Raw genomic sequence first — 122,566 nt, forward strand, 5'->3', positions numbered from 1 at the left:
TTACTCTAAAGGGCAATCTCCTTATATTGTTCAGGTGAAGTGAATGTCTATGGGAGATAATGGTGGATACCAAAGTGCTGACTTATGCCATCAAATGTTTGGTTGAAGAATAATTTGAGTTTGCTATGACAATATTCAATTGTCAATTTTGTGGAGGCAAAGTAAATAGCAAAATAGAACAGGGTCTTCATCACTATATATAGGAAAACAAACTAGTTGGCCAGGGACAAAATTATCCAATGTTGTCATACAAGGAGGACCAGACAATGGGTGTGAACACATAAAAGGAGCCAATATCACCTTGCACCAAAGCAGATAGAGATAGAAAAGGGGTTATTGAATTCAATCCATGATAGAAATATGGAAGAAGCACTCAAGAATGGGACTCTAACCAGGACAATTGTGGTTCCATGGGAGGGCAATAATGCTGTGCTACAATAACCTGGACAAGGTACCTTACATACTATTATCCATTCTGAAAAAGGATCAATATTTAAACTGGCTGTGCCTTTAGAACTATTGAGTCCAATCTTTATAAATCAATCTAAATGTGGCTACTACTGGTAAAAGAGGTTTACAGGGTGACAGGATGCTGACAGAATAATTTTAGCTCTCAGGCAGTTGGTAAGCATTCTTCACCAAGATTATATATCGTCATTGGTATCAGTATCTGAGGACTGCCTTTCTTTCTGAGAAACACTTTACAGGTTTTGATTTGACAGATAATTTCCGTTTTATCACAATAAAATAAAGTGTAATTAAACAAGGCCTAAAATCAATGTCACCATTTATAGAAGTAATGTAAAGAGTAACATATCTTTCAGTTCATAAAGCAGATCAATTTACATTTCTTTTTGATTATAGATGTGCTTAGTTTTGTAAATGAGAACTCTATTACAAAAATACTGTTTATTGAAGCAACAATTTATTAAATTATTACTGTTTATTAAAAGAGAACCAACTTAATTTTGCTTTTACAGTCATAGAGGTCTGCAGCATAGAAAAAGGCCTTTCAGCCCTTGGAGTCTGTGCTGGGCAAAAACAACCACCTAACATTTCTAATCCCAATTTCCAGCACTTGGTTCATAGTCTTATATGCTTTGCCATCTAAATAGTTAAATGCGGTGAAGGTGTCTACCTGTCCAGGCAGTAAGTTCCAGACATGCAACATTTTCTGGATGAAAAACGTTTTCCTCACATCCCCTCTAAACTTCCTGTCCCTTAACTTAAATCCATGCCTGCAGTCTCAAAGTGGGCATTGCTGAGCAGGTGCTGTTTGATAGCACTTTTGATGACACCTTCCAGCACCTCACCTTTAATTGAGAGTAGACTGAGGGGACGCTATTTGACTCGGATTTGTCCTGTGTGTATGTGAGCAGGCCACACCTGGGCAATTTTCCACATTGTTGGGTAGATGGCAATGTTGTAACTGTACTGGTAGAACATGGCTAGGGGAGCAGCAAGTTCTGGAACACAAGCCTTCAGTACCATTAATGGAATCTTGTCAGAGTCTTTAACTGTTCCACTATCTAGTTCCTTCAACCGTTTCTTGATATCATGGAGTAAACAAATTTGCTTAAATTAAGGTATCCATGATACTGGATACCACTAGAGGGACTAAGATAGATTGTTCTCTGTATCACCACCTCTGCTGGATCTGTCCTGCCAGTGGGACAAAACATTTCTAGGGATGGTGATTGTGGTGTCTGGAGCCTTGTCTATATGACATGATTCTGAGAGTATCACTATGTCAGGCTAGTCTGAGAGACAGCTGACACAATTTGGTACTAACATCTGGGGGCTAATAAGCAGGACTTTGTAGGGTTGACAGGGCTATTTTTGCCAGTCTTTTCCAATGCCCAGGTCAATGCCAGGTGGTCCATCTGGTTTAATTTCTTTGTTAAGAAATCATAGCAATTGATACAACTGAGTAGCTTTCTAGGTTATTTCAAAGGGTTGTTGAGAGTCAGCTACATTGCTGTAGGTCTGAAATCACATATAGGTCAGACCAGGTTAGGATGGCAGATTTCTTTCCCTGAAGGACATTAGTGAGTCAGATGGGTTTTTCCAGATAATCTTAATTCCAGATTTTTAAAATTGGAATTCAAATTCCACCATTAGCCGTGGCAGAATTCAAACCACATTAGCTGAATTTCTTGACTGAGTCTATCGACAATACCACAGGGTCATTGCTAGTCTCACCCATTTACTTGATAGCTTGAGTTACCAGTAACAAACTGTCTCACTGCTGTCCACCAAGAGACCATTCTTAATTTACACACTGAGCACCTAAGTTTATCTGGAAACTCAAAATAATTGCATACATTCAAATTTATGATATGCATATGCATGGACTATATCTGCTAAAAAATGAAACCAAGGTGCGTAATATGTCTCACCAGGATAACCTGCCTATAAACTGACAAAATTTACCAACTGCTCTGATTCCACTAATCCATAAACGCATTTATTCTTGGAGCACTTTTAACACTACTGAATTAGCTTAACCTCGGGTGGAGGTAATAGTTATAATGGACCAATCAGCAAAGACTGAAAAGGAAGAAAAGTATCAATTATATTGTTAAGTGATGTGTAATCAAATGAATGTCAAGATACTGCATATTTTATACAGGATACAATTTATTTTTTCAGATGAGTACATTTTCCCTTCTTGAGAATTACACATGCAGAGAAATGAAGCAATATTTTTCTTAAAGAATAAAAAGCATGTACATAACTGTTCATAGACATGAATTATTCCATTTTAACCAATGGCCCGCAGTTCCTCCCAATTATAACAAAGTACAAAGATAAAATGTGATTTTTGAGAAGATTTGTAGCTCAGGTTGAGGTTCAGGTTGTAAGTTTTCTCACTGACTTGGTAGGTCTATTCTCAGACGCCTTGTTACCATGCTAGGTAACATCATCATTGAGGCTTCAATGAAGCATTGGTGTTCTGTCCCACTTACTATTTAGGTGTTTTGGTTGCTAAGGTGGATGATATCATTTCCGGTTCTTTTTCTGAGAGTTTGGTAAATGGATCCAAGTCAATTTGTTTATTGATGGAGTTGCAGTCTGAATGCCTGTCCTCTAGGAAATCCCCTGTCCCTGTTTAGCCAGTCCTGGGATGGATGTATTGTCCCAGTCAAAGTGGTATCCTTCTTTGTCTGTGTGTGTGCTAGTGACAGCTGGTTATGTCTTTTGGTGGCTAGTTGGTATTCGTGTATCCTGGTGGTTACCAACACACTGAAATAGCTACTGATGAACCTAAAGGACCCTATACCAACAACTAGCCAAATGATGTCATTTAAAAAATACCCTGCAAGGACTGTAACAAACACGACATTGGACAGACAAGAAGGAAACTAGCCACCAGGATCCACGAACACCAACTAGCCAACTAAAGACATGACTAGCTATCATTAGCACCCTTACACATAGGCGGACGACACCACGTCGACTGGAACAGCATCCATCCCAGGACAGACTAAACAGAGACATGCACAGGAATTCCTAGAGACCTGGCATTCAAACCGGAACTCTGTCAATAAACAGATTGATTTGGACCCCATTTACCAACCCCATAGAACTGGAAATGATATCACCCACCACAGCTACATCGAAAATGGAACAGAACACCAGCGCTTCAACGGAGGCTCACTGATGTTACCCAGCATGGTGCCGAAATGTCTGAGAACAAACCTATCAGCTCAGCGAGCAAACGTACAATCTGAATAAAGATAAAATATTTAAGATTAAAAATGGACAGTTTAATGAAGATAAAAAATTTTTCTACTGCTTTGTGCAAAAATGGTGGTATAGCATTTCTTTTGGATGAGCTTTTCATTAAATTAAACAAACCTTTTGGACAATGAAACTACCATTGAACATACTCAACAATTCAAAATAATCTTATACACTTCAAACTACAAAGATGGATTTGTCAGCTACATTTAAAAATATGTCCCAATATTAAATTTACAACATTTATCATAGTTTACAATACATTATTCTGGGAACTTGTGCAGTGTGCATTTAGATGCATCTAATTGTGCGTTTAGACCATTATCTTCTCACAGTAAATAGGCCTATAAGCAACAAACTCAAGACTTCTGGAAACTCAATTTGCTTTCGATACCAGTAGTTACATAGCTGGATGGTAGCATCAAAAAGCTCTCATAAATGCTGCAGTATCCAGAGGAATCGACTTATTTTCACTTGGCTTTGGGGACAAAGAATTTGTTGACTAGTAATTGACAGCCAATCTGTGTTCTTTCTCCCTTCAGTGGGTTTAACTTGCAGGCCCTTTTCACAACAACAATACATATTTCCACTTTAAAAAGTGTACCAGAACAAAAGACAGAGAAACGTTTACTTTGTGGGAGGCACAGTCATATTTATAACATTACTTTACAAAATGTTGAACGGATAGCAGGTGAGATGAGCCAAGGCAGATTAACATCGGTCAACAATGCCAATGTGTGCAGTTATAGCAAGTTACAGTGAACTCTATGTAAATGGACTCTTCCAAAAACTGAATGCCTGCATAAACAAACAGACAATTAGGAAATTCAAATAATTAAATGATGACATATTCAAGAGACATTCTGGAACCAGACATTCTAAAGTAAAATCTTTAGGCTGTGTTCAATATATGAAACACTTTTATAAATAGGACTTAGCCTGTTACAAAGCTTCTGTATTCGATAAGTTAACAAAGTCAGAATCACCAATGGTTTATTTTGAGGCTCACTACTTTTCAGCCCACAAATTCTTGGGATCAATTCACCCCATTTAGTGACAGGTGCTACAGCTTTTGTGAGTAAATGGTTTTTGTTGAGTTGGGAACTATTTACACGGCATGCATAGCACAGAGAAACTTCTTAGGGATTAAATGCATGCATGCTTTTATCACAGTTATACAAAAGTTTCCCTGTGGCAATGAATGCTAAGCAAAGAGTTCTAGATTTCATTGGAGAATGTTTATAGTACAGAAAATAGTCATTTTGAAAATAAGGACACTTGCAATTGAACACCACAATAACATTTGACATGTTAAAATTAAATTCACACATTTTACTGTAGTACAAATAAGGTTTGAAGATCCACTTGTGAGTGGAAAGAAACTTAACAAGATGAATCCTTGATTAGCATTTTGTTAATCTTGAAATTTTTGACAGTGCAGTATTGAGAAATTACTGATTTCCAATTAATAATCTGGCCACATAAATTATCTCAAGCCCTATTAATTAAGTGGTTAAAAGCTTGAGCACAACTGAAATTGTGGTTATGCAGTCCACAAGTCATTTTGCTGAAACTCAGTTATCGATACAAAATACTGAGGCCTCCATCTTGTTAGTTGTGGCTTCCTTGTTGCAACTCTGCGTTGCTAGATAGTTTTCCAGTTCTATTAAACATTATCATAGTAGCTACCAAAAAACACATTTGGAATATAAATGCAACAGAAATGAAGCAAAACAATTCAGAAAATTTGTACTAACAAAAAAAATCACTTGTCTACCACACTACAAAAATACCCACCTCGTTTTATTTTAAAAAATGATTGTTCTCATAACAAACATAAAATGCTATAAATAACAAAACAGGATTAGGGCCTGTTATACAGCAGTTGAGAAGAAACGTCTGCTTCAAAATAACCAAGTTTGACCTTGGTAAGAATGTTCCAAATTAGTGTTGAAGTGTCATTTTAATTTAAAATGAGGAGTGTCTGGCAGTGTATGCTATCCAGCATGATGTACAACAAATCTATTTTATTTTTTGAGGTTTTTATTTGGTTTAGCTGCTATTTTACACTACCAATAAAACAAAAGCTTTTGAGAAGACAGCCTGATTTTCAAGTGACCTTGACGAGACTTTAAAACACAAGAATTTGAATCAAATTCATTTAACACTCAATATTGTACTCTGGAGGAATGAAACATTATTAGTTTCACTGAAAAAGTTTTAAAAATTTACAGGGAAATAAATAAAGATTAAAATATATTAAATTTGACATATTACTGTCACAATGACTAATATAGATGAACAAAAAATTAAAATGGAATATTTGTGACAAACATGATTCTGTAAGGTATGTGTGAAGTACAAGAATATCTTCACTTTTAGACTGACTTCATAATTCACATGACACAATTAAGCAATCCAGTTGTGAAAATATTTTCCATATTTCATCTGTTCATTGGACAATGTCTATCAGAATTCCAAGATTAAAGATAGGTTCAATCATAATTACCTCTTTTAGCCAGCTAGTTTCTGGCTATTAACAGAAATAGAATTAAATTGTTATTTGACAAGATTTAAGATTTGTGATTTAGATTGTATGTCTGCAAAAATCAAGAAAATTATATAAAAACAGATCTCAGATTATATTATAACCCCATGGTTCCAAAAGATACTAAGATTGCTGTTTGTTACATTCTTGGTAAATTAATTCCAGTGGGTCCAAATGAATACCAACTTAATAACTAGTTGAGATACTCATTGAAAAATTTCTAATTACTTCTGATGTGGCACAGTACTCAATGCCTCCTCCCGGGTGCGATTTAATGAAACATTCTGCAGAAGAGAGAAGAGTTAATAGATCATAACATAACATTGGTCAAATTCAAAGTCAAAAATTCATTTTGTGAAGAATGCAGTAGCATATTTGATCGATTCTGCAGCAATATATATTTGTGGGGATCACGTTTCTTTTCAGAATAACTAAGTAATAGAAACAGAACCTCATTTTTCTTTGGAAAGCGACCAAATCTAAACTTAGAACAAACCTAATAGAAGCATTCCCAGTAAATAATCCTTGAATCGATTGAAGAACCTATTCAAATTGTAGGGGAAAGCTTGCCAAGATGATTTTTTTTAATCCAAGTACCCAACAGACTATTTAGCATTTTACTCAAATCACATTGTTAGCAGGTGTCCTCAAAGATTTTTGCCTGCAGGAGGTGATCTAATGTTACCGCTGGAGTGATGAAACAGGTTAATTTAAGATTAAAAGTTTTTTTACACAGCTTTTCCTGCTTTGAATGCTGGAATTATTTATTATCCCTTGCATCCAAGACAATCCTTGTTAGGCTTTACGTACTTTGGTTTTGACGCTACATTTTCCTTAGAGTGACTCATGAAGAAGAACCCATATTGACCCTTATTAACATAGAAACACCCTGCACCACCATTCAATATGATGATGGCTGATCATGCAATGTCAGTATCCCATTCCGACTTTTTCTCCGTATTCTTTGATCCCTTTAGCCACAAGGGCCACATCCAGCTCCCTCTTGAATATATCTAAAGAACTGACCCAACAGCTTCCTGTGGAGAGAATTCCATAGGCTCACAACTCTGAGTGAAGAAATTTCTTTTCATTTCAGTCCTGAATGACTTGCCCCTTATTCTTAGACTGTGACCCCCCAGTTCTGGACCTCCCTAACATTAGGACCATTCTTCCTGCATCTAGCCTGCCCTGTCCTATTAGGAGTTTACATGTTTCTATGAAATCCCTCTCTCATTTTTCTAAATTCCAGTGAGAACAAGTCCAGTCAATCCAGTCTTTCCTCTTATGTCAATCCTGCCAGCCTGGGAATCACTCTGGTGAATCTTCGTTGGACTCCCTTAACAGCAAGAATGTTCTTCCTCAGACTAGGAGGCCAAAACTGCACACAAAACTCAAGGTGCGGCCTCACCAAAACCTTGTATAACTGTAGTAAGACATCCTTAGTTCGATACTCTCATCATCTCGCTATGAAGGTCAACATGCCATTAGCTTCCCACACCACCTACTGCAATTGCATGCCAACCTTCAGTGACTGTTCCATCAATGACAACCAGGTTTTGTTGCGCCTTTTCTTTTCCTAAACTGCCACCATTCAGATAATAAGCTGCCTTCCTGTTTTTGTGATCAAAGTAGATAACCTCACATTTATCCACATTATATTGCATTTGCCCATCCATCCAAGTCACCCTGCAGCCTCTTGGCATCCTACTTACAGCACACAGTCACCCAAGCTTTACGGTACAATTCTTACAAAAGGGGGTAAATTTTGAATGGTTGATATCCAGACGAAAACAGCAAGTCAAAAGTCTTAACCACAGTCTTCCAAAGAACAATGATAAATTTCCTCTGGCTTACTAAAATACAGCTTTAGTGATAGAACGGATACATATTCTATCACAGTTCAGGTTGTGCCACTTGATAAACTTAGCGAAGAATAAACAGGAAAAGAAGAGTAATCAACACAGTGATAGTGATAATGAACATTGCAATCATCCTTGAAATACAAAATAAATAACAATACTTCTTGTGGACACAAATTAAATCTTGAATCGTCATTATTTTTGGTATGACGAACTGGAATGTTTATGTCAGATATTCTTGATGGTTTCAAATTGACGACTGTATTTACCATTGAAGACTTTGCTTCAGATTTCTTTGAGATAAGCAGACACTGCATCTCTAATAACTAGATAAGATCATCAGCTATTTCGAGGCACAAATACACCTGTCAAACATGCCCTATAAGCGAGAGTCATGATAACAAAACATTTGACACAGAAACAGAAAATGTTGGCAACACTCCAGTCAGGATGGTTAGTTGAGTTCAATGGTTTGACCTAAGAATTTGTTCCACAAACTTTGAACTACCTGCAAGATGGGCATTCAAGGGCATTGTTTTCTCAGTTACAGGAGCAATTCAATTGTCCACGATTAGTCTCTGACAGTACTGCATTTAGGTGTTTATCCAATGTTACAAAACATGGATTACATTCAGGATTGCTCCACATTACTGCAAGCAATTATCAACAAAAGAAGCTCTGACCAAAGTCTGATTGACATACAGAAGCATTAACATCACTGAAGCTGCTGGGATCAACCTCCTGAAGCAGAGTCATCACTGATCAGAAATTTAACTGGAGTAGCCACATAACTGCCATGGCTACAAAAGAAGGTCAAATTCTGGGAATTATGGTGAGCCACATGGACTTCAGGATGAGCAGCCTGATGCCTTATCCACTGTCTTGATCATTAGTTTCATCATCACCATTACACTTCGGCTACAGCGTATACCATTTATGAGATGCACTATTGCAACTTGCCAAGCCATTTTCAACAGCACCATTCAAATCCACACTCAATGTTCCTCCTACGCTGTGCATCTGTGTGCACACACAGCCGCTCTAATGCGGCCACAGAGGCCCTTGAAAATGAGATAGAATGCTGCCCACAATCCATTCCAAACTGAAGGTCAAGGAAAGCAAGATCTTGCAAACTCCACATGCAAGTTCCTCACACCATCTTGACAATATCCCAGTTCCTTCACTGTAAAAAGAAATCCTGAACAAATAGCACTGTGGGTGTACCTAAACCATATGTTTTGCAGTGGTTTAGGACTACCTATTTCTACATTCTTCTTATTGCCTACCTAAACTCATCAGCTGCTCAAACACTCTGGACAAGAATTCTAATGCTCTCTTAGAATTGTACATGTCAAAACTCAAATGCCTATAACACTAACTTGCACGATCCCTTTACCTGTCCCTGCCTGAACTCTGACCTAATCACTTCATTTTAAAATTTCACTCTTGATGACCTTGCCCTTCCCATTTCTAACCTCCTCCAAGCAAGCAATAATGTAAGCAGTACACTGTTAATGGATGATGTGTTTTTGGAGAAGACTTTTAACAAGATCCTATGTGATAATTATTAATGAAAATGGGAGTTCCGGGAACTGTATGTGATCTTGTACTGTAGGTTGGCAACTGTTTGGTGGGTGGGGTTAGAAAATATGCTCCGATTAGTAAGGTATGACAAGTGGCATTCCAGTGGGGGCAATGTTATTGTTATTATTGACTTGTTATTGTTTATATTTTACAATTAATCTGATAGCTGTGATTATGAATTAGAATACATGAGAAAGATAAAATGTCATGTAGAACACGTCACCAAAGTTAACATTCAAAGAAGTTCTGATCAATTTGTGACATGCACTAATTGACATTTACAATGTGTGGAAATTGCACATGATGCAGCCTAGTTGGTGATGCAACCTTTCAATCAGTTCATGTAAATCAGTAAATGTCAATCAGTGCATGTCTCAAATTGATCAGAACTTTGTTTTTAATGTTAAATTTGGCGGTGGCATGTTCTGCATGTCATTTTATCTTTCTCATGTATTCTAATTCATGAGCACAGCTATCAGATCAATGGTAAAATATATAAAAAGTGGTGGAAAGCACACAGTAATGCTCAAGATACTGCACTTTAATAATCTCAACTTTTTTGTTATTTTTCCGATTGTAAATGGGTTCCTTAATAGTCCTAATGGATTTCTCAACTTACCACACCTATTTGAAAAAAAATAGAACATGACTGCATGAGAGGTATGTGTGTCATCCCAATCTGTGAACAGTTATGAGTATAGACATCTGCAAATATGTTTGCCAGAAATATGCAAAGCTGAGACAGTTGGTTTGACCACAAACTCCAGGGTGCCAATGACCATTTCATTTCTTACATGTTACATCTCGCTAGTGACTATCTTAGGGAAACAGTGTCCGAGTCAATAGGCTGTACTATTTGATGATAGGATCCGTTATAGAGGATGAACACAACCTGCCTCTATGTTCATTCATATTATAAGGTGACCCATAGGAGTAGTGTCATGATATGACCAAAGGGTCGAGTGCTCTAATTATCAAACAGCTTGGGAGTTGTACTGCACCATCACTTGCTTGAAAACGTATGCTTGCATCTTGAGCATTTTGTCCCCCCCTTACTCTGCACATTGTCTCAACAAACTTCTGTTTGGAAAATTTTCATGTGTTCAATCGTCTTTCCCTGATTTTCTGAATTTTAATTGGCTGTTAAATTTTTATATCCAAATTGCAATTGTCCAAATCAGGATCTGGCATTTTATTAATGAACTGACCTTGGAAAATTGTAGTAAGAAAATGAAAACACTTAAATATTTATCTAGTTAAAACTAGCTTCTAATAATTTAGTTCAAAACTGCAGCCCATCAGAAAATCTAGATATGTGTCCTAAGACGTTTGACTGGGTAAATTTAAGTGACAAAGCATTGTTAGATGGGGAAGTTACATAGTGCTGAATATAAATCATGGAAATACTTAATTCAATTGTCTGCCCTGAGAACTACTATCAGCTCCAAATGGTTAATAACCAAAATAAACAAAAAGTGACAACACTCATGAAAAATATATAAGTCCTGATCAACATTCACAAATACCAATACTACCTAAACATTTGAAATGTTTGGAAAATATTTATTTCTCGATATCTATACTTCTACGCATTTACATACTTTCTTGCTTTTGTGAAGTTCCTTCTAGCTTGCAGATTGGTACAAGTTAATCATCTGGTATTAGTGATAATGTGAGCAGGGCAAACTAATCAGATCTGGGAATTAATTCAAAAAGTACATAAGGTCACTGAATCAGAACATGCTCATCTTGACAAACATTTTTCTAATTCTAAATAAAAACCAAAAGAACTGTGGATGCTGGAAATCAGAAACAAAAACAAATACCTGGAAAAGCTAAGCAGATTTGGCAGCATCTGTGGAGAAAGTGAGGATTGCAGACACTGGAGATCAGAGCTGAAAAATGTGTTGCTGGAAAAACACATTCCTGAAGAAGGGCTTATGCCCGAAACGTCGATTCTCCTGCTCCTTGGATGCTGCCTGACCTGCTGCGCTTTTCCAGCAACATATTTTTCAGCATCTGTGGAGAGCAATCAGAGTCCATGTTTTGGGTCCAGTGATCCTTCCACAGAACTCAGCATTTTCTAAATTGTATTTTTTCTTTAATTTTCTTTTCAAAGATATTTGTAGATGTGGGTATCAATGGCTGGCCAGCATTTATTGCTCATCTTAATTGCCCTTCAGCTATTATAAAATAACTCTTCTCCCAGTAACCAAATTGATTTTCAATAATTTTTAATAATTTAAAAGGATTATTCTCACTCTACTTGAAACAATAAATGTTCCCACTACCTCCCATTTCCTAGAATGAGGAATAGCAAAAACAACTAATATAAATAGGGTGTCTTATAGATAAAATGCACTTCAATGGCTCAACCATTGGGGATAACAAAATCTGGCTTCCACGTATCAACTGTTTTAGGCAGCCAACATTTTCTGTTGCAATTATGATAGTTTAATGCAATATATATATAGTTTTCTTATATGAAGACATAAAAAATGACAAATGCAAACCAACATAATTTTATAGTTTTTTTTATTCTTTCATGGATTGTGGTTGTTGCTGGCTGGGTCAGCATTTATTGCCCATTCCTTATTGGCCTCAAACCAAATGGCTTGCTAAGCCATCACAGAAGGCAGTTAAGAATCAACTACATTCTGTCGGTCTGGGATAACGGGTAGGCCACACTAGGTAAGGATGGTAGATTTCCTTGCCTAAACAGCATTAGTGAACCAGATGCAGACATATAACAATTGACAGTCATTAGATTAGCGTCAATTCTAGACTTTTATTGAATTTCACCATCTGCCATGGTAGCTTTCAAACCTATGTCTCCAGAGCAGTAGTCTGGAATTCTGGATTGCTAGCATCATGACATCATCACTATCAAAACTTTCCTTTGACACAATACGTACAACACCTGGCCCATCTAAAAGAATCAAAGCACAATAATTTTCTAGTTTTTAAAGTGCTGCCAAAACGGGCATGGTTAAGGTTACTTCTTGTTCACCAGTCTGTAACATAGTTAACTACAAATAAATCCTTGCTTATTAGGGAAGATTAAATGCAAAAATCAACCAAAAAAGAGAGCTGTTTTTCTAGTTATGAGTCCAAAGCTTGGTACAAATAAGGTAATTAATTGTATGTAAATAGGAACTTCAGGCAAGAAATGTGGTCAGTGACAAATAAATGGCAACAGCAGTTGGTTACACTCACACAAAGAACTTCACGGGAATCTGAAATTGTCATTAATCAATAATCAAAGAGCTTTTATAGCATTTGGAGCCAGTGAACAATACAAGCAACTTTGTACCTCTTTAACTGGTCAGACTGAAGAAACATAAAAGAGTTGTACAGGTTTTGTACTGGAAGGATCAGTTGGACTATGGATTTAATTTGATATGAAGTCAGTCACAGCAAGTAAATCAAAGGGAATAAAGAGAAGGAGAGAGGAGCAAGAAAGTAAAAATCTTAAAATGTTCTCCCAAATCTCCAAATATTAAAATACTAAAAGATCAAAGCTCTTTTAAAAAAAAGAGTAAGACAGGCAAATGTGGTGACAGTGACCATGACCATATGGGAAGTGATTCAAACGGAGAACTAAATCTACATTGTCATGTGATCCAGCACTGAATTGGCACAGCTACTGCTGTTTGATTTCAGGCATCTCTGGACATTGGAGTTCCTCTAAGAAAAAGTAACAAACAGTGAAATTCACAGCTGGCCTTGGAGAAGCATGTGTGGAAGAGCTCACAGCAGGGGAGCAGCTAAGTGGTTTTTTTAAAGGGTAACCTCACTGTTTATTTTGTAAAGCTATGTAGTGAGTAGAGTGAGTTCTTTTTTGATTATATGTTTTATTGAGATCTGTCTCTTGATTAAACTTTAAAAATATAAAACGTAGGTACTAAGTTAGCTTGCAGCAGTGTTTTTTTAGAACAGTAAGACTGTGCTATTTTCTGGATCTGTAGATAGTTAAGGTGCAAAAATGGCCTTTAGTAGAGTGATGTGTTCTTCCTGTCGAATGTGGGAGATTAGAAAGAGTTTCCATGTCACTGATGATTACATCTGCAGGAAGTGTGTTTAGATGTGAATCCTATTGGATTGCATAGATTGGTTGGAGCAGCAGCCAAGCAATTAAGAATTTACAGGAGTAAGGGTGTGTGATGGATGGCAGCTATGAGAAGGGAGAAAAATCACATACAGTTGGGTAGATGGGTAACTATGAAGAAAGGTAGGAGAGGGAGAGAGGTAATGCAGGAGTCTCCTATGACTATTCTCAACTCAAACAAGTACGTTGTTTTGGAAAATATGGGGGATGATGGAATCTCAAGGAAATAGAGCACTGACAGCCAGGTTTTTGGTACAGAGACTGCATCAGGTTCCAAGCGATTGATTGTGATAGGGGATTCTTTAGACTGAGGCACAGACAAACATTTCTGTGGCCAACAGCGAAAAATCAGAATGGTGTGTTGCCTCCCTGGTGTCAGGATCAAGGATATCTTGGAGAAGGTGCAGAATATTCTCATAGGGGAGAGGGACCAGTAGAAGTTGTTGTACACATTGGAACTAATGACATAGAAAGAGGAAAGGATGAGATTCTGATGAAAGAATATAGGAAGTTATACAGGAATTTAAAAGGAGGTCCTCTAGGGATACATCCTAGAGTTCTGAGAGAGGTGGCTAAGGAAATAGCGGAGGCATTGGTTGAGATCTTTCAAGAGTCACTGGAGTCACGGAAAGTCCCGGATGATTGGAAGATCGCTGTTGTAACCCCATTGTTCAAGAAAGGATCAAGACAAAAGATGGAAAATTATAGGCCAATTAGCCTCACCTCGGTTGTTGGTAAAATGCTAGAATCCATCATTAAGGATGAGGTTTCTAAATTCTTAGAAGAGCAGAGTCTGATTAGAACAAGTCAACATGGATTTAGTAAGGGGAGGTCATGCCTGACAAACCTGTTGGTATTCTGTGAAGAGGTGACAAGTAGGTTAGACCAGGGAAACCCAGTGGATGTGGTCTATCTAGACTTCCAAAAGGCCTTTCATAAGGTGCCACACGGGAGGCTGCTGAGCAAGGTGAGGGCCCATGGTATTCGAGGTGAGCTACTGGGATGGATTGAGGATTGGCTGTCTGACAGAAGGCAGAGAGTTGGGATAAGAGGTTCTTTTTCAGAATGGCAGCTGGTGACGAGCGGTGTCCCGCAGGGTTCAGTGTTGGGGCCACAGCTGTTCGCATTATATATTAATGATCTGGATGAAGGGACTGGGGCAATTCTAGCAAAGTTTGCAGATGATACGAAGTTAGGTGGACAGGCAGATAATACTGAGGAAGTGGGGAGGCTGCAGAAGGATCTAGACAGTTTGGGAGAGTGGTTCAGGAAATGGCTGATGGAATTCAACGTGAACAAATGCGAGGTCTTGCACTTTGGCAAAAAGAATAAAAGCACAGACTACTTTCTAAATGGTGATAAAATTCGTAAAGCCAAAGTACAAAGGGATCTGGGAGTGCTAGTCGAGGATTCTCTAAAGGTCAACATGCAGGTTGAGTCTGTGATTAAGAAAGCAAATGCCATGTTGTCACTTATCTCAAGAGGGTTGGAATATATAAGCACCATTGTGCTACTGAGACTTTACAAAGCTCTGGTTAGGCCCCATTTGGAGTACTGTGTCCAGTTTTGGTCTCCACACCTCAGGAAGGACATACTGGCACTGGAACGTGTCCAGCGGAGATTCACACTGATGATCCCTGGAATGGTAGGTCTAATATATGAGGAACGGCTGAGGATCCTGGGATTGTATTTACTGGAGTTAAGATGATTAAGGGGAGACTTAATAGAGATGTACAAGATAATACATGGCTTGGAAAGGGTGAATGCTAGGAAATTGTTTCTGTTAGGTGAGGAGACTAGGACCCGTGGACACAGCCTTAGAATTAGAGGGGGTCATTTCAGAACAGAAATGCGGAGACATTTCTTCAGCCAGAGTGTGGTGGGCCTGTGAAATTCATTGCCGCGGAGTGCAGTGGAGGCCGGGACGCTAAATGTCTTCAAGGCAGAGATTGATAGATTCTTGTTGTCTCGGGGAATTAAGGGCTACGGGGAGAATGCGGGTAAGTGGAGTTGAAATGTCCATCAGCCATGATTGAATGGCGGAGTGGACTCGATGGACCGAATGGCCTTACTTCCACTCCTATTTCTTATGGTCTTATGGTCTAAAGGATATTAATATCTGGATATTACCACAAACTAGTGTGGATAGGAGTTGGAGGATGGAGCAGATGAATGCACGGCTGAGGAGCTGCTGCAGAGGTGAAGGATTCACATTTTTGGATCATTGGGATCTCTTCTAGGGTAGAAGTGACCTGTATAAGAAAGATGGATTATAGCTGAATTGGAAGGGGATGAATATACTGGCAGAAAAATTTGCTAAGGCTGCTCGAGAGGCTTTCTGCTAGTAAAAGGGGGTGGTGGGGGGATCCCAGGGAGATAGTGAGGAAAGACATCAGCTACAGTTGGGAAAAGGAGCAAATCACAGAATCAGGGCATGCAGGAACAAAGGAGAGAATGATTCTGGACGGCACGGTGGCACAGTGGTTAGCACTGCTGCCTCACAGCGCCAGAGACCCAGGTTCAATTCCTGCCTCAGGCGACTCTCTGTGTGGAGTTTGCACATTCTCCCCGTGTTTGCATGGGTTTCCTCCGGGTGCTCCGGTTTCCTCCCACACTCCAAAGATGTGCAGGTCAGGTGAATTGGCCATGCTAAATTGCCCTTAGTGTTAGGTAAGGGGTAGATGTAGGGGTATGGGTTGGTTGCGCTTCGGCGGGGCGGTGTGGACTTGTTGGGCCGAAGGGCCTGTTTCCACACTGTAAGTAATCTAATCTAATCTAATCTAATAAACTGCACCTATTTCAATGAGAGACCAAAAAGCTGAGGCAGATGAACTCAGGGCATGGTTGAGAACATGGGACTGGAATATCATAGTGATTACAGAAAAGTGGTTCAGGGATAGACAGAACTGGCAGCTTAATGCTCCAGAGTATAGACCTTATAAGTAGGATTAGGATGGGGGTTGTGTTTTTGATTAGGCATAACATTACGTCTGTACTTAGGGAATATTCCTGGGAATACGCCCAGGGAGGTTATTTGGGTGGATCTGTAAAATAAGAAAGGGAGATCACTTACTGGGATTACACTATAAACCCCTCCAATATTCAGCAGAAAATTGAGAAACAAATTTGAGAGGAGATCCCAGTTATCTGTAAGAATAGTAGGGTGATATAGGTAGGGGATTTTAACTTTCCAAACATAGACCGCCATTGTCTTAAAGGTGTGGATGGAGAGGAATTTGTTAAGTGTGTATAAGAAAATTTTCTGATTCAGTATGTAGATGTACTGACTAGAGGTGCAAAACTTGATCTACTCTTGGGAAATAAACAGGGCAGGTGACTGAGGTGAGAGTGAGGGAGCACTTTGGGGCCAGCAACCATTATTCTGTTGGTCTTAAAATAATGATGGAGAAAGATAGACCAGATCTAAAACATGAAATTGGGGGTATTGGGGGAAGCGTTGTGAATCTGTGGAATTCCTTGCCCAGTGAAGTAGTTGAGGCTGCCTTGTTGAATGTTCTTAAGGCAAAGATAGTTAAATTTTTGAGCAGTAAAGAAATTAAGGGTTGTGGTGAGTAGGCAGGTAAGTGGAACTGAGTCCACGATAAAATTAGCCACTATCTTATTGAATGATGGAGCAGGTTTGAGAGGTCAGATAGCCTACTCCTGCTCCCTTTTCTCATGTTATGAATCTCACCAGCTCAGTCAACAGGCTGTGGTGCGAAGTGGACAGTCCAACATCAACGCACTGACTATCTGTTGTTATTCCCTTTTGATCAGTGAATCAAAGTTCTGAAACTCCATATCCAAATTTATAACCTCACTGTTAAGAGCTGGAAGATGGGATACGGTGCTAGTTTTGGCTTGCATCTGTGCAATGAACTATCTGTTTTCTTTTTCTTCACTGTACAAGCATCTTTACCAGGCATAGCTATATTCACAGCAACATTGGATGGGCAGGAAGTGCTAGTTTTCCCAATAATGTGCATGTACAGAGAATAATAATTATTCAAAAAAGAAAAATTAGACAGAAAAGACCATTTACATTGTAATCTAAGCCTTAACACACAATACTGTGAAGATAGTCAAAAACAAAGAATCTTTACCAGTGGCCGTTCGCGGTGTGTGTTTACTGCCTCTACATTTAAGTAAACTGATTCCATTTTACATCCTGAAAGAAAATAAAGTCTTAAGTATGAATACAGAAATTATAAGCAGCATAGTGTGAACACTCAGATTTCTTTTAATTGTAAATGTTGATTGCCGAACCCAAATGCATCTGAATATGAAAAGATAAAATCAAACTTTTCTTATATTAATCCTGATTTACTGTTTGAAATACTCAGTGCTTATCTGATCAACGGTGAAGGAAGGAAAATCGTGAAAACCTGACTTGAACATATCGTGATGCTTTATTCTATTTTGTTCTCTGATGTGGAAGTACTGTAATTTTTCCAAATTTAATACATTTTTCTTAAAAATGTATCTGGAAGTTCTGTTTTATGAATTTTATGAATTGGTATTTATAAAATTAATTTCTAAAAAAAACTTTTACAAAGTTTGAGGTTCTTTTATACATTTATATTATTTATATATTTGGCAGCCTTAATATGATGAATGTGAATTGCCAAAATATGTCTACAAATAAGTGGAATCACCACAGATATCATCTCCATCCATTTTATTTGTCTGAACAGCTTCATCATTTCTGACATTACCTACACTTCTTGAGATCATACAGGGGGATTCAATACAATGTCAATTTTCATTGATCGATTGGACAATGATTGAGAAGTCTGGTTGCCTGATGGTATAAATGCAAACGTTCTGGTGTATAACCACTCATTCCATTTCTGGAACTTCACCTGTCTAATTGGCAATAGGAAGGCTCAACCTTTCTCCTATGCCCAGGGGTTTGGCTTGGGATTTCAGTTTGCCCTTTCAGATTAGCAAATGTTTAACATTTTCCTTATTGACATCAAATTCCAATGTTATCATGCTGATAGCACATATCACAGAAATGTTTATCACTTTAGGTTTGAAGGCTGCATGTAACTTATTACTTTCTCTACTATGTTAATGTGTGAGGAATCTAGTCTTATGCTTATCACATTGTATATGATTGATCAACGAAGCTATTAAAGCTAGCTGGTCAGCAATATCTATAATTGTAAAACAAGATATTTATATTTTACAACCTATTTTCCCTGTTCAGCAGGGTCACTGGACTTGAAATACTAACTCTTTTCTCTCAAGATGTTGGCAGAGATACAAACATGGGATCAGTAGTAGGCCATTCAGCCCTTTCAGCCTGTTCCATCATTCAATGAGATTATGGAGATCATGAGATAATATCTGCTGAGCTTCTCCAACATTTTGTACTTTTGTTCAAATTTCCAGCATCCACAATCCTTTGGTTTTAATTTGTCTTATTACTGTAATGGATGCAAAGTGAAGTAGTTATACATTAATTTTCAGAAAATGGAAAATTTAAAAGTGACATGAAATTGGATTATATTCAGCTCAATAGATTGTTTGAAACAGATTGTGGAATCCAGGAGCAAATAAAATCTTCAATAAATCAGTGATAGGAAGAACTTACTTTCAGAGCTCTCACTTTCTGCAACAGAATATTAAAGCAACTGATAAATAAGGATTAGGGACAGTCCTTCAGAAAATTGCTGAAGAAACAACTTTACCAGAAAGGAGATTTCCACTTTCCAGGACAGATTGAAGGTTATTTGGGACTTGGAAGATTTACAGCTTACTGCAATATCCTGCCACTTTACTCGATTGTATCAGGGACTTGGAGATGAAATTCCCTCAGGTGCTCCTTAAACTGGATGAAGGTTTCCCATGGTTTTTCTTTGAACTTTCCCAGGAAATGGTATATATGGCTACACCATGTGGGTGGGCATCCTTGGCGGATTAAAAATCCCCATGTCTATTAATATAAATAACAACTTGCTACACAACACTTTCAATGTAATAAAATATGCTAAAAATGGTAAAGAGACATAAATGGAGAACTAATCAAAGAAGGACATTGGAACAACTTCCAAAAGGCGTTTAAGAATGTTAGGCAAAAGAGAGAAGTAGAGATTTTTAGCAAAAGGAATATTAGAGCTTAAAGCCCTAGACATCTGAAAATATGGCCAAGCCTCTATGTGGGGTGAATAATTTGGGGTTGAATAATATTTAATAAGTTAGAGGAATGCAACATTCTCAAAAGATTGTTGAGCTGGAAGAAGTGGTAAAGAGGGAGAGCAGTGGAACATAAAAGGATTTGAATACCAGGATAATAGTATTAAAATCATATTGCTCATTTTTCCTTTCATATAAATATCACTATCTTCTACCACTACACTGGAACAGACAGTCAGTGCCACTTATATCATTGTTGTAAGTCTGTTGGTGCTGCTTTGACCAGTCACTTCCTTTAGTTGCTCACTCTTTCGTCACCCGCTCGGGTAGTGAAGCAGCAGTGAGGAAGTGAGGTCTCAAGGGTTTGGGGCAGAATAATGAGAGGGTCAAGAAGAGGGATAGCAAATGCAAGGTGATTGGTGTGACAAACAAGGTGATGAAACAGCAAGCAGGGTGATTGGGGGTTGCCTGTGAGGCAATGATCAGCAGGCATCCAAAACATTATTTTTTGTTGCAGGCAGCTATATGCAGTATCGCTGTCAATGATGTTACAGATCCTGAGGTGGCTTGTGACATAGCTGCACCTCTACAGCTGCAGGGACAGTAAATGCAGCTATAAATATTACTTTATGACTATGATAGGTCTTCTATTGCCAATTTAAAGTATGCTGTCGAATCAATGATTTGTGATAGGATTTGGGATGAGCATGAGGATTCTTCAGTTTAAAAAGTTTCTGACCTTAAAGAAACTGAATGGAAGTTAGGAACAGATTCTAGAAAAAGTGAAAAATAAATGAAATTGCATCCTTTGTATTCTTGTACACATTCTATTAGTTAGTTACAGAATTGCGTTAGCAAACGGGTTACTTAAACTTGAGTTTTGAAGGATTGTGGAAACTGAATTTTAACAGGTTTTATGGAGATACTTGGAATAATTTCTTTAAAAAGTCATTGACAGTTCACAATTAACAAGGTTTCATAGAAATCACATTACTGGTGATAATTATTTGCTTTGCTGTAGACCCCGATGGGTATTTTGAACAGCGACTGATTTGTAGAGGTCCTTGATTCATTAGGCTCAGTTGGAAAGAGTTGGAGGAAAGTTTGCTTAGAACAACTTGCCCAGCTGTCCCCAATTTCTGCAAAGTAAACCCTTTAGTTGAGTTCAGGGTGAAACCTGATGTTCTTTGAAAAAGTGGTTGAAGAAACATCAAGTTTTTTTCTCTTAGTTGTGTTTGTAAAACTTCAGGGGCATCCATGCCATTTCACCACACCTGTCAGAATATTAGAGAAACAAACTCCAACACCTTCCACGCTTTCACGTTTTGTCTTCAAGAACAACTGACTTTTTTTTTTGTCAGAAAGTCAATCTCTTGCAAACAAAGCATTTACTCTCCTGAAAAGAATGTGCTTTTTAAAGGATATTTAGAGGGATAAGTATTTATGTTTTTACATTATCATAGATGTTCATTAAGTATTGTAACTTTAAAGAATAAGGTTTAATTGATAATAAACCCATAATTGTACTGATTAGGAAAACTGGTTGATGGATCATGTTGTTTAAAATCTGATAAAGATATTTAATTACCCATCTTGGTTACTAGAAAAAGTATTTTTATTTTATGTTATGGACCGGTGGGACTAGGGCAACAGTGCTATGTATGAGAGGCATGCAAAGTCTAGAAAATAGTCCTCAGTGGATGACTCAAAGCGACAACTGGAGAGACAGAGATAGCAAAGGAGAAAAGGAGAGAAACATAACTTAACAAAATGAAAACAGAATTGAAGTTGGAAATGTGAATTCTGGTAAATACGTTAGATCCCCACTCATAATATTCCCATGCCCTCAAATTTCTTTGTGTCTCATTTAGACACAGTGCGTGACACTTATTAAACATAATTGTAAATACATAGCTGTACTGTGCAAAACTATAATCAAATTTCTTTCCCAAGAAAGAAAGAAAATAGAACTAAATAGAAATCAAGGATAACTAGGCCAATTCTGGAATATATAAACCAAGTCCTGCTTCCATAGTTTAAAAACATCGCTACTGTAATACATGTCTGAAAGTAAAACCACAGGCAGCAGTAAATAAGTTGAAATAGAGCATGACTATGGGGATATATCCCTATAAATTGTCTTTAAAAACTCTATAGATGTTATTTAGTCATACAAAACTTGAGAATTGCTGAAAAATATTGAGAAGTTGCAGACAGATTGACCATATACATGCACTGCACCTATTTCAGCTCAACAAAATAGATAGCAACCACTCATTGGTTCATTTTCTTAGAGCAACGTCCCGATAAATCAGTCAATTTACCTGATTTAAGATTTAAATAGAGCTTGGCAGTTAACTGTCAACTGATAAATTCTCCATGGCAAGCCCTCTAACAGAGTCCATCTGCCACCCAATCAGCATTCTCCTCTCATGTAATATAAAAGATGGTTTTCCCCTTTAATTTTTTACTCTTGTAATCTGTCTTTATGAGTCCTGGACAAGATGATTTAACAGTATATGACTTTTCTTAGCATAGTCCATACATTATTTACTTTTTGAAATTTTTTTGTTTGAACTTTCTGTAGTGTGAAAAGTGGTACCAGCATTTTGCAACATTATGTTTCAAATGTGTCTTCATTTTTCAAGATTTAGATGTATTTTGGACGTATAAATTGAAGAATGGTTATTCTAGGATGACAAAAACCACAAGCAGGGCAGCACGGTTGATTAGTGGTTAGCACTGTTGCTTCATAGTGCCAAGGACCTGGATTCGATTTCACCCTTGAGTGACTGTCTGTGTTGGAATTTGCGCATTCTCCCCTGTGACTGTGTGGATTTCTGCTAGATGGTCCGGTTTCCTCCCACAGTCCAAAGATGTGCAAATTAGGTGAATTGGCCATGCTAAATTGCCCACAGTGCTCAGGAATGTGTACTTTAGGTGCATTAGCCATGGGAAATGCAGTGTTACAAGGATAAGGTAGGGGGATGGAACAGGTGGGATGCTCTTCGGAAGGTCAGTGTGGGTTCGTTGTGCTAAAGGGCCTGTTTCCACACTTTAGGGGCTCTTCAAGTTTAACAAATTCAGCATCTGACCCACCATTCCCTGTGCTCACTGTTAAAGACAGATTTGAATGATAGTATAATGTTTGATTACTGACCATAGGCAACAGGTGTTAGTTTCAACACAGTATGTAGAGGGCACTTCAGGTATGGCAACTCATCTGTAATAAACAAAAACAAAAAAATTTAAAATTACAAGAAATAAAGCTGGTCCTGTTCACAACAAACTCTTTTCCATCATTGTTACACATGGGGGCACTGAATTAGAGTGAAGATCACTCAGTTATGTACTAAATCTGTTTGTGGCTTTAAAAAAAAACTTTAGCAATGTTAGGTATCAGTGTTGGAGAATGACTCTTGATATTTGTCAATGCTGATCATTCACAAATAGACTTGGTATAACTTTGCATGATATTTTATCAATGCAAAGTTACTTCAACCTCAGAAAAGTACCTGTGCCTTATTTTCTCTTTCCCTAAACAGGAAGATTGTGGATTCTATATCAGCTTGTAATCTTTACTCCACTTTATACTGAAACATTCAGGCATTTCAATAAATACTCAGATTCATTCTCAATAAATACTCAGTTAAGTTCACTAAACATTTCATGTGGAGCCTTACACTTGCTTTTTATTTCATGAACTTCACTGGATTTAGAACAGTTTCCAAGAGATGAAGAAAAAGGATGTTAACTTATACTACAGAAAGTCTCCTAGAATCAAATGATGTCAGATAATGGTACAAAACGTTTCATAAACTGGCAGTTGCTTGGTTTCCACAATCCAAAATATACATTTTATTTCCTTGCTTTATAAAAGAAACCAAGGTTGCAAATTGGTAATACCTATAAATATCTTGTTCGTGGTTCATGTGGTTTAGTCGTTTAAAATGGGATAAGTGCAACTGTATTTTTGATGTCTAGTGCTCTTAAGATGCTGGAGTCATGTTGACTTAAGAGGTTAATAAATAGGAAAGAAATACTAAAATGTCAGATTTTAGTGACTGCAGCTCATAAAGATAATGCACCAATATTTATTGAGTAGAAAAAAAAAGAAGAGATACATAACAGAACAGATGGCTTAGTTAGCTGGAGTCTGGCATCTGCAAACATTTTGGAATAATGACAGTCCAGAGGGAATTTGAGCTAAACCAGCTTTGAAAAAAAACTTCCGTAAACCCTAAAGTTTTAACCTTAAACAAATAGCTATATGGTTATGGAGTTGGTGAAACTGAGGAAGGTGGTCAGGGTTCAATATCTCTCTTTTTGCTGAAAGAAATTAGTTGCAGTTTGGAGATAGGAAAAAAACTAGAGATGCTGAATATTATTTAAATGGATAAAGACTGCAGAAAGTTGTAACATAGAGAGGGATTGGAGGGTTCTAGTTCAACAATCTCAAAAAGGTGGAATATAGCAGGTAACTGGAGAGAGAGAAATGGAATATTGGTCTTTATTTAAAATGTAATGGAGTATAGATTTAGGGACCTTGCTAAAACAATATAAAACACTGGTCAGAACACAGCTGATATACTATAAATAGTTTTGGTCCCCTTGGCCAGGGATAAATATTCTGGCATTGGAGGCAATTCAGAGAAAATTCACAAAGGTGGAAGGATTTTCTTATGATGAGAGGTTGACTAGGTTGGGTTTGTTCTCACTGGCATTCAGTAGAATAATTTAAAAATGCTTATTGAAACATTAAGGTTCTTAGAGGCTTGGTAGGGTCAGTGTGAATAGATTGTCTCCCTTTGTGGCAGAGTCTTGGACCAGATGGCATAATCTTCGAGTAAACAGTTGTCCATTTAAAACAGGGATGAAGAGTTTATCTTTTTCCACAAGACGCTGGTGAATCTGTGGAATTCTTTACCAGAGAAGGTTGTTGAAGATGGGCTGTTAAGTAAATTCAAGAAAGATTTTGAATCATTAGGGAAATCAAGTGTCATGGGGAGATGGCAGAAAATTAGAGTTGAGGATTATTAGATCAGCCACAATCTCATTGAATGACAGCAAGCACATCTGCTCCACTGTCTTCTGGTCTTTAGGATAAGTGGGAAGAGACTAGATGAAGGGAGAAAACATGAAGTCAAAATAAGAAGAAACAAAATGCACCAGCTCACAAATTTGAGGATTCAATTCCATTTCCTTTTGTTCAAACTATTTGATCAGCCCATCTATATTGTTATGTAGTTGTTCCTCTTTGCTCATTACAACAACTTTCATTTCATCTGCAAACTTACTGATCTCATTTCCTACATTCATGTTGAGACCATCAATGTACACTATCGAAAGCAAGAGACTGAGCACCAAACCCTGTGGTACATCACTGGTCACAGGCTTCCAGTCAAAAAATACACCTTTAACCATCATACTCTGCTTTCTGCCACTAAGCCAATTTTGGATCTAACTTGTTAAATTGCCCTGGATCCCCTGGGTTCTTAGCTTCTTAATTAGTCTGCCATGCGCTATCTTGTCCAAAACTTTACTGAAGCCCATTTAGACTACATCTATGGTATTGCCCTCATCTACACACTTAATCACTTCTTCAAACAAAATCAGTTAAATTTGTTACATATGATGTTCTCCTTATAAACCCATGCTGTCTATCCTTGATTAATCTTTGCCTCTCTGAGTGAATATTAATTCTGCTCCTCAGGAATTTTTCCAATAGTTTCGGTATGACAGGTGTTATTCACTGTTCTGTAGTTTTCCGGTTTATCCCTACAATTCTACTTGATTAACAGTATCACATTGGCTGTCCTCTAGAAACCATCCGATAGCCAGAGAGGATTTGAAAATTATCAGAACCTCTGCAATCCCTTTCCTTGTCTCCACAGAAGCCTGGCATACATCTCCCTTGGGCATGGGGACTTATTCACATTCAAGTCACCTAAAACTACTAGTACCCCGATTTCTATACCTACATTGTCCTTCACTAAATAGTGAACACTCTCTGCACATTTGACCCATATTTTATCATTCACACCTATTTATTCAACTGTATTTCTCCTTTACTACCATCTGACTTTTGCACTAGACATCTTTACTATTTGTTCATCCCCCTTCTAAAGAACAGTCATATGGCATTGGGAATATTAACTGTTTCTTTCTTCACACGTTGCCAGATCTGCTGAAGCTCTCCAGTACTGTTTTTGTGTCAAACCAATACAATACAAATAAGTTGAAATAAATAGAGGAACCTTGATTATCCAAAGACAACGGGCGGGGAGTATTTCATTCAGTTAATCGAATTCTGGATGAGTAAGTGTCAGATAACAGTTTAGCCAAGCATTGGGACCTTGCGATCATGCTGAATAATCAAATGCCAGATAATCGAAGTTCCTCTGTACCACAAGGTTCCTCTGTATCAGAGGGTTTCCATAATCTACAACAGCCAAGCAATAAGTTTACGATCACTCACAGTCAAAATGTGTGGTGTTGGAAAAGCGCAGCCATTCAGACAGCCTCCAAGGAGCAGAAGAGTCGACGTTTCAAGCATAAGCTCTTCATTAGGAATTTGGAGGCGTGGTGTGGCGAGAGAGGGGGCGTGCAAGAGGGCTGACAGATAAATGGATAGGGGCTGGGGCTGGGGTGGGGAAGGTTGCTCGGAATGCAATAGGTAGATGGAGGTGGGGGGTGATGGTGGTAGCAGGTTGGAGTGGAGGGTGGACCGGATATGTGGGAAGAAAGATGCACAAATAGGACGTTCAAGAGGGTTGTGCCAAGTTGGAGGGTTGGATCTGGGATAAGGTGGGAGGGAGGGAAGATGAGCAAACTGGTGAAATCAATATCATTCCCGTGTGAATTAGAATCCCTACTGCATGGAAACAGGCCCTTGGGCCCAACAAGTCCACACCGACCCTCTGAAGAGTACCCCACCCAAACCCATTCCCCGACATTGACCCATGACTCATGCACCTAACCAAACATCCCAGAATACTATGGGCCATTTAGCATGGCCAATTCACCTAACCTGCACATCTTTGGATTGTATGAGGAAACTGGAGCACCCAGAGGAAACCCATGCAGACATGGGGAAAACATGAAAACTCCACACAGTCACCCGAGGCTAGAATCAAACCCGGGTCCCTGGTGTTGTGAGGCAGCAGTGCTAACCACTGAGCCATCATGCCACTATGTGGTTGAAGGGTGCCAAGGCGGTGAAGTGTTCTTCCTCCACGCACTTGGGGGGTTAGAATCTGGTGGTGGAGGCAGTCCAGGACACGCATGTCCAGGACTTGCATGTCCTTGGTGGAGTTGAAGTGTTCGGCCACAGGGCAGTTGGGTCGCTTAGTGTGGGTATCCTGGGGATGTTCTCTGACATGTTCCACAAGTTGGCATCCTGTCTCCCAATGTACAGGCAACCACATCGAGAGCAACGGACACAGTAAATGACATGTGAGGAGGTGCAGGAAAATCTCTGCCAGATGTGGAAAGATCCTTTGGGGCCTTGTATGGAGGGAGGGTTATGGTGTGGGCATAGCTTTTACAGCTCTTGTGGTGGCAAGGGAGGGTGCCGAGAGTGGAGGGTGGGTTAGTGTGGGGCATGGACCTAACAAGGGAGTCACAGAGGGCAGGGTCTCTGCCAAATGCAGATAGGGGTGGGGAGAGAAATATATCTTTGGTCTGTTTGTAGGTGGCAGAAATGGTGGAGGATGATGTGTTGTATCCAGAGGTTGGTGGGATGGAAGGTGAGGACCAGGGGGATTCTGTTCTTATTGTGATTCAAGGGATGGGGTTCAAGGATGGAGGTGCTGAAAGTGGAGGAGATGCACTGGAAGAATGTGATAGGTAGACGAAGGTTGGGGAGTGATGGTGATAGTTTGGAGCGAAGGGTGGATTGGAGAGGTGGGAAGGAAGAACTCCCAGTACCTGAAACCAATATGTAGGTTGTTAAGACTCTATCATGTAGGATGTGCTAATAAAGCACTCAGAGAACTGTGATTGGGCACAGTCACATTGATTTGAAAGAAAGAAATTGGATGTGACAGATCTGCTGAAGGTTTTGAGGTTATGGCCATCAGAGTGGGCAGTGGTCAAACAGATGATATATTTTATTTAACTTGTCAGAAAATATTTTGCAAGGCTATTGTATAGGAACTGGGAGTAATGTGTTGATATAAAGCCATTTTCAGGTTTGGGAATCAGTAGGTAAATGAAACTCAGCTCTTGATAAGCTATAATGGTGACGTAAACAGAGGAATTAAAAGTGGTGTGTCATGGTTTGTTGACGATACAGCCTGGATCGGGGGTAAGCTGTGGTGGCAGGTGAGGCTTTGGGGGAAAATTGTAGGTAAGTTGACTGGGTAGGCAACAACATTGCAAATAGAATAAAATGTTGGGAAGTGAACTGAAATGCTATCCACTTGCAAAGACAAAATGGAAAAGAGACTGGAAAATGCTGGTACTCAGATGTATTTGGGTGGCATTGTATACAAGTCACAGAGTTGACAGACAGTATATATTTAGCAAATGGGAGGACAACAAATGTCTTGTTAAAGACAGATTTGGATTAATGGAGTGTAGAATTCTGGCGGTAGTTCGCTGATGCCTTGGTGTATTACATTCTGCGGTGCTGTGCACAGTTTGGGTCACCTGACCTGTGGTGAGGTTTGATTGCCTGATTTGGAGCAAAACAAATGTTCACCAGACTAATTTCTGGGATGAGGCAGGTGTCTTTTGAGGAGAGTGAGAGTGGATTAAATTTATATTCACTACATTACAGGCATTCTCAGAGACATAAATTTCCCAGGGAGCTTGGTCAATTTGATAATGGGGGGAATATTTCCCCTAGTTGTAGGATCTAGAACGGGGAGGTCAGAGTCTCAGGATGAGGATTGATCATTTAGCATTGTGATAAGGATAAGTTTCTTCATTCAAAAGGATATGGATGTTTGGAGTCCACTGTCCCAGAAAGCTGTGCATATGTACATTCAAGATGGACACCAAAAGATTTTTAGATAGTGAGTGAGTTAAATATGGGTGTAGTGCAACAAAGTGGAGTTGAAGTAGAAGATCAGTCGTGACCCCTACGGAATGATAGGGAAGCTTGAAGAGCAAAATGGCCTACTCCAGCTCCTGTTTCTTATCTAAATGTTGGAATCTTTCTTCTTTTATACTATCTTGGATTCTGGGCAATTTCAATTGCTCCCTATCTCTTTAAAAGTGCTGAATATGTTTGACCCACTCAAATAATAGTGAAAACTTTACATATATTTTGGGCTTTTCAATCTTATTTCCCAGAAGAAATATTAATTCTTCAGGATTCATTTCAATACATGTTTGGTAAGTTGAAAGTCATGTCACCCTACTTAGCTATTTAAAAAGAGTTTGCACAAATAAATAAATTTTAATTTCAGATCTGTTAAGACAGCGGTAGAATTCAGGAAGTTTATCCAGTAAGTAGCACGCAAGTATAGGTAAAATCTATGCTGAGTTAGCCGATCTCAGCTACGGTGGGACTACAACTGATCTGAAAGCTCTTGTTTTGGGGTGGAAAAATTAATCAAAGTCACAATTTCTGATTACTGTGTGTTTTGTACTAACAGCACATGGCCAAGTACGTCATTGACATTCTCAGGCTACGCTCACATCCGTAATGCCCATTTGTGCAAGTGGGAAGAGGTACCTGTGAAAGGACATTCCAGCAGAGTGAATATCTGAGGAATGGAGACAAAATGTTGAAAAGTAAAGAAAAGTTGATCTCAGTCAGGGTATAGGTAGTAAATGCAGCAAAGGGTCTCAGGGAGGTAGAGGTAAGGGGTATTTGAGTTCCCATTTTTTATCCTTATATGCAATCAACTGGAAAGTATATGTCCATGCTGAGTTCATCTGCAAACCTTTACTGTTCATCAACATGGTACTAATACTCACTCTCAAGGCTTATAAATGAAAAAAGACAGTCAATATTAAGGAAAGTGTGTCTTGTTGCAAATAAGGTTAAGAGAATTAGACAGAAAGGAAAAGTCTGAAAGGTATAATACTGTTCACTTTCTTTTCACTGTACCTGCTCCCTTATCCATAAAGTAAGCGATGAGGCACCGCATGACAGCCTGGTGTGCAATAACAAGGACATTTCCCTGTCTCTCTAGCTCCATGATGACAGGCTCCACCCGCTGGACCAAATCCTGGTAGGACTAAAAACAAGTAGGTAGGTTACTGAAAAGGTAACATTGTCATACATATCTCCAAATACAGGCTGTGCCTGGTTTGCAAATGGATTCTGTTCTGGGGTCTGTTTGAAAGTTGATTTGTATGCATGTAGAACACAATGCAGTACCACTGTAAAGCAGCTGTTCATATATAGGTTTGTAAAATGAAACTGCTATATGGAATCACATTGGTAAGTACAAGTGTTCTTAAGTCTGACATTCATAACTCTAAATCCTTGCACATACTTCTGGAATTTAGAAAAACATAAACAAAAAAAAATTCCTTTGTGAATGGTTTAGACGTGGAAAATGCTATGTGTCTCCAATGCCACAACACTCACAGCTAATATTTTCCTTATTGAAATTGCCAAAATTGATCACATAACAAAGCACAGCAAGATGCCCCTTTTGACTTCTGATGAACTTTGTGATTAACACCAGTCCAGTTCCACTGACGACAGATTTTTAAAATCAGGTACAGTACCCAGGTTAACCAAAAAACAATATGATTTGCATGCTTATAGTTAACTTTTAATATTGGTGCACCCTCTTGTGGTGGAGTGATAGAGTCTTACTACTGCACCAGGAGGCACTGGATCAAGTCTCACCTGCCGCAGAAGTGTGAATTAAGTCTGAATAAGTTGATTAGAAAAATGGATTAATCATAAAAATATTAAACATACAATAGAAAATTGTCAGGTAATGTAAGTTTTAATGCCTGCATTTATAATGGTAATTCAATAATTAGGTGCTGAAACACTGGAGGTTGGCTAACGTGGTGCCACTATTTAAGAAAGGTGGTAAGGAAAACCCAGGAACTATAGACCAGTGAGCCTGACATCGGTGGTAGGCAAGCTGGTAGAGAGAATCCTGAGGGACAGGATTTGCATGTATTTGGAAAGGCAAGGACTGATTATGTATCGTCAACATCGTTTTGTGTGTGGGAAATCATGTCTCACTAACTTAATTAAGTTTTTTGAAGAAATAACAGAGGATTGTGGACGTGATCTATGTGGACTTCAATAAGGCGTTCAATACGGTTCCTCATGGCAGACTGGTTAGCAAGGTTATATCACATGGAATACAGGGAGAACTAACCATTTAGATACAGAACTGGCATGAAAGTAGAAGGCAGAAGGTGGTGGTAGAGGTCACTTTTCAGACTGGAGGCCTATGACCAGTGGTATGCCACAGGATGGATGATGGGTCCACTGCTTTTCGGCATTTATATAAATGATTTAGATGTGAACATAGGAGATATAGTTAATAAGTTTGCTGGTGACACCAAAATTGGAGGTGTAGTGGACAGTGAAGAAAATTACCTCAGAGTACAATGGGATCTTGATCAGATAAGCCAATGGGCTGAGGAGAGGCAAATGGAGTTTAGATAAATAGGAGGTCTGTATTTTGGAGAGGCAAATAAGAGCAGGACTTAGACACTCAATGGGAAGGTCCTAGGAAGTGTTGCTGAACAACACAGTGTGGTGCAGCACGGTGGCTTGGTAGTTAGCACTGCTGCCTCACAGTACCAGGGTCCCAGGTTTGATTCTAGCCTTGGGCGAATGTCTGTGTGGAGTTTGCACATTTTCTCTGTGCCTGCGTGGGTTTCCTCCGGGTGCTCCAGTTTCCTCCCACAATCCAAAAAGATGTGCAGGTCAGGTGAATTGGCCATGCTAAATTGCCCATAGTGTTTGGTGCATTAGTGAGAGGGAAATAGGTCTGGGTGGGTTACTCTTCGGAGAGTCGGTGTGGACTTGTTGGGTCAAAGGGCCTGTTTCCACACTGTAGGGAATCTTATAAAAAAAGTCCTTGGAGTGCACATTCATTGCTCCTTGAAAGTGGATTCACAGATAGATAGGATAATAAAGGCAGCGTTTGGTATGCTTGCCTTTATTAGTCAGTGTGTAGAGTATAGGAGTTGAGAGGTCATGTTGCAACTGTACAAGATAATGGTTAGGCCACTTTTGGAATACTGCTTTCAAGTCTGGTCACCCTGCTATAGTAAGGATGTGAAACCTGTAAGGGTTCAGTGAAGATTTACAAGGATGTTGCCAGGAGTGGAAGGTTTGAGTTATTGGGAGATGCTGAATAGGGCTGTTTTCTCTGCAGCATCGAAGGCTGATGGGTGACCTTATAGAGGTTTATAAAATTACAAGAGGCAGGATGGATAAATAGAAAAATCTTTTTCCCAGCGTAGGGGAATCCAAAACAAAGGGTATAGGTTTAAGGTGAGAGGGGTAAGATTTAAAAGGGACCTAAGGGGCAACTTTTTCATGCAAAGGGTGGTGTGCATATGGAATGAGCTGTCAAAGGAAATGGTGGAGGCTGGTACAATTACAACATTTAAAAGGCATTTGAATGGGTATATGAATAGGAAGGGTTTAGAAGGATATTGGCCAAACACTGGCAAATAGGAATAGATTAATTTTGGATACCTGGTTGGCATGGACAAGTTGGATCGAAAGGTCTGTTTCCATACTGTACATCTCTATGACTCTAATTATACTCCTCGTCAAGGGAGGTGAGGTGTAGAAAATTTTAATGGAAAGGAAAGTAAACAAATACTTCAAAATGGAGATTGAATTACACTTGTGTAGTCTGGTCTAATTGTTCTCAGCGTCAAGAATGTAGTGGTGGAAAAGGAATCTGATGAAGGGCTTATACCCGAAATGTTGATTCTCCTGCTCCTTGGATGCTGCCTGGCCTGCTGTGCTACTCCAGCACTACACTCTCGACTCTGATCTCCAGCGTCTGCAGTCCTCACTTTCTCCTAATTGTTCTCAGCATCTAACTTAACATCCTCGAAGACTTCACATGGTCTCAGCTCTGTCGGGGTACCACCATGGGAGATTAACTAGTTTTGTTTTAAAACTACCGCAGTTGTAGTTTTAATGCAGACAATTACAACAGGAGAATTCAATGCCAAATGTTGTAACTTACAGCAAATACAATGTGAAAGAGTTTAAAACTGAATGCAACAAGTTGCTTAATTAAAAAAAAACAAATCTTAATGCTGAATAAACTGCAATACCCAAGGGCCTGCTGAAATATGTTTATCAAAACAAAATGAAAAATGCAGTGTAGTGAAATGAAGATACTGAAAACAACAAATGCTGGAGATTACAGCAGGTCAGACAGCATGCATGGAAAATGAAGATGTTGGGTTTACCTTCTTGCTTTTCAAGTACATAATTATAAAAATCTTTCTGGTTTTAGTTAAAAATCACACAACACCAGGTTATAGTCCAATAAGTTTATTTGGAAGCACTAGCTTTTGGAGCACTGCTCCTTCTTCAGGTGGTTGTGAAGCAGGACCATCAGACACCAAATTTATAGCAAAAGACTGCAGTGTCATCCAAGTAAAATGATTATTTAACAAACCTAGATTATTTAGTCTTAAATCTTGTAGAATGGGTTACAGGTTTCGGTTCATTTATATGTAAATACAAGAATTTCTTTTAAGTCACATTATCAGGATAACTTAAGGTTTTATAAAAAAAAAGTGACATCTCATCTCAGATAATGCATTGCTTGCCTAAAGGTTGTGTATTTTTTGAGCAAGTTAGAATGTAAATACAATTCTGCAAATTCACACTCTCTCTCTCTCTCCTGTACATGCATACACATATAAGTCTATGGAGTGAATTTGTATTTGCAGCTAAATTGCATTTTTGCTCAAAAAATACACAACCTGTAGGCAGTGAATGCAGATAGTCAATCCATATAATATTTTGTAAATTCCACTTTGGAAACAGAACCAGTCTGACTCAAGATTGAGATACAGATAGACTCTGACCTCGCACCTTTAATGAGCCGAGATGTCACCCTTTTGTTTAATAAAGTCTTAAGTTATCTCGAGAATGTGATTTAAAAGAAATTCTGGGATTTACATATTAATGATGAACTGAAACCTGTAACCCATTCTAAAAGATGAAAGACTTAACAACAATCTAGTTTTGTTAAATAAATCATTTTACTTGCATGACATAGTAATCTTTTGCTATAAATTCGGTGTCTTATGATCCTGCTTCACAACCACCTGATGAAGGAGCAGTGCTCCAAAAGCTAGTGCTTCCAAATAAGCCTATTGGACTATAACCTGGTGTTATGTAAGTTTTAATTTTGTTCACCCCACTCCAACACCGGCTCCTCCATAGCATCTCTGATTTTAATTTAACCTGTGCTTATAATGCCACCTAGTGACGAATTTCATAGCTGGTCTAATACAAAAGCAAAAAAAAGTTCAGAAGAATAAAAAAAGTGAGTATTACACCACATCCCAATCTTTAGGTTTCTACTAAATTGACTCCTAGGAGAAAGTGAGAACTGCAGTTACTGGAGATCAGAGTTGAGACTATGGTGCTGGAAAAGCACAGTAGGTCAGACAGGATGGGAGGAGCGGGAAAATCACGTTTTGGGGATGAGCTCTACATCAGGAATGAGTCTTGCAGGTCGGGGGGGCTGAGAGATAAATGGGGGATGGGTGTGGGGGAGGTAGCTGAGAATGCAATAGGTAGATGAAGGTGGGAAAGGTGGAGATAGATTGGAGAGGAGGATGGAGTGGATAGATGGGAAAGGTGATGGACAGGTCAAGAGGGCAGTGCTGAGTTGGAGGCTTGGGACTTGGAGGGGTGGTGTGTGTGTGTGCGTGTGGATGAGAGGAGGAAACTAGGAAACTGGTGAAATCTACATTGATCTATGATTGCCGGTTCCCAAGGTGGAATATGAGGAGATGAAGTGTTCAGCCACATGACAGTGGGTTGATTGGTGTGGGTGTCCCAGAGATGTTCTCTGAAATGATCCATGAGTTGGCGTCCTGTCTCCCCGATGCAGAGGAGACCACATCGGGTGCAACGGATACAATAGATGACATGGGAGGAGGTACAGGTAAATTTCTGTCTGATGTGGAAGGAACCAACCCCATGGCTGAACATTCCAACTCCCCCTCTCACTCCGCCAAGGACATGCAGGTCCTGGGCCACCTCCATCGCCAAACCCTTACCGACAGATGCCTGGAGGAAGAACGCCTCATATTTCGCCTGCAACCACATGGGATCACTGTCGATTTCACCAATTTCCAGATTTCCCCTCCCCAACCTTATCCCAGTCCCAAGCCTCCAACTCAACACAACCCTCTTGACTGACCATCATCTTTGCCATCTATCTGCTCCACCCTCCTCTCTGACTGATCACGTTCTCCCCCACCTTAAATCTACCTATTGCATTCTCAGCTACCTCCCCCCCCAAACCCACTCCCTCCACCATTTATCTCTTGACCTGCCGGTCCACAAGCCTCATTCTTGATGAAAGGCTAATGCCCAAAACGTCGATTCTCCTATTCCTTGGATGCTGCCTGATCTGCTGTGCTTTTCCAGCACCACACAGTCTCAACACTAAACTGACTCCTTCCAGTCTCTTTGGAGACAATTTCATGATTTCTTTCTCAATCTGCTGGCTTGAACTCTTCACAAATCCGACAGCCTAAACTTTCTCTGTTCCAATAACTTGAAGATTTCTATCCAAACTCTCCAGGCCCGTTTTACTTTTGTGAGGATGACTGGCTGCTCTGAACCGAACTGAGAAACTTCTTTTAGGAGAGGAAATAATATTTGCTTCTGAACTGAGCCCTGGTCTTGTCTAAACTAAACAATAAAAACTTGTTTCTGAACTCAATTCGTTTTGAACTGAAATCAAAACTAATGATCTTAAATATGTTTACGTGTCATGAATGCAATAGTATGAACATCTGTCACAGGAATTAGCAGACACAAGATTTGTGAGCAATGTTAGATCTGGTTCACTCTATCTGAAGGACTTGCTACCCTTTTTTTCTTAAAGAAAACCTTCACAGCATAATTGAGATCCAGCTGTCTCTCTCTTTAAACCAATCCAAGTTCCAAAATGATAATATACATTATAAACCTTTCATCATAAAACCACTGTGGAGGGAAATCCTTAACTTGCCTTCGTCTGTGTCGAACAATTTAAAATGCAGATAATTTTTAAAACTAATTTTATACATTCTTGGTCTCTTCAGCCCCATAAACTACAATAATCAGATAGATTTTGCATATTAACATACCAATCGAATTAGAAAGCATGATAATTTGCTTCATGGTTGGAGTTCCATAAACCTGTATAAAAACTTTAGGGTTGGAATTGAATTACCAAACACTGGGATCTTGGAGCCAGATTATGGAGCACAAAGAAGTTAATGAAGTCAGTTCCAATTACAGTCAGAGGGAGAGGTGAACATTAAAATGCAAATTTTAAACATAAGGAACAGAACCTGGAACTTCTGACTGGAATTGTAAAGAGTTATGATGCAAATTGCTGCTTGAACTGCTTGACACAGCCAGCATAATCTAATGTGGTGTCTTGTAATTGCTTATGGTTAATGTAAATTGCTAAGGCCATTTGCCCAGTGCAAGTGGATGTCCAGGTTAAACAGGCATAAATTGAATGGCAGGACCAAATACTCATTAAAGGCAATGGGATTCGTAGAGCTTAGAAACAAGCCCTTTGGCTCACCATATCTATGCCAACTAACCAACACCAAACTACAGTAATCCCATTCACCTACACTTGGTCCATGGCCTATGTCCAAAATTTAGAACACTCACCCAGATGTTTAAAATGTTGAGGAAATAGCTACCTCCACCATCCTCTTGGGTAGCATGTTCCATATTTCCCCCACTCTTTGGGTGGAAAAATGTTTTCCCAGGTCTCTTTTAAACAACTTGCTCCTCAACTTAAAATTACGTCCTCTGGTCTTAGACAGATTTGCCTTGCAGATAGAGATTCTCATGATCTACTCTGTCTGTGTGTCTCATATGCAGCCCTCTCTCAGCCTCCTTGGCTCTAAAATAAACAAACCCAGCCCTTCCAGGCTTTCCTCAAACCTGAGACTTTTTATCCCAGGGAACAGCCTGGTGAATCTATTCTGCACTCTCTGTAATGCAATCATGTCCCTCCAATAGTATGCTGGCCAGAACTACACACAGTATTCCATCTGTGGCCTAATATTTTATAAGTTTGTCAGAAGACTTCCCTGCTCTGATAGTTTACACCTGGCTAATGAAGACAAATATGTAACTTGTACACCAAGGTCCCTTTGCTTCCGAGTAGTCCCTAGGGGCTGACCATTAATTGTGTGTGTCATAGAGTCATAGAGATGTACAGCATGGAAACAGACCCTTTGGTCCAACTTGTCCGTATCCCAACCCAATGAAGTCCCAACTGCCAGCACCTAGCCCATATCCCTCCAAACCCTTCCTATTCATATACCCATCCAGATGCCTTTTAAATGTTGCAATTGTACTAGCCTCCACCACTTCCTCTGGCAGCTCATTCCATACACGCACCACCCTCTGTGTGAAAAAGTTGCCCCTTAGGTCTCTTTTATATCTTTCCCCTCTCACCCTAAACCTATACCCTCTAGTTCTGGACTCCCCAATCCCAGGGAAAAGGCTTTGTCTATTTATCCTATCCATGTCCTTCAATTTTGTAAACCTCTATAAGGTCACCCCTCAGCCTCCGACGCTCCAGGGAAAACAGCCCCAGCCTGTTCAGCCTCTCCTTATAGCTCCCAATGAAGACACTCATCATCTATGATTTTTAAACAGATCTTAAAATTCTTTTGCAATACTTACTGTTAGTACTTTGTAAATGCAGCAGTTATAAGTTCGAGTTGTAGCCAACTGTAAGTTGCTGTGTGGGTTCCACAATCTAACAAGATACTAGCCCAAATATAAACCAAAAGCAGACTTACTAAATATAAACAAAGTATGCTTTTGGCTTATATTTAGTAACTCCCTCTTAAGGGATAGGCGTCTACTCTTCAGTGCTAAATTTTGATGCTGTGATCCCTATTACACCAACTTACAAAATTTTAAATATAGAAAATAACCCATACTCACACACCTCTCCACCTGGGTAACGGTAATGGTATTTGTCCTGGTCTCGCAGAGCAAATTCTTCTGGATATCGGTCCTGAATTTCACTGTAAGTCAATTCTTCACAAACACCCTTCAAAATGAGGTTAATCATATTTACTTGCAGACACCACGATACAAAAATGTAATACAATAGTATTTCCACAGTTTCCAAAATGTAAAGATAAATTTTAAACTGATTTTGTAATTAAAGTAGAAGTACTAATAAACTGACTTGGAAGTTGAAATTTTTTTTTGCACTTACAGCATCAAGCTCATTGAGAATTTTCCATTGTTCATAAGGAACCCCCAAGGCTTCTGCTGTTTGAATTGTTCGCTTCAGCTGACTAGTCCAAACTTTCAGGTCAGGAATTTTCTGTTCTTCAACAAATTTATGTAATGCTTCAGCATACTGTGGAAGAAAAATCAAGAAAATTAATACTTATTAATCAGTACAATTTATTTAAAAATTCTTTTTCAAATACAATGCCAATCAGTTCTTAAAATTTACTTGCACATAGTTAATCTATCTCAATGTTATTTATTGACCCAAGTTAGTTACTTTAGCTTGCAAAAGGCAAATCTCAAGTTTGCAAAGGAAAAAAAACATTAGTTAACGTTTCAGGTCCAGTGACCCTTCTTCAGAAGTTCGAAAGGAGGGTCACTGGACCCAAAAATTTGACTCTCCTATCTCTCCACAGATGCTACCAGAACTGCTGGGTTTCTTCAACAATTTCTGTCTTTGCTTCAGATTTCTACCATCTGCATTTCTTTGTTTTATTGTGGAAAATATTAATGTTGCTTCTGGCATTTGAACTTAACTGTAATTTTGTTATAAACAGTGCATCACTTCTATGCATTTTATTAAGCAAATAAGACTATTTAAATAAAACACTTTTCAGTACCTGTTTTCCTCGGTGTGATAACCCTGCATCACCGCCAAGCCTCCCAGCACTGTTGTATTCACTCTCTCCATGCCGACTCAGGTAGATTGTACGTGGATAGACATGAATGTTCATCAAGTAATAAACTATCTTACTTTGAATATAATCCTGGACTCTGTTCACTAGAAATCGTCGACCAACATTAATTACTTTAATGAAGGATAAATCCCTAAATTAAGAAAGCATAATCATAGATATTACACATTAATTAACATGAGCAGTCCAAATAAATTTTCACTTTTAGTTTCCCCAGATAAATTAAATGAAAAGCTAAAAAAAAAAGTTTAATAAACAACATCCAAAAGCATAAAAAAAGATGCAAATGGTGCAAAATCATCATAGCAAACAGCTTCACAGGTATAATAAAAGTAAAATCACCATATTCCTAGAGAAGCATCAGGCTGCTTTCTCATTACATCGAGAAAACAGATGGTGAGTCTGACCACTTTATGGTAACTTGAGCCAGTGTGGCAAGTGAACCCTCTCTGCTGGTGTTACTTTGCATCACAAACTACAAACAGCGCTAACCGATGCCCCATTACTCAACTTCACGCTGTTTTTAGTTATGTCACAGACACTGGTGAACCTTATTAGTGGTTTGGGATCCATTTGTAGCTATTTTCTAATCAACCTATTGAGAGATGTTATGATACATCTCTGGAACAGGTGAGATTTGAACCTCGGACTCCTGGCTCAGAGGTAGAGACACTATTACTTCAACGTGAGAGCCCTCAGGGTATGTTTGCATTCTTTCCCTGTAATTGTTATTTCACAGAAGTTTGCTCTTGCTATTCCAATGAAGCTGAAAATTATCACACTTAGCCTTTTATAGATTTAAAGGATCCATATTTTTTAACAATTTACAGTTAATCACTTTCCCAGCATGTACCATGGTATAAATTCAGCACTGGGGACATGATTTTGTAAACAAGCCTAGACAAGTTGTTGACCAGAGAAATCTGAAAAATATTGGTACAGCAAAGATGAAAGAGGCAATGGATGGAATGAAAATTGAGAAGCAGACGATATTGAAAATACTGGATATGCTTGAACTGGAAAAGTCACTTGGTCTGATATCTTGCATCCAAGGTTGCTGGAAAAGTGGAAGGTTTGCCATAATCTTCCAATCTTTTCTAATCATAGAGGGGATCCAGAGGAATTTTCCATGGCAAATTTAAAACCCTTATTCGTGGGTGAAACAGACATTCCAGGCAAATACAGCAGTCATCTTAAATTTGTTGGGGACAAAGTTCTCCAAAAAATTATCAGGGGAGGGAAAATATCATCAAGCCCTTGAAGAGGTTTAAGTAAATTAAGGAAAGGCAAGATGGACTTTAAAAAAGAGGTCATACTTGAATAATCTTATTGAATATTTGAAGAAATAACTGAGAAATTTGCAATTTTAAAGAAGTTTTGTGGTTTAGGTTGTGAATCAGGTTGTAAGTTTGCTTGCTGAGCTGGTATATTTGTTCAGCTGCTGCAGTGTGGTGGTAGGTTTTGGGCTACCATGATGCCTAGGGGCCGGAATAGTCTGGTCATCATCACCGAGATGTCTTTAATGTTTGGCAGTGTGGCTACAGTCTCAGGGCGTGTTGTGTCTTCTTGTTTAGGTCTGTTGTGTGAGAGTCAGCGAACTGCGTTTATCAGGTACCCGTCGTTCCTGAATACATTGTATTGATGATTTCCCCAAGCTTCTCATAATTCCTGGGTGCTGCCGAGCGTTGTGGCTCGTTTAAATAATGTCCTGATGCAGCTCCATTTGTGGATGTTGGGATGATTCCACCTGTAGTTGAGTATCTGGTAAGTGTGTGTGGCTTTCCTGTAGACGCTAGTCTGCAGCTCTCCATTGGCTTTTCAATTTACTATGACATCTAGGAAGTGGAGACTTGTTGTTCTCCTCCTCTTTGGTAAACTTGACACCAGTAAGTATGTTGTTTTTGTTTTTGTTTGTGTGCTTCTTCTAATTTGTTGCATTTCGTGACAACAAAATGTCATCCACATAACTGACCCCTGTATAACTACTCCTGCAAAGAGTCCTAATATTGGTGATACCATAGATATCCCATTGATTTGTTTATAGATCTTGTCTTTGAACGTGGTGTGAGGCACAGGTCTACTAGTTTGAGGATGTTGTCCTTGCTGATGGAGTTAGTGCTGTCAGGTGTTTGTGTTCTTGGTTCGCCTAGCGGTGAGGCCAGTGTTTCTTGGGCTGGGGTGAAGTTTATTGATGTGAATAAGGCCATCACATCAAAGGAAACCATGACCTTGTCATCCTCTACTTATTCACATCAACAGATCACCAAAATCAGGACTCTTAGCAGACGCGGTTATGCAGAGGTTAGAGCTTAGTGGGCGGCACAGTGGCACAGTGGTTAGCACTGCTGCCTCACAGCGCCAGAGACCCGGGTTCAATTCCCGCCTCAGGCGACTGACTGTGTGGAGTTTGCACATTCTCCCAGTGTCTGCGTGGGTTTCCTCCGGGTGCTCCGGTTTCCTCCCACAGTCCAAAAGATGTGCAGGTCAGGTGAATTGGCCATGCTAAATTGCCCGTGTTAGGTAAGGGGTAAATGTAGGGGTATGGGTGGGTTACGCTTCAGCGGGTCGGTGCGGACTTGTTGGGCCGAAGGGCCTGTTTCCACACTGTAATGTAATGTAATCTAATCTAATCAAACACAATCCAGCCCAAACTTTAGGGTTGGTATGTGGATGACCACTTTGTCATCATGAAATGCAAGAATTTTTTTAAAAACCCCACAAATACAAACAACATCCTTACTGGTACAAAGTTCACTGAACAAAAAGAGAACAACAACAGACTCCCCTTTCTAGATATCACAGGAAAATGAAAGGTCAATGGAGAACTGCAGACCAGCATCTACAGGGAAGGCACACACACACTCACCAGATACCCAACTACAGGAGCAATCATCCCAACACCCACAAACAGAGCTGCATCAGGACATTTAATTAAGCCACAACACACTGCAGCACCTAGGGACTACGAGAAACCAAGAAAAAAAATACCTATACAATGTATTCAGGAACAACGGGTACCCAATAAGCAGTCCACGATTCCTACACAACAGACCTAAACAAGAAGACACAACACGCACAGAGACTCTCTCCACCCTGCCATACATTAAAGACATCTCGGTGATGATGACCACTCCAGCCCCTAGGCATCACGGTAGCCCAAAACCTACCATCACACTGAAACAGCTCCTGATGAATTTAAAGGATCCCTACCAGCAACTAGCAGAACGAGTGTCATTTACAAAATTACCTGCAAGGACTGCAACAAACATTACATGGGTCAAACAGGCAGGAAACTAGCCACCAGCATACATGAGCAACAACTAGCCACCAAAAGACATGACCAACTTTCACTAGTATCTATACACACAGAAAAAGAGGGACACCAGTTCGACTGGGACAATACATTCATCCTGGGACAGGCTAAACAAAGTCACAAATGGGAATTCCTAGAGGCCTGGCATTCAAACCAGAACTCCAATAAAAAACATAGCCATTTGTACCCCATTTATCAGCCTCTCAGAAAAAGAAATGAAGTGAAGGGAGAAAAGAAATGAAAGGAGAAGATATTATCAGAATGGGCCTACTCTTGATATCAATTCCTAAATTCTAACAGCAATGAAGGAGGGGACCTTAAATGGTTGCTGGATATTATGATTTGGGAAAACAAGGAAACATGACATCATTGCAAGCTGGACATTGTTAAGGTTATGTACAACCATCACAACAGACCAAGACACACAAAATAGCAAGCGGGACAGAATACCAGCGCTTCATCAGAGGCTTACTGCTGATGTTACCTAGCATGGTGATGAAACGTCTGAGAACAAATCTACCAGCTCAGTGAGCAAACTTGCAACCTGATAACTGAGAAGGTTGATGAAAGGAATAATATCAAAATAAATCTCACAAAGTACTTGCCAAAATACCATTTAAAAGGCTTGTTAATTATATTCTGGCCCATAGAACAGCAGAGTCAATGTTGACTGGGAAAGGAACACTGTCTTGAAAGCAGGGAGTTATGACAGATAAATATTTTTTATCCCGGAAGATATGTTCCACGGCAATACTAGGGCTATTGTGTTTTTTTCAAAATATGTATAAGTGACTTGTATATCGCAATACTGAGTAATTTGCTAATCATACCAAATTTGGAGAAGTGGTGAACTTTGAGGGTGATACTAATCTTCCGCAACAGGACACAGGCTAGCAGAACGGGCAGACAAGTGGAAAATGATATTTAACAGAAAAGGATGAGGCAATGCATTTTAGGCAAATAGATTTGGAGAGGTAATACCTCATGACACATCTCTAAATTGTGTGTGCAGGCACAGAGGGAGTGATGGTCCTGGAATGCATTTGAGTCAATCTTTGAAGATGTCAGGAAATGTTGTGAAAAAGATTAGCAAAGCATATCAAATCTAGGGCCTCAAAAATTAAAGTATTGAGTACAAAAATAGGGAGGTTATTCAGAACCTTTATAAAGTTCGGGTTAATTCACAACTAAAATGTTGCACCAAATATTGGGCACCACACTTTAGGAAGGATATGATAATATTCCAAATGAAAGGTTATAGTTGTTTGCATTGTCTTCTTTAGTTTAAAGGAAATCAGCATGCTCTGGAAACAGTGGATAATATTGCATTGAACTGTGTCCTGCAACAGGTTAGGTGATAGTTGCCATAGGAACAGGGAGCCCAGGTGAGAACTTATTGAACCATTGTGCCACATTTCACAACTGAATACAAAGAGGAATAGCTGTCCTGCCTTGAGTAGCCTTTAAGCAGCCTGATACCCAGGCAGTCTGGCAAGGCTGGGAGAAGAAATTATCAGAATGGGCCTACTCTTGATATCAATTCCCAAATTCTAACAGCAATGAAGGAGGGGACCTTAACTGGTTGCTGGATATTATGATTTGGGAAAACAAGGAAACATGACATCATTGCAAGCTGCAGATTGTTGAGTTTATGGTCAACTACAACCATAGAACAGGAGGTAGACAGAGAGGAAGTTTGAGAAAGGAATAGTATATTGCGCATCCTCTCAGCTCCACAGTTGATCCCTCTAGCTCTCACCTCTGGGTCACCTCACCCACTATCAAAGGGGCAACACACACCCAAGTACATATGTAACATGCGTCTCCCTTTATTTGCAAACTCCCCTTTATATATATATTATTGACACATGCAACAATTATAACTATTATACAAGTATCATAGCCAACATATACATTGTCAGGATAAAAAAAGAAAAACGCCATCCTTCCATTATTTACATTGACACAGTCAGTTTCTGAGGAGGATAGCAAATCCTAGAAGACCATCTTTTTGTCTCAGGAATCTTTGCCAATGGGTTTCCTGGACTTCTGGTAGCTCCGGTTTGTCTGCTGGTCCGTCCCTCTCTGATTGGCTGCTGTTGCCCTGCATAGAGTGTCTCCTCCAGACCAGTTCATCCCTAGTCTGCACTATGCTAAGATGACGGTCCCTATTTGAGTTACCACCACAGCAGGGATCCATTTCTCCCCAGATATATAAAATTCAGGCCAATGTGGTTTCTCATCTTTGGAATACCTTCGATCGCAAGGTTCCCACCCTTCTTATCTTGTCTTTGATTTTGTTCTAGCACTTCTCTGGTCTCTTCCAGTTGCAGTAAGTCAAATATGGTCCTCAGCTAGTGGTTGAACATTAAAAATGCTGCTAAATATTGAGTCATCACATGTAGCATGTTCCTGTACACGCTGAGGAACTTGTTGCGGTGCCATTCCTGTGAAATCTCACTTTCAGAGAGCTTTAAGGCTTGCTTCAAGGTTTGAACAAATCTCTCTGTCTGGTCATTTGTCACAAGGTAATATAGAGCCAATCTCACATGTCTGACTCCACGAATTTCCAGGTACTCCATGAACTCTTGTGCAACAAACTGTGGACCATTGTCATTCACAACTTGTTCGGTGGAACTGGGGTGGAAGGTTTCTGAACCTGGCAATTATTTCATCCAGTTGGCCTATCATCACTTCTGCTGATACAGAATTCTTGACGGCATCATCGGGTCACTTGGAGTGGGCATCAAATGACCACTAGTAATATCCATTCCTCTACTGGTCCCATGAAAGTGACATGAATCCACAGCAATGGTGATGGAGGCCAGTCACTTGGGCAAAGGGGCGACAATGGTGGAGTCTTCCTTACTAATGCACAAGATTCACATGATCCCACTTCTCAATCTGGGAGTTCACATTCGGCCACCAAAAATAGCTCCTGCCTTTTCTTTCATTTGCTCCATGCAGGGGTGCCCTTGGTATTCTTGTTCCTGTTCCTTTCCTCCCACAAGGAGAGGGATAACAACTCTCTTTCTCAAAATTAAATACTCGCCTACTATAGATAACTCTCACCTCCTGGACAGGTAAGGGTGTAATTCTAGGCAGTTTCTCAACACTAAACTCATTTCGGGTAATGTTCTGCACTTGACTTGCTCATACTGTTACCTTGTCTTCCTGGGGAAAAGTGCATCATTTTCAGGCTGTATCTGGTTCCAGACAGGAGCATCTTTATTTCCTGGTAGTGGTAACCTTGGTAAAGCATCTGCATTGTTGTCCTTCTCTAGCTGTCAGCATCTGATTTCATATGAGTAGATAGACAGAGATGGTGCCCATCTCTGCAAGCATGCTGCTGCTATTGACTATATTCCTGTATACAGGTCAACAATGGAGGCTAGCAGCTTGTAGTCTATCAAAAGCACAAAATGACTACCATAGGGGAAATGGATGAACTTAATATAGAACACAATGCTCAAATCCTTCTTTTTCCACTTGAGTATACCTACCCTCCGTCTTCATTAGTCACTTTCATGCGAGCACAGTGGGCCTTCCCTCTCTATTTTGCAAGATGTGTGCCAGTACAGCACCAACCCCATAAGGTGAGATGTCACACCCCAACTGCAGTGGCAACTGCAGGTCAAAATAAATCAACACTTCAGACCACCTTAAGACTTGCTTCACCTCCCAGTAAGCCACGTCACATTTCTAGTTTCATTTCCATGGTCAGCCTTTTCCTAGCAATCAATGGAGGGTTTTAGCACTGTTGCCAGATCGGACTCAAACTGGACATAATAGCTTTACAAGTCCCAAGAACGATCTCAGTTGAGACATAATTTCTAGTTTAGGGGCATTTATGATAGCCTTCATCTTCTTGGCTATGACATGGCCCAGGTACACTCTGGAGTCTTTTAAAAAGAAAACTCTCATTTTTCCCTTTTTACTTGAAGGCCACATTTCTACAACTTTTTTAGGGATTGAGTTTCTCAAATGCTCATCTGCTAAGGATCCAGTAACAAAAATATTGTTTAGGTCTACTAAAAATTTGGTTCATGGCCTTCTGGAATACAGCAAGTGCTAATGTGATGACAAAAGGCAGTGGTTTGCAGCAGAGCAATGTCCCGTGTGTCACTATTGTCAGCAAGGGCTGGGACTCCTTCATGAACAGCCATCCACAAGTAGGCTTGAGACAGATCCATCTTTGAGAATTTCTTTCCCCCAGCCAGTCCACGAAACAAGTCCTCAAAATGTGGAAGTGGATATTGACCTTAAAGTTACTACAAATGCTCACCGTACCATTTATTTTTAAGACCAGGACAATTTGAGTGGCCCACTAATGGTTACTGGTTCCACTTTCACCAGCCATACCAGTTCTGTCTCCACTTTGGGCCGAATGGCATACAGTACTGAACAGGGCTTCAGATTCCTTGGACAAGCCTCTCATTTCACCCAAAGTTTAACTTCATTTTCCCTTATATTTGTCCAAAATCTAATCAACTCATTTTTGAGTCTGCCAGCCCATTAGCCACATGTTAATTTAACTTTTATTTTCTGTAACCAGGTGCCAAATCTGGTTACACTTTGGCACACTCACTCCTTAGCTGTACTTATACCAGTACATAGCTGTTCAGTGGCATTAATTGTCCCATGTATGTCCAAAGTGTAATCTTGGCAGGTTTCAATGGCAATGCCTTTAACTTTTCTTTATATATAGATTCAGGAATCAGACACACCACTGCACATGAATCCACTTGCATCTTTATTGTCTTGCCTTCTAATTTTGGAAGAGCCCAGAAATCAGCTTCATCCTGTAGCAACAGGATGTTTAGCTGTTCCGCTACTCTGTTTCTCCCACAGACAAAGCTGACCCCCGTTCTACTCCTTGGCTGGTGGCATGTACTTTATACCTTGTCCTCTAAATTATATCATTTAAATACTCCTTTTCCTGCTTAATTTGTGCTTGGCAATAACCCACTGGCTGACACCTGCAGCACTGGGCTTCTTAAGACAAACACGTTGACTCCTTTTGGCCACTCTTACAGCATTTTACAGTTAGTTCTGCACTCTGCCAAGTTTCCACTACTTTTTCACTCGGGTGACAATAGTCAATTGGGTTGCTATGTTGGCAGACAACTTCATCGAGGTAGCCATTTGAAAGCTGCCCCGCTAAATCCAGGTCTCTCCTTGTTAGTAGCTTCCACTAAATGGCTTGACACCAGAGGCCACAAACCAAACCAAACGCTTTAAAAATTCACAAAGTTCTGCGAACATCTTTAAGGCAGGTACAGATTGGGCAATGGACTATCCTTCGTGCTGCATCTTTTTTAAAAAAACTGAAAATTCTGCAATCATCAGTGGCTTTTGTGCAGAATAACTCCAACACATTTCATTGTTCCTGCTAAGTCTTCTGTGGGTTTCTCTGGTTTCACTAGACTTGTTAGAATTGTGAAACTCTTGCTCTCAAAAGGTACTCAAGAAAACCAGCAGGTGACTCCACTGTACCATACACACTCCCTCTCTCTCACACACACACACACAAACCTTCTCCTCTCATACATAAGCTCTCTCTCATGCGTGCACACATGCACTTCCTGCACCCTCTCACAGGCTTATATCCCATCTCTCTCTTTCTCTCTCTCTCTCTCACACACACACACACAACCAAGGTTAAAAATCACACAACACCAGATTATAGTCCAAAAGGTTTATTTGGAAGCACTAGCTTTTGGAGCGCTACTCCTTCAAGAGGTGATTGTGGAGAATAAGATTCTAAGACACAGAATTTATAGCAAAGGTTTACAGTGTGGTGTAACTGAAATTATACTTTGAAAAAGACCTGGATTGTTTATTAAGCAAGCTTACACACACTTTTTCACATACACTCACACCCACTTGCACACACCCACTCGGTCTCCCCTGCATATCCGCATATGTAAATTTATGGGGTGGATCTGTAGTTGCAGAATTACATTTTATTTTGCTCAAAAACTGCATAAATCCATGTGAGATTCTGATAGTCCCACTTTAGAAAGAAAACTGACTCAACATTGGGACAGACTTTAAGTTCACACCTTTAATACATTGTCTGAGTTCCATAACTGGATTAGTGGTGCTGGAAGAGCACAGCAGTTCAGGCGGCATCCAACGAGCAGCGAAATCGACGTTTCGGGCAAAAACCCTTCATCAGGACCCATCGATTTCGCTGCTTGTTGGATACTGCCTGAACTGCTGTGCTCTTCCAGCACCACTAATCCAGTATTTGGTTTCCAGCATCTGCAGTTATTGTTTTTACCTCTCTGAGCTACCATAACACCTATTGTTAGATATATTGAAGCCACCTTGAGAATGTAACTTAAAAGGAGTTTTCAGATTTTCATATTAAAGAGCCTAAAACAGCATATCCCATCTGAAAAGATGCAAGACTTAATGTAAGTTTGTTTAATATTCATTACAACTGTGACACTGTAACCCTTTTGCTATAAATTCTGTGTCTTCTGGTCCTACTCCGCAATCACCTGAAGAGGCAGTGCCTCAAAAGCTCATGCTTTTAAATAAACCTGTTGGACTATAACGATTTTTAACTTTGTCCACGCCAGTCCAACACCGGCACCTCCAAATCAAGAAAACCGGCCGCATTATATCTTGACCCACTTTATTCACCTTTAAATGCACATCAAAACATTCGGTGTACACATCCAACACTCCTTCAAATGGTCCTATCGTTTCAAATTGGCACCTATCCCCATTTTTGTTTCCTGCCGGTGGGAGTTTTTGCACTAAAGTCTAGTAGCTGCTCGCATCCCAAGACCTCTTGGTGAATGTTCTCTGTGCAGACCTCTCCTTTACTGAGTGTGTTAGTGTACCACTCTTCCCTGCTGTCGACCACAGCCCAAGTCCTCCATGACTTCATGTCGATTTCAGTCAGTGAGTGAGTACTGAAGAAGGGCTTATGCCCGAAACGTCAATTCTCCTGCTCCTTGGATGCTGCCTGACCTGTTGCGCTTTTCCAGCAATACATTTTTCAGCAGTGAGTGAGTACTGCCCTCTTCAGCTATTGGCTGTGACCCTGCCCCTCGTGACCGCTTCCCTCAATGCTACCTCCTCAAACTTGCACCATTTCTGAAGTTCAAAAAGAAACCAGCAGTCACACAGTTTGTGGACTGGATCCCATTCTTGTCACCAGTTATTGTGTTTGTAACTAGAGTATGATATGTACAAAGGGTAAACTTGAACAGGGAATACTTTATCCTCTCAGCTCCACTGTCAGTCCAAGACTACCCCTCTAGCTCCCATCTCTGGGTCACTTAACCTGCATCCAACCCTTCATCAAATGGTCTTAAAGGGCTACACACACCCAACTACATACATAACAGAAATGACTGTGGACTTTTACCTAAAAAGACTAACATTTTGGAGAGTGTTTCATAATCTATATTTGCAGTGTGGGGCCACCAGTCACATTATATAGTTTTATTTCTTGCAGTTTAATATCTTATTGGCTAACTAAATACTGTTTAGTAGCAGTCTTAAAACTTGATGTCTTGTAATGATACTCTTAAGTTGCTTTTGGGAATTTAAGTATCTTTTTAAAAAGTTAATGGTCTGTACAGGATTTCTAACAGTAAAGGTAGTTTAAAGGGTGCCCAGGAGATTTACCAGAATTTTACTTAAAGGTTAGATTACAGAAGCTGGAAACGTTCTCCATGGGATTAATGGAAATTGGCAGGGAGGTTTGATTGATATGTTCATGATTACATCAGGTTTGGATAATGCGGACTTGGAAAGAATGCTCCAATTAGCTGATATTACAAGAAATAGGAGATAGTTGGTAGCTGACAGCTTTTCACCATGATCGGGGAGTCTAAAACTAGAGGGCATAACATTAAGGAGAGAGCAGAACGTTATAAAAAGTGTACAGAGGAGAATCTTTTCACACAGAGGGTGGTGACTGTCTGGAATGGGCTGCCAGAGGTCGTGGTTGAAGCGAGTACAATTTTGTCATTTAAGAAACATTTGGACCGGTACACGAATAGGATAGGAATGGAGGGATATGGACCAAGCACAGACAAATTGAACTAGTTTAAATTGCGAAAACTGGATGGCATGAACAAGTTGAGCCAAAGTGTCTGTTTCCATGCTGTCAACCTCTATGACATTATAAAAATTCAAGTTCTTGGCAAACAATGCAGGACAAAAAGTAAGAAAGAACATTTTTACAATAAGTGGTCATGGAACTCTCTGCCCATGAGCAAGGAGGAATCAAAGACAATGAAGAGTGTCAAAAGGAAATTGATTGGGCACTCAAAGGAAATAAACTTACAAAGCTCTAAGAATAGAAGCAGAGAAAGGAACTGACTGGATTGCTGTGTGGTAGGCCAACTTAAACTTGATAGACTGTCTCTACATAAATGACTTAAGAACATAATACATTCAACAAGAAGCTGATCATAATTTAAGCCACCTGATAATAATCGAATATTTATTTTAAAACCCTTACTTGTCGTAATTATCAGGATCCAGTGGCTCATAGGTGATTTCGTAACATTTAATTCGTTTGAGGAAATCATCCATAATACGGTCTTGATCACATTCTGCATAATCTGGGCTTGATACCTTCACCTCCTGTACATATATGTGAAAGGTCTTATACTTGCTATATCAGACAATGCTTACATATAGAATCAGCAATAAATAATGCGTCTATAATTTTCTAAATTCTGACATTCTCTTGGATTGGCAAAGACATTGCATCAATAAATGTTTAGGATGTCATTGCTCCTGGTGAGACCAAATGCCTGTATAATCAGATTAGGTATGTAATCTAAGAAAAAGACCCTTAGTTGTAACTCTAATTTATTGCAAGTCACAGCAGCACCATTCAGATATAAAACAGAGGAAAATGAAACAAGGGATTAGGTACATGATTTCAATATTGTTTTAAAAATATTGACTTTATTGATACTGTGGTTAATCAACAGTGATATCAACCTCCCTCCAGCTCTGCATATCCAAGAAACATTCCACCACAAATAGTTAAGGCTACACTTGAGTAAATTACTGTATACAAGGTGATCCAGAGGCCCTCAATACCAAGCAAAGAGGGAGGTGAAGTGTTGAAACATGGGGATTTGGAGGAGGGAGTCGGGGTGGGGCGTGAGGTTGAGAGATGACACATCATCAATTCTACCTACATAATTTTTTTCTAAAAAAAAGGTTCCTTACCATTTTGAACTTGCTGCCCTATGTCCATTAAAGCAGCTTTCAAACACTGTTGTAATTGATACTACTGAGTTATGTAACAGAATTTTAAAAAACACTATTCTCAATTATCTATAATAACAGAAGAAAGTACTTCCTGATTCTGCTTTAAAATTTATTTAAGATGCTTTTTTCTGATGAGGAAAAGGATGTAAAATAAAATATCCCCTTCCAGACTTTCATTCACCTTTAATAAGCAGAACAGCTTAAAAAGCTGCACAGCGAATGTAATCAATGTAAGTTAATGGGAAACCAAACAAAGTGGAGATTTCCCAGCATGAGACCACTGCTGTGGGCAAAACTTTTAAAAGGCAGCATATTGGCAGAGTTTGAACACATGCTTCCCCTTGTTCATAGATTCCATTATACTTGATTATAAGAAAGTAAATCTTCTGACATTTGTCATAAAAACAGATTTCATAGGACAACGTAACCTAATGACATTCAGCATGACAAGGTAGCAAAGTCTGAATATTAGAGGCCCACAGTAACAGCATTCTCCATGTAGCATGCAGTATCAGCTGTGACAATGTGCAGAAAAGTCAAATAGAAGCCAAACTCTTTGTCACAAAGAAACAGGAGAAAACAAAATCAGACAGTGAACTGCTATAATTTACTACAGCAGGGATGATGGAATTTCTTTTACAAGAAAATAGTTTGTTAGATCTTTATTGGGAGGAATCTCTGGATGCTATTACATACCTTGATATTTGCAGCAATAACTTCTGGGTCATCACAGACAGATTCAACAAAGAACACCTGGGAAAAAAGTTATTCTTGCTTAGTTAAGCAGTCAACTAAAATCATGTAATACCTAAATATTTCTCATAATCAATGCCATAGCAATTGCAGTCAATTTCTATAAAAATGTAAAATCTTTGGTAAAATTTCTTTTATGAGAAATTCATGAAGAATTCACTAAGAACCTTCTACTCTACAAATTAATGCTTCAGTAGACTCTGTAGATATTTCAATTTTTTCTTCAGTCACAGGATTTGGCGGTTGCTGGAAAAGCCAGCATTTATTGCCCATCCCTGACAACTATTCAAATGAGCCACCTTCTAAAGAATCGAGTAGTTTCTGGGTCATTTCAAAAGATAGTTAGGATGCAACAAATTGCTTTGGTTTCCTGAGAGGGTGGGTGACAGACACAGATTTTCTCCCCAGAAACCAGATGGGTTTTACAACAATCCAGAGGTTTTGTAGTCACCAGTACTAATATTAATTTTGTACACGGATTATTCAATGAACTGAATTGAAATTCCCTGACTGCCATAACAGGTTTAGAATTCATGTCTCTGGATGACCAGTTTACATCTTCAAGTCTTAAATGCCATAACATAATCACTGTACTACATTTCTATCACTCGTTGCTTTAACTCACAAAATTATGAATGAATAAATAAAGATAATGTTAACAAGCACTCTAAGTTGAATTGATACATTTGGACAAAATATTTACTTTGACAGTAGTTAAAATTATTCTGTTAATACCAACAAAAGAAAACTTGCTCCTTCTTCTGATTTCTAACCTTAAATGCATTATCACGTACAAAACTCAGGATTAAATCTCTTCTTTCTCTAGTTGTGTTAGTTGCATCAAAGACCTGGGATAGAGAAATAAAATGAAAAAAATTATATTGACTTTAAATCTATACACAAATTATATTTTTACTGAATAGAAATAATGATCTCTCAAAACTATGAGAGAACATGACCCTTCATTAAAAAGAAAACAATATTTTTAATACTAATGTCATATTTCCAATGCGAACTTCAATTTTGTTTTGTTAAACTATCACTTCAGGTGATTAGCCACATTATGTGCCGGTGGGTGTGCTGTCTAGTGCTACACTGAAGTATAGGGGTGTGTTTAAGACAGGAGGAATGACTAGCCAATATAGTGTAATGACAGTCAGATCTTATATCATTCATCAGATTCTTCTCTGAGATCTTTATTATAAACCTGTATTATAAACCACAGGGTAGCAACTTGGAGCAGCATTGGAAGGAAGGGATAGTAATAACACAGTACCCATAATGGAACAGAATAAGAATAGGAGCAGCAACAAAGAATAAAGTTAGTGGATAAACATGGAACAAGAAATGGGATGCATTTCGCAATTCCTCTTTTGCTTTGAGATAACTCATTCATAACTTGCAGCATTAATTTCCCATTCCATGACAATTCTGTTGTCCACACAACCTAACAAAACTGGTAAAACTTCTACGTTAATACATACAATGCAATAAGTATAAAATTAATTCACATATTTGTTTAGACACAGCTATGAACATATGCAATATTAGAAACTATAAGAAAATAATTTAATGTTTCAATGAAATAGTCTAAGTGCACACTTTTATTCTTTGTTGCTGAATATCAAAATAAATGACAAAAAAAATAAGTTGCCAACATAAGCATAACAATTTTAAAACATCTTACTGCAATCTGTCCCTTTTCATCTGTAAGGTAGGTTTTCACATCCTTCAAGGCATCTAAGGCACACTGTCTATTGAAAGCAAAGGGAAAATTAATATTTGAACAAATAGCTCTTGTATAGTAGAATTGATTTTGAATACGAATGTCAGGATTTGCCAAGTTTCTCTCTGCAAAAGTGAAACAGGCACAATAAAATCACAGCTCTCTGCAGCACTGAGCATACCCTAAGATGATATGCAATGCTCTCCATAGTGCTCATAATGGTTCTTTTTAAAATTTCACATGTGCCATCTAGAAGGTTGATGCTGTTTCATTACATTACTAAATGTCTACAAAGTTCAGTAATTTTCTCATGAGATTAGCCCAATAAATCACAAGAAGACAGCGAATAGCATGTAAATTAACTAGTCAACACCACAACATGCATTTTGAATCAGACTATCTTACACAGTATGTATTCTATTAGCAAAGTAAGTCTTCTGTGCTTTAAAGTTTCCCCAATATTGTGGGAATATATTCATTCTTTTGGTCACTGTTTTTTCTCCTGTGACTTGAACAATCATATTCCTTTTTGTTTTTCTCCTTTGTGCAGTGAACTTCATGATGTAGTCACCTCCAAGTAAAAGGAAAGATAGTGTCTTGACACGAGTTTTGATCATTCTGGTGTGAAATGGACAGTGGGTGGTTATGAAAACAGAGGTGATACCTTTTTCTTCTCATATTTTGATATAAACTGCACAATGCATAGAATATGGTACTGACTACAGTTCCTTCACAATTTATGTAAAAAAGTGCTAATTCGGTGACACAAGTGACACAAGTGCTCAACTTAACAGATCATTAATATCCAAGGTTGATTTAAATTTTGGCTGAGGTAAGAAGTTTCCACTCAAATTGCTTACAACTTCATACTCAAACTCTGAATTGCCTAGCCCTTGGCACTAAATTCAACACTTAGTTTACTTAACCTTTCTCACCACTTTTAATATTCTTTGAGATCCGAACTGAAATTCACTTTTTTGACCAAACTTTTGATAGGACCTACTACACTTTTGCTCTTAAGCTTGATGTGTTTTCTCAACATTTCTGTGAAGGAGTTATAAATGAACAAACATGAATTCAAGTACTTGACAAATTCAGTGCCCTAGAGCACAACAGGGAGAAAGTGAGGACTGCAGATGCTGGAGATCAGAGTAGAGAGTGTGATACTGGAAAGATACAGCAGGTCAGGCAGCATCCAAGCAGCAGGAGAATTGATGTTTCGGGCATAAGTCCTTCATCAGGAATAGGGCAGGAGCAGGCTAAGACTATAGGTTGAGGGGGGAAATCAGGTTTGTGGATCTTTGGTAGGAGGTAGAATCAAGCGGTGTGGGGTACGCGTACAATGAGGTTGGAGACTGTGGATAGGAGATCCCCAGAGGTGATAAGATTGTGGATGGCCTGGGAGATAAAGGCTTGGTGATGGGAGGCAAGGTCATGGTCGAGGGGGCAGTAGGAGGTGGTGTCTGCAACTTAGTGCCTGGCTTCAGTGGTGTAGAGGTCCATTCGCTAAACCACCAAAGCGCCCCTTTGTCTGCAGGTTTGATAGTGATGTTGGTTGGAACGGAGGGATGCGCATTGTGAGGACGGGAGGTTGGGGTGGATGAGAGGGGTGGACAGGTTGAGGTGGTCAATGTCATGGTGGCAGTTAGAAATGAAGAGGTCAAGGGCAAGTAACAGGCCAGGTGAATGGGGTGTGTTGGAGGTGAGAGCAAGGATTCTTGGTGGGTGGGCAGGAGTCTTGTTTGAAATAGTGGGCACAGAGGCGGAAGAAATGTTCAAGGTCACGGCACATGTCAAACTCATTAATTTATGAGTGTAGGGGGATGAAGGTGAGGCCTTTGCTGAGAAGTAAATGTTCATCTGCAGTAAATGTTCATCTGCAGAGTCTGGGGGAATAGTAAAAACACAGCACAGCTGGGAGCTAGGACCTGGGGTGGGGCTGGAACTGAGTGACAATATATAATAAGTGAAGGAGTAGGCCATTCGGCCCTTTGAGCCAGCACCACCATTCATTGTGACCATGGCTGATCATCCACAATCAGTATCCTGTTCCTGCCTTACCCTCATAACCTTCGATTCCACTATCTTTAAGAGCTCTATCCATCTCTTTCTTGAAAGTATCCAGAGACTTGGCCTCCATGCCTTCTGGGGCAGAGCATTCAATATATCCACCACTCTCTGGGTGAAGAAGGTTCTCCTCAACTCTATTCTAAATGGCCTACCCCTTATTTTTAAACTGTGTCCTCTGGTTCTGGACTCACCCATCAGCGGAAACATTCTTCCTTCCTCCACAGTGTCCAATCCTTTAATAATCTTATACGTCTCAATCAGATCCCCTCTCAGCCTTCTAAACTCAAGTGTATACAAGTCCAGTTGCTCCAATCTTTCAATATATGATAGTCCCGCTGTTCCGGGATTTGATCTCTTGAATGTACACTGCACTTCCTCAATAACCAGAATGTCCTTCCTCATATATGGAGACCAAAACTGCATACAATACTCCAGATGCGGTCTCACCAGGGCCCTGTACAGCTGTAGAAGGACCTCTTTGCTCCTATACTTAATTCCTCCTGTTATGAAGGCCAGCATGCCATTAGCTTTCTTTACTGCTTGCTTTCATTGACTGATGCACAAGAACTTCAAAATCGACGTTCCGGGCAAAAGCCCTTCGAAACGTTGATTTCGAAGCTACTTGGATGCTGCCTGAACTGCTGTGCTCTTCCAGCACCACTAATCCAGAATCTGGTTTCCAGCATCTGCAGTCATTGTTTTTACCTGATGCACAAGAACACCTAGATCTCATTGTACTTGCCCTTTACCTAACTTCACTCTATTTAGAAAGTAATCTGCCTTCCTGTTCTTGCCACCAAAGTGGATAACACATTTATCCACATTAAACTGCATCTGCCATGCATCCGTCCACTCATCTAGCCTGTCTAAGTCACTTTGTATTCTCATAACATCCTCCTCATATTTCACCCTGCTACCCAGCTTTGTGTCATCAGCAAGTTTGCTAATATTACTTTTAATGCCTTCATCTAGATCATTAATGCGTATAGGTAAAGGGTGTTGGGGTGGAGACGGCCACTTGAGTGGGCGTGGTCATAGGGTCAGGAGTGATATCACCAACGGAAGTGATGCTCGCTATGGGGGCAGAAGTGGGGCCTACAGCAGTGCCCACAGGAGCGGAAGTGACTTCACTTGTGACGGCAGATTGAGTTTCAGTGGGTGACGTCACTGGTGGCGGAAGTGACATTGGTGATAGTATCCTCTGTGTCCAGGTGAGTGATGTCTTTTGGGGTAGAAGTGGCTGCAGTGTCGGCGACAACTGCGGGGGCAGAGGTGACGTGCAGTGTAGGTATTTTGTCTATGCCAGAGCAGTGGATCTAGCAATAGCGGCGGATCCTGCAGTGGTCGCAAAGGCAGTCATTTGGACAGCAATCGCGAAGGTGGTGTGGTCGGCAGTGGTTGCAGTCTGAGGGGCGGTGGAAGTGACATCATAATTCACTGTGCCAATCATAGGAGGAGTGGCCACATGGCTAATGGCATCTGAGCAGTTCCAAATGCCAGAGGAAGGTTCTGAAATGATTGAGGAAACCCATGTATTGAAGTAAGTACTTGAAAGTTGGCTTCACTTATGTTCTTTTATGTCCAATATGGTAGAGAAAAAAACGTTTGTTGAGTGTGTGAATTCTTCTCAGGATGTAGAACAGCAGAGGTCCATTGCAGGTCTGGGAGAGAGTGTGATTCTGAGCTGAGGCAGGGCTGACTGCAGGTAGAGTAGGTAGGGTGGCACATGGCCGCTAGCATAGAGCGGAGGTTGTTGCTGAAGGTTTCGGATTTGTAGTATGTACTAGTTGTCCTGTTCAGGTCCAAATTGTGTTGATCTGAATGTAGGCCGGAGTCCATATGGGATCAGTTGATTCCATAGGCAGGCACTGAGGAAGGAGATGTGGCTGTGGTAGTGGGTCTGCTTCAGGACGTGGCTGAAGAGCTTCAAGGCCGAGGAGATGACGTGGTGGATGCAGTGAGAGAGAGACTCACCAAGATCCTTGTAGAGAGAGGAAGAGAACTTCTTCAACGTAGGCATCTTTGGATTAGATTTTGCAGGAGGGTTGAAATCAACTAGTAGAAAGTGAGGACTACGATGCTAGAGGTCAGAGTCAAGAGTGTGGTGCCGGAAAGACAGCAGGTCAGGAAGCATCCAAGCAGCAGGAGAATCAATTTTTCAGACATCATTCCTGATGAAGGGCTTATGCCTGATACGTCAATTCTCCTGTTCCTCGGATATTGCCTGATCTGCTGTGTCCTTCCAGCACCACATTCTCGACTCCAGAGCCAACGTCAACTAAGATTCCAGTTTCTGATAAATAGAATATAAATGAGCTCTGTAGCATGATGTACCTAGCAGCTGAACAGCTCAAAGTAAATATATGAATGGGACTCTGCACCGTCACCTATGTTCGGCAAACTATGGGATCATAAGTGGAAAAATAACATTACTTCAGTAGCATATCACAAACCTGATTGAATACTAGTTAGCTACATCACTTATTGGACAATATATTAAGTATTCTGTACTCAGCATGATACAGGAAAATTTGCTTACTTCCTGATTTTCATAGCTTCTTCATTATCATGACGGAAAAATTCAAATGACTTGTATGATTTCACAGCTTCACGGCGGTACTCGCCCAGATTAAAAACTGCAAGTCAAAGAAAAACGCGTAAGTAATAAAGAAACTGGAAATTCAGAATGGATTTATTTGGAGTTGATTCCAATTATGAGTCCCCTGGAATTTCTGGAGAGGTTGAACCTCCCCCTTACAGAATCTGAAACAGTTTGTTATGTTATGTGACATGCTCCTTATTTGTCCAACACTAATTTTCTCTTGTTTCCAGATGACAATCAAATGTATTTCCTATTATAAAGTAAATAGCTACAAACTTTCCTATGTACTTACATCAACTATATTGCAACAACTAAATAACAGGTTTGATTAATTTTATTTCCAGAACAATTTGCTTTCGAGTGGACTTCTACACCATACTTGTTTAGTAATAAATCAAAGTATTGCAGTGAAACTCCACCTTTCACATCTTCACCATTCATGAATTTCCTTATCTGCACACAATTTTACCTATTGCAGCTCTAATGTTCACGTACTCCCAGTCTTAAGGAGCAAAAAGCTATAGAAATTTTCAGAAGATGTCAAACAAATGAAAAATTGCCCATTAAAAACTAAGATATGTACGCAATTATGACATGAAATTATATTTCTGAGACAGGAAAGTGAGTCCTGCATGTGTGTCTGTTGCCATATTGTATGGTAGCCCTTGCATATATACATATTAGATAGCCGATAACTGTGGTCAATGTAGCAAATTTTACACACCTTACTTTGTTATATCATTTTCTCAGTAGAATATCTTTATATTTATTAAAACATTGTATTTCATTGAATGTTGACTCCTGTATTCCATATGTACCATAATTTTGGATAGTTAGAAATCATTTATTCCATTACAAAACATGCTTGCTGCTTCTAAGTCCACTGTTTGAGATGTGTTATAGGTACTTAATCCAAGTGAAAATTAGGATTATGCTGTATGAATCAATTTGATATTAGGCTTGAGACAGAGAAAGGAGAGTCTCAAACCAAGGATTTAAATTTAAATAAGGGAGATTTCAAAGAATTGAGAAATGTTTTGGCCATCATAAATTGGGCTGAACTGTTAATGGATAAACTTACAACAATGAAAATTGTTCAAATAAAAGTTTGATATGATACAAAACAAACATGCAACTTAAAAGGCAAAAGGTCCCATGCTGTTAACTGACCCTGGTCAATAAATGAGATGAGATGAGTAAAAGCATCATGTCATGATGGTGCTTCCTTTGAAACCAGGTATACCAGGTAGACACATGGTAAATTTGAGCAGGAATACTTTATTGACAATGCTGACATTTCCACAGGTACTTCTAGACTGGACACAAGCTCTGCACCTCCAGGTCCTCCTCACGAGCTCTCATAAAAGGGGCAGCACGCCCCACTACATATATAACACCTTTTTCCCTTTATTTTAAACGTCTCATTAATAAACATATATACAATTATCAAGATTGTACATATATTGGCTAGAATGCATATAAATAGTCATGAATATTTACAAAATCATGGCAACAACAGAAGAATGATGACTCCTCTATTATACAAGACATTCCATCCATAAACTACATTGACATAATTAGTCTCTGGAGCATGGCAGTTCCTCATCTCAGGAACCTTTTCCAGTGAAGTATCCCAGACTTCAGAAAGCTCCTGTTGTTCCGCAGATATGTCTCTAATTGGCTGTTGTTGCCAGTGATGCTGTTGACATCTCCTGGCTTTGACTAACCATGGCTCAGACAGACATTACTTAGTCAACATCACCGGTCCTAACCTAACCAGCTCAGTATTCTGAGGGACTGCCCTTTGCTGGTGAGGTGTGACAATTTATCCCTAGTCTGTATCCTATCTGACAACAGTCCTGTCATATCCTGGGATTCATTTTTCTCCAGAAGTATAATACCCTCGAAGTTCCTATCCTTCTGTCCTTCCTGGTTTCACTCTACTAACTCTCTGGTCTCTCCCAGCTGCAACAAGTCAGACATGGCTCTCAGCTGATAGCTGAGCAACAGTGTTACCAGCAAAGATGAGGTTGTGTTCATATACATAGTGAGGAAGTTGTTGATTTGCTGTCAAAGCAACCCTTCCCTTGTAAAGCTGTCAAAGTTTGAAAATTTCTCTCTCCTTGGCTATTTCTTGCCAGGTGATATGGAACCAAACTCCCATGTCCAACTCCATGATTTCCTCAAATTCTTGTGCCACAAACTGTGGACCATTGTCAGGGTTCCTGAACCTGGAAAACATTTCAAACTAATCTATCATTGTTTCTGCTGATACCAACTTCATGACTGCACCTTCAGCCACTTTGAATGGGCATCCACAAGCACTAGTAACATCTCTAATGGTCTCATGAAATTGAAGAAATTTTGCTGCCACAGTGTTTGAGGCCATTCCCATGGGTGAAGGGTTGATAAGGCAGCGCCTTTCTAACTAATGTGCAGGCTTCACATGATTTCACTTTCTCGTCAATCTGCAAGTCTACCTTCAGCCACCAAAAATACCTCCCAGCTATTGCCTTCGAAGCACTGCTTTGCGGTGGCCTTGGTACATTTGTTCCAGCACCTTTCCTCTTAATTGGAGAGGAGTAACAACTCTCAGTCCCCATGTTAAACACCTGTTCTATATGGATAACTCCTACCGCCTGGATAGTGAAGGATGTAATTCTGGGCAATTTCCACAACTGGTCTTCCCTCTCAGGAATAAGTCCAGCACTCAGCTCAAAACCAGCTTATACTGATGATTTGTTGATCCTGACAGCCTTCAGCCTGGGCAAAGAATATAATTTTCATATTCAAGTTGGGAACACCTTCATTCCCTGGTACTGTCAGCGTTGACGGTCAATCTACATTGCTATGTTTCTTTACCTGTCAGTATTTGATCTTATATGAGTCGACCGAGCCAGAGCCCATCTCTGCAGTTGTGTTGTTGCCAGTGATGGCATCCCGAGCAACGGGCCAAAAATGGAGGTTAGCGACTTCTGTTCTGTCAGTAGCATGGAGTGCTTGCCATAAAGGAAATCGGCAAACTTCCTTATGCTGAACACAACACAATTTTTATTTCTCAACTTGAGCATAATTCTCCTCCATCTTGGAGAGTGACTTTGATGCAAAAGCAATGTGCCTTTCCTCTCCATTTGGTAAGATACACAACATCTCAGCGCCAAACCCATAAGGTGAGGCCTCACAAGCTAACTGTAATGCAACTTCAGGTAGAAATGCATTTTAAGGCTTGCTTCACCTCCCGGTAAGCCACCTCACATGCCTGGATCCATTTCTATTCTGGATTAGTGGTGCTGGAAGAGCACAGCAATGGCCGCCCTTTTCCTAGCAACTGATGCAGGGGTTTTAGCACAGTTCCTAGATCAGACACAAACTTACCTTTGTAATTGCCAAGTCTCAAGAACAATCTCAGTACAGACAAATTTGAGTCTAGGGGCCTTCATGATAGCCTCCCATGAAAACTGCCACGTGTCACTATTGTCAGCAGCAGCTAAGATTCCTGTGTGACCCTATCTGGAGGTTGGCCTGCAACAGATCCATTGTTGAAAATTTATTTCCCTGGCCAATCCACTGAATTAGTATATGAGTCCAAAGGAGTATTGATCTACACTCAGGGCTGGCTTGGCTGTGACCTTAAGTCACCACAAATCCTCATCATCCCATAAAGGCTGGAATGATGGGAGTGGCCTAAATCATTGGTGGTTACTGATTCCAATGCTCCCAGATTCACCAGCCGTTCTAGTTCCACCTTCACTTTAGACTGGATGGCATATGGTACCAGATGCACCTTCAAGCTCCTAAGTCAAGCCTTTAGCTTCAACTGTAATTTAGTTTTGAATCCTTCCCTTTTCCCCAGAATTCCATTGAAGACATCTTCATACTTGTCCAGGATTTCTTGCAAGTTAATTTTTGAGTCCACCAGCCTATTACCCACACCCTAGTTCAACCTCAATTTTTGTAACCAGGAACTCTGAATAATGTGGGGTAGTCACCTTTTACTACATAAAGTAGCAGTTCTGCACGTGGTCCCTTAACTATACTTTCAACAGTACATAGGTTTTCAGTGACACCACTTGTTCTGTGTATGTCTGTGGCATAATCTTGACAGGTATGAATGGTAGTGCCTTTAACTTCTCCCTAGAGACCAATTCAGAAAGCAGGGACACCACTGTGCCCCTATCCACTTCTATTTTCAATGTCTTCCCTCTACTTTGGATAGAATTCAGAAATTATCAGTTTCACCCTGTACTGACTGCATATTTAACATAAACTGCTGACCCTGGCCTTCTGCCTCTTCCACAGATCCCACTGATTCTGTCCACTCCCTAGTTGGTGGCACATACTTTATGCCTCATCCTCTAGTTTGTTCCCAGCAATTTTGGGCAATATGACTCACTGACTTACATGTGCAGTGCTGGGCTCCTTGAGTCTTATGGCAACTCTTGCCACATGGATGGCATTCTACAGTTGGTATGGCACTCTGCTGAGTTTGCACTATTTGGCACAAGCAGTTGATGACAGCCAACTGGGTCGCTTCCCTGGCAGCCAACTCCATCAAGGCAGCAATTTTGAAAACTGCCTTGAAATCCAGGTTTCTCCTTGTTAGAAGCTTCCATTGGATGGCTTCATTTCTGAGGCCACACACTAAAGGTCCCACAATGCATCTTGGAGGAACACTCTGAATTTGCAATGTCCTGCTAACTTCTTGAAAGTAGCCACAAATTTGCTAAAGGACTCTCCTTTGTCCTCTACCCATTTGTAAAAACACAAACCTTCTGCAATCATCAGTGGCTTGCATGTGAAATAATTTTCTAACATTTTGCTCTTGGAATGCCGTCTCTGCCTGTTTCTGTTGCGTAGCAGACTCCTTAAAATTGCAAAAGTCTTGATCCAGAGATACTTAAGAAAACAAGTACCACGTCCTCAGCCTCTGTTCACCTTTAAGGAACTGAAGTGCTCCATGTAAAGTTCATTTTCTGAATCTTCAAACAATCCCACTACTCCAAACTGGTCTGCCATTTAGTTTTCCTGCTACTTGAGTCCAGTAGCCATTTTCAACTGGGGTCCCCTTGCTGAACCATCTCCATTTTGGCTGCTTCCTCACTGGCTGTGCTAGCATACGTTCTTTCCTGGATTTACCCACAACACGAGCCTCCCCGCGACTTTTGTCTGCAATGTTACATACTTAATATTGCACCCTTTCTGGATGACATCCTCTCTGGACAAAAAAAGACTGTTTACGCACAGTTTGTGAACTGGATCCCATTCTTCTCGCCGTTTGTTATGATGGTGCTTCCTTTTTGAACCAGACAAATGGCATATCAGAACAGGAACACTTTCCTCATGATACTCACACCTCCAAAGCTAGTTCCCTAGACTGCAAGTTCTGCTCCTCTAATCACCTGAACAGCTGTCTTAAAGGGGCAGCACCCCCAATTACATACATAACACACTAAGCTTAAAGAAAAAGCTTGCACAAAATGCAAGGTAAAGTGAAAAACAATCTAAATGGCCAGTCAGAAAACAATAGAAAGCCACAACAGAAGTATCTGCAAGTGCTATTGAAGTTAACAAATTTCATAATTACTTTAGAAAAAAATTAAAGGGTAATGTGGGCTCATTAAAGATGGAACAAAAATAGAAATTACTGGAAAAACTCAGCAGGTCTGGCAACATTAGTACAGAGAAAGCAGATTTAATGTCTAAGATCTTTCTGCCAAAATACAGTGGGGGTGTGTTCAGTTATTGGATCCTCCTAATGCTTCAAATACATGTAAATAGTACTTTGCATAATTACAAAGTGCTTGTTGTGTTTGTTGTAGCTATACAGAAAGTCAGACCCCAATGTTTGTTTTCAATGTGCGAAGAATGTATAGAACTGAACTGCTCTAGTCACTGTACAGAGAGAATATTTTATGATTAGAAAGAAATTTGTAAAAAAATGTTTCAGGTCCATTGTTCATCTAAACACTTATTAAATGTTGTAATTGTTCCCATCATTACCAGATTTGAAAAAAGAAAGCTTCAGCAGTCCCCAATTCAGACATTAGTTGAGAATGGCAATAGTGTGGTTCAACAAATAGGGCTCATTTGTGGATTCCAGTTCCTGAAAATTGAAACTGCCTTGCCTGAAGTGGGGCATGCCAAAACACATTCTTCAAAGCCGATGGGTAGGTAGCTTTTACACCTACCAAGCCACTTCTAAGTTGTTCCTGCTTTTTGTTGCACAAGGCCTCAGATCCACATTTCCTTTATGCTCCATATGTAATGAAAAGAAGTGTGGAACCAACGTGCTTCAGCAGGCAGGTCCCAAGTCCATTTCATCTCCATTTGGTACTCTGGAGATGGGACATAAGCAGGTGCAATCAATTGAATGCAAATACACTGATACATGGTGCAAATAATCACTGTCGAATAACTGAATGGCTACTATCGATACCAGAAACTGCCAGCTCAAAGTAGACAGAATCCACTCAAGTCCAACACTGGCACCTCCATGTCATTAACTGAATGCTTAAGGACTAAACTTTGAGTGGACTTGAATAGTATGATCTTTGGAGAAATGTTGAATTACTGTCAAAACATCTAGACTTCTCCATTATTCTGCATCTGTGACTCCCAAAGTTGCAAACAGGTCTACTGGAGTAATAGCAGTGAGTATTGATAGTTTTGTCATATGATACTTTTGAAGGACAATTTTCCATTATTATTTGTGAATATAGTTTATGGATAATTAATATTAAAATTACCCTCACCCAATGTACTTTGCATGAAGCTTTTATTTCTTAAAATGTACGTATATAAATATGTACTGTCCAGCATTAATTTGAACAGATGTAAACTACATTCTCAACTTTGCAAAACGTACTAAAGATAGCCAAATCCAGTCACTTGCTTCATATTTCAATAGGTAGTGAGAAACGACAATAAATAGAACTTCTATATGTCTATACAGCATATCAAGACCTTAAAATTGCATTTTAGAGGAAGTGATTGGTTTAAAATGTTTGTAAATACAATTCAAAAGTCCAATTTAGTCTCATTGTATGATTATGTGTTTCTGGTTCTTGTTGAACTTGCTTAATACTAGGTAGTGAGATGCTACTTGAGACTGACTAGTCAGTTCAACCCCCTTTATAACTGAATGATAGGACACGCTCATGAAACTGAATGGTATGTTTACAGGGGTAATGAAACAAAGTTAAAAAAAATATCAATGGCACGAGTTATCAAATTTAAAAAAAACACAAGACTGGAAATTAAAAAAATAACTCATTAGAGAAAAAGTACCTGGAAAATTAATGGAGCTAAAAGTCAATAGATCCCTTCGACTTGTTGCAACAGAGTTATTAAAGTAGCACTAAAAATAGTGGATGCATAGGTAGTAATTTTACAAGCATCATTAGATTCTGGAAAAATGCAAGATTCTGGAAAACTACGAAGATAATGCCTTTTTTCAGAAAGAAGTGACAAAAACAAACAGGTAAATATAGGCCAGTTAACTTAAAATACATGTTATTGGGAAAATGTTCGAGGCAATTATAAAGGATATAAGAACAGAGCTTCCAGAAATACATCGTATAATCAGACTCAGCATGGATCCATGAAGAGGAAATCATTCTGAACAAATTTATTGAAATTCTCTTAAGAGTTTATAACTAGGATGTGTTAAGACGAAACGGTGTCATGTATTTGGATTAAAATAAGGTGGTTGATAAGTTCCCTCCCTTTCGACTTCTTAATTAGAGCCATGGTGTGGCGAGTATGACATCAGCATGGAGAGAGAATTGGCTAACTAGCAGAAGACAAAGTTGGGATAAGAGGGGATTTTTCAGGATGGCAAACTGTGACTAGTGGTGCATAACAGGGATCAGTGTAGTATCCATAATTATTTTAATGTATATTAATACAGCAGGTCGTGAAGAAGGCTAATAGCATGCTGGCCTTCATAACAAGAGGGATTGAGTATAGAAGCAAAGAGGTGCTTCTGCAGCTGTACAGGGCCCTGGTGAGACCACACCTGGAGTACTGTGTACAGTTCTGGTCTCCAAATTTGAGGAAAGACATTCTGGCTATTGAGGGAGTGCAGCGTAGGTTCACGAGGTCAATTCCTGGAATGGCAGGATTGCCTTACACGGAAAGACTGAAGCGACTGGGCTTGTATACCCTTGAGTTTAGAAGACTGAGAGGGGATCTGATTGAAACGTATAGGCTTATGAAAGGATTGGACACTCTGGCAGGAGGGAACATATTTCCGTTGATGGGGGAGTGCCGAACCAGAGGACACAACTTAAAAATACGGGGTAGACCATTTAGGACAGAGATGAGGAGAAACTACTTCACACAGAGAGTGGTGGCTGTGTGGAATGCTCTGCCCCAGAGGGCAGTGGAGGCCCAGTCTCTGGATTCTTTTAAGAAAGAATTGGATAGAGCTCTTAAAGATAGTGGAGTCAAGGGGTACGGAGATAAGGCTGGAACAGGATACTAATTAGGAATGATCAGCCATGATCATATTGAATGGCGGTGCAGGCTCGAAGGGCAGAATGGCCTACTCCTGCATCTATTGTCTATTGTCTATTGTCTATTGTCTATTGTCTATTGTCTATTGTCTATTGTCTATTGTCTATTAATGACTTGGATGAGTAAGGTGAATGTACCGTTACCAAATTTATGAATATTACAAGAATAGATGAGAAGGCAAGTGACAAGGATGGCATAAAAGAGTCTGCAGAGGAGTAAAAACTATGCAGATGGAATAAATGTGAAAAAATGAGAGGTTGTGCATTTTAGCAGGATGAAGAGAGTGCCAAATATTATTTAAATAGAAAAACTGCAAAAACTTAAGCACAGTGATTTGGGAATCCTTGTGCATAAATCACAAAAAATGGCATATAAGTTCAGCAGGTTATAAGGAAGGCAAATGGAATATTTGACCTTAATTCTAAGTGAATGGAGTAGAAAAATAATGAAGTTTTACTACAACTATACAAGGCACCTGGAACACAAAGTTTTGATTCCCCCATCAAAGGTCACTAGAGATACCCAGAGAAAGTTCATCAGTTGATCCCAGGGTATGAAGTTTAGAAGAATGAGAGGTGATACACCACCATTCTTGAAATATATACAACATTCTTGGGGCTTTGACAGGGCAGATGGAAAATTGTTTCCACTGCAGGAGAGTCTAGGACCAGAGGGCATAAGCTAAAATCAACTAAGCAAAAATGAGGACTGCAGATGCTGGAGATTAGAGTTAAGATGAGAGTGGTGCTGGAAATGCACAGCAGGTCAGGCAACATCCGAGGAGAGGAAAATTAACGTTTCAGGCAGAAGTCCTTCATCGGAAAGGAATGAAGGGCTCCTGATTCCTGATGAAGGGCTTCTGCCCAAAACATCAATTTTCCTGCTCCTCAGATCTGTGCGTTTCCAGCACCACTCTAATCTGGGCATAAGTTAAGAGGCTGCCCAGTTAGGTCAAAATGAGGAGGGATTTCTTCTAAGTGGAATTCCTTACCATAGAGGGCTGTTGAGGCTTCTTTGTTAAGTATATTCATAGCAGAGATAGACAGATCTTTGATCAGTATCTGAATCAAATGTTATAGGAAAAAGACGGAAGTGAAGTTGAGGTTTATCAAATCAGCCAAAAGCACATTGAATGACAGATCAGACTTGATGGATGATTGGCCTGCTTTCACTCCCTATTCATTTGGTCTTATGGTCAACACCTTCCAAACCATGACCTCTACCACCGAGCACGTCAGCATGGCAGATGATTGGGGCCCCTGTCACCTCCAAACTCTTTAAGCCACAAATTATCCTGAATTATGACTAGCTTGCTGTTTCTTCACTCCTGCTGGGTCAAAATCCTGGAACTCCTTTCTTAAAAACACTGTGGTTGTGCTTACACCCATGGACTGTGGTGGTTCAAAAAGGTGGCTCATCATCTTCTTGAAGGCAAATACAAATGGCCAGTGCTAATCCAACAACAACACCCCACCAATTAATAGTGAAAATAATCAAAATTTGTAAGTGGGGACATGCAAGAATCAGAGTGAATGGAGATGTATTTGTAGTCTTATTCTTGAACAGCAACAACAGGACCAGAGGGACAACAGGATAATCCACAAACCTTGTGGGAAAAGATTTGCTAACCCATGACAGATCCACAAAAGCAAATTGGCCAAATTGTACCAGGACACCCAGAATTCCCGAGCACCTCACAAACTGGATCAGATGGCACGCAGACAATGGAATATGCTTTCAAGCTCCCATGGATATGACAAGAGGCTCAAAGCCCTAAGGGCAGTTTCACAACCCAGCAACAGCAAAGCCACACAAAGAGTAGGACAGATAGACAGGCACCACAGGACAATGGAAGCACCTCACCACTTGACTTTAACACCTACCTGTGAAGATGAATGGAACCATGATACTGTCAAGACCATAAGACCATAAGACATAGGAGTGGATGTAAGGCCATTCGGCCCATCGAGTCCACTCCGCCATTCAATCATGGCTGATGCGCATTTCAGCTCCACTTGCCAGCGTTCTCCCCGTAGCCCTTAATTCCTCTAGACAACAAGAACCTATCAATCTCGGCCTTGAAGACATTTAGCGTCCCGGCTTCCACTGCACTCCGTGGCAATGAATTCCACAGGCCCACCACTCTCTGTCTGAAGAAATGTCTCCGCATTTCCGTTCTGAAATGACCCCCTCTAATTCTAAGGCTGTGTCCACGGGTCCTAGTCTCCTCGCCTAACAGAAACAATTTTCTAGCATCCACCTTTTCAAAGCCATGTATTATTTTGTACGTCTCTATTAGATCTCCCCTTAATCTTCTAAACTCCAACGAATACAACCCCAGTATCCTCAGCCGTTCCTCATATGCTAGACCTGTCATTCCAGGGATCATCCGTGTGAATCTCCGCTGGACACGTTCCAGTGCCAGTATGTCCTTCCTGAGGTGTGGGGACCAAAACTGGACACAGTACTCCAAATGGGGCCTAACCAGAGCTTTATAAAGTCTTAGTAGTACATCTCTGCTTTTATATTCCAACCCTCTTGAGATAAGAGACAACATTGCATTCGCTTTCTTAATCACAGACTCAACCTGCATGTTTACCTTTAGAGAATCCTCGACTAGCACTCCCAGATCCCTTTGTGCTTTGGCTTTATTAAGTTTCTCACCATTTAGAAAGTAGTCCATTCCTATATTCTTTTTGCCAAAGTGCAAGACCTCGCACTTGCTCACGTTAAATTCCATCAGCCATTTCCTGGACCACTCTCCCAACCTGTCTAGATCCTTCTGTAGTCTCCCCACTTCCTCAGTACTACCTGCCTGTCTACCTAACTTTGTATCATCGGCAAACTTCGCTAGAATGCCCCCGGTTCCCTCATCCAAATCATTAATATATAATGCGAACAGCTGTGGCCCCAGCACCGAACCCTGCGGGACACCGCTCGTCACCGGCTGCCATTCTGAAAAAGAACCTTTTATCCCAACTCTCTGCCTTCTGTTAGATAGCCAATCCTCAATCCATCCCAGCAGCTCACCTCGAACACCATGGGCCCTCACCTTGCTCAGCAGTCTCCCGTGTGGCACCTTATCAAAGGCCTTTTGAAAGTCCAGATAGACCACATCCACTGGGTTCCCCTGGTCTAACCTACTTGTTACCTCTTCAAAAAATTCCAACAGGTTTGTCAGGCATGACCTCCCTTTACTAAATCCATGTTGACTTGTTCTAATCAGACTCTGCTCTTCCAAGAATTTAGAAACCTCATCCTTAATGATGGATTCTAGAATTTTACCAACAACCGAGGTTAAGCTGATTGGCCTATAATTTTCCATCTTTTGCCTTGATCCTTTCTTGAACAAGGGGGTTACTACAGCCATCTTCCAATCGTCCGGGACCTTTCCTGACTCCAGTGACTCTTGAAAGATCTCAACCAATGCCTCTGCTATTTCCTCAGCAACCTCTCTCAGAACTATTTCCTCAGCAACCTCTCTCAGAACCTCTCTCAAGATGTTGCATTGTGTGAAGGAACAGGACATTCATCAATAAACTGTTTTCCAATTAGCACCCTTACAACTAAATCACTCAATTTTCAGAAACATTGTATTTTCCCATTTCTTAATCAGTGTCATTGTGCAGCATTACTATAAAACTGGTCTCATCCTCAGCTCTGGGAGGAGAAATCAAATTCTCTGTGCAGACCGTCAGTTCTGTGTCAGCTAGTCTGTTTTCACGGAGGTCCTCGATGACGGAACACGAGAGAGGCTGGACCAGCCGCTATCTCTGGATGAACTGACCAAGACCCTCGAGTCCTTCGAAAAGAATAAAACTCCCGGAAGCGACGGCTTACCGGTCAAGATTTATTCCGCTCTTTTGGACTTGATCGGCCAGGACCTGCTGGAGGTGTATGTCAGTATGCTTTGGGCAGGTACCATGAGTGAATCCATGAGGAAAGGCATCATCACCCTCATCTACAAGCGGAAGGGGGAGAGGGAGGAAATTAGAAATTGGAGACCGATCTCACTGTTAAATGCAGACTACAAAATCTTGTCAAAGGTCATCGCCAACCGGGTCAGGTCTGCTCTGGGATCGGTGATCCACCCAGACCAAACCTGTGCTGTACCGGGCAGGAAGATCTCTGAGAGTCTTGCACTCCTCAGGGATACGATCGCCTACGTGCAGGACAGGGGGGTGGACACCTGCCTCATCAGCCTGGACCAGGAGAAAGCCTTTGACAGGATATCGCATACATATATGAGGGATGTCCTCTCCAAAATGGGCTTTGGGGAGGGAATCGGAAATTGGATCAGACTGCTGTACACCAACATTGTCAGTGCAGTCTCAATCAATGGGTGGGAATCAGATAGCTTCCCTGTAAGATCTAGAGTCAGGCAGGGATGCCCCCTCTCACCCGCCTTGTTTTTGTGTTGCATAGAGCCATTTGCCGAATCCATCAGGAAGGATGCGAGCCTGAGAGGGGTGACTATTCCTGGCAACGGGGGCCTACAGGTTAAAGCCTCCCTGTACATGGATGACGTCGCTGTTTTCTGCTCGGATCTGCTGTCTGTGCACAGACTCGTGTGCATCTGTGACCAGTTCGAACGGGCCTCGGGGGCCAAGGTAAACCGAGGCAAGAGCGAGGCCATGCTCTTCGGGAACTGGGCCGACCAATCCTCTATCCCCTTCACCGTCAGGACTGACCACCTGAAGGTGCTGGGTATTTGGTTCGGGGGGGCTGGGGCGTGTGCCAAGACTTGGGCGGAGCGGATCAGGAAGATGAGACAGAAACTAGGCAGATGGGGGCAACGGTCACTCTCCATCGCGGGAAAAAAACCTGGTCATCAGGTGTGAGGTACTTTCAGTATTGCTATATGTGGCACAGGTCTGGCCTATCCCCAGGACCTGTGCCGCTGCAGTCACCCGGGCCATCTTCCAATTCATTTGGAGATCAAAGATGGACCGGGTCCGAAGAGACTCAATGTACAAAGACCGGTGCAATGGGGGAAAAAACACGCCCAATGCCACCCTCACCCTGATGGCCACCTTTGTGTGTGGCTGCATCAAGCTGTGCGTGGATCCCCGGTATGCAAACACCAAGTGTCACTACGTACTGAGGTTCTACCTGTCCCCAGTGTTGCGAAGGATGGGCCTGGCCTCGCTGCCGCGGAACGCTCCGAGTAGTTGGACCGTTCCGTATCACCTGTCCTTCGTGGAGAAATTTATGAGGAAAAACACCTTTGACCACAAGTCCATCAGGAAGTGGTCAGCACGTAGCGTCCTTGAGACCCTTCGGGAAAAGGAGAGGGCGGATCCTGTCGAGCGGTTCCCTGAGCAGACTGTCAAAGCCATTTCGTAGAATGCCTCATCGCCAGAACTTTCCAACAAGCACCAAGACGTGGATTGGCTGGTGGTGAGAAGGGCTCTGCCTGCGAGATCCTTCATGCACGCCCGGACTCTCTGCCGCACCGCACGCTGCCCTCGAAGTGGCTGCGGGGGGGACGAGACTGTCACACACCTCCTTCTGGAATGTGCCTATGCAGAGGAAGTCTGGAGAGGAATGCAGTGGTGCTTGTCGAGGTTCGTCCCGAGCAGCGCCATGACGCGGGACTCCGTGCTCTACGGCCTGTTCCCCGGGACTCACACTGAGACGAACATTAACTGCGCCTGGAGGATCATCAACTCGGTGAAGGACGCTCTCTGGGCGGTCCGAAACCTGTTGATCTTCCAGCTGAAGGAGTTGACCCCGACTGAGTGTTGCAGACTGGCACATTCCAAGGTCCAAGACGACGTGTTGAGGGACGCGCTGAAGCTTGGGGCAGCTGCCGCCAAGGCGCGGTGGAGAAAGACCACCGTGTAAGATCGGCCTGCCTAAAGAAGAACAGGGGGCCCATGCGGACGTTTTTTGGGTTCTGCTGATGCCTCAGCCAAATATATGTATAAGATTGAAAAATGCACAGACCTGTATATGACAAGGATAAATTCGAATCTGTGTTTGTAAATGTGGACATATGTATGGCATGACCAAATGTACAGACCATCAAATCATTTTATGAATAAAGTATATTTTTTAAATTAAAAAAAAAGTCAGCTAGTCTGTTTTCTCCTCCAGTGATATTGCTTGCAATAAACTGTTTGTTAATTTCACTTGGAGCTGTGTTTTGTGATCCCTAACCTATTGGGCAAATTTCTCCGACAAACCCTAAAAGCATATTTCAAATTCAAGTCTTTAGATTAAACAAAAAGTCATCGCTAGCCCCTAATAGCAAAGACTTCACCAAACACTGATTCACCACCAACAGCTAGGGGATTGGGAAAGAAAGAAATGCAATGCTTAGAATTCAGTTGAAATCCCCATTCAAGATAGTGGATAGCTTAAGAAGAATGATGCAAAGTGTAAACGTTTTGGTGGTGAATTCAAATCTCATCATGATACATCATACAATTAAATTTAATAAATCTAGTATTTTTGGATTGGTACTAGAATGAAAGACAATATTGTGTGCTTAGTTAAAAATCACACAACACCAAGTTATAGACCAACAGGTTTAATTGGAAGCACACCAGCTTTCGGAGCGCTGCTCCTTCATCACCTGATGTAGAAGCGTCGCTCCGAAAGCTAGTGTGCTTCCAATTAAACCTGTTGGACCATAACCTGGTGTTGTGTGTTTTTAACTTTGTACACCTCAGTCCAACACCGGCATCTCCAAATTGTGTGCTTAAAGGAAGATTGGAGGTTTTTGATATTCATAAACAGATGCCTAAAGGAAATCCAATATTATAGATTTTATATAAAATCAGAATACAGCTATATGGATAAAGCTGGAAATAGAATAATGCAGTGATATATACAATAATTTTAAAAATTATCCATTCTAATCTAGATTTTGACCCTAAGCTCTCATTTTTTCCCTGTTTCTATCTTGGTGCAGCTTCTGCTTTCATTCTTTCTTCCAAGTACATCTATTTTGTTGATGCAAATGGTATACACAGGGAGAGCATGGAAAAACACACAGGCCACCCCCAAGTCCAAAATTATTCTGGGCCAGAAACAAAAAGCAGACAATGAGCTTCAGCATTAAACAATGCTCAGTACCTGCAGTATGCATCATCTATGTGTTGTACTGCAGAAATTCACCGAAGCCCTTTAGACGGCACCGTCATAGAATCCCTACAGTATGAAACCAGGACATTCGGCCCATCGAGTTCACACCAATCCTCTGAAGTACATCCCACGAAGACCCTGCCCGCCACCTATCCCCTTAACCCTGCATTCCCCATGACCAGCCTAGTCTAAACATCCCTGGACAATTTAGCATGGCCAATCCACCCAACCTGCATATCTTTGGACTGTGGGAGGAAACTGGAACACGCTAAGGAAGCTCATGCAGATATGGGGAGAATGTGCAAACGCCACACAGACAGTCACTTAAAAGTAGACCCAGGTTCCTCACACTGTGAGGCAGCAATGCTAACCACTGTGCCATCATGCTGCCCCAAATCCACGAACACTACCATCCAGAATGCCAAGGGCAGCAGATATATGGGAACGCTAAGACCTACACATTCCCCTCCAAGCCACTGCCCATCCAAAGTTTGAAATCTACTGACATTCCTTAAAATCCTGGAACTCCCTCCCTAACATCATTGTGGGTCTATCTACAGCAAACGAATTGCAGCACACCATCACCTTCTCAGGGGCAACTACAGATGCTGAAAATATGTTGCTGGAAAAGCGCAGCAGTTCAGGCAGCATCCAAGGAACAGGAGAATCGACATTTCGGGCATCAGCCCTTCTTCAGGAATGAGGAAAGTGTGTCCAGCAGGCTAAGATAAAAGGTAGGGAGGAGGGACTTGGGGGAGGGGCGTTGGGAATGCGATAGGTGGAGGAAGGCCAAGGTGAGGGTGATAGGCTGGAGTGGGGTGGGGGCGGAGAGGTCAGGAAGAAGATTGCAGGTTAGGAAGGCGGTGCTGAGTTTGAGGGATTTGACTGAGACAAGGTGGGGGGAGGCGAAATGAGGAAACTGGAGAAATCTGTGTTCATCCCTTGTGGTTGGAGGGTTCCCAGGCAGAATATGAGGCGCTCTTCCTCCAACCGTCGTGTTGCCATGATCTGGCGATGGAGGAGTCCAAGGACCTGCATGTCCTTGGTGGAGTGGGAGGGGGAGTTGAAGTGTTGGGCTACGGGTGGTTGGGTTGGTTGGTCCGGGTGTCCCAGAAGTGTTCTCTGAAACGTTCCGCAAGTAGGCGGCCTGTCTCTCCAATATAGAGGAGGCCACATCGGGTGCAGCGGATGTAACAGATGATGTGTGTGGAGGTGCAGGTGAATTTGTGGTGGATTGGAAGTGTCCCTTGGGGCCTTGGAATGAGGTAAGGGGGGAGGTGTGGGCGCAAGTTTTGCATTTCTTGCGGTTGCAGGGGAAGTACAGATGGGCAATAAATGCTGGTCAGCCAGCGAAGCCCGCATCCCATGATTTTTTTAAATTTAAAGAAACCAGCACTTACTACATCAGGAAAGACAAGCAAACAGAAAGTAAGTTCATGCTCCAAGGGTTATAGATTTAGATTAGTAATGTGGTTGGTTCAAATCACCAGTAATTTTTTGCAAGTATTTGGTCTATGATATCAGTTCTACAATTAGTGCTAAACCATAGGATAATAAATAAAACACTTGAGGATCATAATACTGCACCAGCAGAATGGACTATATCACAACAGCGAGACAAGTACTTTAAAATGAGTACACTCATCAGGAAACATCTATCCTTGTATGAATAACACCCTTGGTTATTACTGTGATAAATTAATTCCCTCTGTGTATCTTTGCTGTCACTGTTATGTGGTTGATTGAATATATCATAATGCAAGAGATTAAATCTATATAATAAGATGACTTACCTTTGGTGGGGACACCGATCCAATTGAGATAGCGAGTGAGTTTCTTAGAAACATAAGTCTTCCCACGAGCAGGCAATCCCACCATTACAATCAATGTTGGGGAATTGGTCATGTGAGATGCCCAGGCTGCAAATAAAAGAAAACATGAAACAAGAATTTTAAAAAATGAAGAGTCTCATTCGCAGTGTTAAGCATCAGAGGCTACCATGAAAATTTCAGTAAAACTGTATTAGTGATAACCAAAGTCCTGGAAAAAGTAATACAGTATTAAGTACAATGTGCGAGAAGCAGATTTCAAAATCAGCAAATTACAGTGGGCAGATATGTACATGAGAGTATGGTAGTTTTAATACTATAGTTACAAAAGAGAACAGTTTTGAAATTAAAGAAACTACTAGAAATAGCTCTAAAAGATTCTGCAGCTTCTTAGCAATAAAGGTTCTCTGTTCCCAGTTCAGGAGATAACAATGAGACAACACAATCAATTGTCCATTGTTCACAAGGATGTTATCTAAGAGACATATATCTTTCAAGCACAGTCTCCATATCGACATTCCTGATTAGATGGAATATTTTGTTCACCAAATGAATACAACGTGCGTACAATATATAAGCTATAAAATGACGTCAGGGGTAAGAGAAAGCTGTCCACCTTGTCTGCCTGTTTATGACCAATTGGATATTTGAATTCAAACACACTCACCAGTCCACTTGGAAGTAAAGTATATAAATTGAATCAAGAGTAGAATGCAATTTCAATAGAGGAGAGCTTTTTGAAGTAGACCCACATGGTTTCTGCCTGACACTTGGGTTCGCTGAAGACAGAGGAGAACAGAAGAGACCGATACTATTTTCCCATTCAGTCCTATCACTAAATCTGGAACAAATACACTGTCTCATCCATTATAACCAGGTGTCTTTCCTGTCTATTTAACTTATGCAATACAGTTTCCAGGAGGTCTCTTATGCAGTTGTAGAGACCTCACCTCGGAGCCTGAAGCTTTGGATTCAAGTCCCATCTTGTTAGCCACAGTAAGTGTGTCACAACAGCCAAAGAGGTTGATTACCAACCTGCGAATTCTTCCGATATGCCTATGGCTAGCGATAAAAGTGGGCAGCCAGACTTTTGTGGCAGCTGGAGTGCAATTACCTTCTCACATTAAAAAAATGCCTCCATGCACAGGTTCTTTCTGCATGCAAACAGCATCCTCAGAAAGTTTCACATTACTTGGTTTTCTGCTGGAACCATCCTGTCATGGATTGAGTTCTGGAATATGAAATAACCAAAAAAAATTGCTTTAAACCACCATTTGTGATCTTGACCAACTTTTGGCAATAACCTTTGACTCCCAGAACAAATCTTAAGCACATACACTAAAGAGTTATCTAGTTGAAGTTCAGCCACAAATTAACAGGATAACATTCTTTAACCCTTAGGCTGAATTCATTTGTTTCTATTCAGAACTGGGGAAGGGCTTATGCCCGAAACATTGATTCTCCTGCTCCTTGGATGCTGCCTCACTTGCTGTACTTTTCCAGCAACACACAATTGACTTTATTGTTCTTTGCCAGGCATGTGAAGCATGCAAAAACTAATGAAATGCAGAGAATTGGGATTTTTGAATACAGGAATTCACGGTGGATGACAAAATAACTAATAATAAGTGAAAGATTTGATTATAAAAATAAATTGGTAAGAAACATAAAAACCAAAAGCAACTGACTTCCATGAGTATTCAAGATCAAGTTGAAGACCTCCTTGGAAAAAGGCATTAGTCTGCCCAATCTTGAAATTTATAAACCACATGAAAAATGGCTTCAGGGTGGAGGCCCCAAAGAATTCTGGGTGTGGAGAGAGATGATGGATGGGAAATAGAAAAATGTTTTATACCTGCAAAAATCTGTTTACATGCAGTTACTGCTTTACTTACAATGTGATTTATTATTTAAAAAATATAAGAGGGTAGCTAAAATAGGTGTGAGGCTTTTGGAGGATGCAACTGCAGAATTAATCATGGGGTGCAGGGAAATGTTAGATAATTTAAACCAATAGTTTGCATCAGTCTTCATAGTGGAGGATACTGTAAACACCCCAAAAATAATGCGAATGGGAGGAAAGATCTCTTCATAGTCTCTGTCACAAAGGACGAAGTATTTAATAAACTAATGGAACTAAAAGTAGATAAGTCACAAGGAACTGATGGACTATATCCAAGGATTAGACCATAAGACCATAAGACATAGGAGTGGAAGTAAGGCCATTCGGCCCATCGAGTCCACTCCGCCATTCAATCATGGCTGATGCGCATTTCAGCTCCACTTACCAGCATTCTCCCCGTAGCCCTTAATTCCTCTAGACAACGAGAATCTATCAATCTCGGCCTTGAAGACATTTAGCATCCCGGCTTCCACTGCACCCCGTGGCAATGAATTCCACAGGCCCACCACTCTCTGGCTGAAGAAATGTCTCCGCATTTCTGTTCTGAAATGACCCCCTCTAATTCTAAGGCTGTGTCCACAGATCCTAGTCTCCTCGTCTAACGGAAACAATTTCCTAGCATCCACCTTTTCCAAGCCATGTATTATTTTGTATGACTCTATTAAGTCTCCCCTTAATCTTCTAAACGCCAACGAATACAATCCCAGTATCCTCAGCCGTTCCTCATATGCTAGACCTGTCATTCCAGGGATCATCCATGTGAATCTCCGCTGGAAGAAGTGGTTGCAGAGATAGTAGAGACATTAGTCACAATATTCCAGAACTCACTCAGTTGCAAGAGGGTTCAGTGGAAAACCAGTAATGTGAAACCCCTATTCAAGAAGGCAGTGAGACAGAAAGCAGGAAACTATAGGCTATCATTGGGGAGAACCCAGAATCTGTTATTAAGGAAGAAATAACAGGATATTTAGGAAATCTTTATGCAATCAAACTCAACATAACTTAGTAAAAGATAAATCACATTTGATAAATTTGCTAGAATTGTTTTAGGACACAAGTGTCGAAATGGGAAACAATAGGTGTAGTCAAACTTCCATCAGGCATTCAATAAGATGCCACATAAAGGGCGATTGCACACAATACTATGATGTATCAACAGATCATGGTAACATCACCTCCTGCAGGTTATCTCAATGGCAATCACCACTTTGACTTCGAAATACATCTCTATTGCACCAGCATAATTGAGTTCTGGATTTCTCTCTCTAACAGCATAATGGGTCTACCTATAGCACATGGACTGTGGCAGTTCAATGCAGCAGTTCATGATCAACTTTTCACGGGCAACTATGGATGGGAAAGCAATACCGATTCAAACGTGCACACCCACAATCCATGTGTGAATAAGAAAAGGAGACAATGATGTTAGGCGTAAGGCACCAACATGGATGAAGAATTGGTTAACACACAGAAAGAATTAGAAATAATGGGTCTTTTTCAGGTGAGATGCAACTAGTGGAGTTCCACAAGGATTAATCCAAGGGCCTCAATTATTTACAATCTATATTGATGACTTAGAGGAGGTGGTAGAATGTAATATATCCAAATTTGCTAGTGATATAAAAATAGATGTGAGGGTATGCTATGATGAGATCATAAGAAATATGCTGGGGAAAATTGATGGATTGCGTGAGAGGGAAAAACAGATTAAGTTTTATGTAGGAAGTTGTGAGATCATGCACTTTTGTGGCAAGAATCAGAAAGGTGGAATGTTATTTAAATAGAGGTCAAGTCATTTTTGGAGACCAAAACAGTAGTCGAGGGGGACTTGGGTGTTTATATGCTTGAAACACAAAAACTTAGTATGCAGGGACAGCAAAGGAATTAAGCAAATGGAACTTTGGGAAAAAAACAAAAATGCTAGAGAAACTCAGATTTGAAGTCATACTGCTCAAAAAACTTATCTCCATTTCTGACTCCACACGTACTAACAGACCTGATTTTCTGCTGTATTTTTACAGTGTCACTTTCCAGCATCTGCAATATTTTGCTTTTAATGGAATTTTGGCCTTGACTCTTAGGAGATTGGAGTTTAAAAATAAGAAAAGTTGCTGGCGAGGCTGCATCTAGTGTAGGGTATAGTTTTGACGCCTGTATTCAAGAGAAGACATATTGCTTCAGAGGCAGTTCAAGAGATTCACCCTAGGCTGATACTGGGATGAAAGGATTGACATCAAGAACAGCGAAACATTAGATTATAGTGAAATTTTTTTAAAAATCTATTGAAACATACAAAATTCTGCTGGGGCTTGAAAGGGTAGATTGTAAGGTGATGTCCCCATTAGTGGGGAAATCTGAAATAAAGGAAATAGTTACAGAATAAGGAGACACAGAATAAGGAGGGAGGAGGTGGGGCGCAGATTTTGCAGTTCCTGCAGTGGCAGGGGAGGGTGCCAGGACAGGAGGGTTGTTTGGTGGAGGGGAGGTGTGGTCGTGGACCTGACCAGGTAGTCACAGAGGGAATGGTCTTTGCGGAAAGCAGAAAGGGGTGGGGAGGAAAATATATCTCTGGTGGTGGGGTCCGTTTGGAGGTGGCATGATGCGATTAATACGAAGGTTGGTAGGGTAGAAAGTGAGGACCGGGGGGGGGGGGGTTCTCCAACCTTGTTACGGTTGGAGGGGTGGGGTTTGAGGGTGGAGGTATGGAATGTGGATGAGATGCGTTGGAGGGCATCTTCAACCACAATGGAAGGGAAATTGCAATCTCTAAAGGAGGAGGCCATCTGGTGTGTTCTGTGGTAGAACTAGTCCTCCTGGGAGCAGATATGGCAGAGAAATTGGGAATACGGAATGGCGTTTTTGCAGGAGGTAGGGTGGGAAGAGGTGTTATCCAGGTAGCTGTGAAAGCCTGTGGGTTTGTAAAAAAAATGTCAGTGTCAAGTTGGTTGTCATTGATGGAGAAGTCCAGGAAGGGGAGGGAGGTGTCAGAGATGGTCCAGGTGAAGTTAAGGTCTCAGTGGAATATGTTGGTGAAGTTGATGAACTGCTTAACATCCTCGCGGGAGCACGAGGTGGCGTCGATGCAGTCATCAATGTAGTGGAGGAAGATGTGGGGAGTGGTGCCGGTGTAACTATGGAAGACAGACTGTTCTATGTAGCCGACAAAGAGACAGGCATAGCTGGGGCCCATAAGGATGCCCATGGCTACCCCTTTGGTCTGGGGGAAGTGGGAGGATTCGAAGGAGAAATTGTTAAGGGTGAGGACCAGTTCAGCCAAATGAATGACAGTGTCAGTGGAAGGGTACTGTTGGGGATGTCGGGAGAGGAAGAAATGGACGGCTTGGAGGGCCTGGTCATGGCAGGTGGAGGTGTCGAGGGATTGGATGTCCATGGTGAAGATGAGGCGTTGGGGGCCCGGGAAACGGAAGTCTTGGAGGGCGTGGGTGGTGTCTTGAACGTATGCGGGGAGTTCCTGGACAAGGGGGGGAAATAGGACAGTATCGAGGTAGGTGGAGATGAGTTCGGAGGGGCAGGAGAAGGCTGAGACAATGGGTCTGCCGGGATGGTCAGGCTTGTGGATCTTGGGAAGGGGGTAGAATTGGGCGGTGCGGGGTTCCCGGACTATGAGGTTGGAAGCTATGGGTGGGAGAGCTCCTGAGGTGATGAGGTTCTGTATGGTCTGGGAGATGATAGTTTGATGATGGGGGTGGGATCGTGGTCAAGGGGGCGGTAGGAGGAGGTGTCTTCGAGTTGGCATCTGGTTTCAGCGGTGTAGAGGTCAGTGCGCCAAATTACCACTGCACCCCCTTTATCTGCTGGTTTGACAGTGAGGTTGGGATTGGAGCAGAGGGAGTGGAGGGCTGCGCGTTGTGAGGGTGAGAGGTTGGAGTGGAGGAAGGAGGAATATCAGGAAGTTGATGGATATGCAGCATTGGCATAAAAGAGGAATTGAGGCTTGGGGCAGTAAGCCATGATCTTATAGAATAGCAGGGTAGGCCTGAGGCACTGAACAGTCTACCCCTGCTCATATTTCTTGAGGTAACATCTTTCGAGACTGAATACCAAGGCATGTTGCTGGGACTGAGCAGCTACTGCTAATTACTGACCTGGTCTTACTTCATGAAAGCCAGGAATTTTGAGCTCAAATTCCTCTTTACTTTTCCATGAGACACCACTCAAGCTTCATATGACACAGATTAATGATGGTTGGAGCTTTTCATAGGCAAGGTTTTCCTTTTGCACTACAATTTTAACTGCTGTATCTTGCACATGGCAAAAAGGGAGCTCCTTAGCTACAATTGCTAGCTCAAAACCATAAAGAGCTGTATGGACTTTTTAATATCACAAGTTTAACCTTCACTGGTACTTTACTATCATTTGAAAGATTTGCCAAAATCCCTTATCTAAGAAAATGTATGCAGCAAGTGTTTCTGGGAACATTGAAATTTCTAACTTGATACAAGTGACTTTCTATCCGAATGAAAATCAATGTCACTCATACATTTATTTTAAAAAAACCCTGAAAGCTATGAACTACAGCAGCTGAAACACAACATATGAACATATACCCAGGTTCCACTGAAAGATTATTACCTGAAAACATTAACTTGGTTTCAACTTCCACAGTTGCTGTCTGACCTCCTACTCCAAACTCAGCCCAAAATTTATAGAAAAGACTTGATATCTGATAACATATATTTTGAAATAAAGCAAATCCTAATAGGATGAAAAGGCTTCAGGTTCACAAGTATAAATTAAAAGACTTTGGGAGGTCTCAGTACAATAGGTAGTTGAAGAAGACTCTCAGCAAGACTCCTGACTGATTTGAAACTTTGGATAGATTTGCAGCAAGAATATGTGTAATAAGACAGAAAAAGAGCTTTTCATGTTTGCCAACCATCCTGCCCGATCTGGTCTAGTACTTACTACTCATGGTTGTGTGTTTTTGCTATATAACTAGTGTAAAAGGTATCCCACCATTGTGTTCACAGTCGATCTTGAATGACATTCCAATCTCTTTAACATTCAATATTACAACCACTCCACTAATCATCATGAACATGCTAAGATACACAAAACTTCACTAAATTAGTTCCATAAATAGTACGCCAATTAGACCTGGTCAGAAGTTGTGTGTTCTGCAGCAAACAACACAAAGAAACAAGGTGCAAAACCATCACTGACATAGAGCATGGTTATAGCATAGTTCTAAATTCCAATGGTCAAATTCAACCCACTGATTAATGAGGTTTCAATGTGGAATGATGACCATATGTTGATTACTCCTTATGAATTTGCCCATTGGAATTTAGAACTGTGCTGTATTTTCTGTGTTTGTACTAGTGATGGTTTTGCATTTCATTTCTTTCTGCTCCAACCCTTATTAACCCAGAGGCAAGGAGTAGGACATACCAGAATGAGAATTTTAAAATTGAAGGCAGAACAAGCATAGCACCAATGGATGAGTGGGAAGTAACTGTAAATAATAAGTGACAACTTCAGAGAAAACAAAAACATGTAAAAACAAAAGCAAAGATATGCTCCAACTACACAATGCCCTTTGGATTACAGTGACAATTGATCTTGGTTTGAGAATCAATTTGGATAAAGATAATTGTGAAAGGAAAAATGTCAGGGATAGTCATTTGTAGGATACCTGACAATAGTTATACAGTAGGACAGCAAAAATCAGGAAATTCTGAGAACTTGGAAGAAAGGTACTGTGATAATTGTTGAAGACATTAATCTTTACATAAATCAAATTAATCAATGGCAAAGGTAGTTTGGTAAATGAGTACTTCTAATGCATTCATTTTCTGACAGCAAAACATTCCGTAACCAGAGATGTACAATGATTTGTCATCGATTAATAGGCTCATGATAAAGGCTCTTCCAGGGAAGAGTGATCCCAATATGATAATATTTCACATTCAATTCAAAGATAGGTCTGAAACTTTGAAATAAAGCTGGGCATGAAGACAGAGGTAGCTAGAGTGGAATTGGGAGAATAGGTTAAAAGGTAAGATGGAGAGAAGTAGTCACAGACATTTAAGGAAATATTTCATGACTGTCAACAAATATAAAAGACAAACTGAAACTAGAATAAGAAAGATGCATCATCCATCTAAGGAAGAACGTTAATGGTGATATTAAAATATTAAAAAAATACACACAATGCTGCAAAGGCCATGGGTCACCTAAAAATTGGGAACATTCCAGAAATTAGCAAAGGATGATTTTAAAAATGGGAGAAATTAGAGTGAGAGAGAAAACTAGCAAGAAATATTTTAAAAAGGCAGTAAAAATGTTGACAAGTATTCCAAAAAGTAGCTAATGGAGGGTGAGATTGGGGAATAAACACTGGAAAGTAAGGAAATGGCAAAGACTTTGAGCATTTTGCATCTGTCTTCACAATAGAAAACACAAGTATCCAATACAAGAAAATCAAGAGGGAGAAGGGAGGGATAAATTAAAGTATTAGCAAAACTAACAAGATAAAAGCCAATAGGTTTTGAAAGAGGTGGCTTTAGAGATAGTAGATGAGTTGACTGTAATAATCTAAAATTCCCTAGATTACAGAAAGGTCCTGGTGGGTAGGATAAATAGACAAAGTGTCTTCCTAGTAGTGGGGGAGTCCAGAACTAGCGGGCATAGGTTTAGGGTGAGAGGGCAAAGATATAAAAGACACCTAAGGGGCAACATTTTAACACAGAGGGTGGTATGTGTATGGAATGAGCTGCCAGAGGAAGTGGTGGAAGCTAATACAATTGCAACATTTAAAAGGCATCTGGATGGGTATATGAATAGGAAAGGTTTGAAGGGATATGGGTTAGATGCTGGCAGATGGGACTAGATTGGATTGGGATATCTGGCCGGCATGGACGGGTTGGACTGAAGGGCCTGTTTCTGTGCTATACATCTCTATGACTCTATGACTGAAATCCCGCAAATGCAATATTTATAGTTGAGAAGAGGGTCTAGTCTGAGCAGACACAAGGGCATATTTTGGACTATGCAGTCACTTTTTGACATAAAATGTTGTAAAATATTTATATTGTTTAGTATTGTCAAACATAGAACATAGAACAATACAGCACAGAACAGGCCCTTTGGCCCAAGACTGTTTCGGTTAGGCGAGGAGACTAGGACCCGTGGGCACTGCCTTAGAATTAGAGAGGGTAAATTCAGAACAGAAATGCAGAGACATTTCTTCAGCCAGAGAGTGGTGGGCCTGTGGAATTCATTGCCGCTGAGTGCAGTGGAGGCCGGGACGCTAAATGGCTTCAAGGCAGAGATGAATAATTTCTTGATGTCACAAGGAATTAAGGCCTACGGGGAGAATGCTGGTAAGTGGAGTTGAATTGCCCATCAGCCATGATTAAATGGCAGAGTGGACTCGATGGGCCGAATGGCCTTACTCCCACTCCTATGTCTTATGGTCTTATGTTGTGCCGAACATTTGTCCTAGCTTAAGCACCTATCCATGTACCTATCCAATTGCCGCTTAAAGGCCACCAATGATTCTGACTCTGCTACGTCCACAGGCAGCGCATTCTATGCCCCCACCACTCTCTGGGTAAAGAACCTACCCCTGACATTCCCCCCTATACCTTCCACCCTTCACCTTAAATTTATGTCCCCTTGTAACACTCTATTGTACCCGGGGAAAAAGTCTCTGTCTATAAGATTCCCCTGATCATCTTATAAACCTCTATCAAGTCACCCCTCATCCTTCGCCGTTCCAATGAGAAAAGGCCTAGCACTCTCAACCTATCCTCGTACGACCTAAACTCCATTCCAGGCAACATCCTGGTAAATCTTCTCTGCACCCTCTCCAATGCTTCCACATCTTTCCTAAAGTGAGGCGACCAAAACTGCACACAGTACTCCAAATGTGGCCTTACCAAGGTCCTGTACAGCTGCAACATCACCTCACGACTCTTGAATTCAATCCCTCTGCTAATGAACGCTAATACACCATAGGCCTTCTTACAAGCTCTATCCACCTGAGTGGCAACTTTCAAAGATCTATGTACATAGACCCCAAGATCCCTCTGCTCCTCCACCTTACCTAGAACCCTACCGTTAACCCTGTATTCCGCATTCTTATTTGTCCTTCCAAAATGGACAACCTCACACTTGACAGGGTTGAACTCCATCTGCCACTCCTCAGCCCAGCTCTGCATCATATCTAAGTCCCTTTGCAGCCGACAACAGCCCTCCTCACTGTCCACAACTCCACCAATCTTCGTATCGTCTGCAAATTTACTGACCCACCTTTTGACTCCCTCTTCCAAGTCATTAATAAAAATTACAAACAGCAGATGACCCAGAACTGATCCCTGCGGAACTCCACTTGTAACTGGGCTCCAGACTGAATATTTACCGTCTACTACCACTTTCTGACTTGGACCGGTTAGCTAGTTCTCTACCCAACTGGCCAGATTTCCCACCATTCCTTGCCTCCTGACTTTCCGCATAAGCCTACCATGGGGAACCTTATCAAATGCCTTACTAAAATCCATGTACACTACATCCACTGCTCAACCCTCATTCACATGCTTGGTCACCTCCTCAAAGAATTCAATAAGACTTGTAAGGCAACACCTACCCCTCACAAATCCATGCTGGCTGTCCCTAATCAAGCAGTGTCTTTCCAGATACTCATAAATCCTATCCCTCAGTACCTTTTCCATTACTTTGCCTACCACCGAAGTAAGACTAACTGGCCTGTAATTCCCGGGGTTATCCCTATTCCCTTTTTTGAACAGAGGCACAATATTCACCACTCTCCAGTCCACTGGTACCACCCCCGTTGACAGTGAAGATGAAAAGATCATTGCCAACGGCTCTGCAATTTCCTCTCTCTCTTCCCACATAATCCTAGGATATATCCCGTCAGGCCTGGGGGACTTGTCTATCCTCAAGTTTTTCAAAATGCCCAACATATCTTCCTTCCTAACAAGTATCTCCTCTCACTTATCAGTCCGTTTCATACTCTCCTCTTCAACAATACGGTCCCTCTCATTTGTAAATACTGAAGAAAAGTACTCATTCAAGACCTCTCCTATCTCTTCCGACTCAATACACAGTCTCCCACTACTGTCCTTGATTGGACTTACCTTCGTTCTCGTCATTCTCATGTTTCTCACATATGCATAAAAGGCCTTGGGGTTATCCTTGGTCCTACCCGCCAAAGATTTTTCATGCCCTCTCTTAGCTCACCTAAACCCTTTCTTCAGCTCCATCCTGGCTATCCTGTCTCCCTCCAATGCTCTGTCTGAACCTTATGTAAGCCTCCTTCTTCCTCTTTACAAGACATTCAACCTCCCTCTCTGGATTAGTGGTGCTGGAAGAGCACAGCAGTTCAGGCAGCATCCAAGTAGCTTCGAAATCGACGTTTCGGGCAAAAGCCCTTCATCAGGAATAAAGGCAGTGAGCCTGAAGCGTGGAGAGATAAGCTAGAGGAGGGTGGGGGTGGGGAGAAAGTAGCAAAGAGTACAATAGGTGAGTGGGGGAGGGGATGAAGGTGATAGGTCAAGGAGGAGAGGGTGGAGTGGATAGGTGGAAAAGGAGATAGGAAGGTAGGACAAGTCCGGACAAGTCATGGGGACAGTTACTGAGCTGGAAGTTTAGAACTAGAGTGAGGTGGGGGAAGGGGAAATGAGGAAGTTGTTGAAGTCCACATTGATGCCCTGGGGTTGAAGTGTTCCGAGGTGGAAGATGAGGCATTCTTCCTCCAGGCGTCTGGTGGTGAGGGAGCGGCGGTGAAGGAGGCCCAGGACCTCCATGTCCTCGGCAGAGTGGGAGGGGGGAGTTGAAATGTTGGGCCATGGGGCGGTGTGGTTAATTGGTGCGGGTGTCCCGGAGATGTTCCCGAAAGCGTTCTGCTAGGAGGTGCCCAGTCTCCCCAATGTAGAGGAGACTGCATCGGGAGCAACGGAGACAATAAATGATATTAGTGGATGTGCAAGTAAAACTTTGATGGATGTGGAAGGCTCCTTTAGGGCCTTGGATAGAGGTGAGGGCGCAGGTTTTACAGTTCATGCGGTGGCAGGGGAAAGTACCAGGATGGGAGGGTGGGTTGTTTGGGGGCATGGACCTGACCAGGTAGTCGCGGAGGGAACCGGGGAAAAGCCCTCCGTTTTTTCCTCTCCAGATGTCCCCAACAGTACCCTTCCACTGACACACTCATTCGTTTGGCCGAACTGGTCCTCACCCTTAACAATTTCTTCTTTGAATCCTCCCACTTCCTCCAGACCAAAGGGGTAGCCATGGACACACGTCTGGTCCCCAGCCTGTCTCTTTGTTGGCTACATAGAGCAATTGATCTTCCGTAATTATACCGGCACCACTCCCCACCTCTTCCTCCGCTACATTGATGACTACATTGGCGCCACCTCGTGCTCCCACGAGGAGATTGAGCAATTCATCAACTTCACCAACACATTCCACCCTGACCTTAAATTTACCTGGACCATCTCTGACACCTCCCTCCCCTTCCTGGACCTCTCCATCTCCATTAATGACGACCGACTTGACACTGACATTTTTTACAAACCCACTGACTCCCACAGCTACCTAGATTACACCTCTTCTCACCCTACCTCTTGCAAAAATGCCATCCCGTATTCCCAATTCCTCCGCCTCCGCCGGATCTGCTCCCAGGAGGACCAGTTCCACCACAGAACACACCAGATGGCCTCCTTCTTTAGAGACCGCAATTTCCTTTCCCACGTGGTTAAAGATGCCCTCCAATGCATCTCGTCTACATCCCGCACCTCCGCCCTCAGACCCCACCCCTCCAACCGTAACAAGGATAGAAACGCCCCTGGTGCTCACCTTCCACCCTACCAACCTTCGCACAAGCCAAATCATCCTCCGACATTTCTGCCACCTCCAAACAGACCCCACTACCAGGGATATATTTCCCTCCCCACCCCTTTCCGCCTTCCGCAAAGACCATTCCCTCCGCGACTACTTGGTCAGGTCCACGCCCCCAAACAACCCACCCTCCAATCCTGGCACTTGCCCCTGCCACCGCAGGAACTGTAAAACCTGGGCCCACACCTCCTCCCTCACCTCTATCCAAGGCCCTAAAGGAGCCTTCCACATCCAAAGTTTTACTTGCACATCCACTAATATCATTTATTGTATCCATTGCTCCCGATGTGGTCTCCTCTACATTGGGGAGACTGGGCGCCTCCTAGCAGAGCGCTTTCGGGAACATCTCCGGGACACCCGCACCAATCAACCACACCACCCCGTGGCCCAACATTTCAACTCCCCTTCCCACTCCCCAGGAGGCAGAGGATATGGAGGTCCTGGGCCTCCTTCACCGCCGCTCCCTCACCACCAGACGCCTGGAGGAAGAACTCCTCATCTTCCACCTCGGAACACTGCAACCCCAGGGCATCAATGTGGACTTCAACAGTTTCCTCATTTCCCCTTCCCCCACCTCACCCTAGTTCTAAACGTCCAGCTCAGTAACTGCCCCCATGACTTGTCCAGACTTGTCCTACCTGCCTATCTCCTTTTCCACCTATCCACTCCACCCTCTCCTCCTTGACCTATCACCTTCATCCCCTCCCCCGCTCACCCATTGTACTCTATGCTACTCTCTCCCCACCCCCACCCTCCTCTAGCTTATCTCTCCACGCTTCAGGCTCACTGCCTTTATTCCTGATGAAGGGCTTTTGCCCGAAACGTCGATTTCGAAGCTACTTGGATGCTGCCTGAACTGCTGTGCTCTTCCAGCACCACTAATCCAGAATCTGGTTTCCAGCATCTGCAGTCATTGTTTTTACCTCGTTGATTCAACCTCCCTCGTCAACCAAGGTTCCCTCACACAACCATCTCTTTCCTGCCTGACAGGTACATACATATCAAGGACACGTCGCATCCGTTCCTTGAAATTCAAACGTTGGTTGGATTTGAAATGCACGCTTTTTAAATCAAATTTGATAACACAAAACTTGCTTGTCATGTATAAAATAATCCCCAAGTTTTTTTTTAAGATTAGATTTTCTTTCAGCTTTCATTTTGAGGCATAATGCTAATGCCACTGGAGTCGTAGTCTACAGGCCAATTTTATGCTCTGTAGATACAAGTTCAAATTTTAAAACTAGTGACTGTTTTAAATGAATTCAAGACATGTTTAGGCAAAATGTACAGAGTCAACTTTTACAAAATAATATTTTGGACAGTCAGCAAAGAACTGTGCTAGGTATTCAGTCTTTCCGTTTCAAAAGCTTGCAGCTTATAAGGAAATGTTTAGTAAAAAGGAAACCCAAAAAGTATATTTTTCGTAATCCTTTTCCTCTGGGCCATAAGACTATGAAGACCATTCAGTGAATGTTGTTCTGCTTCTGGGAAAGTTTAATATGCGTGATGATCATACAAATCTTGCACATTATTTTGCATTTTGTTCCAATCTTACCTCTGCCATTTCAATGACAAATTAAATTTGCCCAATACCTTTGTGAAAAAATTGCACTCTGCGATCTAACAATGAAGTAGATAGAACAGAAAACTTCTGCTTCAAATCCTGGTCGCTGAAGTATAACTCTGAACACAAGTGGGAAGTGAGTTGAGTTGGAGTGATATATACTAGAAACTTTGAGGTGACATTTACATGGGCTATTTGAAAAATTAAAGATTTTTGGTCAAAAATTAGAAACTAAATTTAAACAAGTTTTAATGGGTGCCATACAATACCATAAGATAGAAAAATCCATCCAGTTTGCCATTCTTACTCAGTCTGGTTTAAAGATGACTCTATTCACACTTCAATATATTTCACTCATAAATGACCTCTGAAGTGGTTTAGCAAGTCATTCAGTTAGATCACAAAAGCAAAATAATCTAGACACTGGAAATGTGAAATCAAATTTTAAAATACTGGAAATTTTCAGTATATTTGACATCATATGTGAAAAAAACAATTTGCACTTTAGGTGGATGACGTTCCTGTTCTAATGAAAACTCATTCTGTTTCTTTCCATGGATGCTTCCTGACTTGCTGAACATTTCCAGAATTTATTTTATTTTAATTCAGTTGTATCAGATTGCTACAGAAAAGCCATAGAAGACACAAATTTGGACAGATCACCAGGCACCAGAAACATCAAAGCCGCACTTCACCCAGTCAATCATACAAACTCCTGCCTAACACCCAAGGGCTCACAACAACTCTGTGTCGGTGGTATCACAGACTTAACCAATCAACAGCTTGACAATTATTTTCATGAAATCATATCTGAGAATAATAAAAAAAATCACCAGACTGAATCCTGAAATGGGACGGTTGCCAGGAGGATAAATAGAGAAGGGGCTTACATGCTGCAGAACTCAGAAGACTAAGTGATCTTGTTGGAACAAAAAGCTCAGAGAAGGCTTGATGCTCAGTGGCTATCATATGTTCAGTCTCAAGGACAAGAAGTCAGCCAGGAGTAGAAATTTCTTCGCAGAATCATAGTTACAGCACATAGGAATGGCATTTGAACCATAGATTCAGACTCTGTACCAATTATCTCTCAGAATAATTTAGCTGGACCCATTCCACTATCTTTCCTCCATGGCCCTCAGAGTCATAGAGATGTACAGCACGGGAAACAGACCCTTTGACCAGATATCCTAACCTAATCTAGTCCCATTTGCCAGAACTTGGCCAATATCCCTCTAAACCCTTCCTATTCATATACCCATCTAGATAACTTTTAAATGTTGCAATTGTACCGACCTCGACCATTTCCTCTGGCTGCTCATTCCACACACACTATACTCTGTGTGGAAAACTTGCTCCTTAGGTCACATATCTTTCTCCTCCCACCCTCTCTAGTTCTGGACTTCCCCCACCCCAAAAAAAAGACCTTGTCTGTTTATCCTATCCATGCCCCTCATGACTTTGTAAACCTCTGTGAGGTCACCCCATAGTCTTCAAAACACCAGGGAAAACAGCCCTAGTCTATTCAGCCTCTCCCTATAGTTCAAATCCTCCAGGTCTGGCAACATCCTTGTAAATCTTTTCTGAAACCTTTCAAGTTTCACAATATCCTTTTGATAGGAAGGAGACTAGTATTGTACGCAATATTCCACAAGTGGTCTAATCAACAGCCACAACATGACCTCCCAACTCCTATACTCAATACTCTGACCAATAAAGTAAAGCATACCCTCCCTTCACATCTTGCCATTCAAAATCTTATGAAGGTTGATGAAAGGTCATCGACCCGAAACGATATTGCTATCATGCTCTGTCCACAGATGCTAAGACCTATTAAGTATTTCCAGCCATTTCTATTTTGATTTCATATTTTTAACACCCGAAGTATTTACTCTGGAGTTTAAAAGGGGGTCACGGTCTTTTTTTTTCCTTTCGTGCGTAGAATGTTCCATTGAAACGTAACTCCTGCCGGATCTGGCTGTCCCTAAGATACAGGAGCAGGATTAGACCATTCGGCCCATTGAGCCTGCTCCGCCATTGGATCATGGCTGACGTTTCTCGACCCCGTTCTCCTTCCTTCTCCCGGAACCCTTGATCCCCTTACTAATCACTTTGATATTTAAATCAACAGTTTTAAGAATGCTTCACAATAGTACAATGCCATACAGTACTGAATGTGTAAACCAGCCTAGGTTTACTGTAACCTTGCACCGGCCACCGTCGGTCAGGAAGATTCAACCGCAAGTGCACGAAATCTGACAGCCCGGTGCCACTCCTTCTCAACACGCAACCGAATGTTTATTTTGGGAGGGAGGAGGTGAGGGGGAAGACAGTAAATTTTGGACGACAGTCACCAGCCAGTCGGGTTCTGGCGTTGACCCCGCGTTCTTTCTCACTCACCCTTCCTCACTGGCAGGGACATGTCGCCGGCGGCCGCTTCAAATACAGCAACCGCCAGCCGGCGTCCGCGTGACGTCAGCCGCAGAGACCGATGCGATGGCTCGAGGGGCGGGTCGAAACCATTCTCAAAGGATCGCGGTGTGTGTCGGTCTGGGCGGTGGGGATAAACACGTGATAGACGCTGCGGGCTTTGTGATGTCATGTTCATGCACATGCACATGCGTAGTAACGACGCGCCGCATTGTCTCTGGAGTGAATGCTTGTTGTTTGTCGTTGGTTTGGGTGCAACTTCGGGTCCTGCCCTTTTTATGTGGGTAAATAGCCGTCTTTCTAAAACTTATGTAACGCTTTCAACTGTTGGAAATAGAAGATGGGTACGGCCTGTTCGCCTTTTTCATTTAGGAAGGTTGTGATTATTAAAGAACATTGTGTCGGTCGGTTGGTTGTGGTGGTGATGGGCGCGCTGGGATGATTCATTAGGCCCCGGTATTATTTGTGTATCCCTTTAACAGGACAGTTTATAACCGGGAGAGTGTACATTTATTGAGAAGCTTAGGTAATGCATCGCTTCTGCTGGCCCAAATCCCATTTACGAAATAGTTCTGCTGAAAGCAAATGATTTAAATGGTGTAGCTGTGTTCACTATAGAGAAGAAGAATTATAGAAATCAACGAGGTGACCTATACTTAAACAGGTTTTCATCGAGAGAAGGACGTATTGGCCGATATAAAAGTAAAAAAAAAGAGATCCGCAGCCCGAGAAGTATATACAACGGTGCTGTAGGAACCAAGAAAGCAGTAGATTTGGGTTTTAGTCATTTTATTTTCAGATTTTTTCTGATCTCAGGAAAGATGCCAGAAGACTGGATGACCGTGAAGGTAGTACCATCACTTAGAAGTAATCGTGATTAAACTGAGAAGCTGCAGGTCATTGAGTCAAACATCATTTGATTATTTTAGTCATGTGTACCTAAGTGCAGTGAAATGCTTTGTTTGTGAGTAGTACAGGCAGATCATAGGATGCTTTTTCAGAATGAGGCAAACAGGTTACATTGCACAGGAGGTGTGTGAAGCAAGATCAATATTATTTAGTGAGTCCATTCATCAGTCTATTAACAGCAGAGAAGAAGCTGTTCTTGAACCTGCTGTATGTGTGTGTTCAAGCTTCTGTATCTTCTGCCTGATGAAAGTATTACTGCCTGATGAAAAAGTATGAGTGTATTACTGGGCTGGGAGGGGGTCTTTGATTTTGGAAATCTTTCCACGGCAATGAGAAGTGTAAATGTGGTCTGTAGATGGGGGGGTTGACTTCTGTAATGTTCTGGACTATGCACACAATCTTTCTGTAGTTGAGGAAAGCTATTGGAAAAATTCTGAGGAACAACTAATCTCCTTTTTGGTGAGACAAAGAATAACTGAGGAAAGTCAGGATGGTTTTATGAAGGAGAGATCATTTCTTACAAATTTTTATTGAATTTCTCAAGGAGTTGACTAGGTTTGACTAGGTACATAAGATGAGGGTACTGTCGTTAATGAAGTACTTCAGTACTTCATTTTACTTACTTCCTAAGTCTTTTGTCAAAATGTTTTGTCACAGACTGGTCAAGAAGGTAAGAGTGTATGAGATCCAGGCAATTTAGCAAATTCAGTTCACAATTGGCTTAGTCGGAAGCAAGCAAACATTAGTGAAAGTTTGTTTTTGTGACTGGAAACCAGGGTCCAGTGGGAAACAATAAGATTTGGTGCTAGTTCCCTTGCTGGTTGTGATATGCTTCAAGGATCAATACATAAATGCAGAAGATTTGATCAGTAAACTTGCATATGACATGAAAATTAGAGGCGGGGTCCTTAGTAAAGAAGAGCCCGTTAGAGTACAGGATGATCTCGGCACACTGGTCAGATAGGCAATCCAATGGCAATTAAAATTTAATCCTGAGAAATCAGGTGATGCACTTCGGGAGGATTAACAAGGCAAAGGAGTGCATGATGAATAGAAGAGCTCTTGGAAGTACAGGTGATCAGATGGACCATGGTGTTCAAGTCCATTGGTCCTGGAAGACAACAGGATGGGAAATAAGATTGTCAAGAATGCTAATAGGATACTTGCCATTTTTGTCAACACAAGGAGGTTATGATGGAACAGTATAAAATGTAAGTTAAGCCATAGCTAGAATACTGTGTGCACTATCGGAAAGATGTGATTGCAGAGGGCATTCATGAATATGTTCCTGGCTGGAGCATTTCAGCTATGAAGAAAGACTAGATATGTTGAGGTTGTTTTCCTTAGAGCAGAGAAGGCTGAGAGGGAATGCAATTGAGGCATACAAATTATAAGGGCCTCAGGTTTGGAAAATAGACCAAACTACACAGGAGCAGAAGTAGAACATTCAATCCGTCAGGTCTGCTGTGCTGTTCAGTGAGATTATGACTGATCTCATAATCCTCAACTCTGCGTTCCTGCCTTCTCTCTCTCATTTGATTCCCTCACTGATTTTTTTTTAAAAACACTATTAATGTCAGCCTTGAATATTCTGTGATGTGGAGGTGCTGGAGTTGGATTGGGGTGGGCAAAGTCAAAAATCACACAACACCAGGTTATAATCCAACAGGTTTATTTGGAAGAACAAGCGTTCGGAGCACTGTTCCTTCGACAGGTAGCTAGTGAGGCAGGATCAGGAGATACAGAATTTATAGTAAAAGATCAACTGATGCATTGTATTGAGCAAGGCTAGATTGCTGTTAAGTCTTAATCACTAAAAATGGGTTGCAGGTTTCGATTCATTAATACGTAAATCTCAGAACTACTTTCAGGTCACAGTCCTGAGATAATTTAAGGTTTTTTTTTAAAAAGTGACATCTCCGCTCAGACAACGCATTAACTGTGTGAGGCATTAACGGTATTCCTTGAGTCAGACTGGTTCTATTTCCAAAGTAGAAATTTATAAAAGTCACATGGACTGTCTGCCTACAGATTGTTTGCTTTTTGAATAAAATAGAATGTATCAGTAAATGCAAATTTACCCCATAGACGTGTGTGTGTGTGTGTGCGCATGCATGTGCATGTGAATGAGAGAGGGAGTAAGAGAGTGTGTGTCGCCAATAATGGTTGAATAGACACTACAACAATCACCAAACAGAGCTGTTCCCTCCCAATCGGGGAACACTTCAGCAGTCAAGAGCCTTCGGCTTAAGATCTTAGAGTGACCACCCTCCAAGGAGGATTGCGGGATATGCAACAACAGAGTCACTGAGCAGAGGTTGATAGCCAAGTTCGGTACTGGGACCTTTGGTTCGTGTCACACTACAGGTGACCCTCGCTGCCCTCTCCACTCATACGCACACTCATATGCACACGATTACACTCACGAGATGCACACACCTGCATTCTTGTGTGCACACCCTCTCACAGGCATATGCTCTGTCACACCTGTGACAAGCACGCATGTACATGCACACACTCCCTCTCTTCCTCTCACATGCACACACATCGTCTCAATCTCTCCCTCATGCACATGCACATACATATAAGTCTGTGGGTACAATTTTCTGAAATTTGTGCTTGATTATATGTTATGTAATTTTTGAAAATACTTTTTTTTTGCTCAGAACTCTGGTATGTTCATGAATGGAGTCACCTATGATGAGTGCTTGTTTCGCGGTTACCTAAGCATCTTTGTTGTGTAAGGCAGCCAAATGATGTAACAGCACTGTAATATTTGAATTATTTCAGAAGTGAAATAAATAAATATTCATATTGTGCCTTTTGCTACCTTGGGATGTCAAAGTATTTTATAGTGTAGTCCTGTTGTAAAGTAGGAAATGTGGCAATCAATTTGTGCACAGCACAGTCCCACCAGCAGCAATATGATCAGAATATTTGTTTGTGATGTTGCGGATTAAATGACACTGGAGATAACTTCCCTGCATCTCCTGAAAATAGTGACACAAATTCTTGGTGCGTCCTCCTCAGAGGGTAACAGGGCCACAGGTTAATGTTTGAACCTAAAGGTCACACCTGCAACAGAAAATCAATCCTTCCATGCATCTCTCCATAAAATGAGTGCAAGCTAGATGTTGTTCTGGTCTGATAAATCTTAAACGTCCAACCATCTCACTTGGAAAACTGTTACTATTGTTCACGTTTTCTAGTTTGAAGGTGAGATTATTCAGTTTTTTTTTCAAGTTAGATTCCACAGGGTACTTTGTCTTCCATTTAGACAATTCAAACCCAGGCCTGCTTGGAGTTTCTGATTTACTACACAGGTTGATTGGATTTGGCACGGAACTTACTATTGTACCACGAAAGATAGTTGACATGGGAGAATTTCTTCTGGATTGGTTGCATTTTTGTTATTGCAACATTGCTTATTCTTGTATTATGAAATATGTGAAAATTGATTAACCCTAATTAATTGAGCATGCCTTGCATCCTTAAGAATGATAATTGAAACCTATAAGGTTGCAACAATAATGTTAAGAAAACTATGCATGCAAGGTTTGTAGCTCAGGTTGAGATTTAGGGTGTAGGTTTGCTCGCTGAGCTGTAGGTTTGATATCCAGACGTTTCATTACCTGGCTAGGTAACATCATCAGTGGCAACTTCCAAGTGTACCGAAGCTGTTGTCTCCTGCTTTCTATTTCTATCTTTCTCCTGGATGGGGTTCCTGGGGTTTGTGGTGATGTCATTTCCTGTTTGTTTTCTGAGGTGTTGATAGATGGCATCTAGCTCTGTGCTTGTTTATGGCGTTGTGGTTGGAGTGCCAGGCCTCTAGGAATCCTCTGGCACGCCTTTGCTTAGCCTGTCCCAGGATAGATGTGTTGTCCCAGTCGAAGTGGTGGCTTTTTTTTCATCTGTGTGTAGGGCTACGAGGGAGAGAGGGTGGTGTCTTTTTGTGGCTAGCTGGTGTTCATGTATCCTGGTGGCTAACTTTCTTCCTGTTTGTCCTATGTAGTGTTTGTGGCAGTCTTTGCATGGAATTTTGTAGATGACGTTGGTTTTGTCCAACCTAGGTCTTTTAAGTTTGTTAGTTTTTGTTTATGTGTTGGTGGGTTTGTGTGCTACTAGGATTCCGAGGGGTCTTAGTCTGGCTGTCATTTCTGAAACTTCTTTGATGTATGGTAAGGTGGTTAGGGTTTCTGGCTGTTTGGTCTGCTTGTCGTGGTTTGTTCTTGAGGAATCTGCGCACTTTTTTTTTGTGTCCGTTCTTCTTGAATACGTTGTATAGGTGGTTTTCCTCTGTTTTGTGTAGTTCGTCTGTGCTGCAGTGTATGGTGGCTCGTTGGAATAGTGTTCTGATACAGCTTTGTTTGTGTGTGTTACATAGGACTACATAGGACATAGATTGAATGTTGGCTAACATAGTATCATTGTTTAAGAAAGGGGATAAGGAAAAGCCAGAAAACTGTAGATTGGGGAGCTTGACATCAGTGATGGGTAAACTGTTGGAGGGGACCTTGAGAGACAGGATTTATATGTATTTGGAAAAGCAAGGACTGATTAGGAAGAGTCAACATGGCTTTGTGCATTGGAAATTGATTGAGTTTTTTGAAGAAGTAACAAAGAGGGTTGAGGGAAGAGTGGTGGAACAAGATCTGTATGGACTTCGGTAAAGCGTTCGACAAGGTTCCTCATGGTAGACTGGTTAGCAAGGTTAGATCACATGGAATGTGAAGAGAACTAGCCATTTGGATACAGAACTGGGTACAAGGTAGGAGACGGAGTGTGGTTGCGGAAGGTTGCTTGTGAGACTGGAGGCCTGTCACCAGCAGTGTGACAGGTCCTTTATTGGTCAGTGCATTGAATATAGGAGTTGAGCGATCATATATTGCAGCTGTACAGGGCATTAGTAAGGGCACCTTTTGGAATACGGCATTAAATTCTGGACTCCCTGCTATAGGATGGATGTTATGAAACTTGAAAGGTTCAGAGAAGATTTGCATGGACGTTGCTAGGGTTGAAGGGGTTGAGTTATTGGTAGAGGCTGAATAGGCTGGCGTTACTTTCCTTGGAGCATTGATGACTAAGGGGTGACCTTGCGGAAGCTTATAAAATCATGAGGGGTATGGACAGAATTAACAGCCAAGATCTTTTCCTTGAGTAGGGGACTCCAAAACTAGATGGCATAGGTTTAGATAAGAGGGGAAAGATTTAAGGGGCAACTTCATGCAGAGAGTGGTGCATTATAGAATGAGCTACCAGAGGATATGGAAGAGGCTGGTACAATTGCAGCATTTAAAAGGCATCTGTATGGGTATAGGAATAGAAAGGTTTAAAGGGATGTGCGCCAAATGCTGGCAAATAAGACAAGATTAATTTAGAATGTGTGGTCGGCTTGGACAAGTTGGACCGTAGGGTCTGTTTCTGTGCTGTACAGCTCCATGACTCTTAAGTCCCACCTTATGCTGATGGATGTCATAATATGTCTGACCATGTTGATTTTAAAAATATCTAGAGGTGTGGTGAAATGGTTGTGTCCTTCTGTCTTGTTCAGAAGGTCTGGGTTCAAGTCCCACTTACCCAGATGTGTTAATTAAAAAGAACTGTAAAGGGAAAGGGTGGATGAGTTTAATGCTGGTCCCTTAAAGAATGGTGCTGATTATTATTTGTATTTTTATCCATCTTTACAGGATGAGGATAACCTGGTTGAAATGAGGATAGTTAGAAAAATAATGAAATAAGTAGGTGAGGGACTTGCACAATCTTATGATTATTCTCGAATTATAGAGTCACAGAGATGTATAGCACAGAAACAAGCCCTTCAGTCAAACCTGTCCATGCCAACCAGATATCCTAACCCAATCTAGTCCCACTTGCCAGCATATGGCCCATATCCCTCCAAACCATTCCTTTTCATTTACCCATCCAGATGCCTTTTAAATGTTGCAATTGTACTAGCCTCCTCCAGTTCGTCTGGCAGCCCACTCCATACACGTACCACCCTCTGCATGAAAAAGGTTGCCCCTTTTATCTCTTTTATATCTTTCCCCTCTCACCCTAAACCTATACCCTCTAGTTCTGGACTCCACCACCCCAGGGAAAAGACGTTGTCTATTTGTTCTATCCATGCTCTTCATGATTTTATAAACTTCTATAAGGTCACCCCTCAGCCTCCAACACTCCAGGTAAAACAGCCCTCGCCTATTCAACCTTTCCCCATAGCTCAAATCCTCGAATCCTGGCAACATATTTGTAAATGTTTTCTGAACCCTTTCAAGTTTCACAACATCTTTCTTCTCGGAAGGAGACCAGAATTTTCAGAAAACACAAAGTGGCCATATAGTTGATAGTGAAGAGGAAGGCTGTCAACTGCAGAATATCATCAATGGTATAAAGACCATTTTAAAATTTATTTTTCTGTATTTTTAATTGTGGTCTGAAATGGAAAATTGTTTCTTAAATCAAGAAACATTGCTGAAAGATTACTGCATGGGAAAGTGTGAGGTCGTGTACTTTCATAGAAAGAATAGAGGCATGGACTATTTTCTGGAATACTAGTCCAGGTTTCTCTTAAGGTAACGTTGCAGGTTGAGTCGGTAGTTAGAAAGGCAAATACAGCACTGTCATTCATCTTGAGAGGGCTAGAATATAAAAGCAGGGATATATTTCTGAGGTTTTACAAGGCTCTGGTCAGACCACATTTAGAGTATTGTGAGCAATTTGGGCCACAAACCTCAGGAAGGATGTATTGGCCCTTGAGCACGTCCAGAGGAGGTTCATGAGAATGATCCCAGCAGTGAAAGGCTTAACAGAAGACGAACGTTTGACTCTGGGACTATATTCGATGGAATTTAGAAGGATGAGAAGGATTTAGATTAGAAGGATGATCTATATGAAACTTTCAGAATACTGAATGACCTGGTCAGAGTGGATGTTGGGAAGATGTTTCCATTGGCAGGAGAGACTAGGACCCGAGGGCACAGCCTTAGAAAACAGGGAAGACCTTTTTAGAACAGATCAGGAGTGACGTCTTTCGCCAGAGAGTGGTGAATCTGTGGAATTCATTGCCATGGAAGTCTATGGAGGCCAGGTCATTGAGTATACTTAAAACAGAGGTAGATAAGATCTTGGTTACCAAAAGGATCAAAGGTTACAGGGTCAAAGCGGAAAAATGTGGTTGAAAAACCCATCAACCAGGATTAAATGGTGGAGCAGATTCAATGGGCCGAATGGCCTAACTTGTGCTCCTATGTCTTGTGGTCTTATTACCACAGCTTTGAAAGATGGTATAATGGGCCAGAGCAGACCCCCTAACAAAATTTAGAAAGGTAGCCTGTACCATAACTTTTTTTCTTATTTTAATAGTAGATGTGAAGTGCATGTTGCAGATGTAATGCAACTGGTCAAACCACTCAACATTAAGCAAAACACAATGTATTTGAACACTAGCATTTAAGATACAAACAAAAGGAGGAGCTATTTCAAGTAACTTAATTATTGGAAAACCTAACTGTATATTAGATACAGTACCTATTACAGAACCCATTGTTCCAATATCATAACATCCCATAAAAATACCCTTGGCAAAAAGGTAAATTGAGACAAAAGTTCTTTCTTTCAGTTTTCCAATCCAGAAGGGAACAGCATCAAGAGATTTCAGAGAATGTAGCAGCGAGGAATCATTTTACTGAAGCTCCAGTTCTTCTGGGACCCAAACAGCTTCTGACTGCTAAAGCTAAAAAATGAGAAAACCTGATCTGAGGAAAACTGGCCACTTCCCTTCCATTGTTACAATTGTTTTAAGGTGGCCTCAGATTTTTGATTTAGGCTATTTCTGTAGCCACTTTGGCACCTCCCTGCAAAGAAAACCCAGAATAAAATAACCTTTTTAAAATGACCACATCTTCACACTAGTAACCTGACATTCATAAATGCCATTAACACAGTCTCAAGCAGTTGTTGAAGCGTGGTTTACTGATGAGCTGCAGACAAGGGGAAGTTGAGATTCAGTTGGTAACAAGTAGCTGATTGATCTGTTGGCGTTTGACTGGTTATTGAAGGGAAAGGCTTTTTTCCTGTCAGCGTCAATGTGATTGGTTCTCGGATATCTGAACAGCTTGGGGTTATGAACAGGATAGTTAGAAGGCAACAGACTTTGACTAATTAGGAGATCTCGCCATTTGTTCTCTGTGGTAAAACCCACTTCAAGCCTGGGAAAAAAAATTGTTTATATTTCCTTCAGTTGGTGTATGCTGTGACTTTTTAATTTAAAAAGTCAGACCTTTTCTAAGTGTGAACCAGTCACCCTGTGTCTCATGGAAACCATGGAAGTATCCAGAAAAGGAAGACGAATTAACAGCTTTCTGATCAGCACAAGGACCATCTTGGGTGCCACTGAACTGCTTTCCCAATTTTACCATATGCCCATGTCTTTTTTTTTGTCTGTGTGTTGTAAGGGGCCATTTGTGACAAGATCAGAGTTGTAACTAGTAGAGTTTTAAACCAATGGTTCGTTCTTGTTTTTCTTTAGCTAGAATGCATTTATGGGTAATGAATAGTAACTCTTGTTAAGTACTGAAATTTGATACATGCTATCTGTCACCCTGGGCCAGAAAGATTGGTACATTGGTGAATTTTGCATAATTTTAAGTATCTTCAATAGTTATGACAAACCTGAGAATATCAGTTTGATTTCTAGAGTGTTACCCCATTGATGGTTCATTTGAGTTGGCAAATATTGGCAAATGGAATACATTATGGAAAATTGTGAGACTCTGTTTGTTTGGGAAGGGAAAACAAAGAAGAATACACATTAAGTTGAAGGATATGAAGAGACCTTGTTCATAGTGTTTATGTCCATAGGTCCCTGAAGGTGACTGAACAGGTCGATAAGATAGTAAAGAAGGCATATGAGATGGCTTCCTTAACTGGGTGAGTTATTGAATACAAAAACAGAATCTAATGCTGGCACTATCTAAGATGTTGGTTAGGCCATAGATTGAGTTTTATTTACTTTTCTTGTCACAATATTAAAGGAAGGACATAATTGTTCTGGAGAAAATACAGGGGAAATTTGGGAAAAAATGTTACCAGGGATTGAAAACTACAGCTGTGAGGAAAGAAAGGATGGTCTGGGGTTGTCTTCCCTTAGAACTGTGAAAAGTGAGGAGTAATTTAATTGAGATGTATAAATAATGAGGGATTTTGGATAAGACTGAACAGTGCAAACCAATTTACCCAAATGGAAATATCAGTTACCTGGGGCCACAGACTTAAGGTGTTTGGTAGGAGGATTAGAAATTTTAGGAAGAAAAACATTTTCACGCAAAATTGGTGGATGTCTGAAATTCGCCATCTGGTTCAGTACTTGAAATAGAAACATTCAATTTAATTCACAGGAACCTGGATCTGTACCTGCACAGCCTTAATCTCCAAGAGTATGGACCAGGAGCTGGAAAGTGGGATTAGAATGGACAGCTAATTTACTCAGTCAGTGCAGACACAATTGAAATTTTCTTCCATCTTCAATGTGACCGCACCCTTTAAAAAAGGATGAAGGGAGAAAACCAACTGTTACACACCAGTTAGTATCTCACCAGCAGGGAAAATGTTGTTGTTATGAAGGATGTGATAACAGGACACTTAAAAATTACTCTGAGTTAACATGGATTTATGAAAGGGAGATTTTGTTCTATAAAGATTCTGGGGTTTTTTCAATGTATGTATGTCGAGTCATAGATGTACAGCAGGAAACAACTCGTCTATGCTGGCCAGATATCCTAACCTAATCTAGTCCTATTTGCCAGTACTTGACCCATTTCCCTTTTAACCCTTCCTATTCATATACCCATTCAGATGTCTTTTAAATGCTGCAATTGTACCAGCCTCCACCACTTCCTCTGGCAGCTCATTCTTAACATGCACTACCCTTTGTGTGAAAAAGTTGCCCCTTAGGTTCTTTTTATATCTTTCCCCTCTCACCCTAAACCTATGCCCTCTAATTCTGGAGTCTCCCATCCCAGGGGAAATACCTTGTCTATTTATTCTATCCATGCCCCTCATGACTTTATAAACCTCTTTAAGGTGACCCCTCAGCCTCTGATGCTCCAGCGAAAACAGCCCCAGTCTATTCAGCCTCTCCCTATAGCTCAAATCCTCCAACCCTGGCAAAGTCCTTGTAAATCTTTTCTGAACCCTTTCAAGTTTCACAACATCCTTCCAATAAGGAGGAGACCAAAATTGAACACAATATTCCAACAATGGTCTAACCAAGGTCCTGTACAGGCACAACATAACCTCCCCACTCATCTATGCAATACTCTGACCAATAAAGGAAAATATATCAAACACAGTCTTCGCCATCCTATCTACCTGCGACTCTACTTTTAAGGAGTTATGAATCTGAACTCATCTTTGTTCAGCAACACTCCATAGAACCTTGCCATTAAGTGTATAAGTCCTGCTAAGATTTGCTTTTCCAGAATACAGTACCTCACATTTATCTAAATTAAACTCCTCCATTTGCCACTCCTCAGCCCATTGGCCCATTTGGTCAAGATTTTGTTGTACTCTGAGGTAACCTTTTTCGCTTCCACTGCACCTCCAATTTTGGTGTCATCTGCAAACTTAGTAACTTCACCTCCTATGTTGACATCCAAATTATTTATATAAATGGTGAAAAGTCATGGACCCAGCACTAAACCTTGTGCCACTCCACTGGTGACAGGCCTCCAGTCTGAAAAACAACCCTCCACCCTCTGTCTTCTATCTTTCAGCCAGTTCTGTATCCAAATGGCTAGTTCTCCCTGTATTTATGAGATCTAACCTTGCTAACCAGTCTCCAGTGGGGAACCTTGTCGAACGCTTTACTGAAGGCCGTAGAGATCACGTCTACCACTCTGCCCTCATCAATTTGTTTTGTTACTTCTTCAGTAGACTCGATGAAGGAGAGCCAATGTGTGATAAATAGATATTTTCAAAAAAGCTTTTGATAAAATCCCATGTAAGTGATTATTATGTAAAATTAGTGGAAACATCCCTGCATAAATTGAGAATTAGTTTATAGATGGGAAACTAAATAGGAATATGTGGGCTATTTTTGGAGTTGAATGTGGTGACAAGTGTGATATCAACAGTTGGACTGAAGGAATCAGGTGTATTATTTCCAAGTTTGATGACTAAACAAAACTAGATAGGAGTGGTAAGGAGGAAGTGAAGTGGCTTCAGGGCAAATACATAGAAGGTACAATATAATGTGGATAAATGTGAAGTTATCCACTTCAGTAGGAAACCAGAATGGCAGTGTATTGTTAAGACTGATAGATTGGGGACTATTAATGCACAAGGCACCGGGGTTGTTGAAAGCTAGCATTCAGTGCATCAAGTCTGAGGCAGATGGTATGTTCGTCTTCATTGTAAGAGGGTTTGTGTACAGGAGAAACAAAGTCTTACTGGAGATCTACAGTGCCTTTGTGTGACCATCCTAACTTGGGTCTCCTTATCAAAGACGTACTTGGTGAACAAGCATTCACCAGACTGAATGCTGAAATGGTAGCATTTTTGTCAAGAGATTTTATTGGTGGGGGGAGCAGGGTGATCAGCTCAAGAGGTCATGTTATGAGGATATGCAGTAGTGCATTTTGGACTGCAATGAGAAATTTCTTCCACAGATGGTGTGGAAGTAAAGTCACTGAATGTTTTTAAGAAAGATATAGATATTTTAGAAACAAAAGATGTAGAGAGAGCAGGAATATGGCATTGAGATATTGGATCCACCATGATCCTTTTGAATGGCAGTATGGGCTTGATGGCCTAATCTTATTCTGTTTCTCTTGGCTGTCTTCATGGTAATACATGTGTATAGCCAGAACCTCATCCATCAAATATGACACCAAGGTTGCCAAACTCTGATTAATTGTGTAATTGCTTTACGAGAGTCTGGGAGTTGGTAGCTAAAACAGAGATAGTTTTCAGTCCTCTCTTGCATGACATCAATCTTATGAATATTTAATTGAAGGACATTTCTGCTTATTTAGAACAGGCATTTGTTAAGAGGCCTTATAACTTAGTTATTGAGGTAGAATTTGAGAGTTGTCAGCATATCTGTGAGAATTAACAGTCTGCTTTTCGATTAACCTGACCAAGAAACAACATGCATATGACTAATAGGAGAAGCCAAGGGTAAAACCAAGCTAAAGTAACCAGCAATACTTGACCACTTGCTCATTGTCCTCTCTGAACTTGGTGGGCTGTTAAATATAGTTGCTGAAGGCAAAAGAAGTGTTCACTTGTATGTTGAACATAAATGTACATTTACTCCAGTGATGTAAGCTTTTGTTCATTTGAAAAAGAGATGCAAGGTTTGATTGTCTACATCTATTTCAGAAATTCTGGTGAGTGGATTGTTCCCTTTGAGAACTACGCAGATTACTTAAGTGATGATATATTTTAACTACAAAAAAATTCTCTCGTACCTAATTTGTATGGTATAAGTATGCAGGTGATGAACTGAAAGATCAGATCTTCTGGAGCATATAGGTGAAGCATGATATAAGATGGATATCTCATTGCAATTGTCATCTATTCACCTTGCCAATTCTAGAGTATCATGCTACGTTTACGATGTAAAGCAAAGAATGGAACTCATTTGATGCAAGGACTGACTTCAGTATCTAATGTCCAAGAATTAAAAGATAAAGTGGAAGAGCTAACTGGAATTCCAAGTGCACTGCAAAAAATCATGGTGGGATTTCCTCCATCCAGTCTAGATCTTCGGAATGGAGAACTGCCTCTCAAAGATTGTCCTATCAAGTCTGGTAAGTCTGTTGAAGATAAAGTATAGAGAAGGAGATTGAAAAATCAGTATTGGTTAAAGTCGTTAACCTGAATTCTTATGCCCCTATAGTGCTACTCCTTCATCAGGTAACTGAAGGAGGAGCAGTGATCTGAAAGCTAGTACTTCCAAATAAACCTGTTGGGCTGTAACCTGGTGTTGTGATTTTTAACAGTTCAAAATATAAGCGCACTTTAATGTTCTTGAAATTAGATTCTAAATTCCTTTGCTTTCACATTTGGGTCTCTTCGTTTGGGACATGAACTACTGTGAGACCAGGTTTGACTGCTTAAATATTGGTTAGCTGAATTTGCACTATACTATTAAGGATCAGGGAGACATTTCATAAAGTATTGACTTAAACTAAGAATTGGTCTAATTCGGTTCTCAAAATGCAGGTAAAATTGGCATGTTCAGTTTGGAAGGAAATGCACTTTTTTTTTCTCCTTTTGGCTTTTTCTTCACAGTTTTGCTGTATTGTGATTACATGGCAGTAAACTGGTTTAAATGTGTGCAGATTGAACAGTCCAACAGCTTCGTACTATTCCTTATATAATGCCTTATGCAATCGTATAAGCTGCAGCAAATCCAATATGAAGGTTCACAACTCCTTGAAAATGAGATATATGCAATGATGATCCAAATTTTTATTTGATAAGAAAGATATTAATTATATAACCTAATGTTGATCTGGCTTTTTTTTTGTAAAGCTGTATTGTTCATACAAAGTGTATGTAAGCATAATTTGATCATTACAGGGGTCCTCACTTTTTGAACGTCTGACTTACGACCACGATCTTATACAGGAGTGAAATTTTAAAAGACCTGACATACAAATGTTTCCTGTACTGCCAAATGGTTATTTTATATCATCCTGTATTGTGTTCTGATTTGTGTATAAATCGACTCACGACCCAGGAACTGCCTGTATTGATAGTCATTTTTTTTTGCTCTGTAGCTGGCTTGCCCTGACACCCAAAGATTTTTGTCTGTTTTGGTCAGACCATCCTGCAGAAAAATCAGAACACAAATTATTTCATTAAAATATAATCACTGGAAAAAGTTAATATTACGGTTATAAATCATTGCTCAACTGGGGATGCTTGCTATCCTTAGGTTACAATTGCATTTTCCATTGCCTGGAACTTACAAAACTCTACAAAGAATCATCCTGAAAATTATCCTAAATGTAAATAATAGCAAGATCATGCGATATTGTCAAATTGCTTTTGCATTTTGATATTTACAGCCATTCTTTGCAATTATTTAATGTCCAATGATCCACCAATTTGGGAAATCTCGTATTATTTTTCATATAAGGCCCATGGAGACAAAGCAAAACTGTTTTGTTATACCAATGTCTTACTATTGCACCAAATTCTAGTGAGTTAACAACCAACCCCAAGCAGGTTAATGTTCTTCTGAGAAATTTTCAATCTTAGTGCAATTTTTTTCTTTACGGGTACAGAACACAACTTGCAATCTCCAGAAAGACTTTGTTTGCTAGTTACTGATCCAAAAAATAACTTAATTATATTTTCCAGAATTTTGGATTTTTTTTATGTGTTTCTTACTGTTATGATATTTCACAATGAAAGGATAAATTTCATTCAATTGTCCATTAAGTAAGTAATTTTAATTTCTGTTGTCTGATTGTTATCGTTATTGATGATTACCCTCAACAAAAATGCAATGCTTATTTATCTACAATCATAAATTCTAGAAATATGTGGTGTGGTGAAATCTAGACTGTCGACCCTGACTTTCAGCTCACCCATCCCCCATATCCCTTTTCTAATGACCCTGAAACAAGCTGTGGTGTAGTTTTGTAAGTGCTCCTACTAGCTGATTCATTTCCAAGTGATATGATTACATTGTCTGTGAATTCAAGAAGTGAAAACTGAAGGGCATAATAAATGTACTTCTTCATATTGATAGACATGCATTTCCAGTTGCAAATCTGTGGTGAAGATCAAGGATCACTTGTTCCATCTCTCTTTATTTTCTAATGAACGTGTTCAGAATATTTTTACACCTCTCTGGAGCAGATGGGATTTGAATCTAGGTCTTCTGGTCCAGAGGTGGTGACACTACTCTTGTGTCACAAGAATACCTATTTGACCCTTCTCTACCTTGTGTTGCTAAACTGAGATGTAGTCACAATTGTAGCAATCCCAGAAGAGACAGGCAGTCTCAGCCTAGGTCAGGGATCTACCTTGAAACTTTGGTTTGTACACAACAGTACCATTCTGAGGAGTACTTTTTTTTTGAACTGATTCTTTAGAGGAAATCATTATTAGTAATTTGAAAAAGTTGACTCCACAAGGGTTGCATAACTAACCTTTTACTTGATTGAATGTTTTCATTTTTTATAATTGGATCAGGCCAAACATTGTTTTGCAATAGCAAAATTAAAATAAATTAGCAACTAAAGAAACTCAACCTCAAGTCCCTCCATGTGCAAATAAAAACGAAAACTGAACAAATTGAATAATTCTAAATTTTCCAAAATGTAGCAGAACAAGCTTGTGTAAATAATAACTTGGGTAACTGCTGTTAGAGAACTGGTTTAAATTCATACTTAATTATTTACTCGGGTTACGGCATGACTTTGTGTTTGGTGACTGTGTTTAGGATGTAGGCTGAATGCAGGCATAGAAGGAAATCTCTAGGAAACCAGGCAAACTCTGCTGGTTGGGGTCAGTCAACTAGAGTCATGGTGTACATAAGTATACGTGAGTTGTTTAATACGATTCATCTCTTTTAGTAATTGTTTCTTTGTGTGGCTGTGGAGACTAGTTGAAGTTGATGGGGAAAATGTCATGATGTAGAATGTCATTAGTGTAATAGAGAGTGTGATTAATTGTGAAAGATTTCATGTAAAACAATATCCTGTACGCGATAAAAGTGAGAAGAGTAAAGAAGACCTGATGAACATATTTAATATATTACAAGGCTTGCATTAAGACTCTATGCAATGTTTATCTGGAGAGCTAGAAGCATTGTATAATAAAGTCACTATAATCCTACCAAATCATACAGCTGCTCTCCCATTAAAGGGAGATTATTGGGGTTAACTCAGTGGCTGGATAGCCAGTTTGTGATGCAGTGTGATTACACAGTATACAACTAGTGACATATCTCTCTAAGCCTACAAAGATTTATTAGTGAGTTTGCGTAAAGGTTCATTGTTCAGACTATGAAACCTTTGCAAAAGAACTACAATTAAAATGAACGTGCAGGCCCCTGAAAACCTTTTCTGCACACTAGAAATAGCTTTGTTCTTTAACGCTAGATTTAAGTGTAATCCAAATGTTTATTGGGGAATGTGAACTTTGAAGCACGATAACAAGTAATGTGTGTAAATATCAACTGTATATGAAACTGTAAGATAAAATGGGCTGTGTGAACCAAGCTAAATATCCTAATTTTCAGCATAATAGCAGTGATTATTTTTCAAAAGACAATATTTCTTAGTTGTAAAACACTTTCTGGCGACTTTTGGTTATGCATAAAACCTTTATAATGCACATTTTTTGTCCAAAAATGAGTGACAAAAATTTATTTCAAAACTTACTTTAAACATTTTCAATTTCTGTAAATTATTAGTATTAAGCTGGCTATTATGTCATCTTTTTAACAACTTGCTGACAGAACTAAAATAAGATTGCATTAAATGTATCATTATACTTTTCTGCAGGGGATACTTTGATTGTGGAAGAAGAAAGGGATACTTTGAAGATCAAAGTCTCAGTGTCGAACTTTAGTGCTAAAAGTTCAGATAAAGATACTTTCCCACATCTGATACGGCATGTTGTCCCTGCAGATAATTCATGTCTCTTCACAAGCATCCACTATGTGGTAGAAGGAGGTGTTTGTGAGCCATCCTGTGCTCCAGAAATGCGAAACTTGATAGCACAGATTGTGGCAAGTGACCCTGATTCCTACACTGAAGCTGTACTAGGAAAATCTAATGGGGATTACTGCAACTGGATTCGACAAGAAGACACTTGGGGAGGAGCCATTGAAATCTCTCTCTTATCCAAGTTTTACCAATGTGAAATGTGTGTTGTGGACACACAAACTGTGCGAATAGACCGGTTTGGAGAGGACGTAGGTTACACAAAACGTGTCCTCCTGATTTATGACGGAATCCATTATGACCCATTAGAACGACAATTTGAAGATCCTGAAACACCCCCACAAACCATCTTCTCCACAGCAGATGATGTTGTGCTGGCCCAAGCCCTGGAGTTGGCAGATGAAGCGAGAAGGAAACGACAATTTACTGACCTTAATAGATTCACTTTGCGATGTGTTGTCTGCCAAAAGGGACTGGTGGGTCAGGTAGAGGCTCGAGACCATGCCAAAGAGACTGGGCACACCAACTTTGGGGAAATATGACAATCAAAATACTGTTACCTACCTCATATATTCCTAAAATGTACTGGGATAATTTAATCCCTAGGAATTAAATTGAATTTTAAGGAGTGTTTTATTTTAAACCCTGGGATGATTAAACCATGAGCAGATCAAATTGTTGGTTGTTTGCAAAGGTTGGACCTCCTTCTTAATTTTTCTGTTTTACATAGCAGGAATTGCATTTTGACTTTTTAATTATCTTATTTCATTCAAAGATAAATGTTTTGATTTCATAGCTATTAAAATTAGTTAATCCTATAGAGTATTAGGTGCCTGAAAATTATAGATATGGATAAATTTCTTTGTCTTAAATTTGAGTTGCTTTTACTTCCGCAGAGTTAAACACATCTGCAAGTGTCATATTTGCAAAATTGTTTAATGCAAGCTAAGTCAAAAAATAAGCTCTAAATCTTTTTATTTTTGTGACTAGTCATTTCAGAAGACTCTAGGTTTAATGAACTGTAGTCCTATTGTTTCAAAGTATTTTTTTGTTTGGCAACCATTTTGTGATCAGCTCATGGAAGTCACAGGTACATACTTAAATAACTACATTAGACCTGGCATGTATCGACATATTCAGGGGAGTACTTTTAATATTTTTAATTAGTTGCTCTTTTGAGTTAACATTTTCTCATGTGTATCCTAATTACTTGCACTCCTAGGGAAAAAAAGGAGTTTCTATGAACAGGTTGAGACTCCTCTGAACTGAAATCTGCACTCTTCATATGTGAAATAGGATGTTGTATCATAGGACTTGTAATTATCCCCTCTACTCCAATATAATGCAACTGTGAGCTACTGATATGTTCAACACATGATTGTATTGTAAAGTCGATAGATATTACACTGTCAACCTGCTATATTCGACCTACAAATATGAATGCACAAGCAGAAAGACTATCTACTGTTAATTCAGTTTTTGTTTAAATATATATATTAACCTGCAAGTAGTTAAAGTAGCTGAAACTCTAAGGGGAAGAAAAAATGAATTTTTCAGTGTGATGTTTGTGAATGGCCAATTGAGAAAAGGCTAAACTGAAGGCATGTCAAAAAGCAGGGCTATGGATGTCCCAGTCCAAAGTCTTAGCGTTATTACTGAATGAATCAAGTACAAATACCCAATGGTGCCTCAGCATACAATTCCTTGACAAGCTGCGGTTTTTAAAAAAAAAATTGACATCTGATTTGCACTTGAGCCAATCTTTTTATGTGTAAGCTGATGCATTAGTAAATGTAAAATCCTGCCTGCATCCTGTGAACAACTGACTTTTGTCTCTGCCTTAGTGAAGAAAAATTGCTTGTGTCATTGTGGATAAATCAAGGTAATTATATTGTATTGGTTATCCCCAAACATTGACAAAGAAATGCTTTACAAAGTAATAGTTATGTAAAGCTAACTTTTTAAAATTTGAAACAACTAAATCCTTTTATCATTACTTGATATGTATTCACCAGAAAGAAACATATGTGTTATTCCATTTGAATGCTTGTAGATTAAATAATATTTGTGGGTTTTAGAGACTTTTTAAGTGACTTATCATGGTGGAACTTCATTTGATATGGTGATTTTAAACATTGAAACAAAATCACCAAATGCTGGAAATACTAAAAGTCCGACAATATCTGAAGAGAGATGTTTCAGGTTGATGACATTTCATCTGCACTACTTTTTGATGCTACAATTCTGCCTTAATCTGTTAAATTTGACATCCATTTTATTTCTGATGCTCATTTAACTTGGTAATTTGAGTCGAGAAAATGAACAAATTGTGATTGGTTGGGTATCAAAATGTTAATTTATACCCAACTATCCTATCAACTATTATACAGAGAACTTCCATTAGCTATTATTGTGTCACTATTATTATACGATCTGAAAGGTATTTTATTCTGTAGAGAAGAAAATAACTACATCTGTTATTAATAGCTTTGAATGGTAATTAAATAGCTCTTTGAGGAACGAGTACAGACACAATGGGTTGAGTGGCTTTCTGTAAAATGCTATGATTCTAAGTAAAATGTCAAAATCATGTTACAAAAATTGCAATGTAAATGCACCAAAGTGCCAAATATGGCTATTCTCATTCATTAACTCCAAAATGAAATAATAATTCTTATGAAAGAATCATGCTCCCTCTTACACTGACACAAAGTGTGCCTTATTACCAAAATCAATGCCATAGATTGGGCTGCATCTCAAGAAGAGTGGGTTTTTTCCCACAAATCACCAAGTTAGTATCCGTATTCTCACAGCAGGTAATTATCAAAAACAAACTGGTCTGAGTTGGTCAAAAGCTATTTCACTTGTCGGGCAGATTTTTTTCTTTTATTCACTGGTGGGCTTTGCTGTCTAGCCAGATTCACTGCCTGTCCCTAGTTGCCCTTGAAATTGAAGAGACACTCATCTCATCAATGTGGCATGAACTTGAAAAACCAGGTTACAATTCCATGCCAATTCACCTTTTGCAGTAACATTTTTATTGGCTAAAAGCATGTTCCTTGAACTACTTCGTACAGTGTCATCCAATTTTATAACTCTAAAGGACACTGCTTCGCTTTCACATTTTCTTTTTTTTCCTGTCCTCAATTTTCCATTGTTAAAAATTTTCTATGCTCCATCAACCAAGTAAAGAATTAACGGCAAATATTTCCTCCCTTCCTTAGTGATGGCTTTAATTGATGAACTATCATCAGTGACTCAAACCAAAAGAACCACAATTCATGTTTGATATTGCTGAAAATAAGAGTCCAGCTATTGTCACTTTTTTTGTGTTCATCACGACTGGCGCAAGAATGTGAAATTTCAAAGGAAGCAATATTTTTTATGGCATGAAAGGCTGCTGATGGCTTTGAAAGTCAGTTTTGATTGTTGAGATTTTGCTATGGAGATTGTACAGGGTGCTATTGTCCCATGAGTTTTGGCTTAATTGGAGAAGTGTTTTGGCATGTTTGCATCTGTCCTGATGACTACATGATGAGCTTCAACACGATGTCACTTTTGTTTTCAGCAATAGTCAGTTTCTGTACTACCGACTACTTTATGTTCACCTTATTAAACCTTCACAATGTTATAATCCTCATTGGTACAGTGTAACTAATCACAATAGTGGAATCCTTTCACATGATGAGAACTTCTCGTATGTGAAATCAAAGCAGTTTAGGCAGATGAAAAAGTTGAAGATGGAGAAAAACTGAATTATTAGCATTTCTGCTCCTCACCTAAATGTACACAAGGCTGTAGTACAGCTCAAAGCCTCAGAGGGGCAGCCTGAAATTGAAGATGTAGAATAACATCAATAATTTTGTGCGCCATGACTTTATAAACTTAATGCAAAGTCAGATTTTAGTGGGGAAGTGGGTGTTAGTGATTTTTACAGAAATTTTCAAAAAGAAAATTTGGAATAATTTCCTTAAACAACATTTTCCAGGAAGCTACTTCGAGTTAATGAGTTTGTGATGTGTGCATTTTTTTGTTTAATTTGATTAATTCTTGTTAAACATAAAAGATTAAATTTTATTTAATTAATTTTATAGCACAGCTTCGTATGGATCAATTTTTAAAAATAATTAGCTTGACTTCATTCAGTGTCAATAACTACACAATGTCCAAAATGCTCAATTGCAACTAAATTGGAGCAGAATGCCTTTATCATTAAAGATTCAAAATTGTAGTGAGTTATCCGGAATGAGCTTGGAAGAGGTAAGAAATGCCTATGTTTTTAGTGGTCTGTAATTGGAAGATGACCAAAATGGTAGCATTGTTTTATTTAGGTTTTATTTACACTTGTAACAGGGATGTTAGTCATGATCTTTTCTGTTCACAAGTGTGCACAAATCCTATTGCTTCGAATAGTGCAAACTTAACGTGAACTAGGTATTGTAGCGTGAGGTCGTCATCTACAATAGTCAAGCATTGATTTCAGCCAAAGAGCCTAAATGTGAACTAGTATTTCTGATTGTGAATTCCATGCTTTGAAGATTGGAAAGTGGTTATTTTTTTCTAAAAGAATTGAACATCCATTGCTTATTCATTTATAATATTGCATCTGAATAGTAAAAGTGAGTTTTTTTTACATTAGCATAATTTGAGTAATGTATGCATGGTAAAATAACTAACGTCTAAACTGATTTTACTTGCTTGTAGGAGATCTATCATATGTGGAAAAGTATACTTTAAAACAAAAACTTTGTTTTTCTTCATTAGTCAATATGTAGTTGCCATATAAATATGTTTAATATGTTTTCACCTATGCAGTTTAGCCCTCACAATTCCTATAATATTATTCATCTTACAGGGTGCATGTGTGAACGCTGAATTAATTCTAGCAATTAGCACAGTGTATGCATGTAAATATTATCTAAATTTTGTAAAGATAACAATACAAAAATATAAAATCCATGACTCGCAACAAAAAAACTCACCTAAGTGAGGAATGATTGGCTGCGATATGAGCATAATCAAACTGTAAATTTTACACAGCAGGGGAAGGAAGAGTTGAAGAACTGGTTTCGAGGGGTAAAAGAATTTGTGTTGGAGTAACTAGTATTATGTTTATTTGGCTGTGCAATCATATTTTAAAGTAAACTTGAATAGGTAATATTGAAATAAAATTCCAGCAGTGCTGAAGGCTTCTGCTCCAAATCAGCTACACCTTTTGTCACCTTGTTTCAGTACAGCTATGTGACAATTTGCTCAAGTATGTCTTGTAGACACAGAGCAAATCCAACCTGACTAATTACTGCCCCACCAGTCTACCTCAATTGTTAGTTAAGTAGTTTGGTGGGGATCGTCAGTGCTATAAAGCAGCTAGTCGTCACTGTGGGAGTTCCTTTAAAATATGTCCAATGTCCAATCATTTTCAGCTGTTTCAGCAATGACGACTTTTCATCATAAAGTTAGAGGTTGGAATATTTGATTGCACAATATCCAGCACTGTTTGCGATTCCTTATGCTGCAGCAAGACACCACGCCCATAGATGATATCCAGGCTTGTGAAAGCAAGTGGCAAATGATAAAATGTCACAAAGCGCCAGGCCCTGTCCAAGTGATGCTATTTCCAGCAAAATCATTTCCATCGCTTCTTGACTTACAACGGCATTTCTACTGATGATCCTCCTCCCACTGTCAATACCATTGACAAAAAACTGAACTGGACTAGCTATGTACATGCTATAGTTACAAGAGCACATCAAGCTTGGAATTTTGCAGCAAATAACTTGCCACCTGACTCTCAAAACTTGTCCATCATCAGCAAGACAAAGTGAGGAGTGTAATGGAAAACTCCCTGTTTGCCTGCATGAGTACAACTCTGACAACACTCAAAGCTTGACACTACCCAGCACAAAGTAGCCCACTTGATTGGCACCATATCCACAAATATTTTCATATTTATCATTTTGTAAAATTTTATTAACTTAGTTTATTGAAAGATATGAAAACATACAAAGCAGGTTTAAGTTAATTTGAATCTGGTAGACATTAGTGAGTTGACAATATATTAGTACATTTTATTACCTGTTTTTGCACACACAGATTTTTTTTACATATTCCCAACAAGCCTTGAGTATTTTAAGAGTAAGTACACGCTACTTGTATAGTTAAATGTGGAGCATGTAGGTTGGTAACATCTGTCAGCTATTGATCCCATTATATATCCTTTTTTTTATATAGAAGCTTCTATTTATATTGACAATGTAATTCTATGCCTTCAACATAATCCTTGGTGCCTGGTACTTTTGGACATTAAATTTTACTGCAGCTTTAACAAGATGCTTAATACGAGTTTTGAAATAATTAAGAATCAAATTTCTGTGAAAAGCAAAAATCCTGTGAATGCTGGAAATCTAAACGAAAAGGAAGTGCTGGATAAACTGAGCTGGTTTGGCAGCATCTGTGGAGAGAAATAAAGTTAATGTTTCAAGTTTGATATGATTCTTCAGAGCAGATTTGTCATTTAAGGTAATTAATTGCTGCTTCCAGTATATTTGGGTCCAGATGACTGCAAAATTAATATGCCTAAACCGGACAGTTATTTGGAAACCGATCTTCTGTTTAATTTTTCCCATGGAGAGAGAAATTAGGATGTCATGAATTCAGGTGCTACAGGTTCCAATGTTTGAACAATATAGCAACCAAATAGATTTTGCTACTTTATTAGCAAAATATAGAAAATTCCATGAAATATTATCAGTTACCATTGTAGTTTTTTTAAACTAAAGACTTGGTGTTCAAAGCCTGGTTGATGCACTCCGGAATTTTCTTCTTAAATCACTAATCCCATCAGCATTATATTTTGGATCAAACTTCTTGTCACATCCTTATCCTTTTTTAGACTAAATCTTTTTTTCCCATACATCATCGTGAAGTGCTTCAATACCTCTAGATGAAAGGTACTATATAAAAGGAAATACTTTTAGGGGAAGATAAATTTAGTTAATGACAAAAAATGCAGTTCTGTTGATTTGTTATACTGGATTTATAAAGTTACAGCTACCTTGTTGCAGTTAGTTCATACCAGTTAACTGACTTGTATCTTTTATTCTGTTTATAGCCAGTAGTCAAAGCTAACTAAGCTATTTATACCAACTTGTGCTTAGTTCTATTTAATTTTATATATAGTTTGACACCTTTAGCTGTACAGAAGTATAGTTCAGTATACCTGCTCACTGGCAATTTACTATTTGATGAATATCAAATAACATTAGAAAAATAATTTTAATCAGAACAAAGATCCAATGTGCGTATGGGTCTATATGTCAGTAGAATTCAGGTGTAGCAAAATATTACTGTCTAGAGCTTCTGTAATTGGGTCAAAAGTTGAAGTCCAACAATTTTTAACTCAATAGCGTGTACAGTTTGGTTCTTAAAAGAATGTCTGTTTAATCTAATAAAACAGATCTTAAATGTCACTCCATGTAAATCACAAATGAATTGGAATTTATAAGTAGAGTATTGCTTTAAAAAAATGAAACATGCTACCAAATCTTTTCGTTTTCCACAAATCAGGATAGACAGGAATACCAAATTTCAAAAGAAACAGCAACTTGTAGTGCATGAGAGACCAGAGTGCTAGTTACTGGTAAGCAAATTCTGATTGAAACTGTGCCATGGAAAATGCACCAGGAAATAGTTCGTAGCATCCCTACAATGTGGAAGCAGGCCATTTGGGCCGTTTGAGTCCACCCAACCCTGTGAAGAGCATCCCACCCACCCTACCCCCTTGTGCTATAACCTTGCACTTCCCATGACTAATCCACTTAGCCTGCACATCTTCAAACTGTGGGAGGAAACTGACGCAGACATGAGATGAATGTGCAAACGCCACAAGTCGCCTGAGGGTGAAAATGAACCCAGACTCCTTGGCACTGTGAGACAGCAGTGCTAACCACTGAGCCACCATGCCACTCAGTGAGACATACTGGTGGCATGAGAGTCGATTCACCATTTTTGAATTTAAACAAAATCTTTGGCATGACTTCTAGGACCAATTTCCATGAAGTTTACCTTGGCCAGTTAGAATCCTCTTTGCAGCCAAATAGATTCCCAGTCTCATGTTGTAGAAATTATTATTCCTTTTGAAATCTGGTATTTTTGTATCTGCCTTGATGAATCAAAGATACAAAGCTTCAACAGCATGTCTCTGATTGGTAACTAGCATTTCTGTATACCATGTGACTATTTGGATATTTGTAAATTGAATTTTAATCTGAGTTCCATTCATACATTTCAAAAATGCTGTTCTGATTAGATATTTGAAAATAGAACCATAAATATTCCTTGGCAGTAATATGGGGTTGATGAGCTAATGTCTTACATGGCTCTGATCCATTTACCCAAGTTCAGATGGTATAATCAGCTACCCTTGTCAGGTGCTCTTATTAGAATACAAACCATAAGACTCATTGTTTTTCGAGGTACCTGCAATGTCTAGAAATCAAGAGCTGAAACAATCTTATTTTCTAGATCAACCTGGTTGTTCTACAGACCCAAGAGCATCTAACTACAAAATCCAGATTATTTTCATATGCATAGTCAACACCACTATTTAGCATGCACACAGCACTGTGGCATCATTTTGGGGGCATTTAAAATTGCTCAGTGGCAATTCTGTAACCTCTGTGAATGAGGTGCAAATTCAGGCATAGTCTTTCAGAACTACTCATTTGGTAAAAATATTACTATATGTTGCTGTTTGACTTTCGTGAATGTAAGGTAACATTATTAATCTAGGATGACTCTCAAGGTTTGATGAATTTGCTTCCAATTTTCTCTAGTCCTATGATGCTGATGTTTGAAGTTTAAAAAAAAATGTACAGGATTGAGACATTAATACATATAGTGTCAATAGTACTTCCATCTTTAAATTTATATAATTCTAAAGATCAATGAAAGATGTATATCTGGGTTATTTGCACTTCGTTGATGTACTATATAACCACTTTTGAAACTGGGCACTGCATTTACCTTTTGAAGCCATAAATTCTTGACCTTTTTTTTGCGCATTAAAATGATTGTAACTTAACCATTGATTTTTTAAAGGTCATATTTATATTCAGGAAAAGTATACTACGATTGGTACTCTCAGGATCTCACATCTGTCAGTTAGTTATCAAGCTTATTGTTCAGTACATATGTACATATTGTACAATTTGTATTTTTTTTAATGTTACGTATCTAGTGATACAAGTTATTTATGCAATGTGACTTGGTGCAAGTGGGATAGGTGACTTCAATTGTGCTTTAAATTGCAGTGGCATTTTGCCTAAAGTAGACCTCAAATAGTGTTAAGAGTATGAGCATTATCAGCATAAGGTGTTTACAGTTCACTGCTGCTACAAGTACTTGAGTATGATGTATATGCTGTTGGTTGGGGGAGAAAAACATGAATTTTACTCTGTCCATCTTTACTCACTCGCTGAATATAAGGTCATTTGTAACTTATATTTTTCAAAATAAATTGAATACAGTGTTAAATGAGCTGATTTCTTTTTTGTTGTGTATTGTGTACAGTTCACCCTGATTGTGGAAATTTAACTTTTTTATTTGTTTTAAAATGAGGGATAGGCCATGAGAACCAGTGACCCAACACACTTTCTCAGCTTTCCTATCATCTAAATCTCTTTTCTCTGAAGTTTTTACAGCGAACTTTAGTCAAATGTCATTGCTGTTTTATGTTATGGACACTGTTATATATTGGGAATAAAACTTCTTAATCACTCACAATATTAACTGCTATAAAAGGCAAAAAAAAACTGACCTGAGTTAGTTACTGTTTCCTCCCTTTTCCAACTCATCAGTACCTAGAATTAACAGATACCAAGAAGCATAGTTTCAATGACCACTACAATTTGTGCAAATTACTAATGCAGTTAGTTTTGCTGCTGCAACAAGTCAAGCAATATTAAAGATCAAGTGAAATTCTTAAATTTCAGAACAATAGTTTCTTAAGATGAAAACAAATTAGAAGTAATAAAAACTGGACAAATATCTTCTCAAGCCACATCGTGACTGATATCTCTGGTTTGTATTAGGAAAAGATCAGTGGCTTTCCCATTTACATTATGTTGTGGCAATAATTTATGCTAGGACCTAAACTGAAACTGTCAATCTTAGCATATTATCCTTGCAGATATCACCAAGTATATAAAGTCTTTTAAGTGTTTTTTGGTGATTTACGATGCAGCAGAGAAGACAACAAAGCAGGAATTTTCAGCATTGCTCCACATGAGGCCTACTGAAGATGTTACCTAGAAAGGTAACGAAACATCTAGAAATGAACCTTTCAGCTCAGCGAGTAAACCTATATCCAAAACCTCAACCTGAGCTACAAATCTTCTCAAAACTCGCTAAGCTATTATGTTAACAGATTTTGATTTGAAAGATTCTTACCTGATGATTGATTATTAAACTTTTGCTTGGCATACTTGGCACTTTCACTTAGTAGGAAAAAACCTTGGGCTTATTTAAACATTACACGTTTTTGTGTAATATCTAATAAACCTGAACCGGTCATGAAGTGATAGTGAGATCACCTGATAAGAACTGTGGAGTTAGTATTTATTCATTATCTATGCTTGAGAAACAAACAGATCATAGTTCGGCATGACTTCACACAAAGCAGCTAAGTAAAGGAAAATCATTGCAAATATGGAAGCATTAGAGTGATTACAGAACTATCTATCATGAGGACTATAGATACATTTAATTTGCAGCAGTAGAGTGACAGTGTTCCGAAAAGACCACTCCCTCTGCGACTCCCTCGTCAGGTCCACACCCAGCACCTTCCCCTGCAACTGCAAGAAATGTAAAACTTGCGCCCACACCTCCCCCCTTCCTTACTTCCTTCCAAGGCCCCAAGGGATCCTTCCATAACCGCCACAAATTCACCTGCACCTCCACACACATCATTTACTGCATCCGCTGCACCCTCCTCTATATTGGGGAGACAGGCCGCCTACTTGTGGAACGTTTCAGAGAATACCTCTGGGACACCCGGACCAACCAACCCAACCACCCTGTGGCTCAACACTTCAACTCCCCCCTCCCACTCCTCCAAGGAAATGCAGGTCCTTGGACTCCTCCATCACCAGACCATAGCAACACGGCGGCTGGAGGAAGAGTGCCTCATCTTCTGCCTAGGAACCCTCCAACCACAAGGGATGAACTCAGACTTCTCCAGTTTCCTCATTTCCCCTCCCCCCCCCCCCCCCCCCCCCCGTCTCAGTCCCAACCCTCGAACTCAGCAATACCTTCCTAACCTGCAATCATCTTCCTGACCTCTCTACCCCCACCCCCACTCTGCCCTATCACCCTCACCTTAACCTCCTTCCACCTATCACATTTCCAATGTCCCTCCTCGCTACCTTTTATCTTATCCTGCTTGGTACACTCTCCTCATTCCTGAAGAATGCTCGAAACGTCGATTCTCCTGCTCCTTGGATGCTGCCTGACCTGCTGCACTTTTCCAGCAACACATTTTCAGCTCTGATCTCCAGCATCTGCAGTCCTCACTTTCTCCCAGCAATAAAACCAGTTTGGATTCAATTCATTTGTGTTGGTCAGCAGTACAAAGTCTATCTTTCCTCCCATCCTTATTTCTAAGGATTGGGCCATGGCTGGCCCAAGAGGAGGCAATAGCCTAGTGATATTATTGCTAGATTCTTTACCTGGGTCACTAGATTATGTTCAGGGGACCTGGGTTCAGATTCTGCCACAGCAGCTGCTGAATTCAATAAATGTCTGGAATTAAGAATCTAATGATGATTATGAATCATGGCTGATTGTCAGAAAAACCCATCTGTTTCACCAATGGCCTTTTATGGAAGGGAACTGCCCTCCTTACCTGATCTGGCCTACTTGTGA

At 40.3% G+C, this 122,566-nt stretch overlaps 2 protein-coding genes across 7 annotated transcripts; one reads left to right on the top strand and one right to left on the bottom strand.

Moving 5' to 3' along the window:
• Positions 1–2,637: 2,637 nt before the first annotated feature.
• On the bottom strand, positions 2,638–93,122 carry LOC140467340 (6-phosphofructo-2-kinase/fructose-2,6-bisphosphatase 2-like). Its single transcript, XM_072563633.1, has 15 exons — positions 93,015–93,122; positions 76,231–76,356; positions 58,766–58,862; positions 54,118–54,184; positions 53,204–53,278; positions 52,374–52,430; positions 50,911–51,035; positions 39,032–39,239; positions 38,392–38,538; positions 38,116–38,220; positions 30,048–30,177; positions 23,145–23,207; positions 17,947–18,011; positions 6,521–6,576; positions 2,638–4,542 (listed from the first exon to the last, which is right to left on the bottom strand). The coding sequence occupies exons 1-15, from the start codon at positions 93,034–93,036 to the stop codon at positions 4,488–4,490; spliced, it is 1,398 nt and encodes a 465-aa protein (XP_072419734.1). The 5' UTR covers positions 93,037–93,122; the 3' UTR covers positions 2,638–4,487.
• A 108-nt stretch (positions 93,123–93,230) lies between these two features.
• On the top strand, positions 93,231–120,186 carry yod1 (YOD1 deubiquitinase). 6 transcript variants are annotated; one of them, XM_072563637.1, is made up of 4 exons: positions 93,244–93,328; positions 102,813–102,881; positions 106,552–106,765; positions 110,483–120,186. In XM_072563637.1, the coding sequence occupies exons 3-4, from the start codon at positions 106,558–106,560 to the stop codon at positions 111,184–111,186; spliced, it is 912 nt and encodes a 303-aa protein (XP_072419738.1). In that variant the 5' UTR covers positions 93,244–93,328; positions 102,813–102,881; positions 106,552–106,557; the 3' UTR covers positions 111,187–120,186. The 6 variants fall into 6 exon arrangements, with proteins under 6 accessions (XP_072419736.1, XP_072419738.1, XP_072419739.1 ...); XM_072563638.1 differs by having other exon boundaries at positions 93,255–93,324; XM_072563635.1 differs by lacking the exon at positions 102,813–102,881 and having other exon boundaries at positions 93,231–93,324.
• The last annotated feature ends 2,380 nt before the right edge of the window (positions 120,187–122,566 follow it).

This window comes from Chiloscyllium punctatum, chromosome 45 (assembly GCF_047496795.1).
Source record: "Chiloscyllium punctatum isolate Juve2018m chromosome 45, sChiPun1.3, whole genome shotgun sequence".
NCBI classification, from domain to species: Eukaryota; Metazoa; Chordata; class Chondrichthyes; order Orectolobiformes; family Hemiscylliidae; genus Chiloscyllium; species Chiloscyllium punctatum.

Bases quoted from the DNA above. Each gene is read 5' to 3' on its own strand.
- LOC140467340 (XM_072563633.1), bottom strand. From the start codon at position 93,036: ATGTCCCTGCCAGTGAGGAAGG. The intron at 53,279-54,117 runs GTAAGATGTTTT...TCTCTATCCCAG, and splicing joins ATGAAAAGGGACAGATTGCA to GTCTTTGATGCAACTAACAC. The intron at 30,178-38,115 runs GTGTGTGAGTAT...ACTTGTTTTTAG, and splicing joins ACCGTTACCCAGGTGGAGAG to TCCTACCAGGATTTGGTCCA.
- yod1 (XM_072563634.1), top strand. From the start codon at position 93,323: ATGTGGGTAAATAGCCGTCTTTCTAAAACTTATGTAACGCTTTCAACT. The intron at 93,389-106,551 runs GTACGGCCTGTT...TGCCAATTCTAG, and splicing joins CTGTTGGAAATAGAAGATGG to AGTATCATGCTACGTTTACG. The intron at 106,766-110,482 runs GTAAGTCTGTTG...ACTTTTCTGCAG, and splicing joins AGATTGTCCTATCAAGTCTG to GGGATACTTTGATTGTGGAA.